At 37.9% G+C, this 144,179-nt stretch overlaps 2 protein-coding genes across 5 annotated transcripts in view; one reads left to right on the top strand and one right to left on the bottom strand.

Moving 5' to 3' along the window:
• The window catches only part of ST6GALNAC5 (ST6 N-acetylgalactosaminide alpha-2,6-sialyltransferase 5), a 69,769-nt gene extending 14,697 nt beyond the window's left edge, over positions 1 to 55,072 (top strand). For 2 of the 3 annotated variants that reach the window (XM_035332977.1, XM_035332978.1), the window contains exons 3-5: positions 40,957 to 41,366; positions 45,986 to 46,093; positions 53,546 to 55,072. In XM_035332977.1, coding sequence (XP_035188868.1) covers positions 40,957 to 41,366; positions 45,986 to 46,093; positions 53,546 to 53,777 — 750 coding nt within the window. In that variant the 3' untranslated portion in view covers positions 53,778 to 55,072. The remainder of the gene's footprint in view (positions 1 to 40,956; positions 41,367 to 45,985; positions 46,094 to 53,545) is intronic. The other variant, XM_035332979.1, reaches the window with a different exon arrangement.
• Positions 55,073 to 63,977: 8,905 nt separating this feature from the next.
• PIGK (phosphatidylinositol glycan anchor biosynthesis class K) lies at positions 63,978 to 140,242 on the bottom strand. 2 transcript variants are annotated; one of them, XM_035333316.1, is made up of 11 exons: positions 140,148 to 140,242; positions 135,266 to 135,319; positions 132,885 to 132,976; positions 129,408 to 129,543; positions 127,935 to 128,046; positions 127,318 to 127,414; positions 126,863 to 126,980; positions 125,333 to 125,443; positions 118,177 to 118,349; positions 87,330 to 87,405; positions 63,978 to 65,205 (listed from the first exon to the last, which is right to left on the bottom strand). In XM_035333316.1, the coding sequence occupies exons 4-11, from the start codon at positions 129,528 to 129,530 to the stop codon at positions 65,089 to 65,091; spliced, it is 927 nt and encodes a 308-aa protein (XP_035189207.1). In that variant the 5' UTR covers positions 129,531 to 129,543; positions 132,885 to 132,976; positions 135,266 to 135,319; positions 140,148 to 140,242; the 3' UTR covers positions 63,978 to 65,088. The 2 variants fall into 2 exon arrangements, with proteins under 2 accessions (XP_035189207.1, XP_035189206.1); XM_035333315.1 differs by lacking the exon at positions 140,148 to 140,242 and adding an exon at positions 136,854 to 136,982.
• Between the last annotated feature and the right edge of the window lie 3,937 nt (positions 140,243 to 144,179).

Genomic DNA, 144,179 nt, shown 5'->3' with positions numbered 1-144,179 from the left:
CTTGGAGCTGCAAATGGATTCAAGAGACCTGTCTGCTGTGTTGAGCTGCCCAGCAGAAAAGTACTGAAGTGTACTTTCAGTCCGGACCTTTTGCTTGGACAGCATCATGGTGAAGGATGGTTTAGCACAGAGAAAAGGTAGCAAAAGGGAATGCAATGTGTGGTCTTGAGTTGGGGATCTTACACAGAAATGAGGTGTAAAGGGCCTGACTTCCAGCTCCAGAAACTGTTAAAGCACATGCTTTAAACAGTTGTGCCACAGAAATGGAAGGTTACAGCATTACCTTGTAACTTTCCAAAGAGGTTTGCCAATCTGTTGTACGGGATTAACTTGCCCAGGCACCTCCGGCCCCTTCCTACTGTGTGGCAATGCTGTGTCGGGTGTCCTGGGCGGCCGCCAGGTTTAGCCCCTGCCAGGTCATGGTCAGGCACACAGGAAGAGTGGTGCTTGAGCACAGATTTAGATCATAGCTGAACAAAAGGCTTTTGAAGACCACACTTTCGGTTTAGGCTTTCAGGTTCTGTAGAAATTTTGTCTGTGTCTGTGACGTTGAGATCTCACTCTAAACTAGTATGCGGGCATGTAAATAAATGACCGGATTTTCAGAGCATATTGAACCACATGCATTTCACAGCAACTCTGGTGGCTTAGGGCAGGTTAATTCTTTGAGCGTGGTATTTGATTTGCACAGCAGGGCTGCACAGTATTTTGGGTGGTAATAAACCGTAATGGGGCGTGCAAATACAGGCACCGAACACCGTTAAATAGGCACCCTCAGGTCTTTGACTTAGGTCCTTGGGGAAGCAGCATATTCATCAAACTGGCACCAACTACTTATACAAAGTTCAGTAATTTCTTACACCTTAAAAATATTTGTTATATCTTTTATATTTTATTATATTGTGCATTTGATATCTATTATATGACATAATGTCAAAATATGTTTAATAATCACGTGAATTTCAGTGATGGGGAGAAGAACTGTGATAACATCTCAGATTGTTAAACCTTTTGCATATTCAAGTAATCCCATCATATTTAAAGTAAAGAAAAAATAAAATCCTTACATAACTACAGAAGAAGACCAACATACGGTGATTTAAAACAAATTTGAATGTAAATGTTTTGACTACATAAAGTACTTGACTGACAGTATTGTATTTTGGAGTCTATCACAATCCTATAAAACAGGAACAGTTTGGGAAGAGCAGGAAAGTGCTGTATACCTGGAAACATATTATTTAAAAGCAAAGGTAGAAGCACTCTTTAGGCTGCCAGCTCAGTCCTTAACCTCTGTATGAATGCTGATCCAGAGTTTCCCAGGACATGGAATTGCATAAAAATCACTCGTGGTAGGGCTATATTTGATCTCGTAAGTGAAAATGGTACATCTCCTGAAGATTTATAGACTGCCAGGACATCCACTGAAGGCTTAGTGTTTAGGTAGCCCTCAGTTTCCTGTGCCTAAAATTTGCGGAACCTAAAGAGCAAGTGCAAATTACAAATACAGATACAAAAGTTTAATTATGTTCTGCATAGCAGTAGTGACACATGAGCAACTCAGTACAGAAATACAGGATTTATGGAGTATCTTCTTTGGAAAAAACACAGGTCTTTTCTCAGGCTTAACATTATGCAGCTGAAGTCTAAATGACCTCAGTTTTCTTTGCTTTCTGTGGATTAGGAGTAAATATTTTTCTCTTCCCTTTCAGCGGGTGAAAATGAAGATAAGACAATTCTGATCTTCTCATTTAAAATGGGAAGGTTGGAGAACTGCAAGCAGTGAATTCTGTTATCATGAATAATAAAACTGGCCAGTGTAGCTTTTATTGCAGCTTTCAGAGTTAAGGTGTACAAACCAGGCCATTCCGATCAGGTACTGAAATACACACATTCCTGCCATAACTTAGGCTAGCTGCCTGCCTCACAGATGGTGAACTCTGACAAATAATCCATCAAGTGATAGTGAGAAGAGTCTCAAGAAAGGCAGCCTCAAACAACTTTTATTGTCTTTATTATAATCCATCATTTCTTGTTGTGCATCTCCTAATGCTCTCATATTGCCAGATATTCTTCTTACTTTCTAACTCTTTGTATTTCTTAGGTGAGCGAAGCATAGCGTTGGCTGATGAAGGCCATTCCCCCACGCTGCTTTGCAGAGCTAGGGAGGGGCACACGAGATCAGAAAATGCTACGAATGATAGGTTGTTATTCAAAGAGCCCAGTCTTGTTTCTGCTCAAACTCCGTGGAGTTCTCCCCTGGAAATCAGCAGAAGCAGGACGAGTACCCAAGCTGGCGGCCCAGTAGTTGTTAGCAAAGGCTGCAACTGCTGTGGGCTCAGACCTGTGTCCAGCGCCAGCTGCTGGTCACCCAATAGAGGGCCTCTCTTATGTTAAGGCACAGATTATTTCCTCATTCTGCTCTGAAGTGTTGAAATCTGTAGATCGATAAAATTTGAAGGCAGAAGGGCAAATACCATGCCAGGTCAGGTTCCCTCTGTCAGATTGATACATGTTAGGGAGGAGAGTGGGAAGCTGCAGTCTAAGGCTAATAATAGGTCCCAAATACTTCCTGAACTTTTCTAAAAATCCTTGCATACAGGTCTCATTGTTCAAGGAGAAAGAGAACTCAGAAAACTGCTGCATAAATTGAAGCCATACTGCTAATGCAGAATTGGGGTGGGAGAAATAATGATGTTATTCTAATATGTTTTAGGATTCTCTGTGTTAAAGGGTGACAGCAATAGAAAGGGACACCTGTCTTTATATGAACAGTTCTAGGTTTTAATAAAGTACAGACGTTGGCAATGCTGATAGTTGGCTATTACTCTGATGGTGTCCATGCAGTGGCCGTTTATATGGAATTCCCACTGGAGGGCTAATGTTTCAGTGGTTTTCCTCAGCTCAGAGGAAATCTGTATGGTTTTATGAGTGGTGCCAGCATTATATTAATGAGGGACATTGAATCTCTGCCTTTTCTTGAAACTAATGCTAAGCTCAAGTCCCAGCGGTGCCCTGAAAGGCCAGAACTTCCTTTCACAAACCACTGACCTTTCATCGTGATTATCTTTGTGAACTGGTGCTGTCTTTCAGTTAATAGAACTTGGTAATTGGGGAGCTAAGAGGGCTAAAATAGAAGTGACAGTTTTTGCTGCTGGTTAGATGTTAATGTGAGTCCTGAATACCTTTTAAATATGTTATTCTAAATCTGAGGAAATGGAGAAGAGTGCTTCTATGTATTAAAAAGGCTGGGAATACAAGCAAACAGAAAACATTTGTCTGATGAGATTGAAGAATGTGTCAGTCAACTTGAAACCAGATATACAGGTAGAGGAGCCCTTTGTGAATGCAAAAATACAACGCCTTGTTATAATTCTTTATGCGTTTTTCAGAGATCTGGTACTTGAACTACAAATTCTGTTTGTTACCACACTGAAGCTGACTTCTGGTTTAGTCCAGTAGTTGAGACAGAGAGGGAGAAACTCAAACAGGCGAACGTTTCTGGAGCTGTACTTTGTTTCTCCTGGACTCTGGTGAGCGTTCAAGCAGCTCTATGCTGTCTCTAACTCTCCTTAGACATCCTTTTTACTGGAAGCAGCATTTAAAGGAGGCAAGTTGTAATTTGGCTTTAATGAGTGATGTTTGGCAGTTCATTTGCTTTCTTAATAAAGAAATGAAAGTAGTGTGATACTATGTGAGAGCTTGTTAACTCAAGGCCGTGCAAGAAGTGACTGCTACAAACAGACCTTGTGGTTGTTCCTGGCAGTGAACTAATTGGCTGAGAGGGCAACGCAAGCAGGACACGGGTACAGAATGCCGTGTTTACTCGTGATACTGTTATTCCTTTAAACCTTCTTACAGAGCAGGTACTGGGGTGCCAGGTACTCACACAGGACAAGCAGACAGTCCCATGCTATTGATTGTTCCTTTAATATGATGTACTGAGCACCTGCATAACTCTTCCTGAAGTGCTTTGAGCTCTTCGGGTAAAGAATGGATCAATGGTATGACTCTCAGTTTAAAGCTGAAAAATGAAATTCATAGTGATAATTTCACTACAAACTAGGCAGCCTGTGGGTTCATAATGATCCACAGGGCTGCTGCTTAGGCTAAAGGCAGCCTGCATTGTTTGCTTGTGGGTTTTCTATTTCTTGTCCTGTGGCTGACGTGGAGGAAGCTGGTGCCTGATTGAAAGTTACAACCCAGCTAGCTGGAGTGGGGCTTATTCCACTCACATCTGCACCCACACTTGCTGGACTGGCTGCCTGTGTGCTGCAGTTGTTAAATGAAAGGCAGTAAATTGTTACTTGTTTAAGGAGACTGACTTACAGCCATGAAATGGGATAGAGAAAGAAATTAGATGTTTTCATTTTTCTGTTCAGCATTTGTTCTACGAAGTTGCATAACTGAGTGTAGGTGCTAAATCCAGGCAAAGCATTCTCATCCCTGGAAAGCTATACAGAGAGCATCTCATCCAAGTTGTCTGTATTTCGCATGTGATTGCCTTGTTCGTTTTTGTGGAACAATTTGGTGATTTTACTCTACATAGCATATCTAACTGCAAAAGCAGCAGACGTTCTTTACCTTCTTTGCCATTTAATCCAGTTGTGAAATCAGCAGTTTTGAAGATACTAGGGAAGAGACACAAGATTCAGTATTTTCTCAGTGATAAAGCTTTTGGAAGGATTCTTCCAGGTTTGGAAATGACTCAGCTGTGCTGACTCAGCATTCTGCTGTTCAGAATGGTTCATCTTGTTATTTGCAATCAGAGTGAGAGTATGGAGGGAATATGTAGTGACAGGGTATGGGATGGGGTACAGCGGAGAAAAGTAATTCACCTGCAGTGAGTTTGTGGTACCAAGTGAATCTGGCTTACAAAAAGAGAAGGTTTGTGTCTTGAAGCCCAGTACTGAAAATATAAATCACCTTTTAGCTATATTGTAGCAGAGTTTATCTCAAATTATTTGATGCCAGAGGTAAAGTGAAACACAGTGAAATGCTTGTGTTGAAGTCAGAGAAACTAGATGCTCCGTCTTCTGTCAGTAAAGGTTAAATCCTGCATTGCAATAACAGTAGTCTCAAAAATGCCAATTGTACGTTATATATCATCTCAGTATGACATTTTTTATTTTTTTTTAATCTTTTTCCTGTGTGTTATTTCCTCATCTCATTGCATCTCAGCGCGGTCTGTTGCTGTGCATTCAAATGAAATGTACCATTAAAATATATAACGCTGAAAACCTCTGCCATAAAGTCTGGTGAGACACATTTTCTCTTTTACTAGTAGACAGTGATGATGAAAGTCTCTAATCTCATTAGTTCAAAAGAACCACCACACAGCACTAGGGTGCTTTAAAAAAGCAAGAAGCAGAAGAGACATGATTAAGTTTGTAGGAATAGGAAGGAAAATATTTCTTTTGAGGTAACAATACACTTATAGGAGATCGGTATTCATGTTTTGGAAGACAATAGAAGATCTTTGCTTTTGAAATTATTTTGCTTGTGTCCTGCATGAGAAAACTTAGTATTTTACATTAGTATGTTTGTGATATAACTACAAAATAGCATGTTGATAATTTCTACTATTTGTAATTTGCCTTTCTGTCAATATTCTTTATGCTGTTTGTCTTCCCACCCTCTGTGAGTGAAGTGGTAACACCTGTTTAGTTTTTAGCCACATCATTTATGATTATTCTCAGGTGGGTGTTGCTAACTCTTAGCAAGTACAGAATCTATGGGCTCTTCATAGACGTGTTTAGTAAGTAAAATTATTGTTTTATTCAAGCCTTTAAATTTGACTGATGTGTTCATCAATATAGTTTTTGCAAAAGTCAGTTAAATCCATTTATTTGATATTCTGATATAATTGCTTGTGCTTGTGTTAATGCTGTTTTCCAGAAGATTAAGCATGTGCTATAGAATCTAAATTCCAGTTTTCAGAAGAAAAGTGCTGATGATTTCAGTGTTTGATTTAGATAGAAAATTAAGTTTGATAGGGGACAGGCAAGAAGTAAGAAATAAATGTCAGACCAACTCTTCATGTATTTGTTTATTCACCTGAGCAATTTTACTGTCTGGTTTGTAGGTCCATCCCTTGTGTCCAGATGTCACAAGTTCTCTTGTCCCTTTGTGTTACCCTTAAATATGTTTCTCAGCCTCTTTTGTTGAAAACATGGAAAAAGGCTAAAAGGTCAATCATACTTATCTTAATCCAAATTATTTTCAGTAATTGTATTTTCATCCCTCATTGATTCTAGTGAGACATAATGCATTATATGTGTCCTAAAAGCAATATAAAATACAAAGTACTATTTATAGAATTATGAGTTCAGAAAAAAGGGAAATATCCATATTCATGCAGTACTGTGTGTGTTGTATCAGCTGTGCAGTATAATTTAGCAGATACGGTACATTGAATCCCATTGAAATCCATGAGAAATGGATATGTGACTATTCACAACGCTCATTTGTTGTAATGTTGTGGTTATTTAGAGCTGCTAAGGATTTATTACCAAAAGTGGATTTTTGTGTGCACTGCAGTTGCCCTTAAAACTTACCAGGTAAATTAGCACTCAGAATGGAAAGATTGATTGTGGTGGCATTTTGGATAGTTATGTCATGTCTTTTCTTCCCCTTTCTGTCCCCCATTTTGTCCTGTCCACATTTGTGTAGCAATCATAGATGTTTGGAGGGGAGTGGTGACAATGATGGGGTTGCACATGAGTATTGCCATAGGTTTGTCCTACTCGCCTTGAGTCTTGCTGTGGAGAATTACTCGGTTCTGCTGTAGGCAGTGAAGCAATGTTCTTCAGGTCTGTGGCAGCCAGTGTGAGGATTTATTATGTCATCTAAGTGATTTATGGTAGAAGTTGTGACACAGGAACAAACAAGAGGAAGGACAATCAGTAATGCTAGGGCTATATAGCATTACTGAATTTAAATAGTTACTTGAATTTAGATGGTTTCTGACTGTACGCTTTTCTCCAGGACAGATTCCTATTTAACATGTCTGTTGGGTCATAGAGAACTATATTGTTACTTGGAGAGTTACAGTCTTAACCCTGCTCTTTCTCTTTGTCCATTTGCAAAGCCTTATCTTGTGACTGTTTGAAAAGCTGCTGGTTTGTAGGTAGCTTAGTAACTCACCTGTAGATAGCAGTGCATGTGGATCCATACTCCTTGCTGCATCTCCTGTAAGGTGATTCTCTAAAATTCAGTGCTTTTCCAAACTATCCACTCCTTCAGCAGCCGTGGTGTCCTCTGGAATGTTAATGACTAGTTCTTGCTTGGGGTTATCTTGGTTTTCAGCGTGAATATCAGGTAGTCCAATGTGGTGAACATAACATTAGGCATTCCAGAAATGTAGACAGCACTTTCATCTTGTACTTGGTTAGAATTTATTAAGTGAACATGGCTTACATGGGATTCTGAAGCCCTGGAGTCAATACCAAATCCATCAATGACTTCTATGGATCATCTTAAGGGACAGTAATAAATATTGAAATGTATTTCTGTGATAGTTGTCTATTTTCTTTTTTACTTAAATAAATAAATCATTCTTTGAGACAGACAGTCTCTTCTCTTGTCTCCAGGAAACCATGAGATATTTTTCCTTTTGCTTCATTTCCCAACAACTTCAAGATATGTAGAATCAAAAGCCACAGTCCTGCCAACACATGCCTGAGTTCAGATGTTGAGCTGTTCCAACAGTTGTTTCAGTACTTTATTTAGTATATACGTGACAGACATTGTAGATTGTACTGGATCCCACAGATTTAAAACCAAAGGATGCTGCAGTAGGAACTAAAGGACTGAGTCGCTCTAGTTTGAGCTGTAACAGACTGGTATCTATGGTAGAATGGATTCTCGCCAGACATCTCTATGGGGCTATACATAAAATACGCATTATTGCATATTATTGCACTTTGCACATTGAAAACTATTTTGGTTCCTGGATTATGAGAAAACCTGAAATACGAAGGAACTTGTGCCATGAATCTTATTGCTCTAGCACAGGGATTCTTGAATTAGAAACTTGACTTGTTCATACTGTATCTACTTGCAGTTTTTAAGTGAATTGATTGAACACATTGCCTGTCTCCCATCCTATGTATTCAGTAGTATAACCTCTGGCTTTTTGAAACTAGAAGGTGTTTGAGGTTTTGCAGTTTCCCTTCTTTTTGAAATAAAACTCTATAATTTTTTTTATTATTATTATTTTTATTTTTTTCTCCCAAAGATTTCAGTTTTAAGTCCTCAGCTGGTCTGAAATCAGTCCAGTGGTGTTTTTTTTTTTTTTTTTTTTTTTTCTCCAGTATTTATCCAGTCTTCTGAACACTTCTACAATATTGGTCAAATGATTCTTGCCTTCTGCATGTGACTGGAACTAACACAGGTCCCATTCAAGACCTAACCCTCAGCAGGTTAGGTCTTTCTCCTTGAGGGTAAGAGAAGTCCTTTTCAATGATCTTGCGTGTCCTCTACGAGATCTTGTTTTGCAAGTATGTCTCCAAGGATGTGGCGTGACCTAATACTAACTTAGCTCTTGGTATTTTAACTCTCTGTACAGAAATGTGGTACAGGGTCTGTCTTTATGTACAGATTTGAGGAACAGAATCTAATCTATGCAATTTTTAATCGGCAGGTGTAGTTTCATTATCTCTAATAGCTCATTTACCCACTGATATTTCTCTGTTGTAGACAATACGGATTGAAATGTACCTTATTATAGCTGTAGGTTGAAAGTCAGTGCAGCAGGTCAGCCCTTGGGGAGACCTCTGTGCTCATCATCATGCTGGGGTGCGCTGTGCTTGTACCTTGTGGTGGAGTCATCCTGGGGGCATCCAGTCTCCACCCACCGGGTGCTTTCCTCTTCAACAAGCGCCTCTCGCTGTATTACCCGGCCCATTGATGGGGGAGTGGGCTTTTGATCACATTTCTTTCTTAACCAGGTTTTGATGTCAGGAAGAAAGTTGATGAGTGTTGTTTTTTCTGATCTTCTCTGAATACCAATTACAATTGTGAGATGTGTTTGAAGGACCCTAAGTTGTGTTGCCTTTTACTGAGGACTTCCGTTCAAAATTATCCCATGTCATTATCCATTATATTTTCTAGTACTCTCCTTCAGACTTCTGGTAGAGATCTGCCTACTGTAAGTGTAGTTTTCTTCTTTCTTAATATAGTGTAATGCTCTATGAAACTTCACATTTTCTTGCATTTAACCCTTTCTTCTTCTTTGCTTTCTACATGTCTAATTCCTGCTTGTTTAGTTAATCGTATGTTGTTTTGTTTTACTTCTGCCTTTTAATTCTCCTAAACTTCAGATCTTTACACTAAATATGTCTTGGAAGCTTATACTGTTATTCAGGGCTTCTGATGCCTGTTTTGCTGATTACATACAATAGGGATCAATACCTCAGCTCGGTTCCACCTCAGACTTCCCTGCCTTCAAAACAGCAGTTAAGTTTGAGCTCCATAACTTCAGCTAATACACATCGTGTCTGTAGTCAAAGTACTGCAGACAGCTTCTCTGTTCAGAAGCAGCTAGGGATTTGGAAGACCATAGTTTCTACACAGCCACTGTCAAATGCTTTACAAATTTCCTTGTACTTAGAAGTGAAAAATGTCATGGCACTTTGGAAAAAATCCAGTTAGGCCTCCAGCCTGGAGCTGTGCAAAATTTCCCAGTCATGTTTAATTAGGCAGGTCTGTCTTTAAAATGTGTTCCTGCAGGTGTGTTTCTTTTGTCCTAGAAAGCCTTAATCCTACAAAAAAGGTGGTTTGAGTTTAAGTGTTGAAAGAATTTATGGTTAATTACCTCCCCAAACTACACTGTATTAAAAGTGAAGTTAAATTTGACGTTAGGCATCCAAATCCTTATATTGGTTACTAAATAAAAGCTATCCCATAGGGTCAGTTATGTGGAAGTGTAAATATTCTTCATTGTTATGTAACAGGTGTAGATATGTTCTGATGCCTGTGAACATTCATATTTCTTATGTAGGTGGTTACATGGAGAACAAAACTTGCCTTCTAACAATGTAGTGATATTGAATGTCATGAATGTTGCAGGATATAACAACTATTACTTTAGCTATTTATTGGATAAATGAATAGCCTGCATCTATGTGCTTTTTAATGTACATTCATTAATAACCTGTGGGTAGAGATCAATCTTCCTTCTGAGCATTGCTATATGCTGTTCTAAAATAAGGCTGTGGTTTGGAGACTTTGTTACTAGGAATTAATGATTTTCAGTATACAAAATTATTTTAAAAAGCAGTATATTTCCCTGTATTTTGAAGATCAAAGAAAGCATAAACATGAAAACAAATAGGATCTATTTACTTACTTCGCTCTAAGATAAAAAGGAATCCCAAGTGAAATTAAATTTGCTTTAATTAATGATTTAATATCAAATAATTTGCATGGCAAGAATATTTCTTCAGTTGTTTTTAAGTGAACAGAATGGTTCTGGAATTGTTGTGTGTAGTTGGTGTACTTTGTGTTTACCAGAGAGATAGAATAGCAATGAGAGGGTAAGCTTCCTTTACCATTTTCTATGCTGTATAAAAAGGGACCAGCCTTAAAGAAAGCATATGTTGAGACATTAGCATATCTGTCTTCTTTCTGGGAGAACCTACAAGAAAACTAAAGTATTTCTACAATTTTTAAAATTCTATTTTAGATATTTCAAATACAGATTTTCATATGTTAATGTATTTTGATATCTGGAAAATTATATTTTTTGAAATCTATGTTGCAATTGTAAATGACACTGCATTTCAGTAGAACCAAGTAAATCTGAAGCTGAGAGAAAAGCACACTTTTCAGGAAGCTTAGGTTGTTTTTGTTTTAATGTTAACATCTTTCAAAACAAGTGTTTGAAAGACTTTCTTAAAAGAGAATCTGTATTCAAATTGTGACCTTCAACAGTATTTTGCTTTTATTCTAAAGGAATCAGCTAGTAATTATTATAATGGGATATTAGTTTGAGGTAAGGATGTGACATTTAGAACTTGTATTTATCCTGCCAAATCATTCTCCTCTGCCTTTCACAGGGCTGTTACATGGCTGTAAGTTTGACCATTAAAAATATAATTGAAATATTTACCCACATCCATGAGTTTTTCAGGCCAGTACTCATCCAGCTCCAATGCTCTATTTCTCCTTCCCCCTCAGTGCCTTCACTGTACAACTTCAGCTTCTTAAAAGAAAACAAAATCAAATAAATAAATAAATAAATAAAGCAACCACAAACTTCCTTTATATTCTGTAAAGATCTGTTATGAACAAATGGTATAGTAATTCAAGTGCCAAGTTCCAAGATTAGTGCTGTGTGTTATGGTATGTCAGGGACTCAGTGAATAATCAGGACAAGTCATATTTCTCTGTAACTAATGTATTCGATATTTTCAACTGTACCATACTTTTAAAACTTTATAAATTAAAACTATATAAATATTTAATGATTGCAGCATTTAATGAGGTGTTCAAATTCCAAGGATTCTGTTTATCATGAATTATTTACTAGGATGAAGATTTTATTCTTTTTTTTTTTTTTTTTTAATCAGCATAGGAGAATTTAGCAAAGTCTAAAAAACTTCAGACTCCGTTTTAATGCGATTTAATGCCTAACCCACTTTGGCTTTATATTGCTTCACAAGCCCTTGGGGAGGAGTGGAGTTTAGTCAGATAATGCACAGCACTACATTTTAGAAGCATCCCTGCATTGACTCTCCAGAAACTTAGGGATATCTAGTATTTGGGATAGACCAGCACGTTAGTACTCACTGAGGTTATATGCTGAGAAACTACTGCATGACACTGCTGTCGAGGCCCCACCCCCCTCAACAGCTGATCTAAGTACAGAAATGTCTACATGCTTAGAAGAATCCATCTTCGGTGATATTGAAAGGTACTGGCAGGAAGACTAGAGCATAATTGCAGCTATAATTCAGTGAGTTACTTAAGCATGTGAGTTCTGTTACTTCAGTGAGAATAATTAAGCATTTAAGCACATTCTTAACTGTCTTGCTGAGTTGAGGCTGTAGTAATTAGCGTGGGACTCCAGGTAATCCTAGGCTGATTCCAGGCTGGCCTCAGCTTCCCCTGGTGCGTGTAAACATCTTCAGTGGGTACAGGGAGTGACGGCCTCTCACAAAGTGATGCAGTGCCCTTTGGGGATATGTGGCTACTTGAATCTGCACGCAGGCAGCTTGTGATTAGTTACTATTGACAGGATGTAATCTGGAAAAGTGGTGTTAGTGCTTCTGTATCCACAACTGAAGCCCTTGGCATAAAAAGGACTCCTTCCCCACTTTTCTTGTAATGTTGTACCTCAGTGATACGAAAATATATGGATTTTTGTGCATTGATAGAGTATGTTTGAAAAAGGTCAGAGTAAAGGAGGACAGTATTTGTTGGCTCTGCAGGAGCGTTCAGTTATCGTTCTGTGTAAAGCAGCATACATTCTGTGAATCCTACAAAGTGCAGGTGCAGCAGTTTGCTGTGAGTGGAATGTGTGAATTTGCATTGCCGTGGTCTGAGAACCTGAAAGAAATGAGCATTGGCCTGTTGGTGGTGGATATTGCCTTTAGTGAACTGCAATAGAGAACCTTTTCTGTCACCATGTTAAAGCAGGGGTAGGGGATCAAGCATAAACGTGCCTGGAACTGTACAAACATATAATAAATAGATCAATTCCCAGACCTCAAGTTGCTCAGGACAAAGATGAAAGAAAGAAGATGCAAGTTAAAACAAAAGGCTTTTGTCAAAAAAAGTCAGGTTACTGTTGTAGTACACTTGCATCTGATCTATAAGGAGTTTTTGTAAGTGCTAGAAGTGTTATAGGTACTGTTTATCTCATATTGCTATAATTAAAGATTGATTTAGTTAACTATATCAAACACCAGAAAAAAAGTCAATAGGAATGCTGAAGCACCACAGGATAAAGTAACTGGGTTACCTACTGATTTCTGGGCTCCTTACAGGAGTCAGTGCAGTGGAAGCTTCCTACAGTACTGCAAAATGTTTCAGAGGCTCTAAACTTCTATAATCCAAAGTGATCCTTCTGTTAGTAAAAATTAGTTCCTTAAAACAAGTCCAAGAATCCCTGCGCGTGTCACTCCTGGTTAGGCTGAGTGTGTATGGTAGAGAAACAGAACAAAATGCTTTACAATGTTTAAAGATATACTAGACAAGATTAAGATTATTAACTACTTACTTGGCTGCAGAGGAAGGTTGAAATATTTCTTCAGACCATTAATATCAAAGCAACATATCTGATGCATGCGAAACATCCGCTATGGGGATTGCCTCATATATCAGGTACCTTGTTCAATTAATGCTGGTGTGCCTGTTGCTTTCTCAGATCAACCATCTCGTGTCCTTGTATTGGTTCTGATCCATTAAGAATACAAAAGACACCATTTGTCATATTACCTCAATGTGCATAGGGGTGTCATTGCAGACACACAGTGAAAGTAGGGTCTGCTGGAGTTTGCAGTTAAGCGGTGGCATCCAAATATTAAGGTGTTTTGGCATGACACAGTTAAATTTTTTTCAAAGCATACTTTGAAGGAGAAAGCTTAATATTAATTAGAATATGTTTTGAGCAAAAGATTCTGCCTTTTTTCAGTTTACTCTTGTGACACTGTGCTCATCAGCTGTGTAACACTGTGAGGTACTTCAGTGTCTGTCAGATTTGTAATCTGATGAGCTATCCTTGGAATGAACCTGAGTTGATGAAACAATCAGTGAGCCTTTGGCACTCTCAGAACTGATTAGTGAAAACCTAGCCAGACTTTGCTAATGTGACACAGAGCACTGTGCTCTATATCCTAAGGCTGAATCAAGGAGATTTTCCACTGTGACTGACCACTACTTAATGCTAATAGCTACTGAGGGCACGGGCACCTCGTTCAGAGAGATTGTATATCCCTTTAAACGCAGTGGAATTGTGATTATGTAGATACTTCAGAACTTGTTGACAGGTAACCACCTAGCGTGTTTCTTATTGATATTCCAGGCAGCTCTGGTCATTTTTCCATAGATATCAGTAGTTCAGGGACTGCTAAATGCACAGGAATGATTGATTCAAATTTATGCCTGTTAATTTTCAGACTTTCCGTCTAGACTCCATAAAATTAACCAGTCATCCAGTGAGATATAACTGAATTTCAAGGTACTGCTTGACAAACTCTATTGACAGCTCGTGTAACACACCCCTTCAAAAGCAGCGACTACTTGCTACATAGCTGATGTAAGACACGTACTATATCCTGTTCGGAATATAATATTCCACGCCTTCTACCTGTAATAAATGCACATAAAATGGTTCAGCAAAACAAGTGTGCACCTTTCTATTTGAAAAGGATTTGTACAAACCAATTGATGTGATTGCTGGCATGTATCAGATTATGGGATTGGTCCTGAAGTCTGTGGATTTACTTGAATGTAAGTCAAGGTTTGCGACCTTCATCTGCAAGCATGGAAGAATACTACAAAATAAACTGATGTATATAGCTATGTAGTGCTATACTGAGTGATTTGAACCACAGCTTGTCTAATAATAATTCAGTGAAATTCAGGAATGTCTTTGGCACTCAACATTAGTAACAAGTAATTATCTCCAGCTAAGATGAAATGAGGGTCGAGCCTGATTCTGGCTATTAGAGCTGGAGTGTTACTTGCTTTATTGAACATGTTAATTTAAAGCTGCATTAAGAAAAGATGAAAAAAGAGATTCTCCAAAGTGAGTTTCATAGTGACTTTTATGAAGGACTGGTTACAAGTTGCTTTTAGAAGATAAAGAAAGGTTGTTGGCAGTTAACTATTTGTGTGTTGGTTGGATGGACATGAGCTGTCCTAAATTGACAGTAGTTTACTACTGGGGTTGAATTTGGTATCTTATATTTAGGGCCCTTAAATGAAAGATCTCAACTCTTATTGTGGAATAGTGATACTGGGATACCCTGCCCTGCCGGCCCTGAGGGGAGCCCCACTGTCCCTGGGCCCCAGGGAGCTGCTGGCTCTCCTGGCCCCCTGCAGCACAGGCACCATGGGAGCCTGGTGGAATTGGCAGCTAGTAATTCCAGTATAATTCAGTATTTCATCAGTTTAGAATCCTGATCTTGTGGTGATATCAGCACGTTAGCCATCATCGATAGGAGGGGATTGTGCTGCGCAGAACAATATTGCTGTTTGAGGCAGTTTGAAGATGTTCAAAAGTTTGATATTAAAATTATTTTCTTCAGTGAGGAGGGTTCTGCAAACCTCTGCTGATGGATTGTGTGACTAAGCCAATTTCTCTCCTACATGAATATATTAACTGTGATGATAATACCCTGAGAAATCCAGAGACTGGTTCTTCAGAAGTAGATGAAAATTCTCATTCATTTCAAATAGATTTAAGTGTCTGTGTGTTTTAACGATCTAGGCCAAAATACTTCAAAATCCACAACATTCAATTGGAATAATGGAAGTTACATATTTTGACTGTGACTCTGTGTTAGGTATTGGTTAGCTGTTCATCACTGCTGGAACTCTTTAAGTTAGTATTTGTTTGGAGGTTTTTTATAACTAATTGATTTTTCATAATGGTAAATCCAAATAAAAAAATATATTCTCAGTTATTTACATTCCTTTCTTCTAGCACACGCAAAAAATGTTTTAGAGTATGGATTTGCATCAGAATAATTCATTGGGCAGAGTTTGTTTTCGGGCTATTTATTTCCTCCCAAGCCCTCTCACAAAGTAGCCAAGTGGAATTAATGGATATTGTGATCTTTTGGCAAATTGCTTGGGTTAGGGCAGTGTGGTACCAGGCAGTGAGTTAGTGGGTTGTAGGCACAAGTTAGGATTGCAGGAGGCTTGGCCTAAGAGTGCAGCTGGACATAACAGTACTCAGCGCTAGGCACAACACAAAGGTTGCAATAACTTCCCACATTCCATAGAACTGTTGAAGAAATCCAAGCAGAATAACAATGTATGCTTGTCCTAGCACATTACAGGCTGTTCAGAAGCATCTCGTTTCAGGTAGGAGGAAAAAAAATGCATGGATGTTGGTGCCACAGCAAAATATCCCAAACATGGTGGTGTATGGGGTATATCTGACCATAATAAGGGAAGCTGTAGTATTTTTACTACATCTTCTGGCATTTCAGAGAAACATTTCTTTCTGAATAGCTTGTAGGATGGTTCTGTCATAGAATTCTAGAATGGTTTGGGTTGGAAGGGACCTTAAAGGGCATCTGTTTCCAAGCCCCCTTGCCGTGGGCAGGGGCACCTCCCAGTAGACCAGATTGCTTAAAGCCTCCTCCAACCGGGCCTTGAACACTTCCAGGGATTGGGACATTTCAGATTTACTATTAGATATTCTGGTCTGATTGCCTGTCCTGCAGAGGTGTTGCTTTCCTTCTCAGAGAGTTTTACCTTGTGAACAGTCGGGTTTTTATCGGCACAGTCAGGAAGCAGACAGTCTGCTGCTCTGTCTATACATTAAATTGTATTCTGAAAATGGAAATGTTTGGAACACAAATGCTCTGAATAAATATTCCAAACAGCACAGTGATACAAAGCAGCAAAAATAATAAAAATGCTGGAGTCAGACTTGCAAAGTGATAACTCTGTTGAAAGCACCTCATAACTGTGGGTCTATTTCCATCTTCTATAATTACATGATGCCAAGGAGTGTTATTCGAAGGTCTACATGTGAAATCCCTGAGGAGGGCCTCAATGAGAATAGAAGTTTCCTTTGTGTTGATAATGGGGTGCCTTTGATATGTAAACAAAAGGTAATTTTGTTAATGCTTTTTTTTTTAATCAAGAACCCTATTTTCCACATTTCTGTTAAAACATGCCCTCTTTTGTTCGGACTGGTCTACATGCAGTTATATTATGTTCACATCCCTAGGGGAAACTGTCACCTTCTGCCATTGGCATAGATGTATAGACGAGACACCTTATCCCAGAAATACTCTTTATTCTTGTTTTCCAAGACTAGCTTATCATGGAACGACCACCTTCGTACCTCTAAGTCTGCATTCACACTAAGACAAGTTACCATTTTAATTTACTTTTATAATGAAAGTGATATGACTTCTGCATGTGGGCTGTATTTCAGTGAACACAATGCTTTTGAAATATTTTTTAAGATACCCATCTTATTCCTAACATGTTTGTGTATAATCTTGCCTCTCACTAACAGCAGTCTATTACATGTATCTAAGTCCCTGATGGTGCATTGTATCCTCAAGTCATTTAGCCTTTTCTGTGTTCATAATGATACCACTGACCCCTCTGAGGCAATTCCTTGAAAGAAGATAACAGTTTTTCCCATGCCCTTGACCAGTGCACTGACGGCTGTGTTCAGCTCTCCTGGGGAAACTGTTCTGGTTCCCTCAGGAATGTGAAAAAGTAATTTTCCCAGATAACAGCCAAAAACCCAATTAAGCTTAGATTAAAGAAAAGGAGGATTTATTGGTGTTTTATGGAATAGAGAGAGAAAGAAAATAAAAGATAGGAGATATTAAATTGCCTGAAGTGGAGACACAGAATGTCCACTCTCTAGCATTACTCTTCAGTTTACACAATCGCTGGTGGATTTTTAGTTGGTTCAACCATATAACAGTAAAACATCATCTCTCCCACAGCCCAAAGCCATGTCTGTCTTTTTCTGTCAAAGCTGGAAGGACTGTGACATGCCGTCTTTGAAACATTGTGTGTGTGGCCAGAAAACCCCCTCAGTGACTAGGTCTCTGAATTTGATGTGAAGGTGTCAGTAGTTACAAAGCATGTTTATTTCCCCATTGGGAGGCTAAAATGCATGGAAATTGGACCAAGTACACAAGATTTTAATTTCCATTTTTGTAGTACATTGTATTTTAGCACAATGTTTTTTTTAATGCCTACCCTACAATGTATTCCATGTGTCATTGTGGTCTTCCAAAGGATCCATTGTCTTGTGATCACCTATTTAAATGGAACACTACAAACTTCCTGGCTTGAAATACAGGAAAACAAATTATTTACATATCTTTAATTAACCCTCTCTTTGTTTAGATTAAGATTGCCTTCAGTAACTGTCAGGTTTCTTGGCCAGTTGAACAAACAGCTTTGTGTATGCATTTCAATTACTGCACTTCTGTATTGCTAATGAGAGAAAGCAACAGTTTCTTGGAAGCAATCTTAATTTAGCGATTTTGTTCACATTTTTATACAGGTATGGTATTTCAGCTATGTAATTAATGGTGCCATATCAGCTTTAGAGGTGGATAGAGAATTAAAAATCAGCATGACAAATACATCAGGTATAATTCAAATTGTGAAGCCACGTTAATTACTTTCATACGGTAGAGTCCCAAACTGCTTACAGAGAATATGCAGAATTTACAAAGCACAGGCCACTCTGTCCTGAGAAAGCAGCTGCCAAGTGGACAGCACCTGACTCAGGAAGGTTTGGCCATGAGCAGAATGTGAATCGTGAAAAATGTGTGCTGTCTTCATTACTGGGAGCAGGCAGGACTCTGGGGCTTTTATGGTTTGGTAGGAGGGTTTCCTCGTGAACCAATCAAGCCTCACAAGGTGATGGGTTAAGCTTACTTGTGTTATTAATAGAGCCAAATTGCAACCAAAACCAATGTTTACGTGGACAGTTGTGTATTTTGAAGCAGGCAGAATGCTCTGAAAGCAAAGCTGTGCTCTGACTGCCGGCTGCAAGAGCAGTGGGATAAAGTGTAGTAGGATGGTTTGTATGTGAGCCTTAGGTCTTTTGTAGTTAGGCAGAGGAAACAATTATAAATAATTCTCACTAGATTTTTAAAAGTAGTGCTCAGCTTTTTGGCTAGATTACTTTGAAGAGGACATCAGAGCTGCTGCATCAGGAAAGCAATTGGAATTATTCCAGGGTCAAATGGTAAAACTGCATTGGGGAAGGTTAAAGGGATGCATTTGCAAGTCAAGAAGACATTGAAGGGGATCTAATTATAGGCCTAATTGCTGTAGGTAATGACAATTCAAGCTACTATATTTAACATAGCCTGGATAGTGTAACTGAGGTCATCCAATGAATGAATCAACAAATCCAGAGCAGATCTTCAAGAAATGTTTAGAAAGGAAAGTCTTAGACCCACTGAAGCCAGGATGAGTTCTTCTATCAGTGAGTCAAGTTTTTTAGCAGAGCCAGGATTTCACTCTACATGTAGAAGAACTGTGGCTTTGTTTCAGAAAACATCTTAAATTGGATTATTCATAAATTTCTAGTAATATATATGCTTAGCATTTTGCTGGATCAGTGCCCATGACATGCTGTGATTTTTAGAGCTGGAGGAGGTGAGACAGGGCACTGTGGTCCTATCACCAAATCCATCACTGGCTTGCTTGGTGACTTTGGCTAAGTCACATGTGAATGTTTATGATTATTTGCTCCGGTGTCTCTCCACATCTAAGCTACCAATCTGTCTCCATAAAAAGCTTAAACATCTATGATGAATAGTGCCATAGAAGTGCAATAACTTGATGTTTTTAAGGAGGAGACAAATAAGGACCAGTAAAAGAGTTGACTAGGTCAGTGAGTGTAGCTGTATTCTCTTCGTTCCTAGTTGTCCATATTTGTAGTTCAGAAAGGCGGAAACAATGGGGTATTAATTCATGGTCTATAAAACAAAATCACATTTTTAGTCTAGCATTTCCATCGGTCTTATTTTTATGAACTTTGCAGTTGTGTTTCACTTGGGATGTATTTGGCTGCTTGACAAAGTGACTGGAGATTTATAATTCCTTATTAGTAACTCAGGGCTCTAAAGGGAATAACGGAGTACTTATTTACTTTTCTAGGTCAGACTCATGATGCAGGAGTTTAATGAACTTCTGCTAAACAAGAATTGTAGCAGAATTAAAATCTCAGAGTGCATCTGTCCAATAAAGTTATTCATCTTATTTTCTATAGGTTAGGTATTTCCTTGTGCAGGGCTGTTTAGGTTGCACTAAGTAATCAGCGAAGAATATGAGACTCTCATATAGAGTTTGGTATTAAGTCAATGCACTGCTGTGATTGTGCTCTGAAATTACATTATGTCAGATAACTGTATTTATGTATCAGCGCTCAGGGCAGTAAGATCCCAGTTCAAATGGGCTGAAAAAGAGTTTGTGATTTGGGTTAGCAGCTAAACTGCTGCAGTTTTGATGCCTTTCAGATATTGTTTGAATCAATAAGGTGGGCGCTTTCCTGTCAAGAACACATTCAAATCTATGTTCAGGATAAACAGTGCAGTGTCTGTGCTTCCTGCAGATGTGAAGGGAGTAGAGTGTTTCATATTCTCACAGGAGATATACACTGGGATTTACTTGAAATTACAAAATTAGTGATGGAGATAAAGATGTAAGGAAGAAATACAAAAACATGTTACGTAACCACAGCAATGTTTTTTACATGGCTTATATTTCAGAAAATAGCATCTGCTCTTTACTGAAAAGCAGAGTTTGTCTTACATTCAGAAATGTCTGTGAATCAACTATAAAGCAGTAATATATTTGAAGGTCCTAAATACTTCAATAGCTACTGTTTAAGCCTTAGAGGTATTTTTGTGTTTGCACATAAAATACCTAATCTCCATACTTTATGCAGTATTTAGTAAATATATACCCACTGACATATGTTTTAAGTAATATACAATTGTCTCGGCAATAGAGAAAGAAAAAACGAGAGATAATAGGAAACAATGAGGGGGAGAGTATGTTTTAAATATACTGTCTTCAAACTCATTCATGCATCTGAGGAAACACTTTTCCTTAATGCTGACCTAAATGTTGATCCTGAAATAAGTTCCTGAGGCCATTTCTCAAAAATATGAGATCAAGGTCACCTTTACCAAAAAAAGAAAAGCGCCAAACAAAGAGGTCCTCTGCTTTGCCTCCCTCCAGCTGCTGGCCACTCCTCTTTTGATGCAGCCCAGGATTCCTTATTCACTGAATATCCCACCCTTCAAATTCATCTCTCTACAACTTAGAGATACAGATATCATACAGATATCGTGTGGGACAGTGTCAAAGGCGTTAGAGAAGTCCAAGAAGATGACATCAGTAGGCCTTCCCTTGTTAACTGATGCAGTCATTCCATCACAGAAGGGCATTTATTACATGTGGGGTGGAGAGTTCTTGCACTCCGAGTGTCCTTACAGAATTGCCAGCACTGGTCGGTGAGCTGGTCACACAACTGAGCCAGCTGCACTGCGAGCTGAATGTTGGGGAGGGCATGGTTTCAACCCCTGCTCATCTTTCTGCATGTTGTCCAACGACCAGTGGTGCAATTCATTCGTGAATGTCCTTGAAGCATCAAATAGCTTCAGGCAAGCATGCTCTACAATCTCTGTTTACCCTTTCTTCTGGTCGTTCATATTAGATATTCTTTTTCTTTGGCTGCTTTAAGTAATAGAAAGGAGTCTTGAACTTTGAATTCTTTTTCAAAGAATTCAACCTCATCAACCAAGTTGCCAACTGGCGGAGAGCACAGCATCCTAATTACTTTTTGTGGTATGAGAAAGAACGTGGCTTGACATTTGGTGCTGAGAGTTATGCAGCAGAAAAACAAAGCAGCCTTTTTATAAACAAATTTTATGTGAAAGAGAAGAAGGAGGGATTTTACATTTGCTTTTCTGGTTTTGACCACTGAGTGCTTTATTGCTGAAAGCAATAAAGTACCACTATTCCTGCTTGTAAAAAGCACTTAAGAACCAGGACTGCAAATGGTAGGATGGAAATTGCATTTAATCGTAAGCGAGCAAGGTTGTGTCAATGTGACATCTAAACAGAGAAGTGAACATGGAACTTTTGAAGCGTTAATGGTCCGTCTGATTTTGTAGTTGGACAGTGGGAGGACCAGATGTATTTTTTTTTTGTTGCTGAAAACAAAAGGCTAAAGAAATCAGAATTTCTAGAGCTTAGGAGCGGAATGCCTAATAGAAATGGCAGTGGGGGCTGTTGGCATCTTAACAGGAATATCTTTGTCAGTGCTACTTTTGGTAGCAAAGGGAGGAAATCAGAAAGCAGATCTATGCTAAGGAGACCTGTAGGTGGTGAGAGAGGAGAGTAGGTGTAATCACGGACTGGCACAGTTGTTCCTGAAGAGGCTGTGATGTAAAAGTGTACCCATAAATCTGGTAGAATTTGGCTTGACTGCGAGAGGGTGATGCAACTTGCCTAGTACAGAGCACTTCCTTACCCCATAGCCATACCCTTGGTAGGGCTGCTTTTTGGAATAACATACTTGTTTTGCTATAACAATAATGTCCCTCTTGAATAAAAATAACCTAAGAATGAGAAAGGCTGAATACAGATGAAGAGTGTTTCTTTTTCTCTTTGGGAGGGGTCAGTAGAGACAATAATGTTATAATAGCATTCCTATCCTATTCATTGATGGGGATTATTTTTTTCTACCAAGATATATGAACTACCTTGAAAACTGGGTCAACTTAAATGTTGTCACAAATGCTTATCACCAGGTGTGTATTGCTGCATACCTGTCACACTCAGCAGTTGGAACGAATTTTGAGAAGAGGCTGGGATAAAAAGTGAGGCTCAGCAGGATTATTCTGTGCAAGAATCACACTCTTGCAGTTTGTCTTCAATGAAATGAAGGAGATGGGACAGAAATGCATTTAATACATAGAAATACAAATAGGTTTGGTTTTTGCTTTTAAACTGATACTTTTATTAGTCTAATTTATTTGTGTACATTTCGCAAATGCAGTTATTATTCCCGTGGTGGATAATTCTTGCTTCTTGAGAAACTGGCTTTATTGACATACTAGATATGGAAACTCACGGGGAATTGCCTGAAACCATTGAGAGGATGGAAGTCCTTTTAAATAAAGTTAGTTTCAGTGTAATAATGGGATTGCCATTGATATGTTACATTTTTACTGCTAACCAAGGAAGATCTTTTTAGAAGATTCCCTTTCTTTTCTGCCAAAATAAAGTTACATAGAGAAAAGCCACGGTGTCCTCTCATAGCACATCTTTGCTTCAAAAACTATCCATGATCATAGTTTGCTGTAGCAAATTTAGGGCTTGTGCTAGAGAACAACAGCATCTCATCCTAGTCAAACAATGCAGGAAGGCTCGGGAACTAGCAGCCCGTCGGATCGGTGTGCTCGTGTTACGTGCAGCTAGGTAGCTTGTCAGCCTGGACAGAGCACAGTCAGGGCTTAGGCTTGTACTTTCCTCGTTGTGTTAACACAAGCTGGAAGTGCCCTCTGAAACAGATTGGAAACTTTCCTATGTAGGCTGGGAAATGTTAGGGAGCAGTACTTAAAGTTCAGGCTAGCTCGGCAGCTATAGCTTGCCCTAGGAGTAATTCTCATCTATATCCATCCAGTCCTCGTCTTTTTCACTGACAATGCCATCAGGATGCTAGAAGGCAGTGGTGGCTTTGAGATGGAAATCAGTCCTGCCAAGTCTTACTTACCAAGAAGGCAACTCATTCATTTGGGACCAATTTTTAAGGCAGCACGTAACATCTCTCTCACTTGGCATGAAGGATTTTGCTGAGTGTTTCAAGGAGATGGTTACAATCTCAAAGTAAAGAAACAACAAAAACACCTTCTCATTCTCATTGTTGCTCTGAGAACTGCATGGGAGTTCCAAGAATTGGACAGAGGCTGAAACTCAATAAATTTGCTCTCCCAGGGTGAACAAAATTTTGCCTTTAAGATGGAGTTTAAGAGTTGCTGGCTTCTTCTCAGGAGGAAGGCAAGAGGACAGAGGAAAAAAGTAGTCCAAGTGACCTTACTTTTTGACCAGGACATATGGCAGGTGAGTCCTTAGTGGCTCGTTCTTCAGAAGTAGTGGAGGGGAAGCAGCACAAGGGAGTCTTCTGCTGAAGTGTGAAGAGCAAAGCAAATACAGGCTCAAGTGCTTCTCTGTGAGAGGGAGGGAGTAGGAATAGGCTTCCTGGAACATATGTGGCTGGGAGTACTGGGAGTCAGCAGCAGGGTGGCTGAGTAGAGAGGGTTTGCTGTGATGCTGAAAGCCTGTTACCCTGCAAAATCTTTGTGTATACAGGAAGTTCTCAGGTTTTGCTGCAGAACCGATTGTGGGAAGCAGACTACGGTAGGCTTAGTGAGTTAGCACATGAAGCTCTGTTCTCCAGCCGCCGGTGGGAATCCCAAGGCTGACATGGTTAAAGATAAGAATATGATGCAACACTTCCCAGTTAGGACTACTCAAAACTCCTGGGTAGAGAGTCGAATCAGCTTAAGTAACAATATCTCAGTTGTGATAACTACAGAAGTCTAGAGTGAGCATCCATGACCATTGTTTGCACATTCCCTGAATCAGAATCATAAAATTGTCTAGGCTGGAAAAGATCTTCAAGATCATCGCATCCATCGATTTGTCAGACTGACAGGCCTTTAATTCCCTCAATCCTCCTTCCAACCCTTCTATATCATGGCTATATAGTCAAACAATCAGAAATTGTGTCCAATAAATACATTAGTTTAAATACCATAAACTATAAACACTAGTAGTATATTTGGAGTTTGTTTCCTCTGCTTTTGAAGTTTTCATGATGTACTGAACATTACACTTCTCAGTTCCTCAGCCACTCTGAGAATCACATTCTCTTTTAATCCCACTCCTCTAAGAGCTGGAGATTTAAGAAAAACATGCAATATTATGAAAAAAAAATATTATGAAATTTTAACAGTTGGCAATATGTTGATAAGAGTAAACATCATCAATCTAAGTCTACAATATGCAGTAATTCATCCTATTCTGTTGGGGATGCTTGAGTCAAGAAAAGCTTTATTTGGTCACCAGAAGGAAACTTGTTTACTAAGGTCCAGAAAAGGTTTAAATTTCCATGTTTTAGACGTAAGCAGCCTCTGCTATGTTCCCAAGAGAATAAAAAACCTGGAATGTAGACCCCGAACTTGTAAATATATTGATGTTACCAAAACATGCTTTATTAAAGTAACAGCTGTGTAGGTTTTAAACAAACGATGAATGCATTCAGAAAGCACATTTTGTTAACAATTCCTAGGCTGCAGTTTATCCATGCAAAGTCTTTGGTAACCTTATGCAGACAGCAAATACAAAAGAAAGAGAAAAAAGTCAGAAATCTATAGCATGTCCCACTGATTTCTGTAACATTCTAAAATTGACATTCTCTAACATCTTACATTTTTGATGTGTTCCCTTCATCCTTCAATGTGAATTTCAGGCATGTTTGAAATGAGCTCTTAATTTACCAGATATGCTTCATTTATATTGTATCATTACAGTGGCATATATGTGGCACAGAGATTTATCCTAGAAAATAAGGATAAACTAAAAGATAGGGTAAAACACTGAAAAAAAATAGAGAGTGGAGAGGCTTGGTTCAAAGGAAGCAGCCTGGGTTTGAGAGAGAATTCAGTGATGTCAGCTTGCCTCTGAAAGCTTGCTGAAGTGTGTTAGACAGTTGGAAACTGAGTTGTAAAGAGGAAATCTAATCTGCTTCTTAGAGACAGCAAAATTTAACTGATGCTGGATAAGGAAGGCCTCCTGTGATGTTGTATAGCTAATTTTCACAGAGAAAGTTTAAATCTTTTAGATATTGCAGGACTGCGTTTACCACTTCAGTAAAATGAGATCGCTGCTTGTGAAAATATGTTTATTAAATGTTATTTAGGGGGGTGTTGGCATCTTATGCAGCACTGAGGCTTCTTGAGCCACTTGTTACCTGACCTGCTAAGCAATTGCAAGTTTTTCTTCGTGCAATAAGCTTTAGCTGAATAAAAAACCTAGCAGTTGTTAATAAAATAATCAGATAAGAATAGGCATGGTGTTAAGATAAATGGATAACATGTGGAAAATTATTCGAGATAGAAATATTCTGCCTGCGGTTCTATTAATTCTATCAGTGCATATATAGTGCACAACTACTGTACATAAGAATTACCTGCACCCGTGTGCACTACACTGCGTGGTATCTGCCAAAGCTTTGCACTGTAAATAATTTACATTTATTGCCAAGCAGAATCAGAATTTTCCAATCTCAGAGGAAAACAAAGTCTTGTCAGCCCATCATGTTGTCGTTATTACTGAATGCCTAGTAACCATTTCCACAAGTGTAAAGTCTAGACATCCTAGCTTCTTGGCTGCAATAAGTTGATTGATTCCTGGAGCCAATTTGCTCAAGATGCAACTGTCTTTCTCGAACTTGATGTAGCATTTGCTCTGGGTAAGAAGAACAAAGAGAATGCCAGTACTTGTTTGTGCTTTGGGCTAATCTGGAAAGGGTAGAATATTTTATTTTATATTTTATATACCCCCTGCTACTACTCTTGCTAGCAGGGAGAAAGGAGGCGTTTTTCTGCAGTGATACTCGCAGTGCTTAATTAATACTCACCAGAGCTAAGCCCTGTAGAAAGCAACAGAGAAAGATTTTTTTATTTTTATTTTTTTGTTTTGTTTTGTTTTGTTCTTGAAGAGGGAGGCTGAGTAACTTCTAAGACGTGAATCGCCATGGATAGCTACAGGAAGTGAGCTGTTATTTTTGGTGAAGAGGGTATGTTAGCATTTTGTCTGTCTGTGGGCTTGTGGTGGTCATTCCATTCTTTCACTTAGCAGGAACCAAACGTAAAATATTCCTAGGTAGTGTTGGGTAGCTGGTCGTCAAATAGGGCAAAAAGGCATCACTCAGAGCAGATGAGAGAAAGCCATCTCAACCTGCAAAATGCACAGAACTGGGCTCCGTCCGATCATACTCAGCTGCATATGGCAAATATATCTGCATTTCACATTTCCCTAACAAGAGTTTGTGCACTGCACAAAGCTCACTTGTAGACATCCTAAGCAAACACTGCTGAAGCCATTGGGAGCGGGATCAGTCCAACTGGTGTCACCCTAATCTGCAGATCCTGTTGGTACAGAATTGTACAGGAAAGCTGGTTTGGCATAAAAAGATAGGCATTGAAGTTGAATATATAGCTTGTGTGTGACACATGTGCTGCCTCTGTAATGCAGATTTCCTCTTAAGAAACATTGACTTCAAAGTGTTATGCAAACTACTGCACTACAGCGGCAGCTGTGGAAATACACCGCAGCGCGCCCCAGCTATGTCACACACCTGCCGAGCGCAGGGATTGGAAAAACAATCAGCCAGCAAGTGCTAGGATTGCTCTGGTACAATATTTGCTGCCAATTTAATAATAAGGACCTGGGGTAGGGTCGGTGTGATGTCCAAGCCTTGCGGATAGAAAGCTGTGGCGTTACGTCTGTAACCTGCTGTCAGCCCAGGAGGGAAGATGAGCCTGTTCTCCTTGGATTATCTGAGGTGCCACTGCCTGGTAAACCAGAAATGCCTTCCGCTTATGCACACTAAAGTAAGTGCTAAGCAGGGCATGTCTTTATTAGCTCTGGGAAAGAGCTCTCTATTCTTGTGTTAGCAAAGGCTAGGATTTATTACAACACAGTGTGGGAAGGAATTAGTCACCCATGATGTGGAGTAGGATATTTTCTCTTTCACATGGCTTCTCCATTGCTGCTTTCTAAGCCACTGGCACGTTCCTGCATTTTAGATAATGCATTTGCATTTCCAATTCGTACATTTCTCTTTCTGGTTTTGCTGTCTGTTGGCAGATAAGAAGGGAACAGGCAGGAGAATTAAGGGGAAAGGTGTTGAGTGCAGCCAGGGCTGCAGCAGAATGGCATGTGGGGAGGTGGTGACTTCTGACACCACCACTGTGCTCTGTGACCACATCTGTGCATGTGAGCTGAACGCAGAAATGCCACGGTGCTCATAGAAGGCCCAATTTGCAAGTCAGGTGTCACGTTTTACACTAATAACTGGTTTGTATTCACAGCTAACACCATTTGTGTCTGAGATGGAAAAGTACCTGCAGTGTCCCCGTTCACTTGCTGTGCAGCCCTGGGCTTGTGATGTGGAGCGGTGCCTCGCCTTGCCTCTCAGCCTCTTAAGCACCCGCCGCGGGGCTGGGTGACAGCAGTAAAGAAGCCCCCACCTCCTCATCTGCCTTACTAGCAGATTGTCTGGTGTAAAGAGCTTTGCTGCATCAAATCTAGATTAAATCTCTGTTAAGAATCACAGGATGGTGGTGGTGCTCTTCAACAGCAGCTGCTATTAAAATGTCAGCGCTGATGTCAGTCACTGCAGAGTACCGGGTTAGTGCCGCTCCCTTCCCCTGGCATCGAGGCTGGCAAATAGACAGGCTGCTACTTAAAGTGAGCTATTGTAAGTGAGGAGCACATATTTAATCCTGTCTGCTATGGCTTATTATTATTATCCATATGTAAGATTAAAAACATATGTTGTATTACTTCAGGAGCTGCACTGACCTCTGGATTTCACGCTTCTGGATTTTACTACTTCTTATGTACCGTTATGTTTTTATTCCGTATTTTGGCAATATCAAGGCTTACATGAAAGATATAAAGTCACAGATAACATAGTAATTTTCCATTTTATGACAATATTAGGGCTTTGACTTGTGAGCACTGTGCAAAATGTCTGATACTCACATCTTAACTAATTATTCAATCAAAGATTTGGCAGGTCAGTCAATGGGAACAATGTACGATGGACTGGAATTGATCACACTTCATCTCCCATCAACTGGCAGAGCAAATGGTAGCTCAGATGACAAGTTAGGATCATTGCCAGTCGTTTCTGGGCTCCTGCCTTCCATTCCTTCCTTCCTTCTTTCTTTCTTCCCCCCCTTTTTTTTTTTTCCAAATGAGAAACCCCCAGACTGTTTGAGTGTCCTCTGATGTTGGTGACTAAAGCAATGCAGAACTTTTGTAGCCTCTGAGGGACATGAGGCTATTTCTGGCTCCATAATTAATGCTGCTGCATAGTCCTATAATCACCTAACCTTATTGAATTGTCCCCATGTGAAGATTTGATTTCAAATTTAGTAATCATTATACATCATTTATTTTCACATAGATTACAAGTTCAAGACAGGATTTCACCCCAGAGCTCTTAGAATGTTATGTTCTTCACTTTTACTCTTTTTGCATATGCTTGTGACACTTCCAGCTCTGGTGATTTACTAGCAATTAGTAGGCTTCCCCGACAGATTTATTGGAGCTTTCAAAGAGTGATGAATCAGGTGTGTGACTGTGAAGTGGCTCCCTAGGACTTTTATTCAATAGAGGGCCACTGAGTTACATCCTGCGAAGAGCTTTGATGTCTAAAGCAGGACTTAGCCCAAATAAAGCTCCTAAACCCCAACATAAAATTGCAGTTTAAACAAATCTTGGCTTGGCCGCTGCCTAACCCCAGCAGCATGCAAACCAACTGCCTGCTTCCTCATTGGAGTTGCAGGTGATCCGGGTGCCTACAGTGCATTTTTGGCCAAACTTTTTACCTGCTTCCTGTGTAAGGCTGGTCAGGATGTGGCAATGGGAATTTCTGTCCCGCAGCTGGGCCCGGTGAGGCATTGGGAAAGCCTTGCCCCACCAAACATGGCTGGACGGGGCGGTGGTGCCCGCCTGCCGCTGTTCCCTCTTCCCATCACCCGTATCCAGAGGCTGGTCACGATCAGAGCGTGACGCTTTTCCTTGAGTCCCAGTTCCTGGTGTCGTGGTGCTTTGTTCCCATCAAAAATGTGACTTGCTGTTTAGGTTTTGGGATGTGGATTGATTGCTTTGGCAACAGTGAATATTAAAAAATAATCCAGTTGTGGCAGGACCAAGTGCTTTAACAAGCTTTCCTTTGAAAATGTATTGATCTGTTCTTTTTATTTGCTTTCCCAGATGTCTATTGCTCGATACCAAATGGAAAAAAAAAAAAACTGATTTCTGATGTGAAATAGTCCCATGGTGAACAAATACACATTGAACCAAAATAAGCTATTTTAATAACTTATTTTTAAATTAAATGCAAACGTGGCATTGGAGTCTTTTAAAGCAAACAAAACCTCCAATGTGTTTAGCATGTTAAAAAGAAGATTTGTGCTGTGTTCATGATGTTGTACAATAATTAAAAAGGAAACCAGTTAAGCCTTCAGAACCTGTCCTGTTCTATAGGATGTAATTAATTTTTGTTTAATTATAGTAGTGCTGTGGTGTGATTATTATTTTTTGAGGGTAGAAATTCTGCACGGTTGCAATTTTCTGTTTTGGGAAGCAGAACACATGATAGAAAGGGAACGGTCTTAACCACGCCGCAGCTGTAATTAAATGCTGACATGTCTGTAAAGTTTGGCTGCTCTTTTCTTCAGACATGGATTTCCAGAGGCTGCCCCCGGCTGTGCAACGCTAACGGAGGCAGCCGTTCCTCATGGGAGGATGTCTCGTTTTTCCCCTGGGTGTGGCAGGGGCAGATGGGCAGGCCTGGCACAGCACAGGCAGTACCACGCTTGAGGTGAAATTCAGTGGTTTTAAGGGCATTAGGGTGACCAATGTCCTCAAGGGCGCTCTCCCTTGTGAGCAGCATGGACAACCATCTTGCAGTGCCTGCGGCTGGGCACACTGAGTCAGGATTATGCTCTCATGCCATCTCCTGGCAAAGGCTGTCACTATGTTTGCTTCTGTGCAACGTCCCTTCTGTGCCCCGTCCCGTGTCCTCACCCTTGTCCAGCCTGCCAGCCCTGTGAGACAGGCAGGGGGCTGTGGGTGGCCTTGTTGGGGTGTGGTGGGGACTGCAGAGAATGGTGCTGGTACAGGAGGTTGGCTGAGCCCGGCTGGGGATGCTGAGGCTGTGGGCTCGGGTGTCACAGCCCTGCTGCGTGCCTGCAGTTGCCAAGGTGGACGTGAGTGTTGGGCTCTGAGGGTGTGCCAGGAGCTGGAATGTCGGGAGCTCCTGCCACTGGGCACGCGTGGGCCACAGCAAAGGGGAGCCAGCTCTCCCTGCTGGCCAGGCAGTGGGGTTTGGCAGCCGCACAACTCAGCCCATTCTGCTGTGGTGTGAAGCAGCCCCAAGGGCCACCTCAGGGCCCTGCAGTACAGACAGGAGGAACCATCTGCACACCTCTTGGTTCAGAGGAGTGAAGTGGTTATGCCTGAGGAGAAGCTGGCCTTTTGAACTCTTTGCTGAAAGGTTTCCATACCAAAAGCTGTGACATGTCACTGTTTCACCCCTAATGAAGAAGAGGCCCTGCTATCTCTCCTGAACCTCTCAAGAGCCAGTTTCAAATCTCAGATTTATCAAAAATGCTGTTTAGGTGGGCAGGCACTATGTGGGGCAGTAAAGCTGGAAAGATGACCTACATGCCCAGTGCTGAAAAACTTCAGAATATGCCTATTGCTCTGAAGAAACTGCTTAACAGAGGGGCATGGACATGAAACAAGAACTCGGGGCTGCAGGCAGGCAGGTACAGTGACCTGAAAGCAGACCTTCCTCGCAGAATCCAGGGCTTCCTGCTGCCAGGTATCGCATCTCAAGGCGCTTGGTAATGGCGATTTGAAGCAATGAAAGACTGAGAGAGATTTTGAAAGACCTCTGCAGACTTGCGCTTCTTGGTCATCCTTTTCATTCCTCCACCACCACCCATCTTGTAGCATTTGGGGGTGAATGTTCAGTGTCACTAAAGAAAGTAATTCCACCCATCTTCTTTTTTTTTTAAAAAAAAAAAAAACAAAAAACTTCTCTTTGCCTCCTGTTTCCATTGTGAAACTGATCTGGTGAAATAAACTCCCTTCCACCTCCCCGCAAAAAAAAAGGGGAAGAAGCGAGCAGGAACTGTTTGATGTCACTACCAGGTAAAATGCACTTCAAATGACACGCGCATCACATTCAGGGAGCGCAATTTATGACTATTAATGTGAAATAAAAAGCAGATAAAGTGTAAAGCACCCACGAATCCCTTGGGACTCTGGGGCTCTGCACTTCACCTCTTCCCAGGGCGGCTCCCTGTCTGCTGCTGCTCGCTGAAAGATGATTCCTTTCTTCCCGATTTCTGTGGTATCTGTTCTTAAACCTGCCTCTCTCATCCTCTTGGTGGCATGCCCTTCTACACTTCAAATACTTTGGCTTAATGTGTAGGGTCACTGGATTTAAGTTATACCATTCCCCAGTTTATAGATAAGCTCCGTCTTTAAGCAAGGAATATGGCTGAAGAGTGTTAGCCAAGTACCTAGGAATTATTCTTCACTCAAATCAGCTGACAGTAAAACATAAATAAAAGCACTTACGTGCCACGGCCCCAAGAGATGGCACAGTTATAAATGTCTGTGAAATGCACAGATATGGAAATCTACTTAACTCTACTTCTAGCAAGGTCAAACCCGCTCTCTCCCTGTAATTAGCTGCCTTGCTATCAGCTCTTCCCTGGCTCGTTTTTTCAAAGATTCCCTCTTCTCATTTGCCCTGCAGCTCAGGGTGCCTTCATTGGAAAGAGCCCTTTCTTTCTCTCCAGACAGCCTTTTTCTCTGTTTCCTCTAGAGATACCAGCTTACCTCAAACTTCCACCAAACTTATTTACCCCTAACTCATTCAGAAGATAGCTTTGACGTTCCTGATATAAATTAAGAGCATCTCATCTCCTTGGGGAATCAAAGGCCACACTGGCAGAGAGGGTGCCACTTGACTGTCTAGTTACCCTTGGTGGCAGGTGCAGTTCAGTGCTGAATGTTTCCTGGGAGTATTTAACTTCATAATAACCTGCATACTGGGAAATAGAGTAGATACAAATAGCCCAATGGGATAAATATGTTTATTTTTGTCTCCTGATCAGGACTGTGGTAATAGGAAACAATCAGCTGAAGAGACGTGTTTCAAATGCTCAAGGCCCTTCAAAAAACACCCAAAGTTGACCCTTGAATTCAAAGCAATATTTTTCAAATTTAGTTGTTGTCCCAAATAAGCTTAAATTTATAAGAGATAAATAGGTGCAGACACAGATTTTTAAACGTCTGTCCACAAGATGTTTTGTTGTCATCTCATTTTAGTCCAAAACTAAAAAAAGATACAAATATTTTAGCCCCAAACCCACTCTCTTTTTCTTCTCTATGTATGCACATGGGAGAAATCACAGTGCTTTTCTACATCCCATAGCTATGGAACGAGATGGATGTTTTGACCAGTTGTACCAGTTTCAGTACCAGTACCAGTTTCTGGCATCTGTCTTTACCACCAAGAAGTAAAGAGCAGTCTGGGTTAATATAAAATAAACTGATGAGGATTATACGGAGCTAGCCACATAAAAATCAAAAGGTCTTGGAGGACACAGTCAGGTTGGACGTTTTTGACAGTTTTTGAAACAAAGACCTTGGAAAGCAATAAGGAGCCTTGCTTTTTATTGCAGTCAACTTCAACAAGGTAGAGAAATAAAAGACAAAATACATTTTAGAGAAAATTCTCTCTGGGGTCAGTGACTCTTTCTAAGAAGATATTTGATCTTAAATTTCTTCTGATCTGTCCTAGAGACTCAGCATGCTGTGTCGATGTTGTCATCTAAAAACTGGGTGCCACTGGAAGGGTTTGCCTGTGTCCTTGCAATTGCTGTCACGTTACTGCCTCCTAGGGATATGGCTCTAGTGAGAGTTCAGATGTATTTGGATGAGCCAAAGAGCGTCGCAGAAAGATGTGAGCTTTAAGCTGAAAACTTAGGCACAGTCTTTAAGGATCAATGATGCTCACCTTTAAAGCTGGGTTAGATAAAGGAGTGACCCTGTGAAAATTGAAGCTCAAAAAAATCTTGCACAGCCACGACAGGTGCAGAGGGAGCAGCCAAGGGCATGTTTCCATGAGGAATTGCCAAAACATACCAAAGCAGATGAGAGAAGCTGATGTGCAAACTTTCGGAAGCAAAAATCCAAACCATCCCATGCCTTCTCTATGGACTGCTGTAATAGTTGATGTTTTTCTGAAATGTTGGTAACAGTTTGCATAGTTAAGACACCGTGCTTGTTGCTTTATTGCATTTTAATGCAAGTACTTCAGCTGCAGAACAAAAGTAAAGCAGTTTGATGTAATATGAATGTCTATTTGCACTCCTTTTAAGATAAACATTAGGCAATAACCATTTCTTTTGAGCCTGTATATTGTTCGTATGATTCTCTCTCTCATAACAGCTCATGTTCATCAACATGATGCATTCCTGCCTGATTTTCCAGTGCTGTCTTTCATTGACGATATTCTTTTCTTTCTCTGATTGCTTTTTCTTCTTAGACCATTACTCTAGTTGATAGCTCCAGGTTATCATTGTATCCTATCTCCCTCTCCAATAAGCCTATGATTGATACTAATCTTCCTCATGGGACACATTTATAGGATGCAGGATGGAAACTACTCTCTAAATCTTAGCTTTATATGTGCTGACAATTTGCAAGGTTGCACCTTATATTCACTTCAGGTGGCTTAGGGGAAAACATCAGCACCTTGTAATCATGCTTCCAAACAAGAAAAGAAATGTGCTCGCCGTCCTACAAGTTATCTTGTTGTTCAGGCTCCTGCGCTGCTGCTGCTTGTATTTTATGTGACTAGCAAGGGCTTGGTTTCTGTAGGTGGTCAATGTCCTGTAACCAAACTCATGCCATTTCTTTCCAGTGAGAGGAGCCATATTTTAATTAATCTAATGGAAGCTTTGACTAGCAGGCAGTTCCCTGAAAAAGAGTTAATGTGCTGGAAAACACTTCACACAAGCAGAAGACTCTTCATTGACTAATGTGCTGAACGGTACTTTTTCTAAGGAAATTATCCCAGTGAAAGCTTTATGGAGTGCATTTGTTTTTTTATTTTTCTTTTTGTAATACAGCCTCATGTTTAGAAATTGAATTAGATTCGCCTAAGGACCGTTTGAAAATAGAATTATTATACTTTTACTACAAGTTCTGCAGATGCCCATCAGTATAATATCATGGCAGACACAAATATTCCATTCCTTGGAGAAATAAAACCTAGGGCACTGTGATCACTGGTGTGATGAATGCATTTGCTGAAGTTTGGCTATTTCACTGTTTCGATTTATCAAATATCTGACGGCAGAGTCCAGTTATATAATTAACTCTGAAGAATCAATGGGAAATGAAGATGCTAATGTTTCCACAACATTTGCATATTCAAGCTCTACAGCTCAAGAAACAAAGAGAAGTAATAAGAAATTCATTTGTTTTATCTTTTATCTTTTTAAACAGACATGCATTTATCTTTCTAAACAGACTTGCCAGACCTTTTTTGAATTGCAAAGTTTTGCTGCAAATGCTTGTTATTTGGATTTGCATATGGATTAACAATGTTGGGAAGTGGTACCTCCTAACCCTTTCTATTTACTTGTACGGTATCAGTCAGTGGGATACAGTTTTCAAAGCAATCAGTGCTTTCATTTCAGTGGATAATGCACTTTGTTTTCATGGCAGAGTGTCTAATGCTCTAAAAGTCTACTTCAACAAAAATTATAAATGTATTTGCTCAGGGGATATTTCTTCCTCTTTAAGAGGAAGGCCTCTCTGTACCTGCTAGCATAAGGAAGTTGAGGTTGGTTGAGGTTCAAAATCCTCTATGTGCTTTGAGTGTTTCAGTCTGGTTTTCCTTCCAGCTTTAAATACATAGAAATATTACCTAAAATATCCCAATATGCATCTGAATTATTTTCACTGTTCAGACTAGTTTGAGAGCATCATTTCATAGTGTGTCAGGTGCGTGGGGATGGGAAATACTAAAGCAAACACTTGTGTGTGTCTCTCTTTTCATTTTTAATACTTTTCACGTGCTCTGTTCCACCATCAATATATTACAGAGCAAAAAAATATCAGGGAACTTGCATTATTTTCACAAGATCCTGTCTCCCAAAGTAACTTGCAATTTGGAAAGCAGTCCTGGAGTGCACAGCTGTCGTTCACTAATGAGACAGGTTGAGCCCCACGGCTTGCTGCGTTGACTCGGAGAGCAGACATTACTTTGCAAATGTGCAGCTTCAGGGTTTCTATTCTACTTTAAGGTGATTGGAATTTCTCAAAGAAGAATAGATTAGGCCTTACAATCATTTGTCTCCTAGGAAAAATACTACGGAAGGAGGCGCACCTTGCGAAGCGACATGGTATAGCTTGGTTGTGAGTGGCAGGTGTAATGGCAAGAGAGGCCACGTACCTGGAGCCGTGCTGGGTGGCAGGGGCTCGCCAGAGCTGGAGCAGCCATTTGTGCAGTGCCAGCAGTGGGCTGCGGGTACCTGCAGCTCCTGCAGAGGCTGGGGTGCTGTCATGACAGAGGGGTTGTCCTAGGAGCCGCTGGGAGAGGAGAACCGGGAAGGAGCAGCCAGCCTCCGCTGGAGCAGCGGTCTCAAGCCAGCAGCTTGTGAGAAAACCCCAAAGCTGCTCAAGGCTCCAAGAAAGTACAAACTTGGAACTGAAGGTGCCAGGACAGGGTACGATGTTAGCAGCAATGTGTTAATTGCAGTGTCATTGCTGGTAGCTCATGACCCAGTGATCAGGAATGAGCCATAAGTAACAAATTACACTGAACCCGAGGTAAATACAGTGTTCGTTAATATCAAGTATGAAATAGCGATCAAGTTCTGGGCACAAGGCAAGGAACATAAAAAGTAATTACTGAGGTAACACGTAGTGAGTGTTGCAAGGTAACTGTTGTGCGTAGGCCAGGCACAAAGGGAACTAGGTAGGGTAGACATGCAAGTCCTACCAAAGAAATTCACTTATTTCTAAGCGAAAACTAAACTTATTTTTATTTTAAAAAAAAAGGGGGGGGGGGGGGCAAGCTAGACTGCTCTGGAAGATGGCCATCCTCTGAATCAGTAAGACAGCCTCTTTCAGGGTCCATGTGTACCTTTTCTAGCCATTAATATTGCCCTATCTGAATTAATTCAATTGCAAACAGAAACAACTCTGCTCTCGTTTAGATCAGTTTGAATTTCTACCGCTGCTTTTACTCTAGCATCAGTCCGAGAGCTGCTGTTAAGGCGGTGGTTGGTGTGTTTCGGTTGGTGTAAGGTGAAGAAGCCCTACCGTTTTTTCATTCTGGGTCGGAGAGGAGACAGGTGTGTTGGTGCTGAGGAACAAAAACCTCTGTGGAGGTGTCACAGGGCAATAGAAGCCCCCAGCTCTCAGGTACTCCAAGTGGCACAGAATGCTACCGGTGGCAGCCCTATTTCAGTTACCTGAGCAGCCTCAGTGATGTTCTGCACTTTCAGTCTCAAATGTTTAGCTAAAGGTCATTCATCCAAACGAATTTGGATATTTTTTAATCTTTCTCGGTCTCTTGCTCTCTCCAATACATTTGGAAATGATCTGCAATATTTCCAGCTGTATCTATTAGGAATGTTAGTGTTAAGGAACTGATAGGTGGTCTTATTCTGCTGAACTCCGTAATGAGCTTTTCTTCACTCCAGAAGATAATTCTTTTTTTTTGGCCAGGTCATTATTGCCAAGATAAAATATGTGATTTTTTTTATTTATAGAAAGGAAACTTTTATACTACTGATAGTGGAATGATCTGAACCCAGGGGTCTTGAAAGTAGGTCATTAAGTACTCAGTAGGAAAAAGTGTGATTTCCAGTGCTGCTTATTTTACTGGAGGGAATTGTCCTGTTTTCTAAAATCTTGGCTTCAAAATCAAAGCAAAATAATAAATAAAAATTGATCACTTGATTTCATCACAGAGAAAATAATTGTATCTAAGAGTAACATATTTTGAATCGGGAATAACATTCTTCCATTGATTTCTTTATTTTTTTTTGAGCAATAAAGTGTCTGAAAGTAACATCTTTCTATCATTGGACAACATAGATTTTGAAGTCAGTAACAGCAGAGATTGACTCAAATTGGAAAATACAGGAACAACTGTGGCATTGTTTTTTGTTGTTGGTTGCTTGTTGGTTGCTTTTAAACAGACCTGAAGTATATGGTATAGCAGCAGTACTGACTGGGCTGTAATGCACGTGAGTGACAGCTGCCAGGAGTCATTTTGGCTCATGATACTTACAGTTGTGCCAGGTTGAGCTCAGTTGTTACGGCCACCACAGGGCTGTTACGGGGTTTACCAGAACCTGGCAAGGTTCCCCTGTGCCCTTATTTCACTGGGGACAGGCTTTCTATCAGGGAAAAGCACCGGCTCATTTTGCCAGCTTCTGGGGTACTAGCACAGTCAGCTTACTTTCTTGTAATCTTTTTCCCCACTCTCCCTGTCTATGTTTGGTTGACTGGAAGTAAGAGAGAAAACTGAGGCAGTTTGTTTGGCTGCTACTTGGCTCAATCACTGAGTGCCCAGCGTGTTGACACGACTGACTTGTGCTGTAGAAGTGGCCATGTGCTCTGTGCAAGGTGCTGCTGGTGTACTTCAGGTACACATGAAAACGTAGCTGCTTATTGCTGGTGACAACGGGTGCCATTAAATGGCAGCAGCTTTTACATGCATTCTGTGTTATATTTCAGGGTAGCTAATAGAGGTGCCATAAAACTCACCTACCTCTCACTTTTCTGGGCATTTTGCAGCAAGATTAATGAAGAAAGGGTTGCATTGCCTACCTAAAATATAACTCGGATGTCATGGGTTTGCTTTTTTTGGCTTGCTTTTTTTTCCACATATCACTGTAATAATTACCTTAGCAGAGAGCTTTTCTGTGGACTTAATGTTCTTCTGGCTTAATGGCCCCTGGTTATTCTCAGGCCATCAACTTTTCCCAGCTGGTCATCAATCCCAAAGCAATGCCTTGTGCCTCCATTATTATTGCTTAAGTAGATGACATTTCTGGTGCAACCACTGCCTTCCCAACGATATTACAGCCCATAGGTTTTTCCCCTTGCTTTCAATATTGTCAGGGCCTTAGAGACAGCTGGTATGAGAATGTTGTGGCTGTTGGCTGTGAGTTCCTCTGACACTTTTAGGTGTGAGTTTTGTAGATTCGGACTGAAAGACTCGGTGAGGTGAGTGTAAATGACTTGCCCGGAGCAGGCACAAGTTATCAGCCCCCATGCATCATTGAAGCATTAGCTGGGTAATACCTGAATGCTTCAGTCCGAAGACCTTTTCCCAAAAGGAACCATTTTCAAACAAGATGTGGGACAGATGTTTTGGGAGTGTTAATGTGCATCATCTAGCAAATGTTAACATTTCCCTCCTCACCCCACAAAAAAATGTTTCAACAGTTTCACTGTGGTTAAGCTCGTTTCCTCACAAGTGACATTCTCTGGCAGACTTTTAGAAGAAACGAGTAACGTGTAGCCCAGTAGGCCAGGAACCGGCAGAGATTGTTTTAGATGAAAATGTCTCGCAATGTGGATATTCAAACCCTTGTGATTAACACTGGTGCCGACTACATTTCCTTTAACCTCATTAGCACTTCATCTTGCTTTCCCATGCATGATGGTGGAGAAGCTAGTTCACCTTAGAGCCTTTTGCTAGGTAATTTATCAAAGTGTTAGGTGAAAGCTTAAAAGGAAAATGCACGTAAATACTGCATTAGAAACCTTGGCTCACAAAAGCATAAACGTTTCTACTCATATCATTAGCTCTGGATTACAGTCCATGTATGTGAAAGGCAAAGGACGTTGTTGTTTGGGGAGATGGAGACCCAAAGCTTACTGGTTGTATAGCTAAAGAAATGGTATTATTTAGTTATTTGTTCTTTAATTAAAAAAAAAAAAAAAAAAAATTAATCACTCATTAGCTATTCTCATAGAAAACATGCTCAGACTGCAACCCCTTACTACCTTCAGAATTAACAAGGTTACTTAAATAAAGCAACTCCTTCAAATAGTGGATGCTAGAGTATTTGCAAACAGGGCATTAAGATGATCTCAGACCTAGGCTATGTCTTGTTTTGACCTGTAGAGTTTTTTAAGCTGTGCACCATAGCACACTAATTATTTATTGCCTATATATATGTGGTTGATACTAAGTATAATTATATGCCAGTGTAATAACTGCTCCTCATTTATAAACCCATCAGGTGTACACTTGGGGACATGCTAGCTTTGTCTGTAGTGGCACAAACAACGAGCTGCCATGGAGAGCCACAGGATCTGATCTGGAGAGGTGCTGAGGCCCGTGCTGTCGGGGGTGGGTTTAGGTTGGTAGAACTCAGAACCAACAAGTAGTGCTGGGTCAGGCCAGCGCCTAGTGCAGGGGATGACTGCTCCCACTACGTTGTGTGTCTGACTTGGAGCCTCTGGAATTAAACAAGCTTTTAAACCCTTTGCTCCTTTTCAGTTCTTAGGCTGGGCAGCAGATAAACTTACATACTCCTCTTGTTTATATATATATATATATATATTTATATAAATTTATTTAATTCAGTAGTATAGTTTATAATGCATTTTCATGAATGCTTGTTTTGGTCTTGCAATTCTGTTAGGTCAGACTCACTTAACAGGCACCTCCTGTTCCATTTTATTGTGTAACTTTTAAACATGACCTGACAAGCTAGGAAAAGTTCAGTGCGCTGCCTCACTGTCATGTGAAAGCTATGCAGATGTAACAACCAGCTCTGAATGTAGAACCGCAACAGAATTATGAGAGCAGTGCAGTGGTTATGGTGCTGATTTGGAAGTGGTGTGAAAGGATTAGACCAAGATACAATTCTCTTCCCTTAGCAAAATGTCCTGACCCTAGGGTTGAAAAGCTATTCACACTTGTGCTTATAAGGACTTACAAATGATTATTTCCTGAAAAAATTGGAAGAGGAGGAATCAGAAATACTCCAATTAGAGCTCATTTATAGCAAGTAGAAGTATAATGCTATGCAGTTGTGAAGAGTTTAGAAGCCATTGTCATTACTATATATGAAGGTTAAACAGCAGTGGAAAGGAGGATTTAAACAGGGGATTCAATTCCACGGAAGAACTTTAAGGGTTACACACATTTTTGCCCTCTATGAAAGGTACAGGTAATATGTTCCCAGTTATTTGGGAAGAATGCTGAGAGAGATTTATAAAAAGTCCTCAGAGATTTTCATTGTAAAATATTCCATGTATATGTAAAATACTAGTTACAGTTACCATGTAGTGAATGGGAAAGTGTTCACAGCTAATTTTGAGTGTGTATGTCTTTTGCAGCCTTTAAAAATGCATTGCAAGAGCTGTGCATTGGTAACCAGTTCTGGACACCTTCTGGGAAGTAAACAAGGTGACAAAATCGACGAGACAGAGTGCGTAATACGAATGAATGATGCACCTACTCGAGGTTATGGAAAAGATGTTGGAAACAAAACAAGCCTTCGAGTCATTGCACACTCCAGTATTCAGAGGATTTTGCGAAATCGCAACGAACTCTTAAATATGAGCCACGGTGCTGTGTTTATCTTCTGGGGTCCTAGCAGCTACATGAGGAGAGATGGTAAAGGCTTGGTATATAACAATCTGCAGCTGATGAATCAGATACTGCCTCAATTAAAAGCATATATGATTTCTCGCCACAAGATGCTTCAATTTGATGACCTTTTTAAACGAGAAACCGGGAAAGACAGGTGAGAAAAATTACATGGATATATTTGGGGGAAGTCATACAGAAGAAAAATAATGTAGTTTATATGTATCAATTTCAGATCTGCTCAGAGGGACTATCACACCCATTAAATCCTCTGCTGCATGAGTTGTAATATGGTATAACAGGCCAAATAACATCACTCGTAACATAAGGAAAAAATATGCATCAAAATAATTTTTGTGGAGTATTGCTGCATCAACTTAGAATACCAGAGTCTGGCTGTACTGTATATATAGCCAAGGAGGTAGGAGCTGTTTAAATCTCACTTTGGGGTAATATACCTAAAAGTTTCTTTTTTTTTTTGATTCTGGAAAATCAGAATGGATAGGTTATGTTTTCTTATAGAGGAAATGCCACCGCTCTATGAATTATAATAGCTGTTTATTGAATTTAAGCTTTCTTGGAACATTGCAGCTGTAAAGCTTCTTGTAATACAAATAAACATTAGTCATACATTAGGTGCTTCAGAGGAGTTCATCTTATATTTCCAACTGGGAAAAGGAAAGTTATTACAATACTTACATCTTTATGAGACTGTTTATGTCTTGTAGGCTGATCTTCAAATCAAATTTTTAATAAGTGACCCACTGCAGGACTTGAGTATTCTCACATATAATGTTTGAAAATGGGCATTTAAGCCAAAGACTTCCTAGAGAGAAACACATTTTATTGTTAATGAACTCCTATTTTTTTACATATTAAATACGCGGCTGTAAGAAATGGAACAGGGTCCCCACTTCAGTACAAGTGAAGAGGTGGGTTTATTGTGCAGTAACCCATGGTAAAATTCTCTGACTTTACAAAAACATACACACCACAGCCTGAAGCTGGGCTCAGTCCTCTGTGGACAGAGGGCTCGAGGGCACAGACTTGTCTTTGGGGTTGTACAACAGAGGCAGAGCCAGTGGCACAGGATTATCTGTATGGCCAGGATTTACAAAGGCATTACAATTCACAAAGCTGTGGTAATGCTGTAAATGGCTACCACCAGCCCTAGGGGTCAGAGCCCGCAGCCAGGGCATGCACACTGCCTCCTTGGGCCCCAGGTGACTCTCTCACTATGGGACTGCTCGCAGTCCCAAGTTTTGAGGAAGAGCTGGCTGATTCTGCCATGAGGAGCTGGGGTTCCGTTCCTTTCCTGACTCTTGCTGTGCAATTTCAGGCAGGTGGCTGCTTTCTAATTCTGTATTACCCATCTGGAGCAGGAGGCCTACAGCTAAGCATGGGATGAAAGCATTTCTTTTTCTGCACATGCACCAGGCCCTGAAACATTCTCAAGGATTCGGAGACAATAACGATGTTATAACACGTTTATAGTGGGCTCAGTCATGGGCACCCTGAACTCCCAGCATGAATCAATGGCACTTGGATCTAGCAAAACTCAGCCTCATTCATGAACAGCTCCTGTTGCATTTAAGAAATTGCATGCTCTGCTGTATAGGACCTAATGCTTTAGAGGGTACATACAGCACACTTGAAGGACTAAGAAGGTTAAAATGGAAGATGAAAATAAATGAATAGGCAGCACAGGAAAAGAAGGAAAGATGAAAAGAAACATGGGTAGGAAAGACTTCGTAAGGGAAGAACATTTATGTAGCTGTGGGGGCAGGAGCAGAACATTGTACAGCGCAGGATGATGCTGTTCCCTGGGAGGTTTCTGCTGAGCTCTCAACATCAGTGCCTGCAAAAAAAAAAAAAAAAAAAAAAAAAAAAGGAGAGAGAAATCTCATTGCAAGGGTGCAATAATCAAACCGTTCCTTTCTGTCTTGAAAATGATGAGAAAATAGGTAATTGGATGTATTGTGCTTTACAATAAAAAGCTGATTTTGAAAAGAAGGAAAACCTTCAGAAAACATTGCCAATTAAATAGTACAGTGAATGACAAAGGCTGCAGAACAATATACTTGGTATTATAAAGTAACTGTACTTGAAAATAACTTTATAATTGAATAAGGGTACATTAAGAAAATATGATTCAGAACCAATATTATAGTAATTAGATAAAGGAAGCATAAATGAAATAACTGCAGGAAGAGTATTTCCATAGAGATTATAAATGAGATTTTGGTGGAGCAGAAAGGCCTTTAATTGTAATTTAGTGTGCACTACAGAATTATCAGCACAGTGTGTTAGTTCATCATATAAAAGAATATCTGATAATTTCCCTAATAAGCACATGACAGTTCTTCATATTCTTTCATTACAGCTGATTAGGTATAAAAACAGTACTCTTTTGTTGGAATCTTGTTCAGATCGTTTATGAAAAGGCAAGACATTGTAACCCTGTTTCTTTCTATATTGCTGTCCTACAGACATGGTATTTAAAGAAGCCAAAGTAGTACTTGAGTATGCTTTTAAATCTTTATTCTATTGTTTGGCTTTTAAGCTTACTTAAATTCAGTTATTCTTCGATTCACTGAAAACACTAAATTGCAAAATAAACATGTGGAAGGAAAAAGAAAACTAACCCAGCAGACAGCATAGCTAGCTTTCCTGATGTGTGCAGAACCTAGGTTGTGGTCTAAGTGCAATGTTCCCTCATTTCTGGATGCAAGATCTTAAGCACCTAGAACAACGCCTTGTACAAGCTCCAAAATACTAGCCTGCATATGTTCTTAAATTACCTGGTGATTCATAGGCTCAGAAACTCTCAAGTGGCCAGAAAGCAATTTTTTAGGCTTTTCTCTACCCATCCCTTCCCTAATAATTTTGAGCCAGAAATTATTTACTGTTTTGTATTGTTGCCATGCCTGAAGGCCTCTGCTGAGCTTAGGACCCAGCTATGACGTTGTGATAAATTGTGCTCCTCTCCCCTTTCCTCCCACAAAAAAAAAGCTTAAGCGCAAATGCAGATAAGAATAAAGCCCCATAATTGGAACTAATGAGATGCTTAAATCAGTTATTCTCCAAATGCTATCTTAGCCTGAAAGCCTGCACATCAGGAGCAGTAAAGACATACATTCTGGGAGCTTACACATTACCAGGTAACCAGCAAAGGACAGGGCAAAGCACACAGGCTCCTCAGCATCCTCTAGGCATTTCTGTTTAAAGAATACCCTTATGTTTAGAAGTGCCTTTTTAACAGCAGCCATGGATACCACCACTTCTTTTGTTAATTTGCAATAGTCTTAATTCACTGAGGGAACAGGAGAACTCAGTACAAGGCACTCCTCAAACCTTAAAGGCTCAACAACATTTTACCTGACACAAGCCTGCGCACTTAGCTCTTGCAATGCCTCAGCTTGAGTAAGAGATGGAAGCAGACTCACCGGTCACTGTGACAGTCTCAAGTCAGGAGTCTAAGCCCATCTTTTTGGAATGTTGATGAGTTTGAATTTCTTCCTGCACGACTTTTCTAGATTAATAAGTAGCCATCAGGGAGACTTGCTCTTTCCGTCTTCAGCAGTATTTCAAAGGAGACCTCTGAATGCATTTGTTTTCTCAGGGACAAATACCCACCTCCAGAAGAGAGCTGAGGACTGTGACCCCATTTCTAACAGAGGTGCCTGACTTGGTCCTGCAGGGCTGTCCTAAATAAGCAATTGCATCTTTAAGATGTGCTCCTCACCGGCATGTCCTTGGTCCTCCTGTTCCAAGATAGCCAGGTCTCCCCAGGCACAGTGCAGGAACTTAACACAGGATTGGGGCTTTCAGTGCATGTGCCAGACAACCCATAACCATTAAACCAGCCAGCTCTCACACACGGAACAGCAGTGATGAGTAAGTGCTAGAAAGAAGCAGCATTACTGATGCCATTTTGCAGGTAAGAACCCATCGTACAGCACAATTTAAGCACAGGTTGTAAATCTCTTAGCCCATATCTTCATGTAATCTCTCACAGATCTAAGTTTGTATTAATAAATGCTGGGATTTCTCGTGCTTCTTCTAAAAGATTTCTCCTAGCCTGCAGACAAGGCCAGGAAAGGAACTGCCTCGGAGGGCTCCCTTGCAGCACTTGGCAGTCAAATTCAAAGGGCCCACCAGGAGGGAATGAGACTTGGGGGGGGGGGGGAGGCCTAGGTGAAGGTTTCCAGGGCATAGCTGCAGCCAACAGCCAACAAAGTTTCCTGCCAGCAGTCATAGTGAGTAGCTGGGAACTTCTAGAAACCAAACCATGGACCAAGGTGTGAGGAAAGGTGATGAGACCAAGCACTTGAGGCCACCACTTACTGCGGCAGACAGGCGCCGTATGCCATAGTGCATAGCATTTTAAGCAGCCCTCTTCATCCCCTGTGATGTCTTCCTATTAAGTGTACAAATTCCATTAAGTGATTACAGATGGGTGGTGTTTTCCCAGTACATTACTAGAAGAAGAATATAAGACACGAAGTTTCAGTAACTTAAGGTAAACTTACCAAAAGGTCAGCTAAATATTAACATTGCTTTGCCCAAAATTAATTACAGCAAGGGCAGTTTCTGCATAATTAGTCCACTGACAGAAGACACTAGTAAAATCATTAAAAGATGAATGAGCAAGCGAGTCTTGGTTGCCCAATTTTCATAACCTTTCACAAGAATGAAAGAAATGCCCAGAAATTGTTTCAGATATCTCAAGAAATATTTGGCAGCCTAGAAACTTAATTATGTTTTTGCTTTCAGGAAGATATCCAACACCTGGCTTAGCACGGGCTGGTTCACAATGACTATCGCATTAGAACTCTGTGACAGGATAAATGTTTATGGCATGGTGCCACCGGATTTCTGCAGGTAGGATTTATTTCGGAACCATTATTAGTCAACAAGGTTGAACATTACAGATAAACATCTGAGTCTTAATTTTTTCTCTGAAACATGTTTTCCGTCCTCTTAAAGCAATTAATTAACATGTCCCAAGATCTGATTCTGAAAGCAACAAACAGCATTTAATTATGTTATATAAAATATTAAAAAAAATGTTTGTAGTGTGGGAGAATTAATCTATCTTGTTGGTTTCTTTTAGTCTCTGAATATTTATCAGCTAAAAGTAATGCAATAATTGGCATGAAATTAATCTGAAAAAAGGAGTACTGGAAAGTATTACTTTTAACTTGCTTTTAAAGGTTCCCGCCACAATTAATAGAGAAATGGAGTAATTACAGTGACTAGTTTCTAAATTAACTTCCTGTACAACTAAAGTTAAGCTCATTGTACCTATGTCACATAAATCCCAGTCCGCCAATTAACTGGTTTCCCAAATGATCCCCGCCAAAAACAACCGACCAACCAAAATCAAAACAAACAACACCAACAGAACCACCTCAGAATTTAGTCCTGCAGACTATGTAATCGGTCCTGTCATCACCCATTTTGGTCATGCAGGGTGTGGGCTACAAGTGGTGGAAAGAGTGCACACAATCTTTTGGTGGAAGCTGTGACCCCTTCACGCTGTTGTACACAGTAACAGCTTGTGCAGATTTTCCAGCTACATCATGCCCCAGCCCTATTCAGGCCCCAGACCTGAGGTGCCAGTTAGGGTTTCCTACTTGGAGTCACAGAGGTAGGAAAACAGACAGCCCCTCCCCTCGTTTGTTAGTCACATGATGCAAAGTACTAACCTAGTACGAACTCATACAGATGTGTTTTACATCAACAGTCTTTACACTGAATTAAGTATCATCTGTCCATCTGTAACTAGGCCTAGCACTCTGGCCTTCTGAAAAATGTGGTTGTGTGCCCACCCCTAGGCCTGAGGCCGTCTGCACTGCCAGGTGATTGATCCAGCAATGCATGGAGCTGGTAGTCACAGTCCAGAACATGGCATCAGTGCAACGTTTCATCGCCTGCTCAAAAAGCCCTCTCACTGAGAGGTACCTGCCTGAATTTTGTTGCAAATATAATGATCTCACTGAAGTTTGGTTCACTGAGTAATTCAAGATGCCTTTCAGGGGCAAAGGGAGAGGACTGCTGCAGTGACAGGTTAGCTCATCTATCACAAAGAATAGGGCTGCTTTGACTTTCTTCTGAGCACTAAAAAGGATCATTCAAAAATCTGCATTTATCCTGGGCACAAAATAGTTGAAATCCCTGAAGAAATTATAGTATAAAATGTCAACACTAAATTCCACTTTGTGAGAATTTCTACAAATTATAACAAAATACAGATGATAAATGCTGTGATGTACTGCCAGATTTCATCATGAATTCTCCAAGGAAAATAACAAACTAGATCAGATATTCCAGGCAACATAAATACCTTCCATAGCGCAGCGTTTCAGTTCTCCTGTCGTTTCATTTTGCCAAGACACACTTCTTCAGTTTCTGTTCTGAAATGGTTATGTCCCTGGCATCACTGTAAGTGGTCTGTCTTACTGCAGAAGTGGCTGCATTCCAGTGGCACATGGAAGTAATTCTTAAATAAATTACCTAAAAATGCAGAAGTCAGGAGTGAGCATTGCTTTACATTGAATTGCTAACTTTTCAGGCCAGCTTCCTTACTTGTCAAAATCAGATTAGTTTAGGTGCATATGCTTGGTTTTAAAAACAAACAAAATCATGTCTTTGAGAGAGGCTAAAATTGTAACTGAGACCATATGAAATGTTTTCACGAAATTGACACACTGAAATCAAACGGATGTAGTATTAAATTATAACACAGTAAGTGCTGCAATCAATTCTATTGCCAATAAATGTAATAATGCTTATAGCCTGTATAACAAGTCATAATCTAAAGGCTCACTTGGTCATAAAAATGCTAGAAGGTCATATCTTAATCAAAATATTATAAAATGTGCTTACTTAAGTGGTTTATTCCCCTGACACTGAAGGGGAAGTTTGTAGTTCCTATGCCTAGAAGATGCTATCCATGAAGATCTGTGAAATGAACCTGTTGCTATAAATGAAGTTAAACTTAGTTTGCTCTTCAGCCACTCATTAAACAGTGCTTCCTTTCAAAGAAATAAGACGACAAACCAAAACAGCATAAAGAAAGAGTCTGTAAACAGCTGTACTTTAAGCCAGATTTCCCTGCTTTGCATTCAGACAAAACAAAAAATCTACCGTGTCAAAAAAAATTATAAAAGAGGCAAATAAAATCACCCTATCTCTCTCATGTATGTACGAAATGGTATAGTCAAAGTATGTCTTACTTGCTGTGCAGCTGAAGAACCATTAAGGTTTAACATATATTTATCAGTATTCTAGTTTCTACTCAAATTTAATATCACCAGATTTACAACTCCAGCAGATAGCCATTATTTTTTAAGTTTTAATCTCTGGAGTAAGTAATGAGTGTGGGTGATCACTATTGTTGAATTAAATTAGTATCACATCTGTAACGTGAAGGACACCTCAAAGGTATCATGAATATCATACTGTTGATTCTGCTACAAATTATTAGCTTAAGATCATTAACCAAATTGCTTTCCACCCATGCAGGAAAAATAGTCTAGTGAAGCGGTCTGCACTAGAGACTAAAAAGATTTGTCACTATTAATTGCAACAACGTGTTTCAGATTCATTTCTATTTACTTTCACTGGACATTGATTTTATAGTTGAACTGGAATTGGTGACCTGATTATTATAATTTCCTAGTACCATGCAGCAAAGCTCTATGTAATCTTGAATCCCTTTACTTGGCTACAGATTTACACTGCTCCAAGGGTTAATGGCTTTGATACTGCTCTCATGCTGTTACATACATCTGTCTCACACATTCTAGAATAAGATGAAAGCCCGTGTTTGCATGTGCATTACAAACGTTTTGGAGAGCGTGCACCTCTCGCTCTTCCGTCACCAAACCAGTCATCTTGCTGTATTTCTTCCAGTGCCCAGGAACCCCACTCCTGGCCTTTACTGGAGTAAAAACTAGTACCTCAGGTAGGAAACGTTTCCTTCCCTGAGCAGCCTTCAGCAATCTGCTGTATGCACATGGAAGGACTCACCCCTGACTGGGACATTGAGGTTTCCTCTTGCCACTCTCTATCAGCAACCAGATTGTGGAGCTCAGATAGCACCACAATTCCTGAAGGAGCTGCAGTGCTCCTGCTTTTCTTTGTGGCTGCTCAGCAGCATCTGTGGGAAAGACACAGACAAATCTTAATGCAGGTTGTAATAATGCCAACCCCTCTCTGTTGGATTAGCTGCAGCAGTGAGAGGTTGGGTCCTTGCAGGTATCTCTGGGTTTTCACACACAAGGAAAATTCAAGGTGTTGAAGAACCCTCTCGTACCTCCCTGCCTTCATGGTCCTTCTGGAACTCACAGAAACTTAAAGCTTAATTCTGAGCCTTATTTTAACTGGTAGGAGTATTTTTTCTTCCAGTTATGGAACCAGATCATTTTCCTATGAAGAATCCTCATTTGACTGCCAGGCCATTTCGCATCTGCGATAATTTGCCTGAAAATTGGCATTTGAAATCCTTTAATTTATTCCTTTGGGTACAGCTTTTAAATCTAGTGTTTTCTTACCTCCCTCTCTCCATTTTCAACTGCTTTTAATCAAGTGCAAAGAAGCAGTTGCTGCTAGTTAGATTTGCTGGGGCTTATGGAGGGCTTGATGCTCATAGGAGTGTATAAACAGCATGGGAGGTAGCCATGCCTTTTAGTCGTTATACACATTTCACCTCATTACCTTAATAACAAAATACATAAATGGTTTGGAAAACTTGGCTAGAATACATGTTAAGGAAATGGGATCCTGGAAATAAAAGGGAAAAAGTTTTCCAGAAACCTTCATAGTACTGGCACAGCATGCTGCCCATCACTCAACACGTTAATTACATTTTACTCACCCTTGAAAATACGAATTGCTTGACACTGCAAGTTAAGTTCATATAGCTTTAGTAGGTCAATCACTCTGTTTGTAAAGGGAGAGGCTGACCAGAACATGGAATGGGATGGCCGTGTTTTTCTGTTTTGTTTCTTCTGAGGCAAACACTGTTTGCTGTATTTTCAGCTTTTGCTGTGGGTGGATACCATCTGTGGGAAAATGTGCACTGAAGTGGCAAACTGTAGATGACTGACATTGGGTACAAGCGCTTACACTGTTGCTGTGCTGGCAGGCTATTAGGAAGGAAGTAGAGTATATTTTACAAAGGATCTTCCCTAGATTCCTCCCAGCTGTGATATTAATATGCATGTGAAGTCTGACAAAATACTGATTAATGTCCAGTATCAGTCAGTGATAAAACAGCATCTGTTTTAATGTTAATAAATGAGGTGGCAAGCAATTTCCGTATAGAAATTACTCATGCATTTCATTCGCTGGTGACACAAGCTAATTGCAGTGTTAGAAGATAACACAGTACAGTTAATTTCAGCTATGGTGTAGTTACCCAAGCCAGCATCCAAATCCAGAACCTTAGTAGCATGAAAACTGGGGGAATCCAGAACTCCCACAAAGGGGAAAAAAACTTTAGACAAAAAGTGCTAAGTACCTAACTGCCTTTCAGTGTTCATAAAGCTAAACACATCTGGACTTTGAGCCTCAAAAACCTCAGTCTGCTGCAGAGTAACCCTGGAGCTGCCTAAAGCCATCAGCGTTTTGGGCTCTGTATTAGAATTCACCTCCAGTTCAGCCCATGAGCCTGCACACAACTCCTGACAGCACCCAGTGGGCAGTGGCTGAACCGAGCAGGGGCCTGGACCACGCAGCAGGTGCTTCTCAGCACACACTGCACAAAGTACAGCAACCCAGTACAGCCCAAAGCTAAGGGATACTTGGGTGGATACTTGAGTATCCACTTGGGATACACTGGTTTTAGCTTTGGAGTTTTAATTTAACATGGAATCCCTGGCTGCAAAAGGGAGATCCTTTGCTAAGGAAATCCATTGGTAGAATATTGATAAGAAAGCACTTACTGAAAGGTACAGGATTCAAAATGTTGCTTCAAAGAGGCAATAGGAAAAGTGTAACCCTATGTAAATACTACATCATCAGAGTCAGGGAGAAGAGACAAGACCACTGTCAGGCCTCCTCTCTTTCCTCCTTCTGACAGACCCACTCCCTGTACCTGCAGAAGGGAAACCACGAGCAGCATGCTTCTAGATCCTCTGAGGCAAATCTGATTGCAAAGTTCTCACAACAAGCCATTGTTAATTTCAGAGTAGGGATGAACACAAAGTTATTTCCTGATTTTTTGCTCTTCTAGTTCATGTTCTGCAAACCCAGCTCAGACCTGGAAAAAAAAAAAGGGGGGGGGGGGAATGCTAACCAAATCTGTGAAGAGGTATCAGGGCCAGCAGCCTTAACAGGCTCTCTGTGCAGTACTGGGGCCTTAGCAGTTAACTTACTTCCACTGTGACTGCATTTATTCAAAGTCAGTTGGAAATAAGATTTCAACTTTACTAATACTAATTTTAAAGCTGTAAATTTCCACCAAGCAATATAGGTTTACCCTTGAGAACACAAGAGTAAAATCCAGCTACAGTGTGGAAAAGAACAGTCTAAATGAGAGGCAGATGCCAGTTTGTTCACTAGTTCTTAAGAAAGCACAAATCACATCCAAATGTATCTTGTTAGATTTACAGTAAGCAAACAAATGATTAATTTAATAAATTATAATAAAAGCTCCAATATATTAAAAACTATAAGAAATGTAATTGAAGATTGAGATCTAATAGTGAAAGCTAAAAAGAATGTATTAAATTATGAAAGTGTATTTTTTACATTAAAGATATACATTCTGTAGGTGAGGTATTAAAAGATTTTTCACTCTCTTATGTATTCCAGTGAGAATATATACAGCAAATTTAGAATCCATCTTATTCTAAAAATGTAATTTTATTGTTATTCTGTTGTTGTAAGATTGATCACCCTGTTGTGTTACTAGGAAGCTAGATTGATTGAATTAAAACATTAATCTACGGTACAAATGGAAAACAGCAGTAATATCATACATTACCACTCCATATACAATATGGATAATGGTAAAATAAGAAGAATTAGAGAACTGCGTAGGTGACAGAATTACACAGTAAAAATAATGACCAAGACAGAATGCTGACAGATTGTGGATGCATTCAATTGAAATTGAGCTTAAATATTAGCTCTCAAAATGAAAATAATCAACTCAGTATTAGAGCTGACAGCCCTGAATCTGCATGACAGCTCTGAATTTTTGCTCTGTACAGTGGTTCTTACTCAGCTCAGGTTTTAATATAGAGCAGTTCCAAGGCTTTACTAAATGGCAGTGTTTTGATCAACTTTTTCTTATTTTTTTCTGCCACTACAAAACAGTTTCTTGGTAGTAACTGTGGAGATAGGTACCACTGGGTTATTCCGTCAGGGACAGTTCTCTCTCTGAGTTAATGACAGAGACAGTTGGATGAGGTCCTGCCAGCCTGTGCTCAAAGCAAAACAAAACAAAACAAAACAAAACAAACAAACAAACAAAAAAACACATAGATATAGTTTAATATAGAGAATAAGACAAAAAGAATGAACCATTGTGGCTTATTACATTATAAACATAATACATATGTGTCTTTTACAAAATGCAACACCAAAACATTGATGTTAAAACTGTTGAAATGATTTTTATCCTACCTAATGGGTCTTCAGCATATCCTACGTGTCACCACACGAGTACAGCATCTCCTGCTGGTTAACACTGATGGCCTCACAAGGGCAGAAGGGTACTGTGGGTGAATTACTTTAGTTTTTAGCTTAGATAAGTGAAAGGTGCCATTATAAAATCCAAAATAACTCACCAGTGGGTTAGATGTTTGATTGTAAAGCCAGCAGCAGTGGGCTGTATCAGTGACCTGGCATGCAGATGTGCTCATTGAAGTTGTGCGCTCACATCCTGATGCACCATGCTGAGAGTGTTCAGCTGAACTGCAGTGACACAGATAACCACCTCCCCTCTATCTTTCCCTTCCCTTTCTTCCCCCATTTCAGTAAATACCTCTGCAAAGCTTTTTACAAATCACTATCGAGGTATAAATCTCTTAAGCAGTTTGCTTCAAATTTCAGAGTAGTAACACAGCCCTGCAGCACTCTCCCTTGTTTCTGAACTACTGCTGTCTTTTGTTTAACTGGAAGAGATTAAAAGAAGGAGCAAAGGAAAAGCCTTTGCCACATTCTGATATATTAAATATTCAAGAAAAATGCAGATACCTAGAAATATGGTTTAGCTGGGAGTAAAAGGGGATTTGAGCCCATCAGCTGATTAAAGATAATATCTTTTCAATCAGTAAAGAAGAATATCTGGGGCTTCAATCTATTTTCTTTCTCCCACAGGGATCCTAATCATCTTTCAGTACCTTATCATTATTATGAACCTTTGGGACCTGACGAATGCACAATGTACATTTCACATGAGCGGGGACGAAAGGGCAGTCATCATCGTTTCATCACAGAGAAACGAGTGTTTGAGAACTGGGCACGGACATTCAATATTCACTTTTTCCAACCAGACTGGAAACCAGAACCACTTACTGTAAATCACCCCGAGATTAAACCAGTGGTCTGAGGGATGAGCACACAAGACGGCAATCACAATCACCTCCTGTATCAGCCATCAGGGTGTTGGACCTTCTGGGACAGCAAGGCAACCTAGAGGAGAAGGGTAACAGGATTTGCAGCTGATAACTGCAACGACAGTCAGGAAGTTATGAAGGAGTATATCGAGTGCTTTCCATTGAACTGTGTATTAATCCAGTATATAGCCTTTTTTGGCCATCTGACTTCCTGTGTGTGTGTATGTGATTTGTGAAAAGCAATTTGAGTATCATTAATGGGATGGTTAATTCATTATGATTTTTTAAAGTACAACACCACTGAATTTTCATAGTGAAAACTTACAGTATTTATTTAATGGAAGTTTTTATGCAACCTAGGCCAGTATTTTTCTAATTCACAGTTCTGTGGTTGTTGATCTTTCATAATCTTTCAAATCCAGAATTAATATTGCTGATGGTTTGAAAGGCCTAGCTTTTTATTTATAGGGTTTGTTTGAAAAATATGATTCTATATAGCATGTAATTAATATTTGATCTGGAAATGTTGCATTTCTTTTAAAAATTTTGGGCTCTGTTCCAGCCTAAAGCCTTTAACAGCAAGAATGGCCCCATGTGCAGATCTAGCTAACTTTACATTCTGGCATCTCATGTTAATATGAAAATGGTAGGGAAAATTTTGTTTAATATTATCGTGAATTTTCTGCTGTACTATCAAACTGCTGTTTTTTAATGAGAGGTGGGGAAAAAAGGGCAAAGTTCATCAAAAAAATGACTGTTTATTGACTGTTCATAGTAGTGTGTTCTCCATGAAGAAGACCAACTAAGGCTGGAGGGGTTGCGTTTTGTTTTGCCTGTTGTCATCTTGTAAGAGGCAGAAGGAGCAACCTTCCTGAGGTAACAAGCTACAACAAAACCAGGCAACAACAGTTTGCAACAATGGCTTGCAACAACACAACCAAACTTCTGAAATCACGAAGCTGCACCACCAGGTACTACAGCATCAGCCATACCAGCCAAAAAGATGGTAATGTTACACCTGTATGGTCTATGCCTTCCACTGTTCCAAGACCATCACTGATCTCAGAGATCATGGATCACACTGAGGTGGGATGTGGAAGGATTTCAACGAGTATGAAATTGTTCCCCTGCAAACAGCCAAGTTACACTTGGCATTTTCTTTGTGAAGTACTAAAGCCTGGCAAACGCAAGGGGGTGGGCAGTGCTAGCTCTGTATATGGAACCTCACACTGTGTCTTACTGGGTTATACTCGGCTTATGAATAAAGAACATTTCAGTTACACTATTATTTTTCTTTTGCCTCACAAATATTAAATCTGTAATTACTCGTATTGATTACTTTGAAGAAGTTACTGCATGAAACAATATAATTTAGGTGACAAAAGGTGCCTCTCATTAGAAAAATAAAGTTAAAACAAAGATGTTACCTTGAAGCATCTAAGCCCAACAAGCTCAACCTCAGAGGCATTATGTGGAACTGGGACCAAACCCAATCATGACCCATTATGACTTCCTCTTTCCAAAACTTCATAGCAATAGCTGCAGCTGCCCAGCAGATGGCTTGGTTCTCTAGTGACAATATGCAGTAAAATGCCTTGTTTACCCCTGTAATACCGTGTGGACCTGAAGAGCAGGTCTCAGAGAGCCATTCTCCTTGTTGCTGTGCTCCCCACTATCAGAGTAAGAAACTATAACCTATTTTGGCCTTTAAATTCCTCTTGTGGTGTAAAGTTCATCAAAAGAAACATTATTCAGCACACAAAGTGAATGCAAAGCTCTACTACTGACAATTACTTGTAACCCATCTCTTGCCAGCTGATGTTTAACTTTTATTTCATTATTTCATTGATTGTGTTTTATTCCTTCCACTTCATTTCACAAAAATTCTACAGAATTGTCTTTTGAACTAATGTTAATTTGCACATCCTTTTCAGCATGTGTACTGGGGCATGTAGCCAACATGCATTACTCAAATTGAGGAACTCTGTCAAATTGATTTACAGATTATTTCTAATATGACTGCAAGAGATGGTACAGATCACAGTAGGTGCTCTGATGCTACCATCCTTTCCTTATTTTATTATGTAATAATAAAAGGATCTTGTCATTATAAAGTAGAGCTGTCATTTTTACATTAGTTGAGAAGGGCTGCAGGATATGTATGCTAGATGTTTTAAGCTAGTCATGTTATTTTTAAATACAGATCATTTTAAAATAGATTACTGTGATCTACTTACAGTATTCAGCAGGACCATGTACACTTTCAAGAATATGTTGTGCTCCACATGCATGTTTCCTGTCTGAAAGACTGGTCAGTACAAAATAGATCAGATGAAATATTAAGACTGATGAAACATGGGATAAACTGACATTAGATCTCCTAACTTCCAACAGAGTGAAACTAATATTCCTGCTTTGGTTTTGTTAATAATTATGTGTTGTTTATACTGTTGAACATTTCCAGTCTTTTAAAAAAGAAAACAAACCCCAAACTCACTTTATTCTTATCAAATTGCTATGCTGATTCAGCACATTCCCCAACATAATTACAAAAAAGTATGAAGAGGTCTCTTCTAAGAGTAAGTCACACCTGCATATATAAGACTTCCTGAAAAAGGAATTTGATGAAGCCAAGACAGCAAGTTTTAAATAGGATTGTTCGCTGATTTATAGAGAATATAAATCCAGTCCAGAAAGTACAAGTTATGAGTGCAAAAAAAAAATAGTTCTAAAATGCTGCAATTTTAATTTAAAAATTACTGACGTATTTTTCTATAAATACAAAATTTTCAACTGTATCATATTGTGCTACATTTCAGCCTGAAGTAAGGTTTTATGGCCTAGCTGTAAAACAAACAGATTTACAACATAAAATCTTGTCAGGCCAAAGATAAGTAGTACAACCAGGATTCTCTAGTTCATGTTGTCATCTTACACTCCTCACTAAAATTTGATCAATTCATGAGCTTCATTGTGCATCATTTTATATATAAAATTTTTGCAAAACAGTGTTTACAGAGATCAGCAGTTTTAAGATCTGTTACTTCAGCTCTGAACTTGTAGCACACCTTATATCCTTTTGTGTTAGGCTTCAACATAGTAGCTATTTTTCATCTTGAAGAACCTAACTCTTAAGCCATGCCATGTGCAAATGAGAGTGAGAACTGAGAATGCTAAAATCTCTGCAACTAGAATGGAAAAATATCACCATTGGTTTCTGTTATTTTGGCACAACACAGTTGCAATGCCCAGCTAACAGCATTACTATACAAAGTAAGATACAATGCCCCTGAGAAAACCTTCCATACAGAGTTATAAAGCACCTCAGAACAACAAGTTAATACTGTCTATTCCTGGAGAGAAAAACCAGGGAAAGGAGTTTCTTAACTTAATAAGAAGTAACTACTTACTACGTTAAATAACTTAGTAAGAACATATGAACTACAGCTTTAGCACCCTGTTTTTAGAAGAGATTCAGGTCTGCTAATAAACTACCCCTGGCTCTAGCCAGTTATGTCAGGAACCATGACTTCAAAGAACAGACAATGGTAATTTCCTGTATTATACATACACACACACAAACAGGAGTATACATTGATAAAATTCTGCAGGACAGATTTACCTGGGTCTTGTTCTCCAGTACTTCTCAAGTAAACTTCTTAGGAAATCAAGTGATTTTTAACCTAGATAGCACTCAGGAGGCAAGGACACAACAGAAAAATAGATGGAAGAACATTCCAAATACAAGACTTTTATGGAGCAGATTACTACCCAGCCAGTAAGGTTGAGGGGATGAGGTGAGGGGAATCTAACAAATGGGCAATGGAGCATGGTTTGTGCTGTCTAACTATATTCACCTGAAACAGGAAGATCAAATTCAGGCTGAAGCTGACAGAGTGGAAAGTTGTTGCTTAACAGCAAACACTGTGCTGCAGAAGTTTCTTTTCAATTTTCTATAGATTTATTGCATGCACCACAAAAACTGAAAAATTCTGAAAATCACCTCTGAATAATGAAAATTGTTTATTTGATGCAAGGAGATGCAATTTCTATCTATATTAAAAACATACCTTAGGGATATAAAAAATAATGGGTATGGAAACAGTTAAAGTGTTTGTAACACAGAAAAACGTAGTGCAAAAAACAAAGTACAGAAACCTTACAGGTTCTATGAGGTTTCCACTTCTGGTACATTACTTAATGCTGATCAGTTCTGAGCTTCCAGCTACCTACTGCCAGCATATCTTACATATCACAAGATTTTATAAGGAGAAAGGAAAAAGACTTTTTTTTGGAAGAACACAGTCTCCTGGAGAAAAAAAAAAAAAAAAAAAGTAGGGATGGACTTTCAGTATCACAGTGGAAATAAAGATGGTCACAGCTTTTTATCACGGCTGAATGTTGAACAGGCTCCATGGCAAACACGGTTTCACAAAGAACTGCAGTGTGCAGTTAGAGGCCACAAACCAGCATCTCCTTCCCTTCTGTGGCACCCTCCAGAGCTGCCTACATGAGAGCACAGCTCTAACAGGACACACACTTGCAGAGCCAACAGAAAAGTGAAAATTTTTCTTATGTTGCCTTTGAACAGTAGAGCAAGCTAAAGAAACTACTCAACAGATGATCAACATGCAATATCCTTACTCATTGTAATTTGGTTGGAAGTTGTCTTCAGAAATCATGAACACAAAGACAAGAAACTACAGACAAGTAACCCTAAGCACATTCCAGATGAATAGATGGAAAGCTGTAACAAAGAACAGAATTAGCAGTCATAAAGACTTACCTTATCTTGGCTAAAAATCAGTGAAAAGAAAAGGCATGCCTCACCAAACTATTCACACCTCTTCAGTGTTTTCTGAAGCAAGTGGACAAGATCCAGGTGATGAGTCCACTTGGAGCTCCACAGCTGGTTTTGCGAAGTCACTCTTCAAAGACTTCCAAAAAAGCTATGGTAGCACAGCATAACAGAGAAGATCATTACCTAAGGAACCCATCAGAACACAGGAAACAGAGGTTAAGAGAACACATATTCAGCTGTTCCATCACCATAAGGCTACAAGCAGAATTCCAGAGGAAGATGTCACAATATATGACATATATGGGACATATATGACATAGATGGGTCTCCCTCCCACCCCGGCCAGCCACCCCAAAACCCCATATAATTGCTCTGCATGACATCACATGGTATGGGCCATCCCTTTGGCCAGTTTGGGTCAGCGCTTCTGGTTCTGTCCCCTCACAGTTCCTGGTGCACCCCCAGCCCCCTCACTGGCAGGGCGGTGTGAGAAGCTGAGAAGTCCTTGGCTTAGTGTAAGCACTGCTCTGCAACAATTAAAACATCAGGGTGTTATCAATGTTACTCTTATGGTAAATCCAAAACACAGCACCATACCAGTTGCTAGGAGGAAAATTAACTCTATCCTGGCTGAAACCAGGACACAAGGGCTAGACTCTATCTAAATAAATAGATAAATAATAATTAAATCCTGTATACAATGAACATTCATTTGTACACTGAAGCACAGTTACAGTCTTGCCACATTCACAATATGCCCATGCAGACCAAAGGCATGTGCCAAGCAGCCACAAGATCTAACGGTAACTGCATTTTCATTTTACTGAAAGCAACGTCAAAGCACTTAGCTCAGATGGAGTGCAAAAGTGGACCCTTTTTTAACAGCCAAGGAAAGCAATCTTAATCATTTCTGATTTCTCAGAGCAGATTTATCTCCTTTAGGAGATGCCCAGTGATATTTAAATCGGCCAGCTTCTTTATACCACCAAGACAGACAACCATTAAGATAACATCAATAGCTTTTAGGACACCAGATACTTCCTTAAGTATAGTGAGGATAAAGGGAATAATGCATATTTAGCAGGGTATAAGGTTTTAGAACTTTGCTGACTTCACTTTGGCCATCAGATCAAGCTAGAGCCTATTAGTTACAATCTAAACACACATGATCCAAGTCTATTAATAGCAGAATGAATGAAATTCGTAAGGAAAACATTTGATGTGACTTCAAGGCAAGAGCGTAGGTTACGTTTATATTTTAACAAATAGAGTAAAGCAGGTAACATTTATAACCTCCCCTCTTTCCATCCTTGCTGTAATCAAGCTGCACACAATGCCAAAACTGGAAGACATTACTGGTATTCAATGTTCCTTTCTGTTGGACAGAACTGGACATTTCTCACTACATCATTTATTTTTTAATACAGCTATATACATCTCTAGACAAGCAGTATATGAAACACTAAAAGGCTATCCCTGATTGCTCCATTGCAAATCGTATTGCAGAGAAGCAGCAGCTGTATAGTAATATGCAATAAAAGCAAGTGCAGAACAGCTTCTAAACAAACAAAATAACAAAGATAGGAATTAGTGTGAAGGGGGTTATGTGTAAGAGTTCTATAAAATACTAACATGCACTGCAACAATACAGATGATCCTGTTTATCATTCCTCTTGCATTAGAAAGACGAAGGGAGGGGTAGGTAAGGGGAACCTAATATCATCACAATTTAAGCCATAATATTTTGATTTACAAACCTAAGCTGGACAGGAAAACCAACACAAAAAATAGTAAGGAACTAACAAAAAACAAACAGCAGTATGCAATACTTAGTGGTACTCTTCATTTGTAAATAAATAAAGCATTCGACAAAGGAAGTAAGTAACATTACATTAGAACCAAATGTAAAGAAAGCATGGAGCCTAAACTTAAAATGTCTGTTACATGCAAAACCAGTGGACCAAGTCATGCATTTAATATATGACAGCATGCATTTTCATGCATGGAAGGAAATACATGTACTATTTCAAATTAATCAGCTTTGACATAGGAACTTGTATGACATGCCATGAATCTCCCAAATAAAACAGCCTGGTTGCCTGGTCTCCACAGAGCTGTGTCACCAAAGCTATGAGTTAGCGAGCAGTGTGAAAAAAAAAAAAATCATTCCAAAAGAAAAAGCATCTTTGCTAGAGCTTTGCCTACATTGCTGTTATTCTATAAAAGCAGCCCATTTCTGGTATAGCTTATTGTGTTCAAGGTACTCAGTGTAATCAGTGCTACCAAGTAACTTCTGCTGATACAATCCACATCTCTAGTAGGCCTGTTAACAAAAAAGGCATGGCTGTATTGACAAGGCTTCAGTGTGCTGTATGTATACACATACCAAGCAACAACAACAGTCTAAAAGTTGATGAGGAAGAAGACACAGTACAATTGAACATTAAGAGAAGTATGTCCTCAGAAACTTGGAACTGAAACCTTAAACACTATCAATTCAATCATTAAATAAGACAGAAATCCTCATTAAGGAGAAAAAGTAACTAATTTTAAATAACTTGCATGTGAAATAAGTGCTAGGAAATGCTGATTTCAGAGCACATTACACAGCATATACAAGTTTTCACACAAAACACCCACACTTTGAAGATGCATTTCCCCATATATAGCACGTTATTTTTAAAAGTTAATGGAAAGAGGTAAAGCAGAGATAACAGTGGAGTATACACAGCAGAAGTTACCTCCCACAAGAAACATCTCCCCCTTTTTATTTAAAAAACAAAGACACCTTCTTTTTTATCACTCAAAAAATGCAAAAAATCTATTATGCTCATTATTGTAAAGAACTAGTTACGGTTGACAAGACACTTCCATTATATTTACTATTTTCTGTAGTTCATAACTTTATGGATTAATTAGTCTCCTGGGTGATATATTTTATGCTTGTCCTCAGTCCAAAGGTGAATTAGTCCAGAAAGCATAATAAAAGTCAAAGAGGTCTCACAGAGCTCTCTGACAGACAGAGCTGGAAGATCTATACACAAGGACACTTGAGTTTGCTGATGATCCCAGGCTTTGTCCCCATATTGTCCCATATACAACACTTCCCTGTCCGCATCACTATGCAAAACCTCTCTATGCATGATAGCTGAATCTGGTCTTTGCTCTTTCTCAAATCACTGGCTTAGTACTATGTACAACTCAACCCTGCTTTAACATTTACCAATCGCGATTTGAAGGGGCATTGGACCACGAGATCTGTTCACTTCCAGTACATGTTTCCAGGTTGTGGTACCAGAGAACAGAAATCCCTGATTGCTGAAAGAAGATATGGACTCAATTTGCAGACACTCAGCAACAGAATTAGAAACAGATTACATTTGCTTTCTTGAAGTCAATAATGGAGACCAGCCTCTAGGGATGGGGGGGTGGGAAAAAGGGACAAAAACCAGGCCAGTCTCTAGAGAAGAGACATACTCTTGTAAAGACACTTTTTATGAGCCTGTGATCTTTGCCTGTACTAGAAAGACAGCATTTCATGGCAATATTCAGATAAAAAATATGTTTGGTTGGCACAGACAAATCAAGCGCTGATCATCTCATCACTGCTTAGGCTTCCTTCTCCACTGATTTCTGTGGGAATATCACTTTTCAGTCTGTTACAGAAGTATGGCTTACAGTTGTGCATTTATGTAAATGTTTGGGCATGGTCGAACAAAACTGTTCTCAAATGTATACAGCATTTTAAAGACCATTTAGAAATCAAATGACGTGCAGAGGCATGAGAGTGTGTATAGGCGTATAAACTTACTGTTAACTTACCATTTCTCCAGTTGAATAATGGTAATGCATTTTAACACGATTCTGAAAGAGAGCTGAAAAACTGAAGTGAAACCACTATTTTACATTTTTATCAGCCTCTAGTGTTCTAAACAATGCCTACAAAACCCATTGCAAGACACATCAATGCAGTTACATAGTACAAGATGCAGACATGCATGTACAAAATCCTGCAAGCATGGGCATGCTTGGTTCACAGACCTTTCTATGTAGACCCACACAATGCTGAAATTAATTCTGCTCTATAACTTCCTATGCAAGGAAAAATAAAGGAACTGCCATCTGGCTTGTTTTCTGGATTCCATTAAAAAGATCATCTGTGCACAACGCAGAAAGCATCTACACTGCACAAGCATATTTTCTGGCCTGAAAAGCACACATGGTGTATAAGAATGTTCTGGTTTGTTCCCAGAGCCCAGATCCCAAACTGTGTTTGAAGGGCTGTCAGGGAAAAAGATTACTAACTTAAAGCAAATAAATAATTGCACAAAACACATTTACAGACAATTCCGAGACACTTCTAAGGTTGCTTTCAGGCTATAACTGCTCAAGGAATAAAAGTTAGCATAGTATAGAAAATACTGTCATACATGTAGCACAGACAACTTTATGGTTTCTCAGAGAACTATCTCAACTCCTTACTTTGTGCTTATAAAAATGCTAGAAATGCCCAAAGCATAGTTTGGTGCATTTCAGTCTAATTGTTGTTCTTGCTTCAATTTAAACACTTTCATAGGCATATTTACTGAGTGCTTCTATTCATAAATAGCATTTTAATAACCAACCTAATTGCCTCCTTTTCCCCAGGCAGATAAGCTTTTCAAAATACAGTAACTGTGGTATCTTCTGCTACTTGCAAAATTTAGCTGAGTTCTGTTGATCTTTCTACCTATTGCATCCTGGATAAGGTGGCTGGAGAGAGGGAAAGAGAAATTGAGTATGGTCAGAGGAATCTGAGTAAGTGTAATTGCAGCTGAAGTAAGGCAGAAAGCTCAATCAGTTTCACTTTAGCCATTTTAAAGTATGTGATTAAAAATACTCATTGAAATACAAAAAAGTATCAAAGGCTGGATTAAAAAATTAAATGTAACCTCTAAGAACAAATTCTGTAGGATTCATTTCTATAAAGCATCTATACATTTCCATGCAATGTCTCTACATTCCTATTTGTCTGTCTGGAACAGATCTTAGTTGATTATTGCATTAGAAATAGCCGAGAAAGATAAAACTTTACACATTTTAGGAAGTCACCCTTGTATCAGGTTTTGCATCACCCTTGTATGAGGTTTTGCATATGAATTTACGGCCTGTGAAAAATGCTATCCAAAACAAACACACATCATACACACACAGCTCTCTGACAAGGCCACTAACCCTAACCCAACGTTACATGATGCCACAGTCAATCTGAAAGAGAACAAAAAGGAAAAAATAATAAAAACGCATAAGCACTGAGATTTGTATGTTCTGAGCAACAGGAAAATGCTCAATAACATATGCTTAGACAACACTATTGCCTCTGATATAATGTGCAATTACAGGTAACTCCTAGTGACGTTTGACCATGTACGCATCAGCTTTATTATGATTAGGATAGAGAACAGACTCCAAAAGCACACTGCAAGAGCATCACCTAGTTGACAGCCTCATTGTGTCCATACATGCAGAAATTTGTTCTCTTCACTAGTATCAGTATATTATACAGACAAAATGCGTTTAGCATGCATTCATCGTTACATGTCCAAGAAGACCAAATCAATATGCCAAAACACAATTTACAAAACCTAAACAATAAACCTCATTTCCAAGTGCTCAGACATTACAGAGTACAACAGTACAACTGGTAACATTTTTCATCCTGATGCTAGAGTCAGTTTTGCTCTGTGCAAAAATCCAGTGCACTGAAAACCCTGAAAGAGGCCAACTCTGGATCATATGGAGTGAAAAAGACATCTATGAAGGGTTCCTAATGGACATGGTGTAGTTGTAGTTTCACCCTTTTCAGCATTTTATGAAGTAGATTCAGTAAGGTTATCATGTATTTTTGTTTCACTTTCACCAGTTCATAGAATCCTAAATCCAAAATTGCCTAAAGGTGAGAGGACTGCTCTTAGGGTTGTATTTAACAGAGCAGGAAAAAAAAAATCAATATCTTTCTAGAGTATTTCTTGTATTTTTTGTTTTTCTGAATAAAGGTTTCAATACATCATGCTAAAGTCTGCAAAGTGGCTTAAGCTTTTATTGATAAAATGACATCCTAAATAATGTTCTGCAAACTGTCTAGTTTTTCAGTGATAGGATGACTCTTTTAAGATTTACTTATAAGTATGGGGAAATGAATTTGCCCATTCACATTTCATAGTCAACCTTAGAAATTCTGTTAAGATATTTAAGTCCCCTTCTTTTTAAATTTAACTGGAAAGATAAGCTCAAAAAAGCATTAAAATATGCTTAAAGCAAACTTTACAAAAAAAATGTCTAATTTTATAACCACCTGTGAGACTCTCTTCAGAAAAAGGAGCAGAAGACATGACTTCAAAAAAACATTTGAAGTGAGATTGCAACACTGTTTTTTACTACAACCATAATACACATACTGGGAACTCAAATGACACCAGGGAACCCAAAGAAGCAGTCAAGGCAATCATCTTGCTTGCTCAGATTCAGAAGATGTGTTTCATGTGCTTGATTCCATATGTTTTGAAGAAAACCATGATAATCAATGCCCACAGTCCTAGAATAAATCCTCCAGGAGGATGCCAGTCCTTTTGTTTTGGCTTCTGAAAAAAAGAACAAACAAAAAGAGAAAAAGATTTCATACTTAGTCTCAATTTTAAACAGGCACAGTGCTTTATCAAGTGCAAAAAAAGTAAAACTCCTGGCAGCAGAGAAAAACACCATTAAGCTGTATTTCTTCATAAAGAAGAAGCATCTTTCTTCTTGATGTGGTGTAAATGCTGATGGGAAGAGAGGAGATGCTCAAGCAGGGAGGTTAAATACCACAAAAGGCCATTACAACTGTGCCCATGATGCTGCTTTGATGGTGCACATCGGCATTGTGGGACATGTTTAAACTCACTTCTTTGGACAGAATTTCTCATATCTGGTTTCATGTTAATGTAAGAGAAGAATTTTACAAGTATAAAAAACAGTTCATGCAAGTGAAAACATGAGAGAGAAGGTATTGTTTTTCCACTACCCAGAATGTTTTCTACAGCTCCTTTTGTATTCAGATTTTTTTAAATAAACATATCTAAACATATAAAAAGCTATGATTCATTATTAAAGATATATCGTAACACAAAATAGGATTTTTTTAATGTCAATCACATTTCCCAGAGGCCTCACTGAGTATAACTGCTTTTCCTTAATGTAGAAATGTATTCTGCAATTCAAATACCTGCCCCTTCAACAATTTTTTCATCTTCAGTAAGAAGAAATTCACTGCAATCTGTTAAGGCTTTTTCTATCACACACTTAACAGTAAGGAGAGATAAAACTCATCTGTCCCCTTCTTCCTCTTCTCATATTGACAAAACTTTCAGATACTCCATATTCTGTGAGAAATGGATTCTGGGAGATAGATCTTGGGGCGTGCAACTGCTCTTATCTCTAAGGCTAAGCAGCAAAGTGAATCTGTATGAATACAAAATTTTAGTTAAGAATATCATGACAAAAGTATCAGAATTACATTATTTAGAGGTATAATTCAGTCCCTCATGCCTATGTCAACTCTTACTTCAGCAGTTATGCTTTACAGGTCTGCTTTGCAGACAAGTGATTTACTTTTACATTAATATATACTGTACTTTCTGAGTTTTTTATTCCTGCCTTGCTGAATGATTTGCACTATTCTGTCCTCATACAGAATGAGGCACAAGGGGCACACCGAGTATTTTAGCTTTGTTGCATTTAAGTCAATTTTAAAATTCTCTTTCAGCCATGTGAATAACTTACAAAAGATGGTACTGTTTCAATTTCTGCATGCATCTGCTTAAGATAGCCTGCCTTACTGTTCTGCATTAAACATACCAAGTGGCTGGTGAACTTTAAGGCAATAAGGAACTGTTTGCAGCATCTGTTCTTTCAAAACAGCTTTTCTATCAACAAGAAAACAATGTTTGTGTATTTTCAGCTCCCATTCTCTAGGCTACATAGTTACAGCTTTAAGATTTTGTTTAAGTATGATTGCACTTAAAAGTGGGACAAGAGCTATGCCCCCGAGACACCCAAAGAAGCTGATACCCAGAAATATTAATTATTTTGTTTCCTCTGATACAGGAATCGCAGAACAAGCATTATCATTTATATTAGTAACAACTAAACCAAAGATATATACCAAAGATAGTATATATATGTATGCAAACCACTCAATTTCCTAAGAAGCAACCATCAGCTGCAAGGGACGCGATACTGGTAATTTGCCACCTCACTGATTTCACAGCCACCCATCTCCATATAAAGATCTCAGGAAATTGACTCTGAATGTTCAAAAAAGCTGCCAGCACACCTCACTTCTGAAAGTAACAGCACATGACACTTCTCCACACAGAGGAACTTTCTTGTTTAAATCCTCCTAATTAACCCATAACTTCGTATGCATATTGCAGTGCCCGTTTCATCAATCTCTTTGTACTATCAATCTTTCCTTTCTTGGATCTCAGACAAATTCCTTACCACAAAGTGGCATCTGACCCTTCTAGACAAATGACTTCAATTTGCAGTCAGTGACACTAAAAGCCTCTCTCTCCTATTTTGTATAGAACACGTAATTTAATTTCTTTAAAGAATTTATATGAATAAATATTTATAAGGTGATCTATGAGTATGGTTTTCCATTTTGTCATGCCATGTATTTAAAGCTCCTCCATGAAATTCCACAAGGAAACAAAGGCCAGTGCAGTAATGTCTCTACACTGAGATATCAAGGACATAAAATTACCAGCTTAAAGCCATACAATGCAGTGTTAAATTCTGAAAGATGTATTACTGTTAAAAACATGAAGGTTCCACAAAAAATATCTGAGGCTATACAAGAGCTACATACTTGGCCATCTTAAAAATAAATTAACTTAACAAAAAAGATTCACCGACCTAGAAACTGGAATCTACATGTAAATATTAAACCACAATAAAAGGACAGAGAGATGCAACTCTACTGTACATTTGGAAGTCAATAGTGAGGTTAATTGAGCACAAAATTATATAGAAATACGCAAGTATTTTCCACTGGGGGCATGCAGACATCAAAACTTTCTGAATGCCTAAAGTGAGATTACACAGATTCATGTCGAAACCTTTAAAGTATACCTGTAAGTGCTGAAAGAAGCAGGTTTCTTTAAATTAACTTCATCGTAGATTCCCAAGAAAGCTCATCATTGACATAAAAACATAATTAGCTTTAGACTTGACAAATTCATCCATTTAAAATCATAACAAATTTTACACAGAAAAGTTCAGTAACACATCTCTGTCCAGCTGGGCACATCAGCTAAGCACCAGGGTTCCTTTAGGAAAAGCTGCCTGTCGTGACTGTGAATTGCACCCCTCTGGATTTAGGATGGAGCCCCTGCTTCTGGAAGAGAACTGTACTTGTAACATATGCTGCCAGAGCTTTCGGCCAGCACAGCTCTAACAGCTCACCCCGCAATTCTTCCCTCTTGGCACAACTGTGTCAATGCCAAAAGCAATGCCCACGCGCCTGTGTGGACTCAGACGGGTGGAATCACACCCAGCAGGCACAGCAACGCCTGTGGTGTTTCACCTGGAAGTCAGAGGCCAAGCCAGGACGGCCTCCTGTAGAGCACAGGCAAGCCTCTGCAGGAGCTGCAGAAACTTCTTCACCTACAGCATTTTGCTCAGGAGGGCAGGGAAGCATCATTGAGATCTCTCCTAGTGGGAAAACCTATTAAAATCAGAATTATTAGCGAATTGAAAGGTTTCCTAGTTTTACCTGTACATACTGGAAACAGGTTTAGAAAAGATGGTTTCTTTCTGTGCTTATACCAGTTCTGCAGCCATAAGCAATCCCTAGATAAGCTGGCCCTTTGTATCGCTTTTAGGATTGATCAGAAAGCATTAATGAATAAAGTTTCTCCCAGAATCCTATAAATAAATAAATAAATAAAATCAGTACTTATGACATGAACAGGGCCTAATTCAGGGTCTTATTCCAGTAAATTTCTGTGAAAGACAATTTTTGAAATTCATGCATTTTCTCACTTGTGATAAAATGCTAAATATGGACAAAAAAAAATGTTAAGTGGTGCAGTATTTAAATTTGCAATTAATTATATAGCTTTATTGTGCCTACATTGATGTGAGAATGTGTATGATTGAAAGACTACAGGCTAGTTGCAATACTTACAAATTATGCACAACTCTCTTATTTGGAACCGATCTGGAGGAGCAGAGGCAGTAGCTTTTTGACTCATTCTGAATTTCACTGTAGCAGAACACACACACGAACTTTGCTAAGTACTGCTTATATAATTGACATATTTAGGTTTTGTGATTTATGGTAAAATACAACCCCATTATAAACGCCCTCTTTCTCCCTGCAATAATAGCTGTAACACACAGGTGAAATACACATACAGAATGGCACAATGCGTCATGAACAAATGCATTTAGCAGCTTAAGGGCTAGTCATAATTGAGTTGCTGGAGATCCCAAATTAAAAAGATAGGTAGCTAAGCAACAGTAAGCTTCCTCCTGTGAACAGTTTTCTGCTGTACTCTCTCTAGTTCTGGTAGACTCATTATTCTGTAGAATTTAAGAAACAGTTAACAGAAAGTTGCTCCAAGTACTGTAATTAAGGAGAGGATAAAGCAGAGTATTTTCAAACTGGATGGGTCTACAGAGACCATAATGGAAAGTATCCAAGAGTTTCAGTGAAGGTGTTTCATAAAACATACAGTACTTGTTATTGCAATTAAAATGAGTTTTATGCAAGAAATAAAATGTATTAAAGCTGAAGTAGTAATTAGATGAAGAATGGTCTAATTTTAAAATGTCACATCAGAACAGAAACAAGATTTAAAACATCACGTATTAACATTTCACATGGAAAACACTATGATAAATACCATTATAATCCAACCCTACAGTCCTCTTCCAGCAGAACTCCCCTTTGTGTCAGTGTCCTAAATAAGGATAAAAATGTTGGTACAGAAAGCTTTGAGTTAAACTCAGAATCCAGAAAAAGCAATGCACACAACATAAACGTAGCAGCGTTACAGACAGGAATGTAGAAATTCCCAGGCAGGAAAGAGGTCAATTCTTCAGTCTACACCAACATCTTATTCCACACAGGGCTTCAGGAAAGGATGCAAAACCTTAAAAATCAATATGTACAAAAGCTTTCCTACAGGGGATGTTCTACCCAACCTGAGACAGGTGATGTGCGTTTGTATCACAGAAGTGCAAAATATTCATATTTAATCACACAAAAATCAAAAGTTACAAGTTCTGTATTCCAATGAGTCCATTAAAGTGGCAGCTATCATATTTCTGATTAATCCCTGCTTAATTCTCTCTGGAATTTCACAGTGCTCTAGGCCCATTTTGGTCTATTTATTGCAAATAAAAATATCACTTAGGATCCTGGGGCTTTCTGGCAGACAGCAGCAGCTACTAGGGGAAGTCCGGTGCTTGTCTCTCTGTGGATTTCTCCACCTCTACAAGTCTTAGGGGTCAGCAAGCACTTGCAGAGAAGTGAAGCACAACTGCTGCTTGTCAGTGCAGTGCCCTGCGTCATTATTAGGTATTGGGGTGAATCATACATATTTTGGGGTGTAGATTTCCAAGATTTTTTTCTTGATCATTCTCCATTTGAACGAACATTTCTATTTATTTCATTGCAATACTAAAGCTTTTATTTTTTGTTTCTCAACAAACCTATGTTTATGTTAGGGTCTATGTTGAAAACCAGTATTGCTACCTGAAAAAAGATCCACATTTCAAAAAGGAGGTCTTTGAAATCCAAGACTAACTTCAGATCCAAGATCACTTACTTCTTATCTCAGAAAATATATATATATATTATCTCAAACCAAAGGTCAAGGAAACTATGGAAAAGTCAAATTTGACTAGGCAGGACCGCATGTCAGCAACATTTTGTATATTTCTTAGAGGCATTCCATAAGAATTTGGCTTTACTTACAATTTAAAATTGGGTAGTCATTTCAATTCTTATGAGAAAACACACAATAAAGTTTTATTTCAGAACAAATTTATGTGCGTCACAAGTAAATCACGGCATAAAATACATCCTCAGAGCTTTTATTAGGAGTATGCACTTCTAATTTGTCAGTTACAGTTTTGATTTGTGGTCCTCACAGTGGGTTGGGGGAAATCAAATAATTCCAGCCATCTAGTAATAGTTTAATCCTCTTTTGTGCCCACAGCAAGATTAAAGTCATAACAAAACTCCAACCTAGAGTGGTGCCTGTTAATCTGCAAAACAATTTAAAGCACACTTGTCTAATCTCCCAGTTTGTATTTATTAACCACAGCGCCATGATTACTGATATCTCCAATATTAATAAAATAGTGAAAAAAGTTCACTCATCAACAACAAAAACTCATGGAAGATATGGGGAAAAACAGCAGTTAAACTAAATTAACATGTCATTGCCAACAACTGCATTTTAAATATTTACTTTGAAAACGGTACAATCACCATGAAACAAATACTGCTATGATAGCTTTAGTTTTTCCATTTCCTTCTAAAATACATAATCTGTAAGGGCTTTTTAGAAATGAACTTCTACTTCAATTACGGCTGCTCACTTATTATTTTCTACTTTCAGTGTTATCTTTCAGCATTACATAGCACTTTAAAGTGCTTTCAGTGTTTTAACAATTATTCATTAATCTTCCAACCTGTGACACAACACATAATATACTTATTCTAATCACAGGGAGCATTCCCAGCACCTGAGACCCTGTGCAGTTTAATTCCCAGACAAGCCAGCATTCATATGAATGATGCCTGATTGGCGAACAGGTATCGTGCTATGGGGCCTCCAAACCAAGATGCGTAATTTGATAAAACCAAAGCTAACAAACCCAGCTCTGTACTGGCAGCTCTAACAGTGCATATCTGTCTGGTACAGGTTGGCACAGCACAGGTCTTAACTCTGCTGAGGTAAGAGGGCTCAGCTCTTACCTGCTCAGTACCAGCAAATTATATTATGACACTCAAAATAATGCATATGCTTAAGGACAGAGATGAAAAAAGTCACAAGATAAAGCGATCTATTTCATATATAATATATATATAAATATATACTTATATATATATAAATCACATCTTTTTAGGATCTATTAGACATTGTTTTTCTATTCATATTCATTCATACTAAGCAAAATTGTGTTTCTGTTCATATTCATACTTTTATATGAAGCCATGATTATGATCTTCATAAAAGATCAAATCAAAGTCCACATCAAATACATGAATTACATTTGCAAACAGAGCTTCATGCCAACTGAAGCACGCAAAAATAGATGAGCAGCATAATTAAACGGACTTGATATTCAAAAGTTGGCCACTGTTACTCTGAGAAGCATCCTTCTGTTCAAAAATGTTTTTACTTAATTTGAACAAGGATTATTAGCAAAAGCATGACTGAAGGCATTCAGCACACAATGCCATGACACAATCCAAAGGATAAGGTTCCTGAGGTCCTTATATCAGAGGGGGTCAGAAAATGACAGAAATATGCACTAGCTATATGCACACCTCAGTGGAGGGAACCTCCAAAAGTGACCCTCCTGCTGCTACCCAGACTTTTGGTGAGGCAGACAGAAAAAACAGGTGCAAAAGTTCAAAGGATTTGAAAAAGGTCTGTAGAGGCTCTAGTTGGTTAAATTTATTTTGTATTATCTAGAAAGGTGTGAAGTGGGCCACCCTACTCTCACAACAATATTTTGGAGCAGTATACACTGCTCATTTTCCCCCGGGAAAAGACTATCCCAAGGTCTTTTACAGGGCAAGGGTTATTGGTACAAATACAAGGCCTCAAAACCATCGGGAGCAGAACCACAAGCAACCACTCAGCTCTGCGGAGAGGAGGCTGCATGTGCCAGAGCATGCTGCGGCCTGCTCCACGTTGGGATGACTGCCCCACGTACCAGCCTCCTGCTGGGAAGTCTAACATAGCTCTCACAGGGTCACTGCACCACACAGTGAGACCATTCAAGTACTTTTAAATCAACATACTCTGAAGCAGTTGTTTTTTTTTCCTTAATCTCATAAAATTAATTGTATGCCTCAAAACTTCCATTATGAAGTACAATTTTGTCACTCAAATTCCAATTAAGTTGTATCTGTTTATACGGAGAAGCCATGACATTCATAAATTATTTTGCTCTTCCCTTCATAGTAGTAGTGATGGTTCTAACCGCACATTTTTTCCTGGATATCCCGTGAGTATCTATTCATTTATTTCCAGGTGGCAGGCTGTATTAACAACAGATGTTAGACAACATTAGATCTTTTACTCAATATGCCATATTGAGTACAAAATCTAATCAAACATCTTAACAGCTACATTTAAAGAATCCAAATAAATACTCCCTATTCATGTACTTTTTACTGCTCATTTTTAAATGTCTCCAGGATCTCTACAACTATAATTTAAAAAGTTCTCCTTTGCCCTAAGCTGTGTGCAACATTATACCTGTGTGCAGTAGCACTCCAGGTTTTTCTAACTTTGACTTGCACAACTCAAAACTGCATTACATTTAAGAGACAGACATGAGAAAAAATGAATGGAGGGAGAAGGAGGGCTGAGGCAAAAGGTGTATGTACGTATATATGAGCAAGATCAAATATAGCTGTGTTTTTACTGCAAAACATTTTCATTTTCGGTGAGAAATCAGGGTATTACAGCTGGTGCTGGATCTGTTTGCTCCCCACCACCACACTGCTTTTAAAAGCAATTGTATGCAGTGGTTTTGCACTTGCATGCCAGACAAGTATTCTCACCTACGTTTATGTTGTATATACTGTCTCCATGAGCAGAAAAAATGCAAAAGGAAAAAAGAACTATTCTGAAACATCAACCCAATAGTTTTAGATATTCTAGCTGCTATACAACCTTGAAAACAAATCATAAAACATGGAAGCAATACGGGAAACTTACTTAGTAGTTGCACATAATTAGACTAACACCAGAAAGCCATTCCTGTTATGCTTGATATGTCAAAGAACAAAGAGTCCCAGAGAGCAGATTCATTCCTGCAAAGAGTTTTTGTAGGCAGCTGCCATTAAGAAAGAATGACAGATTTATGGTATCATAAATATTCCGTTTTCCCCCATAACATTTGCATGACACCAGTTCATCAGTCAGATGCCACCAGGGGCTCAACAAAGTCCTGGAAGAATGAACGAGTATAGCTGACTATATATACTCCCCCAGCTTGACACGCGTAGTATATACACTATCACCTTTCTGAAAGGGTAAGTCCTTTACAAGGATAAAAACCACGGACCATCTTATCTAATGGCAAACCTGTTTCACTTTAGCTGCCTACCACCTAAAGTGACCACTGGTTACTGCCCTATGGATGTCATGTGGTACTGTAAATGTCCCATGTAAGTACTAATCATCTGATTGTCAGCCACATTCTTGTAGGTGGGCTTTCAGCATTTCTTCCATACAATCCTCCTGGAAATATGCAATCACCTGAGTCACAAAAGTCAACGTGTGGGGTAAGGATGTGGGGAGGAGAAAGCTGGCACTGGCAGGGTGCCACACGCAGATCACGAAAGCTGGTCACTGAGGAAGTAGCTGCCTGCAAGAAGCTGAATCAGACGCATACAAAGAATTTCCACAAGAACAATGAAACAGAATGCTATCTTGTCTGTTTAACAATATGAACACAACTCTTCCCGTACTGAAGTCTTCACTCATTTACCCCTTCCACCCATTCTTAAAATGGAAATGATTTCATCAAATTTCAACTCTCTGAATTATTTAGGAAAACAATTCCAGACAGAGCACTAGAGAACATTCTGCCAATATCTCTATCTCTTGCCATTCATCAGTACTGTCTAAAGCTTCAGTGTTTCATTGCCATGCTCCTCACAGCATGCTACTGAGGGGTAAACAAACAATAACTAACTTAACACAAAAAATCACCAAGAACACCTAAGTTTACATGCTTAAGCGGGATAAATGTGTGACTATATTTGGAGCTAACAGTGTCATCACCTGAGGAAAAATGTTCTGAGAAGTATCTAGTATCTCAGACAGCACTACAAAACATGTCAGGCTAAAATTGATAAGATTTATATTCTGTCCTTATCAATGTGAACTTACTGGTAACAGCTACTTTTTATTCTGCATGTGCTCAGAAGAAAAACTATAGCAGATATAAGAAAAAAATGGATCACTGTTACTATTAATTTTACTATTCATTGAAATACCATTTACATAAACGCTGTCTATCAGAGAAACTTTCATGTGTAAACAAGACAAAAGCAATGATTAATAAAAACTATACAAGGTTATGTGAGAAACTAAAAGTGTTACAGAACACTGAACTGACAGCAGAAAGCTGAAATTAAATCTTCCATCTTAGACAACCTACTATAATGTACTTCAGTAACCTGTTTCACATAGAAAGGTCCTGATCCTGCATGTATTTCGTGACAGGAACACAGGTTACGTCAAATAATTTAGTCTTGCACTAGCATTACACATGCTTCCACAAACACACACTAACATTATTTCTATGCTCAGTGCAACCAGCATTAAGTAATAAAATAAGCAATACATACCAACAAATACTTTGCACTTTGCCTAAGGATCTAAAAACATCCCCTTCCTCCTCTACACACACAGATAGGCGTGCACTTGACTCCATTATTCTGGCATTATTATTCAGGCGACACAAACACAGAACACCAGAAACCCATAAAATGCAGAAAAAAAATGCCAGCAGCCAGAAGCGATGCTGTCCTGCTGCCTCATCACACAAACTGCAGGACCACATTGTGCTTTTAGTTGGTCAATTGACATTCACAATTTTGGCGGAAAGGAAGAAGAGCTAAGGAAGATTCAGACCGCTCCTAATGTCCATGGTAAGAGAAACTGAATGTGGGTTCTGACAGAAGCCACTCAGCAGCAATAGGAAAAGCTCTCAAGAAGATACCTCATCCCTGTAATACAACAGATGCCATTTTTTTCACCAGTTTCTACTGCAGACAAGGCCAGAAAAATTCAAAACAAGTTGATCATAGTTGGGAATGCCAATGGTAGCTCTTTCATAGCCCAAAGAGGCTTTTGCAGAAAAAAATAGTTCCAAGGTAGGAATGATACCTTTTCTCTGAATATAAAAATGGAAGTCTTACCTAATCAGCAATCATTTAGGAATATCGCTTACTTTCACATTTGCGAGTAAGACTCATTCCAAATCCAAAGCTTGTTCCACCAAAAATATCTCCTCTGAAACAGTCACCAAAACGAAAGCAACTCTGGAATAATATTTCTTCTGTTAAATACAGTGTTTACTAAAAGAAAAAGTTATTTAATTTACCATTTGAAGGTTTTGATAAACAGTTTTCCTTCAATTATGGAAGCCCTAAAGCTTGTTTAGATCAAACATAATTTTTAAACTACAACTCTAGCATTTTATAGGTGTTATAATATAGAAAAAAATGATGTTTTTTTTTTTTAATTCAAAAAAGATTAACAAAATGATGCAGCAGTAGTTCTGCATTCCATGACATTTTCAGCTTCTTTAAAAGAATGGGTATTTATATTAAAAGACAGTGAATAAAGTTATTAAAGTAATATTTTTTCATGTAGACCTTTACTGCTACTGTTTCTCTGATAGTCATGAAGATAGCCTCTACAACCTCCAATTCTTTTATATTTCATGACTAAGGTTTTTTTTTTTTTTGTGGTTTAGCTATCTTCATCTAATATAAGTATTTAGTACTTGGATGTAATTAAGAAAAGGGGAACCATTCTTAGACTATTTCAATCCATTAGGCAAATTTTCTCAGTATGATATGAAAAATATCAGCTACTTAATTATCACACCTACTTCTCCCAGGCCTCTAAGTGCACCTAAGCTATGCTTTATGATGGCCTAAGGAAAGACAAAAAAGAGAGAGAGAAAGCACAAAACATCAATTATGCCTCTACTCAATTGTACAACTATTTTAAAATGTGTGAACAGTTAAGACAAAATTGAAAAATTACCATAATGGGCTTTTGACACTTCCCTGCTTAAGCAAAAATTAATTCTAACTCCCTGTTTTTATGCAAAGCCTTTATAATTTCTCTAATCTCGAGTTCCCATGAGAGGGAACACAATACTTTCAAGTAGGAGAGTGTGAGGCTTGGCATCTTCTCTTTTTAGTTATGCAGTTTATTTGATGGAAGTCTAAACCGCTAAGCCTCCCTTTGTGTTTAATATAAGCCATCCTCAGTGGCAATACAAGTTAATTTAAGTGAAATGAAGTTTTAGGAAGAATGAATTCTCTTGCACAGAAAGCTTCACTAAAACAAAGCTTTTTTAAATGCAGCATCTGTTTCCTGAATCGCTCTAGAACCTGTAATAAAAATAAACTAAATGCAGCAAAATTTCTAAAAGCTACTACTTCTTGTGAATATCATAAATGTAAAACCCAGTCTAATGGAATAACTTATTTATCATTTTCTATATGTTTTTCAGTTTCTTCTTGTAACAAGTATGAACAAGCTTTAACAGTGTAATGAATTAGCATGTTCTAAGCATAAGATATTAAGCACCTTCCGTTTTGTTAGCAGTGATTAATATTAACGTACTTAGTGTTTATGTTACAAAAGTAAATTAGAGATATCACTGGTGTACACTTCCAGCTACAATAAGGTATATGGATCACATATTAATTTTACAGAGTTATTTCATACATTTATTTGCCCCCCACCACAGCTTACATATTTGTACATCAGATACTATGCTGCAGCAGCACGTAGTGTGTTATGATGCCTACAAACCTATTAAGGTCGCAGAAAGCTTGTGCATATATTCAGTCTATTCCCATGTGAGTCAGAAGTATATTATTTGCATACCATTATGCTCTGAAAACCTATTCAGTTATCCCCACTGGAGACAACTCACCACAGTGACCTAAATAGTATTCACTTTTCCAATATTTGAAAGAACAGCAAATAAATGGGGCTCAGTGCAGACAAATCCAAAAAGACTCAGAACATCTAAGAATCCAGGCTTCTGAATGACAAATGCAAATGAACGCAGACCAGTGTATCACAAAAATTCTCATGGAAGCAAAGAATGATGAAAAAAGTAAATTATATGCTTAATAGAGGACTAGAATACTGAGACTGAAAATGACTGGAGAGATAATTTTTGCAAAAAAGCTCTAACATTACCCAAGCTTATTACAACCACAAAGGAGAGCAAAGAGTCTCAAATCACAGAACTCACTTAAAAATAACCTCCCTCCACTTTCAGCAGCAGCAGCAGTTCTAACATCAGCTGCCTAAGATAGCTATTGATATTTTATCTATAGCACTGTGCAACAAATTCGCATGACGTTAGTAATTGAGACCCCCTGGGACACATACATATTGCTTCTTCCATAACACCTGCAATATCGTGCATACTTTCCCTAATCACGTACCTGTACTAACATGCAGTAATTGTCCTCTTAATTTATACTCCCTCTATAATTACAGTATTTTGATTAAATGTGTAACAACCTCTACTCGCTTTTTCTAGTCATTCTTCCTGATCTCAGTGTAGCCACAACAAAGGGAGAATATAAACAAACTATGTGTGGACTTTGTGCAGAAAGTCAGAAGAGATTAACATAATGGTCCTTTATGGCCTTGGTCTACAAATCAGAATCTCTCACTGTTAACTTATTTTGCTTTTCGCCAACATGCTATGTGAAGTTTACTTTAAACTGTAAGCATTTTTGAACCTGTCTCGTTGTGTAAAGCTCTAAGCCTATCTACAGCACATTACAAACAATAACCACTGTCTTAAAATCACAGCTGTGACCAGGCTGTAAGATGCAACAAAGGGCTATCACGGCATGATCAACTGAAAGCCAAGATAAAGGTATACAAGGTGTGCCAATATTATATATTGGAAGGTTGTGCATATAGGATTTTGAAGCACATAGCTGATTCAGCTGGAAAAAAAGATATGCAGTGACTTGAAGTTCTGATGAATAAACTACAATGATGCATAGCACTCTCTAAAGCCTGACATGTTACAGACACTTCCTGAAACTCTTCCTTCATTTTAAAACTTAGACAATGTCTATTAAAAAGAAATTATTTCAGGAATTGTCTTAAAGAAGCCGCAACTCCAACATGATATCTGTAACAATTATAGCTACTTTAGTGCATGGGTATCTTTTCATATATTTTTAATAGTACTTCTGACAGCTCTGTATGCTGGTGGGTATGCAAGTGATGTCTCCTCAGCCCAATACATTAAACGGATGACAAGATATTCACATATAATGCCTCGTGTTACCAGTATTCTCAAGGGCAAACCATGCACCCCCATGATATGCACAAAAGGTTTCGACTTGCTTCCATTTCTACTTTCCACAGTAACAATTTGGTATCACTCCCTTTCACTTGTTCATGAGAAATTCAAACAAACATTTTCATTTGATAAAACATGCTTTTACCATTTTGGCTTATACTGCCTATTGTAGCTGGCTTCAGAAATTCTGTATTCACATATCAAGCCAAGCTGAACTGTCCTTTTTATTTTTTTTAATGCTCCCCCTTTTAAATTGTCTTTTTTTAATCAGTAGTTTAGAGCTCACTGTTGTGCTTACATTGTTGTGGCAGTGCAAGGGACAGCACAGGACTCAGTAAGATGAATGGGGGAGAGAGCGAAATGTGGCCACATAAGGGGCATCCCTAGCTAAATTACTCCAACCTGCCCGTTAATTCAACCTCCCAGCCCATGCCAAAGAAGCATGAAGATACAACACCAATCCTTAAATGTACAGCTTTCCAAAGATCAGGGACATGGAAAAATTATATGACCTCAGAAAGCTAAACAGTTCAGCAGTTTGCTGCTATACTTCTTTGTCCAAACTGCAGGATCTGTGCAGCCTAAACCAGCCCATTTGAAAGCACTGCATCAACTGAATCCATTTCAGCTCCTGCATCTCCCTGAAGAGATGAATAGCAAGAGAGTGGAACTGCAAAGCCAAAGCTCTCCAACAGCTGTGTGCAGTGTCTGCGGGAGAGCACAGTCCAGGTGTACAGTCACCTTGCTGAGTGCCACCGCTGTGAAGTGATAACCATATCCTGAAGACGTGGCAGCAGAGAGCAAGCCCTACCAATACACAGACAAGCTAATATATCTGCACCTCAAACAGCACCCTACTAACTGCTCAGCTAACTGTTCTTAACAGAGCCATGTAATAGGATAAAAGAGCACCTCAGGGCAGCTGCGACAGGCCATGGCTAAGTTACCTTTCTCTGGCTTACAGAAAATGTTCATTGCTATATTTTTACTAGGAAACAGTTAAAAGCAAGAACCTCACAACTGACTGTTCAGGTGCCTCATGCAAGCTACTCTTCAATGCATTTAGCCATTCAATCCATTGTATTCAGCTATAATTGGAAGAATTTAATACTACATTCAATTCCCCTGTAATGCTCGGTCAGCAACAAAAAAACTAATGCTTCCTTTCTGTCTCTGACAAGCAGTGTTATGTGCAGACAAAAGAAGAATTCCCCATGCATGAATATTTTGGTAGTCAATCCTTATGGAAATGAAGTTCCTCATAATTACTGCTAAATTTTTAAGATTTGGAAAACAGCATTTGAAAGAAAAATAATTCCAATAAACTTATCATTATTGTGTCTTGAAGACTATGAGGAGAGGTTCCAACTAATAGTTCAACGTAATAAATAGATAAAGAAGCAGAACCTTGCTATGGCTGAGAAACAGTAAAATAATGATCCTGGATAGGCAGAGAGTGATCACCCACAACACTCCTTTAATGGCAAGAGGGAAGAAAAGAGACCTCTCTACTAGGTCTCTGCTTCCAGAGGGCTTCCCCTCATGTTCAGATGACATGTATGTTGAGAAAACGTAACAAAACAAAGGCAGCTGCACCTCATCTGTAAAAACAGATCATCACTAATTTATGCTAACTCCACATCATTGTATTCTGCAATCAGGAAGAACAGATGAGAACAGTAGTACATAAAAAATGATAGTTCAAATCTTTTACAAAAATACCTCATGCTACACTTAGAAATATGCTCTATTTCAGGAATATTATGATTTTGCTTATGAGAGCTCATTAGGCTAGTGTACTACTTAATTTCTGATAGGACAAAAAAAAATAGTGCCAACCCTGTTGTTAGTGTGGACCACCTACTGGCTTACATGTGAGGGTAATGAGTATCTTCACTGATGCTGCAGTAATTCACTAGATGAAGAACAACCAGAAAATGTTGGTGGTTTAATGTTTTGCCATTAAAAGATTTGTAACAGCTACAACCAAGTCAAGAACGCATTTGGTAGTGTCTTGGAGTAAATCAGAGAAACAGGACTATTCCATTCTTAATTATTAATAGATAAGAGTATTATTAAAATAATTATGCACTCATTCTCTAGATTTAATAGTGCAAATCACATACATTGCATGACTCATATGCTCACAGCACAACTCAGCTACTCATTTTTTTAACCAACCTTAACATTAGAAGAAATATTGGGGAGTAAACATCAAAGCACCTAACCACCCCAAGCTGTGCACAGTGTTAGCAGGAATATCTTTGCTGTCTTGTGACATATTTGTTTTGGTGGTTGGCAAAAACATGCAATAATAGCTTTTGACAGGAAGTTTGTTTTGCCCCTCCTAAGCAGAGTTTTCTTCTATACAGTAGTTAGTATTAAAGGAAGCCAAACAAAAAGTAAATAATTTCTAAGAGAGAGAGAAATGTAATCCACATACCGTGTTTCATTTGGGGAAAAAAAGCAAGTTCTTGTTTACTGGATAACATCCAGTTCTGATTCCACTTGAGACTACTTCTATTAGAGTTATAAAATGCAGGCAAACCACCTTTAGTTTACAGAATTCACAAATATGTTTAATGCAGAAGTGAAAAATAATTACCCCAAAAAGTCTTAGTAAAGCACATTACTTTCCAACTTCAATACATGCCAAGTGTCCTAGATGAAGAATGGCTAGCTCAGCAAAAGGTATACTGCACACCTGGGTTTCGCCCTGCACATGGACCAGGCAGAACACCTGAGCCCTGAAGGAACTTTAGGTCATCTGGTGAGGAAGAAGAAATCCATAGATTTTTGTGACATGCATGAGAAACAGCTTTTTTTTACCTCTAGCCTGGAACAGACAGACACAAACATTGTCAGAACAGGCTTCTGTTCTCAGTATACTCTGAAGCAGCCATGAGAAGTGGCAGTGGTAAGAGGGCAGCACTGTCAGAAGTATGTTGCTGAACACTGCAAAAGTAAAACCTGAGCCAGGCAGGTGTCCTAGTGCAAGACATGAAAGAAGGCTTTTGCCTAGCTAATGAAATGGATTCAAGGTTTCTCTATGTTGGTCAGACACATTAATATATGTTGTTAAAATAAAATTGGATTTTAAAGTCAGAGCGCTTTCTAATCTTTTATATGGAAAACTAGATTTTCATCTATCCTGAAAAAAAATCAGGTCTTACAAAATAAAGCTTTTCTGAGGAGACCTGCGACTGTCCTAGCTGGATACTATGACCACAGTTTTATAAAAGTAAGCTATCCTTTGAAGTTATTTTTAAACACATCTACAGGAATAGATCTTCAGAGAACATATAAATAGCTACATCTGTAACTTTACACGTACAGCCTGACACATCTAAGTGTCACAAGTTGCTTTTGAACCTTCTGGCATACAAAGAAACAGTAAAAAGCAAGTATCACTTATCAAAGTACTTTAAACTTTTAAATAAATTATTCATAAAATTAAATTATGGTCTACATTAAAAATAAAAACCTGTGCTACTGAGCACTTTGCATGCTTGACTGCAGTTTTGAACATCCCCAATAATTTTTATAAAACACAAGTAAGGAACCACAATTCCACCATGAGGAAAGACCCAGCCTGAGTGCAAGATTCCCCCTTTGAAACATGCATAAGGACAGCTACAAGACAGGGACAAGGCACCAGTGTGATCCCTGAATGTTAAAGTTATGCTCTACAGACTATCAGCATGTGTTGTGTTCATTTCCATATTCAGCATTTCAAAATCACAGTAAGCCACATAAAAAAAAACAAAACAAAAAAAAAAAAAAAACACTTAAAATATCTTCACAAACATTAAAGCTCAAGAGCTAAAATTGTTGTGTTACAGACAACCAAAAATACTTCCAAAAAATCTAAACAACATTTTGTATTCTCTTAATACTGTTTCAACAATTTCTGCCAAATGCTGATAAAGGAAACTTCTCCCAATTAAACCAGTGTGAAACAGCAGTAACATTGATGAATGCAATGAAGTGACACACCTCCACTATGTGAGAATAAGGTTCCAAGAATGAATAAATACTAAATATCAAGCCAAAAGGACTTTTTGGCAAACTGTTTACAGAAGCAGAGAAAACTGTGGAAACTAAGACATTCTTGAAAGACTCGAACTGCAACTCTAGTTATCTTTGATGACCATCAGCCTTTCTCTCTACAACTCTGAAGATTCCTCTCCCATCTTATTTCTTCAATTTCTTATTCCATTTCCCTTACTGTGGACCCCAGTGAATACCCTCAGGCTGGACTGGACAGGGTAGGTCCCTAATGTCCCTTGAATCTAAACTGAGCAAAGCTAATGTTGTAGTTCCAAACGGTGCTCATATGCTTTGCTCAGCCGGAATCCGCAATAGAAAAGCACATTTACACACCAGGGTTAGCGTGCTCTCCCTGTAATCTCCTGAGATTACAGAAGGCATTTTTCATTGAACCTTCTACAGAGAAATGCTACAGTAGCGCATTGGTTTAAAATGGTACAAAACAAAGAAACCTGCAAAAGGAAACTCAATTTAATTTAATTAGAAAAACTTCTAACATTTCCCCATGCATTCCCCTACATGAGAAAACACACAGGAACCCTTTAAGTAGATGTGCAACTGTAAACCATGTCAAAGACTAAATAAATTATGCAATCCCTGCCAAGGGTCAGAAGTTAGCTTTCTTGAAATACTGTCCTGTTTTAACAGCATGTTAATTTATCTGCTTAATATTTTACAATGAGCTATAATAAATAAGTATACAAGTTGATTCTGGTCTGAATTTGCCATTTCATCTTGTTTTCAATTATAACAACATCAGGAGATCTGGCATTTATCCACTGAAATATGTCTTTCATCAATAAAACATGCTTCCATCAGTAAGACACCTGTAACAATTTAAGTCTCTTCAATATCCTAAATCCCAGTTAGGCAAAATATATTACCACAGAGTGACATTCAGAGCATGAGCGCTATCACTAAAGTTAGGTACTTTTATTAAAATGCCGTGCTGAATCAGATGCCCAGCAATGAACATCCTTAATGATATATGAAAACAATCTTCTCAAATGCAGTTTTGCCTGTTCTTTCACTAGACCTGTTTGAGCTACAGACAAATGCAGAATTAAAGTACTTTCTCCTTTTTCTGGCCTTACTATTCATAAAATCATTCTAAGTAGTAGCACTGCATGCACTCATGTACCCAAAGAACCTCATTTAAATGTCCTACATAGGTATTCATCTGACAGCTTAACTTTTCCCATTTTAGAAATTTAATAACTAGATTCCTTACTTATTTTTTTTTGTTTTGTTTTTTTCTTTTTACTTCACTTAAACACATTTCTCCTTTTTGTTTTTCAAAATGTAGAAAGCTATTTTACTTATAATGTCTGATTTTGTTATGTAGTTTAAATGTAACTATTTGTTTTCATTCTGCTGTTTAATTTCATTCTTCACATTTGTCTTTTTAATTTACCATGCTCTAATGCATTGCATTTAACATATTTATGAGAATTGAAACTTTGAATTTCAGGTGGTTTTTATTCTTCTGTTGTTTTGTTTTTTTTTATACTGCTACAATAATATTACATACAAATGCCCAAGGAAAATGTGCACAGTTTTAGTAATGTTTGGGAATATAAAGCTACAGTAAGATTTGGACAAAATTAGTGGCCACGTTGGCTACTACACAGAACTAAAATGTACCTTGTCACTATATTGATTTAGGCTACCTGTCTATCTTTAATGCTTTAATGTATATTTATGCCACAACAGAAATTCTATCTTATGCATCAGAATAATTTGCAAACTTTACTTTGTCTTTATTCCTACCCAGAGGTAAAATATAGAGAGGTTTACATGAAAACAAAGGCCCATAATTAAGACAGTGATTAACTGTTCGGACAAAGGTTACCTCCACATACAGCATTCACTGGTTTTAGTCATGTTCTTTTTTCTTCTCTTATACTTTCAAAGTAAAAAACATATATATATTTGTTCATATACACTTAACATGGTCCTTGCACTCTGTCCCAATTGTTAAAGGTCCCTCAAAAGCAATACACTGTAAACTTAGAAATGCTTATTCAGCAGGACTCTCACTGGTGGACAGTATGCTTAGCTACCTACAGCACCTAAAGCCTCAAAAAGAGCATCAATGTCAAACAAAACCAGGACATGATGCCAGACTTCCTGACATGATAGCTAAACAATGGTCATTTTATTCTGTTTCTCTACATCAGAGACATTTGCAGCTATGCCAGGCCTGACTTGTTGCTTTGTGTGGACAACAGCCTATACTGGTTATACTGTTATAGCAAAAAGATAAGAGTACATAAAAAACACATTTTTGCCTTTCCACAGTACAATATTCTATTGCAGTATAATACACAGTCGCTAAATGAACTTTTCCTGGTTATTACCCACCTAATGTTGTAAAAATATTACTATGACATTTCATCTGGTTGACCATCTTAAAGGTTAATTCTGTTTCCTATTTGAGATTTTTCTCTAGGTGCGACATTCTGTGCAGTTTCTATTTACTGATTCCAAACAACCCCCAAACTGTTTCATTGCTCACTCTCACTGTTAAGAGCATATTGACTGGCTGCCTGCTCTGCTGTTTAATTCATTTATGCTGAGAGTCAGGCATGAAGACAGAATTTTAAATGTGACATTTGCAGGCTGTTGGGTCATTTGAAGCTCTAACAACACCAGGGAGTTCCTGACATACAAACTGGTCCTGATTTCCAATCTTCCATGTTCCGAACACATCAGATATTCTTCCCAGAGGTGCAGATTTCAGCCAAAAGTTTTAAAATCCCCTGTGCTTACATCTTGCAGGAAAGACCTGTACACTTTAAAGTTTTAAAATGAAGCTCATGTTTCCTTTAAGGTAAAATGAGCACTGCCTGCAGCATGCAACTTAACTGCTTATAAACACTGATTGACAAAGGTATTTGGAAAGATCTACAATAATTAATAGTAATAGGATTTTGAAAGCAGCTTTGGTGAGCTTTCATTTCTTCCTGTTGATCCTTATGTGCTCAAAGCCAGCTCAGTCTGAAACCACAGCTTTATTTAACATTGTCTATCTGCCTTATTACTGCCCTGATCAACATCAGCTTCCAGTTTTCAGGTTGGAAGTTTTCGTTGTCTCAAGACAGGTAAAGGACTATACCACTTTGTCTCCTATGGTGAAGGGTCATGTTCCCCAGCTTTCAGGTCAATTGTTCAGAGTATACCTGTTTACTTGAAAAGTCAAGGTACCATGTGGAAAATAGTAATATGACCTATTTGGTCCTGACTTAGGCAAATTATGGCTATCCATCCCCGAAGCAGGACTGACATCAACAAACTTCAAAAATGAAATTTTCAGAGAAAATTTCCAAATGACTGCAACAGAGTAAGTCTTTTTGCTTTCTTTAAAACACCACCAAGAAAAGAGATGCTAAGTCTCAATACTCAGGTTTAACAGTACATCACAAGTTTTGTCAATTTTACTTGGTCACCAGACTTTTCCTTCCACAAAGAATACAGAGCCCGCTGCAGCTAATAGCCAAAAATCAGGCTTCACAAGAAAGACCTGTAAGTATAGTCTCAGCATAGATCAGCAGGATGGACAGAGACTCTGAACTCTGAGAAAAGAGCCAGAAGTGATTATAGAACCTTGTTCATAGAAAAGATCTCTTCCCCTTCCTTGTCATAGGCTGACTATAATTAGACATATTGTTATAAAAACTGCAGCCTGGTATTCAATCCCAGCTCAGATGCCCACATCATCCCTCATCTGAGCATCTGAATCAATGGAAAAGTATTGATTTTAAATAGAAGCACAGTAGGTAGGCACAATCTAGGCAAAATCTCAATCTGTTTACCATTGCGCAAAAACAAAAAGCAAACAGAAAAGTCTGTGGAAAGCCGAAAGTACAATGATACTGCTGTAGCTGGAAACAGAAATGCTGCTAAGACATCATTCAGAACCATATTAGGAGGGGAGATTGTTTTCCCACCCAACTCTTCATGACAATTCCGCAACAATGATTTCTATAGTTAGGCGGGGGTTTTTTAGGAGTGGGAATATGATTTGGATAAGGATGCAAATTAGATTAAATCGATGGATTTTTTTCTAGTTTAACATCAGTAATACACAACAATTTTAACAGCAACCTCTGAAGCTACAACTGTGTCATACAGCAAGTTACTGTTTCATTGCCATGTTCTGAACAAGCCTTTTATAAAGTAATAGCTGTCATCTGAACAAGAATATGTTGTTTTTGTATACCTCCAGCATGAGCACATTGATTCTGCATGACCTAGAAAAGCAGTTTAAATATTACAGATGTTGTTTGTTCTCAGATAAAATCCTCAAAATAGAAAGGCATACCTGGTGTATTATCTGAGCTACAGGAAGTTGATCAGCATATTTTAGCGGTTCTGTTGCCAATTCATCCTTTGGAAGCCTGGGAAGAAATGAAGTTAACACTTATTAAAGTTAGCACAATGTTTACTAAGTTAAATTACTGCAGTTTAAAAGTTGCATGTATATCACTTTTAAAAGTTTGGTATTCAGGAGACAGTTTTACTTAAAATGAAGCAAAAGTTTGTTTTAAGAGTTTAGCTGAACATACTTCTTACAAAGTTGAGTGAAATACTCAGCTTACTATAAACAAATGCTAGTACCATTGTGGATTTTCTTCCAGCCAAAGCACATAAACCACCAATTCAACCCTGACAACATAACTCAAATACGACCATCTCAAAAGGCAAGAGGGATTATTTACTCTGCTCCCCTTTTGCCGCAAGTGCACATCAGTGTTCAGCTGATAAGTTAAACACAAATGTCTGTGCATTTGCGAGCACAATAACATGTACAACTCGTTTCACAGCAAGCCAAAGAACATCAACTGCAGGAGCAGAATACTTTACAAACAAAATGCATCATACATCCCTTTAAACCTCAAACAAACACTAGCTACAATTGAGAACACCGAATCCATAAGCTCTCACTTAAAAGAATATTTAAATGTCAGTAAATTATTATGAAAATATTTTAAATGTTTCAACCATGTTGCTTTCTTTTACTGAAACCACACAGCACGTGCTACATTTTCAAAGTATCATTCAAATTTTCTATCAGTCCTTTTAAAGAGTTCTAAATATAGGAATTTCCGTATTATGAAAAGAAATGAAGGAAAAGAGATCCCTATGAAAACAAGACCTTTCTACAAAGTTAAATCATAATTAATTTCAGAAAAAAACTGTAGCCATGACATTATTTTCCAGGTTCAAGTTACTAACTTCTATTTATTCGGGTCAAAAACAATACATGTGCTTGCAGCATTACTTTGCCTGCACACTGGCTGCCAGGTACTACAGACTGTCTCTCTACTTAATTCAACAGGTAAAAGAAAGAACTGTAAACATGTATCTCTTCCATTTTCCATTTCTGAATTTCTGCTGTGGTTTGCAATATTTCAAAGTTAAAATAAGAGCCTGAATGAAGAAAAATTAAGTAGCAAGTTCTAAACTATTGAAGTTGGTTGACTAAAACAGCTGATTTATTTACAGGGTTTTTCAGAAAGGACTATTAATGGCAATGATAAATTTACACTCACAACATGCTACTTTCCAAACTTCAATAATAATGATTTGTGCTCCAAAGTGGTCACAATTGAAGAAACTAAGTATTTCACTGTGTTCTGTTGAAATACCTGGAAAAATTGTCACCAATTTTGGAAAGATTTTCCAATTCTTTATTGCATTCTGCAAGAGAATTTGCATCCATGGGTTGGGTTTTTGGGGGGGTGTTGGTTTGCTTTTTGCGTTTGATTGTTTGTTTTTTCCATGAAGTAGTCAGATCTTTTTTGAACTGTTTTAAAACAGTCTCAAGTTCTCCATTACTGTTTCAGGTGACTGGTGGCTGCACTGATTCTTTTTAAAAAGCACCCTATATTTTTTCCCCTTCCAGAAAATACATAACAACTGCAGATGTAATCTGGAAGGTACATGTCATGAAATATACTGCTTTTTTTTCAGTCCAGTAGAAGCATGGGAGCTTTAAGTGGACTGAGCAATTCATCTGTGGTGTGCAGAAGGTACCTTTCCACTCATTTCTTTCCCATTTTCTATCGTTTGTGGAGTCCTGACTGGCAAACATACAGTATACTGTCTATTTAGCTATCTACATTCAGTGTGAATTTGAGATGACTTCTGTTCTACCGGGAGCCTGTTAGCTGACACAGTACTCTGATATATGGATACCAGCTACATAAACCCATTTCTTAGCCATAGTTTGACACGGTAAACCACTGTACACAGAACATAATATTCATTAATATCTTGAACACTTATTTCTGCAGTCTTTACAAGAACAATGCAAATCTGGAGGAAAAAAAAAATGTATCTCAAATCCCAGAATGAAAGATTTGAAGCTGCAAGTAACAGCTAAAATTACTATAACTGAATGTTAGCAGGAAATAAAAAAGCTTGTCTGTTCTATCAAGGACTTTGTACATTTGGCAATGTTTTCTGTCTAGACAGTGTCAGCACCCTTTGCATAGTCAAACAACCTCCTTGTCAACTGCAGACAAAGACCTTTCTTAACGTGTCAGAGAATTAAAAGGAGAAAAATTACCAAGATAATTTTGAGTCTTAGGAAGCTTTACTAAAAAAAGGGGTAGGAAAGAATAGTATAAATATGTATTTTAAAGCAGATTTAGATTTACTTTGAAATTAGGCTGACAGGAATCTTTCAAGATCAAGAAAGGTTTTTTTTTTGTTTGTTTTCTAAATTGCTTTGTGAAAAAAAAGTATCAAGTCAATTGAACTACACTACATTTTATATTATATACAAATTATAAGATTTAGATAGACATTATATATACATACACGTGTATACATACATATACACACTATAATTACACACACACACAGGTATTTTACAAGAGGAGCTCAGAACTGTTCTCTCAAAGTTTTTGCTTAAATGCCATGAGCTTCTTCTATACCAAGTGATGTACTAGCTGTCAAGACAACAAAAGAGTTTTTATTCTTCTCTGCTGCAGATGAGCCTCCTCCACTGGATGAGCATGTATCTCAATCTTCAATATTAAACTGCATAAATTAAAGTATGGAAGCTCAAAAGTGTTGACAAAAAAGCTATATGAAACATTGGCAAAGTATGTCCTTTATCTAGACCAAGTCATTAATTTGAGCTAGCAGGTATGATAAAGCAGTATATCAATAAACTTTGGGTATTTGAGGTTACTGAATAAAGAGCAAGAATAACTCACAGTAAATGGTCTTCGCAAATCTGACAATAGTAGCGTAGTGTTCATTATAATGATGTTGCAGTACTATCATCTAAAGCTACAGCAAGGCGTTTTGTCAAGTGGAAGAACAGACCACCTCCTCCTAGTACCATATGCTCAGATCAGTCTAACAAAAATTAGCTGTGAAAAAAATACACAGATCAGAGACAACCAAAAACATCAAGTTCTCACTGACCATAAGTGATTTTTTTGGCCTAAATTCATAAGCATATATACAGTTTCACAAAGGTTGTCCTGAACATTTTGTTCCCAGCTCTCTTCTTTTTGATCAACTATAAGAATATTTCAACACATTTTTCTAGGAGTAATCTCATTCACTTCTACTTGTGCTTTTGACCAAGTCGAAATAATGAGCAAATTATATTCACTGTTTATAGCTCTTTACACACTTGAAAATTAAGAGTATCTAATAGTAGGAATGTTCCTTTCAGCTATTAAAAAAAAAAAAAAAATCCCTTGAAGTTTCTTTGTTGCATTTTAAGCAAGTAAAAATAAAAGTTCTATGAGAAATATATACCTTTTGCTTGATTTATCTAATTTTCCATAAAGTGATGGTACCTGTGACAGACAAAAATTGAACTTTATGAAGAATTTCCTTCCAGGCCTAAGTTTTAAAGTACTCTCATACAGCCCACTTGGAAAATGTTTCCAAGTGCTGTAAAACATCCACAGCATGGAATGAAATGTTCAGTCTAGGTAAGTACTAACAGTGTAACTATGTCAGTCAGCAATACCACTTCCATTATCAGATTTAACAGACATAAGCAAATACTATAAACTCCTTTGAAGAAAATTATATACATACAAAGGCTCTAAATATCCCTTTTTGATTTCCCAGAGCAAGCACCAGCTTACTGGTCTAAATATTTATATAGCTGGTATACGGCAACCTCCTCTAAATTGTTTCTCTTTTTGCTTCTTTCATTTAATCAACAAAACCTGTAGTACAGCCATTTCCTCTAACAGAGTTGAAAACTGGATGATGCAACAAAAAATTGCTATCCTAGAAGCAGCACAGAGGATAAAACACTAAATATGAAAGGCCTCCATGAAACACCATCCATCCTAAAAGTTCCAAGAACAGGAGTAAGCTCAAGACTCGTCTGTCCTAAGGAGAGGCCAGATGCAGCTACTGGAGCCTACAATTCCCTGGAAGCAGGCACACTGACTATATTTTACATAATCTTTTAAATAAGATAGAACAGAGACAGCTCACTGCCAGTAAGATCAAACAACGTGACATAGCTGACATCTACATCTCTGAATTCTCACCCAAAGTGGAAGCTGCACCCAGAGCTGTTTTCTCTGGACATCAGAGTGTTATGGCCTGAGCCATGCGCAAAACAGTGTCTGGGAAGGTGCCAGCTGAGGGGAGCAAAGCTCACATCAGGGACTATGTTAACAATTAAACATCACAATGGCAAGACAGTCCCTATGTCTGCCTAATTTACAAGTACAGAGCAGCCTCATATTCCATCATTAGAGAATTATGTTAGTTAGCCTGGCCAGCTTTCCAAGTGGATCAAATTTCAAAAACAAAACAAAACAAAATAACCCCCCAATTCAGGCAGTCAGTACAGAGTATGAAAGAATTATGTGAAAACGTACTGCTAAACTGCTACTGCATTTTACATGAACCCTGTGATTACTAGCCCACTAACACTGGGCCTCCTAGGCTGGACAAATTCCCTGTAAAAGGCAATCCTCATCTAAAAAGCATAAGGGATAGGAAGGTCCTGACTAGCAGGGAGAAAAAGGTCACCACAGAAGAGGATGTTGTACTTCCTCCTCTCTTTTGTAGGGCAGAGGAAGAAGAACAGGTCAAGAGAAAGATCATGTCCATTAGCATCATCCTGACCTTGCTTCTCCCTTTCAGCAGGACACAATTAAGTTGGTTACTGTCCTCCTTCCAGAGACCATTTCCAGGTGCCTGGGACTGCATTCACTTTTGCTCAAAAACAGTTATGCCAGGAAAAAAAAATAATACAAAAATAAAAATAATCTCTGTTGATGGACTTTGTGCTCAAATCACATATGAGGCAATTTGAGGCTGTAATTTCACAAAATTAGTCAGCCTGTTCAGTTCATTTATATTTGACACTTAAACCTTTGTAAAATTAAAGCCTAATTTGTTGTAATACAAATTTCTTTGTATGCTTAATGTCTTTCAAAACAATTCCATTAGAAAAACAAAAGCAATTTTTTATGAATTAATTTTCCAGTAAGAAATGGTCCTTTCTGTCTCAATTGAGCATGACAGCAGAGTGCTGCCAACAGTGGCAAAGCAAGCTAGCACAGTGGCATATCAGCATATAGTGCATCACGCCTGACAGCTGATAATGCAAAGCATAAGGAGATCTTGATTTTTCAGGGAGAAGACTAGAAAGAAACATCGAATCAGAAGAGAAGTGGGAAGCAGTAAGAGACAGCAGAAGAGGAAGATCCTGAAAAATTCAATTTGAAAGTTATTTTTATACTGCCACTGTGACTGCTTTTAGATGGAGGAAAGTAAGCATGAAACAGAAACAGTGGAAAGTGAATCTAAATCCAGTAAAACATGTCAAGATATTTAGCGAAAAATCTTATTTGTTATTTATATTTACATGCTCTCTTTTGTGGGAAAATTCTTAAGTCAACGTGTGCTGAAGAAATATAAATCCCTATTATCAAGAAGTGGCATGTTTTGCCACAAATGCTAATCCAACCTGTGGTCTGCTACATGGAATAGCTGCAGTAGCTTTAGGGCTTAGATATATTTTATCTCATGCAAGTATTGCAAAATCCAAGGAAAAAAAAAAGAGCAGCATGTGATCGCTAACTGGTTTGCTCATGGCAGAAATGGGTTGTGAGGACACAAAGGGAGAGAAGAGACTTGATAACCTGCACAAACTATACCACACAGCCATATAACCTGGCTTCCTGGGCAATGTAAACATTCACTAATTGCATGAGGCACTAGGGATAGGCTAACATTTCTTTCTTCCTATACAGTCTCTAGATTTGCTGGTTTGAACAGATCGCATTCTTTCATGCATGTGACCCATGTATAGGCAGTACTGCACCTCTTTGAAAGTGTTGATTCAAGAAGGTAAGTCCTTATATAACCACCCCTCTCACAAACGACACAAAATCAGTGTTTAGTCATGGTAAGGAGAACAGGATAACAGAGACAAAAATATATTAAGGAAGAAGTGGGTGTGAGGGTACCTTCTTTATTTGATGTAGATGTACAAGACAAGCTGCTCCTGAACTGCAGCCTGGCTTGTTCAATAGAAAACTTCTGAATACTATGAATGAAGATACTGGAACAAATTGTCCCACTTCTAAATCTGGCTCAAAAGCAGAAATACAGCAACTGATTGGACAGTCAGTATGTGACCAAAGGATGCAAATAACACAGCAGCAGCCCACATTACACATCCCAGGTTGAAAGGTTGAAATAATTAAGTCCATGAATAGCACCAATAGCTTTATTGACTGTAAATACATGAACGTGCTTGCATCTGGCAATGAAACGAAAACAAAATACCAGAACTTTATGCACCACATCAGAAAAAGTTATTAGGTTTCCTATTAAAAAGAGACTGAAATGGGCTATGTCGAGTTTGAGTGAATAGTTTTTAAAATTGGCCATTGAAAAATTTATCTACCGTATCCATACTACAGAAGATTAAGAATTAGACCTTGGATCAATGCCAGGTACTTGATCTATCTGGTAAGTCCTAACTTCACATGTACTTAAGAATAGGGTAAGTTTAACCAACAGGAGCACTAGACTACATGGAAACATGGAAAATGCCAGAAGAGAACTTTGTTAGTTCTGCTTTTCCTCAAAAAATGTACAAATAGATTATTTTCTTCTCTGTTTAATGCAACACAAGATTACACTGGCATATCCACCATACCAATAGTCACAGACGATAAAAGTAAACACTCAAAAGTAAAAACAATCCCAAGGAATTTTCTCACATCTCCTTTGTGGTATCAATTTCTTCCATTACATAGAAATTATAGATTGGCTTGAGTTGGAAGGGACCCTGAAGATGATCTAGCTCCAACCCCCCTGCCACATGAAGGGATGTCACCCACTAGATCAGGCTGCCCAGGGCCTCATCCAACCTGGCCTTGAACACCTCCAGGGATGGGGCATCCACAACCTCTGGGCAACCTGTTCCAGTGCCTCACCACCCCTCTGAGTGAAGAGCTTTCTCCTGACCTCTAATTTAAATCTACCCGCTTTTAACTTAAAACCATTCCCCCTTGTCCTGTCATTGTCTGCCTGAGCAAAATGGCATCCATCTTTTTTATAAGCTCCCCCCCTAAGTACTGAAAAGCTGCAATCAGGTCACCCCTGAGCCTTCTCGAGGCTGAACAGCCCCATCTCCCTCAGCCTTTCTTCATAGGAGAGGTGCTCCAGCCCTCTGATCATCTTCATAGCCCTCCTCTGGACCTGTTCTAACAGATACATATCCTTCTAGTGGTGGGTGCCCCAAACCTGGATGCAGGACTCCACGCGAGGCCTCACAAGGGCAGAGTAGAGGGGCACAATCACCTCCATCCACCTGCTGCCCACTCCTCTTCTGATGCAGCCCAGGATGTAGTTGGCCTTCTGGGCTGCAAGAGCACACTGCTGGCTCATCTCAAGCTTTTCACCCACCAGAATCCCCAAGTCCTTCTCCTCAGGTCCCCTGGATGGCTCCCCTTCCTTCTGTTGTATCAACTGCACCACTCAGCTTAGTGTCATCTGCAAACTTCCTGCGGGTGCACTAGATCCCATTGTCTATGTTGTTGATAACGATATTAAACAGCACTGGTCCCAGGACAGACCCCTGATGTACACACTGCTCTTAGACTATTTAACAGAACATTCTTTGCTGTATGCTCTGTAACAGAACATACTTTGTTCACTTTCCTCAGGTGTGTGCGGATGTCCCCCTCTAAGAACCTGATATGCCTAATAATGCAAACAATTTCACTCACTTCCAGTGTCCTGAGCTTTAGTTAGCTGGACAGCTGGCAGCTTACCTAGCGTGACTTTGCATGACTGTCTAGAATGCTAATGTGCATATTTTGCCGTTCATTATTGTGAAGTCTGAAAGTCATGTCTTTCAGTGGGTACGCGGTTTAGTGCATATTCAAAGATGAAAAGAGGAAGGAGATATGTCTACAGTGAAAACACACTGTACTTCACAATTATAGACAAGTACACCAAGATCCTTCGGTAGCTGAATGCAGTAACCTTCGCTTCACGATGCTTGCGGAACCTAATCCAGCAGGTGGCCTACTGTGAAAGACAGCTTAAAAAGAACAATGAACAATACAACATGAAGAAGACAAATAAATGAAGTCATCTCTTATGCAAAGAAAAATTCAATCAATGTGAGACAATCTGGGGAAAAAAGCTAATGACTTGCATTAAAAAGAAAGATACTTTTACTTCAGTAAAGTTTCTTAACTTGGCCTTTACGAAGATAAACTCCTGTAGAATAAAGAAGCAAAGAATCTTATTGCTTGGGAATGCAAAATACTTTCAGTAAACTGTTAATTTCTTTTCAAACAAGTGTCACCAATTTTGATCCAAGCTAGTTGTACAAACTTAATTCTGGAGTCTCTGAACACAGTGATTTCTGTTGGATGCAATCATAAACAGGTCTGTTAGCATTTCCAGAGTCGCCAGACACACTTGAGCTTTAATCTGTTGCTTCACAAACTGTACAAAACTAGACTGTAACAAATGGTTCCTCTGCATTTCTGTGATCCACACATAATTTCTTACCTGAAGAATCTCAGGTGATTAACTTTTGTCAAGCTACATATACTTAACCATCCCAAGATCCTAAAAATAGGTGATGGAAATCAGTGATGTGTTTTTAGCCAAAAATGCAGGTTGACCAATATTGTCTCTGCCCTTTTCTAGCCAATGACTTTTGTCAAAATATGTCTAGTCACTGAAGAGACTCTCTGTTCTTATATTTAAGCTCCTGCTCCTATTTTTATACTTAGGCAAGACACAGGAAGGGAATTAAAAAGAGTATTAGCTTAACTAAGCAGAACTGACTTTGCTGCTACTGGAAAACACATGACCTGTAGGGCTTCGTTTTGTTATCTGAAATATTCCACACTTTAGGTAAATTAGAAAATCTCTCTTGAATTAATTTAAACTTCAACATGACGATGCTGCCTAAGCACAAAATGCTAATAAAAAATTGGAGATAAAAAGACCAGCTAAGTCTCTATCACTGAAAATCACAATTTGAGTCCACAGCTAAAAGTAGGTACTCCTTGCTTAACATTAATTCGTTCCCACAGCAGGCAAGGTCTGGGGGAAGAAAAGAGAACGAATGTCTCCATGAAATTTCCCAAACTCAGAGCATGTTATACAGGCAAGTCCAGTATCACAGGGCCTTTTATTGATGGTCCAAACCAGTCAGAAAAGAACATCTCCCACCTCGCTGAGCAAACGTTCAATTTAGTTTGACATTTATTTTTGCTATGATGTCTAGTAACTGAGGCTGTAACAACACCTGCCAGTGCAGAAAAATCAGCAGGAAGATGTTTTTAAAACAAAGAATTAATATGGAAATGTGCCAGGATAGCAATTCCATTACTTAGTGGTCACAATCAGCCTTTACAGTAAAATTAATATTTTGTTCAATACTACTGTTCCTTTCTGCATATGTTCAAATTAAACAGAATGTATGTATTTATTTATATTGTTACACTTTTCAACAAGCACTTTCTAAAAACCCTGTAATATACACATTTTTAAGTCCCAATATTTCTACACCTACAGTACATATTTCTGTTTTTTCAGTTCATGAGTCATGTAATGTACCATCCAGCTATAATTTCTCATGAGACTGTTTAGTTCACTACAAGAATCTGTCAAAGTAGCAGTGGCAGCATCTGTTCTCTGCTTGACACCATCATTAGACCTTCTTCTAAAACACCTCCCTGCATTTCAAGTTTCCTACTTCACTTTTTTGCACTTTTACTCAAATTTATCAACATAGATAGCCACCTGAAATTATAGAAGTATTGTTTCCAAGGGATTTTTGGAGATTACCCAGATCATCCCCCCAACATCAGAACAGGTCAGCAACAGCTTAGTCTAGCTTTGTCTTCAAAACCTCTACGACCTCTCCATGTAACATGCTCTAAGGCTACTCTAACCTATTTGAAAACAAAACTCTTGAAGTACATGAGCTCATGGACCTCCCCAGCCTGCAACACGTAGCCAATGCCCCTTGATACCCAAAAACCCGCATTTCAAACTGTTACCGCCTGCTATTACAATTCCTCTCTTTACAAGGCTAAGTAAGCCCAGATCTCTCAATCACCTCGCACAGGTTGGTTACTCTAGTTCCTCACCATCTTGGCAACCCTCTATTGGACCCCCCTCTTCTGCCTCAGCATCTTACTTGAAGGGGAAAGCCAAAAGCCAGACACACTCTTTCAAGTGGGACTCCATCAGCAATGATCAAGGAGAAATAATAATAATAATGCTCAATCTGCTAACAATCTCCTTGTGTAGCTCTGCAGGCAGCTTGCAGTACCGATGATGACAGCATACCGCTGGTTTCTACTCAACTTGTTGACTTCACAAATTTTTCAGCACTTTTTCAGAATGACTTCGGTGCCCAGCTCTCAGGAATAGGAACAGCAGCAAGTCACATCACTACTCCTGCATCAAAGCACATGGCACTCTACTTGCCAAGAGACATACAAACCTGGGAATTCTCCTGCCTATCAAGGCAAGCCACTAGGTCTGAAGTTTACAGGACAGAGAGAGGAATACTATCTTCTTCCAAGCAATTCACTGCTGTAGTAGTTCCAGCATCTGCCAGCCATACCTGCAGCAGTACCTTACCAGATACACCTGGATTTGCAAGTTATCCCTGGTTGCAAAGCCAAACAGTAGGCTGGACAACCTAGATTTCTAATATTCCAAGTTGGTTTCCAATCCAAATACCTGACACAAAATCCAGTATCTCAGACACCTGAGAAGTCCAGATTTCTGATTACCTCACTCTTCTCCTGCTGGGACAACACAGATGCAGTAGCTCTGAGCATGCCAGAAGCTATAAGCTCCCTTTCTCTCTGTGGTCTCCAGGGGACAAGGTTAAAGCAGGAACAGAAGCAGCTCTGAGTGAGCTACAACCATGTCCCTGTTCAGTTACCTCATATTTTCTGTAGTGTTTTTTTTTGGTTACAACTGTATTAAATGTTTTTAGCTCTTTACTAAGTTTTTTAAAGATAAATTTTAATTTATTTCCATACCCATGTTGATATGAATTCTAGTGTATAAAAACCTTGCAATGTCATAATGAGGCTGCACCAACACAAAATGTAGTGGAAGAGCCACCTCTTTTGGCCAGCTGGCCATGCTGCGTTCAATGCAACTCAAAATGCAGTTTGCCCTCTTGGCTGCCAGGGCACACTGCTGGCTCCCGTCAAGTCTGTTGTCAACCAGCACCTCCAGAACCCCCAGACCCCCTTCAGCTGAGATGCTTTCCAGCCACTCATCTTCCAGTCTGTGCCTGTGTCTGGCAAGGTTTATTAACATAATCTCAGTGGTAGGTTCTTCCATTATCTAAAAGTCATTTCCTGCTAATATTTACAATCTACAGATCATTGTATCAGTAAATCTGAATGTTAAGTGTATGTTATCAGCAGATACTATCAGAAACAGACTGCATAAAGCAGAAAAATATCACAATGCCAACCTCTCAGATTTTAAAATTTCAGACTCTCAGTATGCCTTAAATAAAAGAACAAAGTCTCCAGTGCTGTTAAGATCCTTCACATTCCTGTGCAAGTGTGTGCATATGCATAAACATCTGCATAAAAGGGCAAATATGAAACTGAGGAAAGAATTAAGTTTCTTGGTTCATCTAGTACAGCTAATGAGGCCAGATTTCTCTTTCACAATCTGCATATGGAATAACTAACAGTTACAGAAACAATGGAACAACTCCAACTCCAATATGTTCAAGAAAAAAATCCAAAGTAAGGAAAGCACAAACACAGGCAAGAGCCAAGAGACTTCTTCCTACAAAGTTTTGCATGCTATATATTATCAAATACATAGAGACAGAGTTCACATTTTGTCATGCACCTTTTAGCTTCATCATAAAAACATTTTGTGGAAAACAAACTTGATTATCTAAACCAGCAGTTTTCTCTTTCATGTTTCCATGAATGTTCAGTTTGTCACCAAAATTGTTAGACTACTTTGAACGCAAGCACCAGAGAGGCAAGTGGGTATATTTCTACTGTATGTTCATCACTCAGCTACAGCGGATCGTCATTCATGGTCAGGATTCCCACGTTATTGCAATTTAAGTAAGTAACCAACACAGTAAGTGCCATTTTTTTCAGCATGAATATTGAAGTGCAATGAATATAATATAACATAAAGTCCTTCTACTTCATTCATAATATAAATACAAATCCTACTCTAATTTTTGAGTTAATGATAACCAAAATTGTATGATAGCATTACAGTATGTTGGTCCCCTACCCAAAGAAGGTAAGGTTTAAAAAAAAAAAAAAAAAAAGTCTTTTTGCATTTTAAGTACAACAACTCTGCAGCATTTTTTGTCTAATCTATAGAGATCATGTATTCTAAGAAAATCTTATTGTAAAACTCAGAGTGCATGTTGACTATTTGTGGCTAATATATGTATGCTGTCTGGCTGTTGGTCAATTGAGACTTCATGGACATAGGCTATATATGCAATGTTTTTATGTCAAGTACTGCTGCCTTTACTTTTTATACTTTGTCTCCCTATTTCCTAAAACAAACAAACAACCCACCTGCTTCTACTGCATTTACCAAGGCTAGGGTGAATGCAGCAAACACACCCAATCTAACTGATGAAAATGTAAGTCACTTTGAAATGAAAAATTTCCATTTCAGTAAATATATGGCACTGTAAAGTACTCAACTTTCACTAGAAAGCTGCTTAATGGCTGCAGTCATTGACTTATCATGTAGCCCTAGACTGCAACGTGATAATACAGGATTTACTGATGGACTGTATTCTTTGAGAGAGAAAGGCCTGAAAGACAGATATAGTGGGGAAAAAAGCAGTACAGAAGAACACCTGCTATCTCAAGCTGACTGTTAAGCAGCTGACAACATTTTCACTGCAGCACTCGCCCTTTAGCACAGGCAGGGGTTGCCTCAGTACCATGGCAGAGCCACGATGCCATCACCTTCTCAGAGAGCTGGCAGCCTGGGGTCTGCCGGGAAGCCATACAAACTCCAGTAAAATACGATTTATGACGAGAAAATGACAGTGCTGATGGCTGTCCATAAGTGGAAGGCCCCAGGAATTTCTTCTTATCTCAAGAAAGTGTTGTATATTTTTTTTTCTTTTTAAATTTAAATACTTTTGCAGCTCTAATAAGCTGTTAACCAACTACCAGCCAGCTTATCTTTAGAAAAAACACCATTCTACAAGAAATCTTTTTAACAGGAAGGAGGAAGAAAAGAAAAACTAGTAAGACTGAATTTCTGAGAGATTCTATAGTTTGAATTCAATACAGTGAATTGATAATGTTGTATTGTTGTATTTTAATTGTAATGTTGTAATGTAATGTTGTAATGTATTTTAATTGTAATGTTGTAATGTTGTATTTTAATTACCTCCAGGAGTGCAATGGAAGCATGTTTCCAGGTTTGGATGTCTGTGGTTTTCTGTTGGTTGTCTTGTTTGTTTTTTAAAAACATAATAGAACCACTGATCTAATAAACATAGTACATTAACCATTACAGACCAGCTGTATACATTATATCTCAAAAATTATTTTCTACTGGAATTTTATTCACTCCTCTTCTATCTGGACAATAAATTGACAGTAGTGACTTTAACTTACTGTCTGAAATCCGTTTTTCTTGTAAGTAGTTTTAATTGAACATACACAATACTGCTTCAAAGGTAAGCAAATCCAAAGTGAAACTGGCAGAGGATAAACTGTAATGAGAGAGATCCTGGGAGAGACAGGTAAGGAAAGCCTGAAAACGCCTCACTAAGCCCCTCGGAAGGATATCAGCAGCCCCTTCTGATAGCACAGTGCAACACAGCGCAAGCTCTGCTATTTCTTCCATGGGCCACCACATCAGCTGGGAACACAACATCCTGACACCAGCCTAAGCTGCCAGAGAGGCAGATATGCAAGTCTAAGCAAAGAACAGAACACACTTTTCCTTGTATCTGGGAAGGGATTTCTAAAACACAGTTAAGTGTTGAATTTTAATAACTGGTGTATGTAATTACAAAGATAAAAATATACTCTGTGCTCTAATTTAGTGAAGACACCCTTTCCCCACACTTACCAATCTGGCAAGTATTTTGCAAGGTGATTTATTTGCTTGCACCACCTAGTGGGGTTTAGTTTCATCTACTGAATTTGGGTTCAGTCATATTCCTACCTCATGACATCAGCGACAGACTGCTTTCTCACGACAGGCTTAGGATTTCAAGCCTGCATGACCCACTAACAGTACCATACTTCTAGGTTCCCACACATCTATAAAAGCATAGTAAAAAAAAAAAAAAAAAAAACTAGAAAACTGTTCCTATTTTACTTGTGTTAAAGAAGGTCAGCAGGGACTTAACAGATGTGTCATCAAAAACTACTTCCCAACATGTTCAAGTCTCTGACTTGAAGTACAAACAAACAGTACCTCATCAGTGCATACCACAAAAAACCTCAACAGTCCTAATAGACTGTTATGTCATAATAGGCCTCACACTGAGATTTGAAAGATTTCTACAGTGCTTTTGGATCAAACCTCTGGCAGAGGCAGGCATGCTGTGCCAAGAGCTCTGTCTTCAGGAAAGAGGCTGATCGGGGAGCAACAACCACTTGTAGCAAAACCTGACTGCAGAAAGCCCTAAGCTGCCTTGGTTTTCAGTTATCTATTCCCCTTTATAATGCGCTGCCCCTGCAAAAAACTTTCCTACTCGAAGCCCAGCCACACTAGACTTCATTGGTTTAAGCTCATACTTTAATGTAGACATATACTTGTAACTCGTAGTATCAGAGGAGGAAAAATTACTACACCTTCTTTACAGTAAGGAACTCATTACATATGTTTCATTTGGATTCACAGGAGGACTTTGGGGAATAACGCAAAACTTTTTGCTCTTCTCTAAACTTCTACATGCAAGAAGAAAACATTTTCATTTCACAAAATAACTACCATCTCTGATTCTTCAGAAACAATGCTGCTTTATTCCAGAAGAACAAAAGAAAGACACCAGTCACAACTGTGCTGACACGTATGCAAAGCCCCAGGCTACATACGGTACTGCCTAGGACAGCTGTGTACCAGCTCCTCGTGTACAATGGAAGCGCATTCTAAAACGTGTGGCAACCCAGCAGATGCTAATGCAATCCTCCAAATGGAAAATAAGAAGCGAGTGACTGCATTTAAAAGAAAGAATAAAGTATTTTTTGATTCCCTTGCTGTACTAAAACTTTTAGATTGTTTCAATACCCATATAAAGCAGTCTTTCAGGATGGAATGCTGAGATGCATTTTCCACATTCATAACTTTCTTATTTAATTAAGGTTCCAACACGGACCACTCAATGAGGACCAAGATCAAATTTAAGACTTAATAGCTGCATAGGAAGTAGAAATGACACTTGCAATCTCATCACATATACATTTGATGTTCACCCACATAACATCTAATTCTGTTTAACTGTGAAGCAATATACAGGCAAAACATTAATACCCGATAGCAAATCACTGCAGGATGCTGTATTGCATTCAAAAAGGAAAAAAAATCAAAGCACAGCATTTAAGTTACAGAACATGGGTTCAGGCACAAAGGTACAGGAAACTGACTGTATCAATTACTTTACAAAAACCTGTTTTGCTCAGGACATTTGCCCCTCCACAACTTACCAACACTGTACTGTCTTGAAATTTCACTGTCCAAGCATTTTAAAGCTGCCTTCTGCCCTCCTGTACTGAAGGGAATGCTGCACAGTCAGTTGACCTAGCATAAAATCCCACAAAGAACTCACGGTATTCCTACTGCGGAACCACTTTTATTAGAAAGACTTTTGGCCTAAACACTGCTTATATCATGAAAAGCATTTTTAAAGACTAGTCTTACCCTGTATTGTAGAACAATCTTAACATCTACTGACAAGAAAATAAGCAAAAAATCTCATACATCTTTCACACAATTTTCAAGAAATTCACAAAAATGTCTCCTTGAAAGAGTCTAATGGATTCCAACACTTAAATTTCTTTATTAATAACAGTTTTAATATTTTTCTTTTAAAGACAGTCAGCACCTGATCAGGAATTTCAAAGTGATAAAAGCTGAGCATTAATCATGTTTGCCTTAAAATTTCATTATTTTTTTTTAATGCTTTATCAAACAGCCCTCACATTTTCTGTTACATTTCTCTGCTTTTTAACTTAGCTTCTGTCTAAAGCACTGCTGGTTGCTATGGTAACTTTGCTTTTTTTTCCTGCACTGTTCATGCAGGTTTTCATCAAACCCAATGACTTTTTTTAATCTTATCTGCTCTATAACAATAGTTCCTTGACTAAAGTGCTGTACACTGTACTAGATGAGAATCCTGCTATTTCACACTAGTAACTGGAAGAAAAAAAAATATGTTACACTAAATTTTGAAAACTACCAATTGAAGTGGCATTTTTGGTTCAGAGGTTTTTTGTTTGTTTGTGTTTTGTTTTGTTTTTTAGTGTCTGACTAGATTTACTTTTTTAATCTGAACATTATTCAGGTAAAACATACTAATTCAGGTACTAGTACATGTAAGATAAAGCAATTTTAAAAACCAGTAACATTTAAGGAACAACAGACCTTGTGTGGTGACTTACTATAACCAGTAGGATTTTTTTTTATTTTAGAAGAAAATTAATCGTTATTTCATGTGGCTTAGGCAGGACACAAATAAACACTGAGAACTGAGTGATTCTCTGCAATTGCTCAATGTGCTTAAGCACTACACTACCACTGCTGATGGACATCAGCTCAAATAACCCTGTCATATAAAAAATGCTTCTGGTCACTTTTGTAAAATATTTCTTCAAATTAGAACATAGTATGTTATCAAGTTGGTCTAGAACTGACAAGAAGCAAACTGCGTATGCCAGCAAGCAGATGAAGTACATGCTAAGGCTTGAGCCATCTCCAAACACTTTTCACTTGGATTCTTTTATAAATCTATTTTTCCATGCCTATTTAAGTTTAGGACTAAGTTCTTCTATATGGGTTTGTTCATGAGGTCTTGCTTTTCCTTGAATTAATGTAAATGAGATGCTCTTTTGATATTTTCTGTAGGACAGCATCACATTTTTCTGCTCTACATAGGAAACACTCCCCATGAGTATTTATCCCCTTACTCATGAAAAGTAACCCAAATACAACGATTCAGTCAAATGGAGCTAATTACACAAGATTCATCCAACATGCAAGACTGAGCATTAGAATTATAATTCCACACCAAGGTATTAGCAACAAACAGATTAACTACCTCACTCATTAAATCAGTTTCAAAAGTAGCATTCTAGACTAAAGTTTTACTCAAATATAGTTATCTGCATCTGTCCCCTAACATTACTCCAAAATATATGCAGCCAGGGCCAGGTGGAGCCAGTTTCAGTAACAGGAGGCTACTGAAACAATCTCTGTTAAACTATAGCTCTTAACCCTTTTGCCACCCTCTCTCTGTGGAGCTGTGCTTGGTTTGACCAAGACTGCTTCTCCATCCCGTCCCATCACCTCCCAGCTCCCACAGCCCAGCTCTTCCACAGTGTCTGCCAGCTTGCCACTGCCATCCTTTGCTGCCTTGGTCTCTTGACCATCTTTTCAAAACCCACTAATACTTCCTGTGGAACACATCCAGTTGCACAGCTACAGCATCAAACCAGTTTCCACATTAGATACTTTGAGAAGCAGAGCACTGCAGACCTGCTCAATACGTAATGCAGGTCTCCAATAAGTCTCCTTCATTACCACACTTCTGCAACTGCCATAACTCTGGACCATAGGCTTAGTAAGCACACTTGAGAAAATAAATCAAAAGAACCATGTTAGCAAGGAAATTTTTATTCTCTGTAGAACATTGATGTCACTGTGGACTTCAGAAACAGCAACAGTGTTGAAAACCAAAAAAAAAATTTACGTTTAATACTGTCATCCTTTTAAGCACTATCAAATAATATTAGCAAAAAATATAAAAGATTTACAAACTAAGACTTACTACTTCAAAGAATTCAATCCTGAGAATGATTTTGCTTTAATCTGTGTGGAGATGGGTTGCATTCAATATACATTTGCCCAAACAATGACAATTCATCTTTTTTGATATGAGTATTTTCCTTCATTTCAGCTTTTATAACCAAAAACACGTTATGTTTTTTGACTTGGACAGATTACTAACATGTAAATTACTGGTATTTCTAATTATATTGGCTTCCTGATTCTCTACTCTATTATCTTTTTTTCTAATTCAGTTTGAAAAGAATCATACCTAGAAATTATATTTTTACTTTACAAGGACAGTTATTGGTGAGAATAAATAACATTCTACAATTCATTTCACTTAAGTTATTTTGTTTCTTCTCACATTTCTGGGGAAGTTAGCTTTATTAAATAATTAGTCTTTTGTCCAATTCCGATTACATTTAGCAAAATAATCCCATCACTAGATGAGCACAGTAGGCACAAAATGCATTAACACATTAATTAATCCCTGTTTCAATTTCCATTATACTATCTTTAGTGAGACTTCAGTTTGCCTCAATATGCAGGTTTCATATTCATTTGGCACATTAAAAAAAGGTGGGATTTCCTCAGGAGGTGGGATTTCCTTTTTAGTGATATCTGTATCAGCCTTAGTTTCTATAGCTTTCTCTTATGTTCAACCAGATACAGGCAACAGTCACAGAGAGATTAGGTTTGTTCGTAGCTGCATTTTAAAATAAAATCATTTACATGTAAAATGAGCTCCCCCTCACCCTTTTATTTCTAGTCTCTATATATCTTGTAAAAGACAGCTATTTCAATTAGACTTCATTTTACATCTAAAGAAAAAGGGAAGAAACAGTTAGAAACCAGAAAGAAACAATTATTTAGAATATCTAAAAACTCAACCAAATACCTCTTGGGTGATATATAGCACAAGTAAATTTCATGTCAGACTACTAATCACTATGATTCTAACACATCCTTAGCATCTATTATTACCGACCATAAAACCCATGTATGTGTACACAAAATTCAACACAGTGATAATGATAATCTCTTAATAATTACACTGTAATTTTAAGTGCTTTATATTTAGTATTAGACGAATTTAAAATCAGTCATAATTTGGCACATAATTACCAAATGACTCATGTATACTCCCTCATGGTGTTAAAGAAATCATTTTGTTTGCATAAAACACTGATAGTCCAATATAATACAAATTTTGTGACCAGTAATGGAAGCTGTCTGTTTGCAGAACATACATCACCAGTACAGTTTTTTCCACATACCATCACCAAACTATAAAGGCCTCCCCATGGCCTTTCAACAGTCCATGTTGTTAAAAGCTTCCCCAAGAATTGCAACAGGGGAAGCTGTTCTCAAGGTCTTTTCTAGATGTTTGCTCATTAGTAACTGAACAGACAACTACACATCACTTAAGATACAACTATCCCTATAATATATTTAGGGTAACCCCTGAGCTAAGCAATCTTTCAATGTGTGGCACGGAAAGCCTTCCTGCCACAGCTAGAGCACTTCTTTCTTCTGCACTTCCTAAACTACTTTATAAAGTCACAGACTAATACGTAGGCTAATGTTTTTTCAATAGTGTCATTAACTGCATACATCATGCAGAAATATTCTGTTTTAAGGAAAATTTTCCACCTAATCATGTTTTTTGTGCATATATACAGCTTTCAGTTTTAAAACATTATAGTACAGTGTGGATTTATCATTTTTTTTTAAAAAAAAAAAAAAACAGATACACCATATATTTTTATGGAGACATTTATAAAACCTCCTAAGCACCTAATAAGATAGAACTCAGCTCAGAATATTTTGTAATAAATTATCTATCAGTAAAAACTGTATCAGAGGGAAACCACACACAAAGGAAAAAGGAAGTACGGCACTCTATTTGACAGCTAAGGAAGAAACAGAGGTTATGTCCTCTATGGCTGAGATTCAGAGCAGTTTCACTTAGTGGCTGTTCTGCTCCAATTCCCCAGATAAAATTTAGACCTACAGCAAGCAGTCTTCATTCCTATTTTATTCTAGTGGGTAGTCATGGTTCAGACTCTTAAATAACCAGTAGAAAAAAAAAAAAAGCTAGCCAGTGGGGAACTATGAAGTTTAAATATCATGTTACAATTAAATTCAGATAAACGTTATAGTAACTACAGGGTTCATTATTCTGCTCTCACAAACTGAGTTATAAATTGCTAAATATGTACACACGTAACTTTTGTCCTACTATTTCAAGCAAAAATATTACTGAAATTTTAGAGCAGATGAAATATGCCTATGGCAACATGTCTCATTTGCAGGTAACACAAGGCCAGAAATCATGCAGGAATACAAGTAACCCTTCCTGATTTTTATCTCATCACTTAATACAATTATAATACTAAATGCAGTACCCCACCTGTAAAATTTAAACATCTACTGTGGAACTACAGGAAAAACATACCCTTATCTGCTTCTTTCACACTTTAAAATAATCTGTCCTATTGCATTGAAAAATCTATCCACTCCTATCCTTCAGAGCACTGTGCTGTGCAAGAGGAAATTTATATGTACAATCTGCAAACCAGATTTGCCCCTAGTCTAGGAAAGCTTCTGCCAGCAGCACCACAGCCCTGAACTGCAGTTCCAAGAAGTCAGCCATGGGGAAAACACATTGGCATGAAGCAGCCCCAAACCTCCTGTCCTCTAAAAGCTCGTCCAGGCCCTGCACAAACTGAAAATAAAGTACTGCTGGCCAGCAGGATGCCTTCAGCCACTCTGGCTAGCCAAGCTAGCAAATCCTAGCCACAGATTAACTCTGCCCTCTCCATGATACAATGCCCTCAGCTGGGAGCAGAAAGACCATCTGTTCAGTCCTTACGGGTAATCTCCCTCCCTGAGAGGGCAGCAGCTCCGCTGTGCCAGTGCAGTATAAATTATACAGACTAACAAACTACCTGAGACCAGCTGGCCCACAGAAAATGTACATTTTAGTCACTTTTTCTGATAGCCAGATTGGCTTTTCTAGCAGAAAAAAAAAAAAACAAGCCCAGCTTTGTCTTAAAAACCCTCATTGTCCGATGCCAGCAAAAATTTTCACTAGTGGTTAACCTGATGGGGCTATGCAGGTTACTAATGTTAAATGTCAATTTAAACACTTCGCAGAATAAGGATAAGCAGTAGCCTGCTTGCACACAGTACCCTTCTGAAGCTGTACGAATCCCAACATTTGTCATTCACCATCTGTCACTGACAAACCAATAATCTAGTTAATAAATATTTTAAGAAAAAACATTGAGATGAGAAACTTCAAAATGAAAACATACATTTAGTTGATTTAAATATTATAATCTGCTGAAGATTATTCTCAGTGTTTAGCAAAGTTTTTCATTATACTTTGCTTTGAATCAAAGGATACCCTTTGAAACTATACAAACACAGCCAGCATTGTGCCATCTTTTCCATTGTATCTGGGCCCTGCAGAATTGATTTTTTGTTATTTTTACATAGCAATATGGAGAAATTACATGGAAAACTACTGTAACATTGAAAATCTGCCAACAAGAGTCAGGAGGAAGGTGCAACATTGTTAATTGTTTTGATTTCTAATCAAGCATGCTCTCAATATTAGAACAAATTTGTATGTCAGCGAGACTTCAACATTTTTTTTTTTTTTCCCCAGGAGGAACAGACACTTAAACCAGCTATCATATAATTCAAGGAGCTTATGCTAAAGCAGCTGTGTATATCAATGCTCAGCATTTTCTCCTCCCTCCCCTTCAACGAAGGAAATCCTAGCCTCCACGATGGTCTTGTCTTCTGAGAACTCCTGGAATGAGGTACACAGCATGAATACACAGGGGGCAGGAAGGGAATGCTCTGTCTCTCTGTTTGCTTCTAAATCCTCATTCCTGCCAGTCACCAAAATGCTACTCAGGTGACACTGTGCCTTCACAAATTCTGTACCATATGTACAGAGTGAAAATGTTTGGGGAATTCCCCAAACAATACTGGTGGGGTTCCATTTATATTTTTTGCAAGCCATAATTTGTCTTATTCCTACATCCACAAGAAACATAAATACAGTTTGAGATACAAAAACCTAGTAATTTCAGTTTGCAACAAAAATACATTTATTCTGTTTATGATATGGGAATGTACTGCCTTCAGTGGCACTACTCTGATACTACAAGTCAAAGCATGAACGTCTGTACACATATGTATATACAGTAGGATCTTCCAGCTGATTTTGTCAAAGAGAAATCCTGCCTGTCTTTATGTTCCAAATTGGATCTGACCTCTAGGCAGATGGATAAAGGGTTTTCATGCTTCTCAGTTCCCTTTCAATATTATGTAAAGCTGTGGCCAATTTAGTCTTGCCTTTTAAACAGTAACTGACACAACAGAGGTGATCTGTCGCCATTCTATGACAGTTGAACATCCATATAGTTGCCACTATATTCCCTTGCAGCCACAGCAACCTCTGAATAGCAACTGGAACTCACTGAAGTGAGTTTGCTAGAACTCAAAAAAAATAAACAAATGAATACTACAGCATATCCAATCTCTAGATAGCAATTCTTCCAACTCCCTTTGTATCCCACTTTCCTCTTCCTTTTTTTCTTTTTTTAAAAAAAAAAAAAAAAAAAAGCAGGGTATGCCAAACCCCTTATTATGTTTCATTTCTTTTTGTTTGTTTCTCCTGGCATTTACCAATAGCAACCTTTTGTGCAATCACAGTCTCCTGCCTGCAAAAAAGCTGAATAAATCCTATTCTGCAGTAAGTTCTTTGTTTATAGAATTTTTTTTTCCCTGTAAAATCAATCTTGCCACAGAGTTAATATTCTGCTGTCCAACAGATTTCATACAATAATCTTAATAGAAGCTTGGGCATTTTGGTAGACATATTCAGCATCTGTTATTCCTCCTCCCACACCTTCTATAGATTTCTGATATTCTTGACCAAGCACATAAAACAATACCATTTTGTAAAGTAATATTAAACAGTGTTCAGCAAACCATCTGTAAACGCACTTCTTTATGTGATCAGAATTTTCTTTTGTAATCACCTCCAGTTTTCTTTGTCCTTTGATGTGATTGTGGCTTCCTTGCCAGAAGTTTCCAGCAGTTTATTCATACAGCTAACTGGACTGAAAAGAGATGCTTAGCAATAATGCAATACTTTTTTGAATTTCAGCTCTTCTTCTCCTCTCAGAACTTACATTTATACTTTTCCTTTCCTTTTTATTTTTTTGTTTTTTACTGAAGAACTAAGACCCTTACTATACTCACTGTGAAGTGTAACTTGAGTGTTACAGAGTTATCAGAAATAAGCAGTCTAGAGAAACTTCTTCCTATCTTTCAGATCGTCTCACAGCTTACTAAAATCAGTAACAGGACTTCAAGGACCTAGGTAATAAATTTAATAGCCCTATGACAAGAACTTTATTCCACCCAACACCTGACTCAGGAAAAGCAACTCCTATTGGGAGGGCTCAGAGATGCCAATAAAGATCATTTTATGGTCTTTTAACCATCAGTTACATAAATGTGTTGTGAAGGCAAAATGCCCCTTCCTCCTCAACAGTTTTCGACAAGACACGAATTTTCAGTGGCAGAAATCTCTGACCATCTGGAAGGTAATCCCTCAGGCACTCAAAAAACAAGCGTAAGCTTTTTCACAATATCAAAACAGTGAAATAGTGAAAGACTAAAAGCACTTGCATGTGCTTTAATCTCGAATTAAAAAAAAAAAAAAAAAAAAAAAAAAAACCTTGGTTGAGCCCTGGAGACTTAATTGTTACGTGCCCAGATGCATTTCTGGGGCCTAAGGAACTTTAACATATGCTTGGCCACTAAATTCCAGAGACATAACAGTCTAAGACATAGCAAAATAACTGTTTGAACCCACCTTCTCACTTTTGTTGCCCCATTTTTCTACTCCCTCAAAATTTTCTTCTTAATCACACAAAAAGTACATAATAAACTTCTCACCTAAGAAAGATCAACAGCATCTCTGGTAGTTTTGATATGAATTATAAAATAATAATAATATAATTTTATTGAAATGATCATGCTATCTCAAAGACCTGGAAAAAAAAAAATACACGGACATACTTCCTGGTCAAACATATGTCAAACACTACAATTGTCTGCATGGTCTTCTTGAATGGCATAATATAGAACACAACTACAGAAGTACCTCCTTGAATAGATACTAATTTGAATTTAGTGCCTGGACGGCAAAGCAAGAGGATCAAATCATGATCTCCACGTAAAGAGCACTAGACTGTCTAAAGAGCACTTCAGGGGAGTAGAATTAGAGAGAAGCCCACTCAACTGCAAAAATAATAGCAGGTAAAGATCACACAAGGGAGAAAAGGTGAAGAAGGAATAATGAGACAAAATAAGAATGCTACATAAGAAAGGTGTAATGAGGAATGGGTAAGCAGTGGAATAAGAACCTTGACTGAATATCCTATGATTCCTAGATATTCTCAGCTATCTAGGTGTTAAAATCTGCTAGGTTTACTGAAGACCTCCTAAAGCTGACATGCTACAAATTTAGACATTACTTGTCTGTTCACTGAAACTATTATGTGCCTAAGTTAATTTGCACTAGTAAGTCACAAAGACATGTATGAAATTCATAAAAATATTGTCACTGACTTACATGTACTTTTCAGAAGACTAAAATGACCTTTGTGTAATCTTCCCAGTAAAAGCACCTCTGCAGACCAACAGATTTGTTTTGATCTTAATGCCTATTTAAACCGCATGCAGGTTCTGCATACTATATATAGGTTCAGTAGATAAGCATTCTACTGAAAACAACACAAAATGACAGCAAAACAACCTGGCACTAACAATTAAAGCTTTGTCACAGAAGAAGTGCTGGATGTCATATAAACCCCACTAAAAGTTGGAGGAAAAAACATCCAAGATCAAAGAAAGCCTGACTGAAGATACAATTTCACAAAAAAAAAAAAAAAAAAAAAAAAAAAAAAGCACACAAACTCTGGCAAAAGTACAGTTCAAGAATCCTTTCAAATAGGTAAATATAAAACATCTTGCTAAATAGGGAGTTTAATTATCAAGAATAATATTTCAGTGTATCTGAGGTCTTCCCAACACAATTTATACCTACCAGTTCTTTTTGATAGTTATCCTTACTTACTTTTTAGTGTTGTTACACTAGTAAAATTGTATCCAACTATACCATTCCTTCTACTACAACCATTGTATTAATATTAGTTGCATTAAATTGAAAAGATCTTTTACACTAACAAATGCAGTACTGTGTGTACATGCACATGTATATGTATACACACATTACTCTATGGCTAGGCAAGCAGAGAAAAAACAAATGTATTTACAAAATACTTTAAGAAATATAGCAATAATATTTAACTGCAATTATTACTTCACCAATCTTTTTGAATTATGTGTAGGCTACTAAAATACACAGTGATCAAAAAATCCAGTTATGAATTTATTTTGTTAGAATGGTAAGGCTTTAGAGGAAAATATACTACATGCATAACCTTCTGAAGATCTTTCCAGAAAAATAACTCTACCTGGAATTAACAGATTTGTAACCCCCTGGTTACTACAGATTAGCTGGGGCCTGCTATATTGTGACTACTCTATTCTCTATTTATTTATTCATTACATTGAAATTGAAATGTTTTGCATCTCCACAAAGTTGTCTGACAAGAAAAGTGCAAAATAAAAACCTTACATAACCTCCTGAAAATTCAGTCTAAGTAAAAGCCAGTAATAAGAATAATAATGACAATTGAACTCCTCCTTCCCCTCCCCATCCAATGTCACCCTCAAACTGATCAGGTGGCTAGGAAAGAAAACCCCAAACCAAGCACAAGCCACTACCCTGCCTCAGCACTCGCTCCAACCCCTTGGCATATGCCCTCAGGCCACAGACACCTCACAGCATGGCAGGAGCAGGCCCCGCACTCGGCCTCTGGAGCTGGGCCCAGGCCATCCCCAGCAGGGCCGCAGGGAGCCTCCGCCAGCTCCTGCAAGGTCCAGAGCCTGCTGTCACCCCAACACAAACGTGGTGGTGCTCACCTTCACCCGAAGAATAGGTAGAAAATGCGAAGAAAAGCTGACGTAATTTTATGAGAGCCCTAACAGAATGTCAGAATGCAAATGAGAACTGGGAACATCTCTGAGAACAATGACTTTCAGAATTAGTTGTGGAAATCCCTTACAATGCTTTAAAAACTATAAAGCTGAGGTATCTGGTCAAAAAATAATGGTGAACAAACCAGACTCTTATTTTAGGAAATGCTCGCTGGGCTAAGCAACATCTACTAACCAACATGAACTACCTATTAGCTCACAAACAGGATCCCTACGGATTCAGGAACACACAACAGCAGCTCCACCTATTAAGCACATAAAATTGAAAATAACTGACAGAAAAGAAGAACAGGAAACAGACAGAAAACAAGAGTCACTATCAAAAAAACAGATTGAGACAACATTAGTTATTAACATACTGCAAATGAACCAATTAGTCACAATTATTCTCTATTACACAAGCGTCCTTCCTAACTCAAGTGGCCAATTTATTTATTTTCAGGAAAACAGTCACTGATAGGAGTGCCACAATTCATCTCAACAGAATTATTAAATATGAAGCCCAATTCTCAAAAGCAATAAAACTAGGAAGGTTTTATATGATGCTGTCTTTAATTCACTTCATACCATCCTCAAGAGAAATACTCATCTCCAATTTTTACCAGTGCTTCCTGCTGACACACTTTTCGCTACGATAGGAGTTGGAAAGGAGAAAGCATTCTAACTGGCTGTGCAGTCACAATCGCAGTTCAACAGAGACGCTCCTGGTTTACCAAATCCCCAAGCTCTGTACAGATCTTTCTCCAAAGATGCCGGATTTCTTTTACTCCTCGTGCTCACTTTTTGTTATTTCAGTGATTTAGACTCACAAAAAGGATCAGGTGAACCCCCAGAACACCTAGACATTCAGGTATTTTGCTAAAAATGGCAGCTACAAGCCCGGTCAGGACTGAGGCAACTACAGAAGAAACCCTTTGAAGTGAACATAGCTTAGATCAAAACTGTTATGAAGAAAGAAAACAGCAGAGGATTCTTTTTATCCCCCCCCCCCCCCTTCCTTTTACTCACAAATAGTCACCTACCACTGCATAGACAGAAAAAAAATGCTCTTCTTTTGGTTAATTAGTCATTGTTTCTTCGTGTTAGTTCAATCCAAGCCAAAGGAAACTTCAAAGACCTCACTGTCAAATACCTCGGCTTGTGCTCAACATAAAGCTGCCAATTCTGACTTGGTTGCACAGGTACAGGGCGCACTAAGCTTGGGAGTAGAGCTGCATTATGAAGTAATTCCTAAGGAAGCATGTAAAAATGAACAAAGTTCTACTGAAGAGATTTGGCAAAGTCACAGCAGTGGGTGGGATGAAAACATGTACAGTCTGCCAACAGTGCAATCCTAATACACATTTGTATCTCACAACAGCATCTTCTTTACCCGTTATCTGTGTAATCAGTTTTTGTTTGTTTAAATAACATCCTTAGCTACACACATGACCCTTGCAACTTTAAAGCAAATAAACCAGACCTAAGGCTGTCTACCTAGGACTGGATCAGAGCTGGAGTCTGTATTTTGTTTCCTCCTTTTGCTCTGTAACACAAACATTTTGTAGCACTCTACTGCCACCAGTATGTAACAGCAAAAGGGAAAAAGTATGAAGCTAACACTGAAACAAAGAGGAAATGATTCATACAGGAATGCAAGCAAGAGAATACATAAAATGTTAAAAATAAAATCTCTACAAAGTATCTTTTAGAATAAAACTTAAATGCAAAATAGAACAAGGAAAAAAAAATCAATATTACACGTAGATTTTGTTAGAATAAGATCTGCACACTCAGATTTACAGTAACCAGTGTAATGCATCAATATTTGTATAAGGGGGTATAGACTTCTGATTTCTGTATCAGACGCTTAAGGGCAAATACATACATTTATGTTAAGGTAAACCTATAAGGGGTAGAAATTCAATTCTACATGTCCTTTTTCCTCTTTGCCCAGGCTTTTAAAAATGCTATTAAGCTTGAACAAGATTATTCATAACTGGTTTGAAAAGATTATTAAGTTCTGGTCTTTATGGATCTACGTGATCAAGTTGAAAATTCATTAAAAAAAAAACTTCCTAATGTTTGGCATCAATATAAACTAAAATGAAAACAATATCCTCACTATACACCTTCTAGAAAATAATAATAAAAAAAAAATCCTTCATCCTAGAATTCCAAAAGCAGCATAGGAAAAAATAGCAAGTAATGTATTTAACTAGCACAAGACAGCATCCTGTTCTACAATTCATAAGCAGTTCATTCAGTTAAGCAGGTAGGCTTAGAAACTAAGCTTATGAAGAGTTTACTTATTATTCAAGTATACTAAAAGAAAAATAATATTTAATTAGAGTGCTAACCAGAAGATCTTGTAATCAATTTTACTGGGTTTTTATTTTTAAAAAAATAAATAAAGCTTAGTAATGATCTCTTCCCAGTGATACCAAAAGAATAAACCAGTCCATGTTATTCCCATCTTTCCCTGCCTATTTCACACAGAAGTGTAATCTGGGGTGTAGACAGACACCACATGCCTGAAATTCATAGAATGACTGAACTAACACTGATGATATAAGAATATGCATTCACATTCTTTCATTCAAGGGTCAAACTGCCATTAATTTTGGACAACTTGGGTAGCACGTATGTAAAAATCATGTAATTTATGAAGTTCTCCGAGTTCTTAACCTTAGAAAGGGATGTGTAAGATGTTTATAACACTCTTTAAATAAAAAGAGAATACCCATTTCTTGCAGAGCAGATCCTCCAAAATGGTAATTTTTAAAAACATTATTTAAATTTGTAAGCACTCCAAGCTAGAATTCTTTGTTGTAATGAGACAGATCTCTTGTCATACCAAGAGGTACATTCCCTGGGATTCTCTTTAATTTATTAAGCACTCCTCATCACTATCTATATGGTACAATTTTCCAGCACTTTTCTACAAAGCCCATACTTTCTTCTTGATTAAAATACACTCCCTATATCATCTCCCAAAGTGGTTACAAGAAACTGAGAACTTAGGGGGTTGATTTTTTTTTTAAACTATCTGAATATAGTGCAATGAATAACTGTTCTAAATTGAGCACACAATTAGCTTAATCACTATATGTTTGGTAATAAAATGCCCAATGCAGATAAAAATAAAATATGAAAATAAATTGTGAAATACACTGAGTGTAGGATACTTTGAATTAGAAAGGCCAGAGTTACTATTATCTTTAAAATTAATGAAGTTGATATCCACTAACTACTTCGATTTGAGTGTTAGTAAACAACAGGGTAGATAATAATTCACATAAATTTATGGGTTGAAAAATATTACATCCCTGGCTATAGCAGGCTAGTTTAATTTTTTTTCCCCTCCTAGAGGAAGGTATCATGAAACATAAAAGACTTACTAGAAATGGAAGTTCAATACCAGATAAACTCTGCAGTACAAGCACATCTTCCTTTACATGTTTCCAATAGGTGGCAACAGAATACCAAGAATACAAAGGAGTTTATAATTCTTTCTTCATCCACAAAGTAATGGAATCCCTGTTATTTCTATCAACGAATTTTTCATCAGCAACTTCATTCATATAAATAGTTGCATCTCTGCAACTGAAATTCTCAGACAGCTAAAGCCAAAAGGCAGAGAATTTGCAGAACAGAAACAAAGCATTTATTAAGAAAACCTAGCTGCAATGAAAATAACCAATAGTTTAAAGTCAGAGCTTATCTGAATGAGTAAACTTCCACAAGCAGGAATTTACAGTAATAAAATGCTTCTGCACATGAAACTATCAAAGAAGAAATAAAATTTTAGACTATTTTGTTATTGTTGTTTTTGACCAAGACACCTTGGTCTCTAGCAGTATTTACTTACAGGATAGAATAAGGGGGTGGGAATTTTTAAACAGAAAGTAAGTTTTCATCTGATAAATCCCAACTTTATCAGTACTACCAGCCCATACCAACTGCCTGATTCTTTGAACAGCTGTAGGAAATTGTCAGGAAGTCAGGGCTCTTCTTTCCTTGACAGTTACAAGACCTTTGTTTCTGCTGCACAGAGCTATATGCATTTATTTGTTTGCTATTACAAATTTTATGAGAAGTGGCTGAGGGAGCTGGCGTTGTTTACCTTGGAGAAGAAGAGTTCAGGGGAGACCCTATTCTACTTTATAATTACCTTAAAGGAGGTTGTAGCTCTTTTCCCAAGCACCAAAAGATAAGACGAGGGGAAATGGCCTCAAGTTGCACCAGGGGAGGTTTAGGATGGATATCAGGAGAAATTTCTTTATTAAAATGGTTGTGTGGCATTGGAATAGGCTGCCCAGGGAGGTGGTTGAGTCACTATCCCTGGAGGTCTTCAATAAACGCATAGATTTAGAACTTAGTAGCATGGTTTAGTGGTGGACTTTAGTACTAGGTTAAAGGTTGGACTAGATAATCTTATCTTATCCAACCTGAATGATTCTATCATTCTAAACCAAGTCTAAATAGTGAATACTTACTCATTTTCAAAGACAGCCAAGTCACGGTCCAAAGAAAGTGTCTCTGTTGTAATTTCCACCTTTCTTACACTGCCAAAGAAGTCTGTTATGAGAACATTTTGAGGATCTCGCTGAAAGAGATCGGTTCGGTGCCCAGGTGTGGAAACACACAAACTTTTTGGACAGACCTGAAACTGAAAACAAAGATGAATAATCATACCATGTCCCTCATTGATTAAAACTCTCTTCAGGTACTTATCAAAATGATATTATTATAGAAGAAATAAATGCCACACAGAACTTGCAGTAATTTCAGTACAAGCTCCAAGACTGAAAAAGAATGATCAAAAGCATTAAAAAGCATAAACATCTTGATAATGGGTTTCAGAAAACCTTAATCTTCACAATTACCCACATCAGATTAGAAATGTTTCTGTGAAAGCTAACCATCAGTTACCTCTGATGGATTAAATGCACAAATGCACTTCTGAATATAGAAGCAGCAACACTGCTATAACCTTCCAAAAAGCGTAAGTTGATATAAATTCTTCACACTTACCAAAGGGAGGCAGGCAAGATTAACAAGCCTTGACAAGCAGCTCATTGCAAATGCTTCAAAACTGAAGCAAAAATTTAAATTTTGACTGGGGAAAAAATCTTATTCTTATTTCTGGATTACAACCTATGAATTAATGTAGAACGAGGATATTAAAATACGAAAAGTGTCTTATGAATACTACATTCACATAGACACACTTGTAACACCTACAAATTAGCTATATACTTTACTATTTGTTTTATATACATCAGTCCATTATCTTCAGCACACATTCCAACAGTTGGAAGACAAAACCAGCACTAACAAATTAAACTGGTTTCAATTCTGTATAAAGATAGATTTGCAGAAAAATATGTAGACATAATAGTGATGGATTTGTTGTAGCATTTAAAATATCTCACAAGCAGCATGCCTATTAAATAGCAAAACTCTTACATATCCAGCAGATATTCAAGGCAAAACCAATGGATTTTGGACACAATGCTTTTTTGCACAAGTCCCACCACACTGACCCGAAAGTCTCTAACATTTGCTACCTGGACAGACCGCTTATTTCAAGGGATCTCCTAATGCATGTGGTTTAACTTAATAAATAATAATTAGTTTGTAATTTTCTTAGTAACACTACATTGCTTCAAGTGCCATGAAACGTAACCACCGGCCTCACTCTCTGGAGAAAGCTGAGTTCATGTCTCAGTCCCCAGAAGGCACTGCACAACCAAATACACGGCCCTGCTACACACAGGCACAAGACAAACAAGCCCACTAGATGCAGGTGCTAGGTGTACAGTGCCCTGGATGGTTTCTCCACCAAATGTGACTGTCCATTCAACTGCCTCACAGACAGCCTGCAGACCACCTGCTAATACTGTAGCCTAAGCACATCCTCATGTGTTCCAGCAACAAAGAACATTTAACCGAGCAGATTCACCTACACGACTACAGAGGATGCTCATCTTCCTAAAGATTAAGATTATGTTTTCCGAATGATTTTCACAAACTGGTCCATGAGTCACAGGATGTAGAGCTCACACACCTAATTATTACATCATGAGTCAGCTCTTAGGTGGTTGCACTCTTAGGGCAGAATCACAGGTCCTAATTGGCTCAATGCAGATGCAGCCTCAATTAGCTCAGATGCTGACCAACCAGATCTCTAAGTTTCAGTCCCATACCTTCTAGCGCAAGTTCTGTGCTCAGCCTGACACAAAATACACGGTTTGTGTGGCCCTTCTTAGGACAACAGAACCCTACCCTTAAAAAAGTTTCTCAGTGATGAAACAATATACCCAGTTCTTCATCACTGAGGACAGATTCTGTCTCTCCATTCCTCCCTTCTGCTCCCATTACAACATGTGTTTCATACCTAAGTCTAAGCCTGTAAGTCCAGGGAGGCTTCAGCTCACTTTCTAGCTCACCTTCACCCTACCCTGACGGATACAAGCACACAGACCCCCTGAGCTGTTTGTTAATGATTCACATCTCTCTTATTGGCAGAGTATCACACAGCTGCTAACCAAGAGAGGAGCAGATCCAATCTTGGTTATCCTCCATGTGAAGTGAAGCTGAATCAGACTTGTCAGCATCATGCTGCCCATACAGAAGACATTTGTCAGTACTCATTAACCCTGTTTCACAGTTTCACCAAAAGACATTTTCTTCAACTTAGCTCCACCTAAGGGCACAAAAAAAAAAAAGCCTTCAATAGTAAGCTGTATAACCTTAATATTTATTTTGATAAATATATCAGATCCATTGATCTATGTTGCAGCTATATTTTTAAAAGCGTACTGGCTAGAAAGGCTACAAAACACTAAGAACTAATACTTTTATGTTCCTGTACCATTAACACCAGCATAAGTCTAGATGATGAGAATGAAGAACTCAAAAAATTATGAATGATCTTTCAGTGCAGCTGCCTTCTATCAGTTCCAAACAGACTCTCCAACTGCAAGTCAAAGGTTTATTGATCTTAGGCAACTGTTGCAAATAGCTTCAAAGACATCAAAAAAACTGCTTCCCAATTCTGCTTTATGTTAGCTAGTAAAGGCGCAGAAGCCCAGTGCTCTTTTTATCTGATAGCTTTCTGAACTTTTTGCCTTGCTGGTCATGGCAAATACTTGCATTTCATTCTTGAAACAACAACTTCAAATATTTCCTTCTTGCCCTCAACAAATGCATTTTAAGAGTGAGATCTGCACAAATCATTAAGGCAAACATAAACAGAAGGGATTTAATCACCATTCTTTATAGCCTTTAGTTCACCTCCACTGGACTCAGTTGAGAGAGTATCACATATATGACATTGCATAAAAGTACTGTCTTCATGGGAAGAATAAACCTCATCATGTGCCTGCCTCAGCCTACCTCCTTCCAGCACACCAGTGGCATTATGAGCAGAACTTCTGTGTTTTATTAAAAGGTGTTTTACTTAAAAATAATAATAATAATAATAATGATTCCAGTATAGAAATATTTTCATGGGAAGAAAGTAATAACAAAGATGAATTTAATCTAGACCTGCCAATACTAACAACAAAAAAGGAATAGAAAATCAGACAAATTTAAATGAAAAATGGCATGCAAAGGTTTACCTCTAAAGCTGTCCAACCACTACAGCAAACTTTCAGTGGAATAATTCTGTGCTTTCACATGGACTGAACACTTTTCTGGATAAAGTGTCTTAGCAAAACAGGCATTTGTAAGTAGAACAATAGCCTGTGATAAGGACATGCAGGATATCACATCAGACAATTTAATGATTCCTTTTAGCTTTACCTCACAGACATACTAAACAGATTGTTTGAAGCTTAGGAATTTTCAACAACATAACATCTGTTTCTTTTGGAACAGGCCACCCTCTTGCATTGTTATCATATCCCAATTCTTGAGGGAAGATAGCACCAGTCTCACCAACTGCTCCTGAACCTGAAACTGTTCACATTTCCTCCACTGATGGGGTTTTAAAACAAACAAAACAAAAATTTTAAATTAAAACAAACAAAAAAAAAATGCACTGTAAGTCTATAATCTGAAAGTAAAACATTTAATCTATTTTAAAAACTGGCAAATTTCAGACCAAAACCAGCATGTTTATCATTGAGCCTCATAATCTACCTTGATTCATTTCAAATGCAAACATCTTTTGGACAGCAAGATTTAGAGACAGATGGCAATTCTTTCACCTAAACTATATCAATTTTGTTAATAAAAATCACTCAAATCAGTGCTATCATTTTAACAAAGAAAAGCTGTAACATTCCATACTATTTTCTATGTTGGAAAAAAGCTTAAAAGTTCATTACATAAAATAGCTGGTGTATCTCAAATTCTCTATGCGTAACTCCTTAAAAACCTATGAGAGAACACGAATCCTGAAGCATACCAGCACCCAGCAATGTGCTTCTGTACTTTGCAGCAGTCAAAACAAAACAAAACAAACAAACAAAAAACAAACAAGCAAAAACATTTATTCTCCTGGGTGTTCAAGACCACATATGAACATCCAGAACACAACTACTGTCCCCATGCAAATACAATATTCGCTAACTGGGAAAGAACTGAAAACAGATCCTGAGAACCTACTTATCGAACACACGTAAGTTTTATATCAACCTCTCTTTGTTAAGTGAAATTATTTAGTAAACATGTTGATATATTTAACATTAAATAATGGACAAAACCAATGCTTCTAGCACTGCTTAATATTGAGCATCACTGAAAAAAGGTAAAAAATATCTCCCCAATTAAAAGAGAAAAAAAAAAAAATCACAAAGATAGCTACAGAAAAATAGCAACATTTTTTTTATTATTATTATTATTTTTTTTTTTTACAATGAAAAAAGTAGTTATACCAGGTCACGTATCATTGCAAAAAGTTCACTCAATAACCAGAGCAAAAGCCACACAGATTCATTAGCACGGCACATTCAGCAAAGCTTAGTGGCTTTGACTCAGTAACTCTGCCATGAATGATATGATTTTGATGCAATTTTCCTCTCAATGCTGCTTTGTGCTGGGATTATGTAATTATCAAGTCAGGTGTAATTTGAAGGTCTCTTTTCTAAGCTCTTAAGAGACACGTACACATTCAAAAACAACTGCATGAGCACTGAAAGTGAGAAATAGATAGCACACTCAACTATTTGTAACCTGTCCCACAACAACTTACTACCACAGGAAGATTTTGCAATAAATTTGGAACAAAAGCGTATAACGGCACTAGGAAGAAGAGGACTTCAGTATTAACAATCCAACTACCCAGTAGCTATGCAAGAAAAGAAAAACTGAAAAGCAGTTACAGTGCTTTCAAAACTGAAGTCTTCTGACAGAAGAAAAAAGAAAATGCAAACACTGGCTATATGAAACACATTTCTTAACGTATTGATTTTTCTAAATTGTTTAAAGAAGATTCTATTTAAATTAAGCTATACAGTTTCCACAAATGGAAACTTTGTTATCTTGACTTTTCCTAACAGTTTTTGTAGCTATTTCATGACAAACGATGTCTCATTTAGAAATGTATTTGAATCTTATTTTAAAAGTTCAAATGTGTGACATTTCAATTTAGTCTTTACTTTTTTGGAATTGCAATCAAACTGAAAATCAGTCATTTGCACAGCTTTATCCCTTAGCAACACAGATGGAGCAGGTGGGAAGTAGGTGGTGGAAAGATGTCTCATTCTTTGCAGGAATGCAGTATCCAACACTTAGGTGGATGTGAAGAAAAGTTGTGGGTTTTTTTGTTTGTTTGTTTTTTTGTTTTTTTTTTTTAAGAGTGGCTGGAGAAAACTACATAGGTGATGCAATGGGAGCAGTGTAAAAAAGCAGATCACTTTTGAAAGAGTAGACTTCAGACAGGACAAAACAGGATAGCAAACTAAAGATGAGCTAATAATTTAAAAGTTCTATGAGTGAGCTAGTTAGTGAGACACTTAACAAGTTATCTTGAGTTTAAAAGTATTAATTTTAAAAATCAGATTTGCATAAGCAGCAACTCTTTGTTCTTAATCCAGCACAACACTAACAGTGTATTCCAGTGCCAAAGTATTCCCCATATATCCCCTATAACAAGGTTGCTGAAATACATGCATATTATGACTGAGCACATTATCAGCTTGTATCATGGAGTATTTGGTCCATTCTCTTCCCTTCCCAGAAGGAACTGATTGATGATGTATGATGACATACATGTTGTAATTTATCAGTCAGGGATAAGTTCCCACAGCTCTTCATAATTACTTGGCATAAAAAGCAAAACAAAAATACAAGGTGGAATGATATCTTCTCCAAAGAGCACAAAAGGTAAGATGGTTGACCAGCTAATAAAGTTTACTATGATGTCGACAATACCTAAACTAATATCTGGATGACTGGACCAGCTGTACCACTTCCCAGATGGGTTCATACATAATAGAAACAACTGTTCAATTCTGCTTTTTTTTTTTTAAATAATAATAATGATAAACCTTTTTTGGTTTACAAAGTAAAATTCTAAAATGCTGTTTGAATTAGTTGGGTAGAAGGAGATGGACTATGAATGAAAAAAAATTGCATATTCTTCTTTGACAAGATTTATTTTAAAACTTTCTGTATCTCATGATCAGACAGGTATTAAATTACAAGAACAGAATTTCATTCCCATGGCAATAAAAGAATCTCAAATCTTAGCTACTGAATTGCTTCTGTATCAACATAAGATCTGCCAAGTGTGGGCTGTTCAGAGTGAATTCTAGTACAGAGCTCACAGCCAGACTAACACCAACCTCTGTAGACAGAGGGTAGCAACTGCTCCATTTACAAAAATGAATCAAAGACAATGTGCTCTGTCAGTGGTGCTCTTAAATCATTGACATAGCATGTCAAGATTTACAGCTACAAGATACTACAGCATAATATAGTATTACAATAAAATTAGTACTGGAACATGCATAAAGGATTAATAAAGTAAAGAAAAGATGGTTCCTTTTTGTGTCATCTCATCAGTGCACCTATCCAAATGCTATAAAGGAATTTTCATAAATTTTGTCAGAGGTTATCTTGCTGTTTTTTTTTTTTCCCCTGTCTCATAAGTGAAAGCTCCATCTAATAGTTACCTAACATATTATAAACTCCAAACACAGCTGGATTTGCACATATATTGTTTTGGAATCTAAGTGCAAAAATCAGTCTCTAGGTGTTTGAGTGCCCAGCTAGAATTTTAACTGTTCCTCAACTTAGTATAGATGGTTACCTTCCCACATCTGCAAAGTGTCTGTTAACAGAGGTTATCCATTAAGCTGATTTTACGTGTCTTAGAAGTATATTTTTTCACATGCAAATATTTCATTTTATTAAAATTAATATTTAATTATTTTTTATCCATTTTCAGTGGATTTTTTAAAATCTAGCTAGTTTTGGTTAATTTTTTCTATAGCTAACAAACCACTTCCATGCTGAGGACAAACCTGTAAATGTCACACAACTGTTACATTTCATAATGGCACAAGGACCCTCCCCACAATGCCTGAGAGAAACTGAAGGTGAACAGAAAGCATCTGGAGAACATCATGGACAAAATAAACTAGTTTTGAGAACGGAATTCATTACTGTATTCATAAATGTTGAGATTCTACTTACTAGGTCGTTCATATTTGTCTGACTGGCTGGATGAATTTCTTCCAAGAACTCTAGCACATAGAATGTGTATCTGTCCATAAGATGAACACCAATCCCAAGATCAGGTTGATGCTTAAAAACAACATGCAACAGTTACTGGGCGTTTGTAGAAGAGAAATTGATATTTGAACAAGGGAACAGAGCGTACCAGCATGTTACAGAAGTTAAGCATTATATATATATATATATATATATTGTTCTTAGGAAAATTAAGCAAAGCAAACAACTAGCCATGAAGAAATATATTGGTGATGAGCTACGTAATACAGTTTATCTTCATTTTTCTGGACTATCACCAGTCAAAAATCTGGAAACTCCCTTATTCTTAGCATTCCAGTAGAGATTTACATACTGTTCCAAGCTTCTTATGTCTTGGAAAACAGAGCTGAGAGACAGCTTATCTTACAGTACTTTGTGGATTCAGGTAATTCTGACCTGCTAGTTTTGGTCTGGCTTAGACCTCTCTTCCCATCTTCCTTTTGTAATGTAGTTGGGATATAATTACAATGAAAGATAGCGGTGCTTTTTTCATATACTGAGTGTAAGAAACACTAGACTGAATATTCCCCACACGTATCTCTCCTCAGTCTTCCCATTAAGATTTTTGCCTGTCCTAGGCAATGCATAAATTGGCCAGGAAGCAGAGAACTCCACTGACACCTTTAACTATCAGCAGTGAACTGATGATGATTTGTGAGTTCTCAACATTTCTGTAAACTTTTCCAAGCCCTTGAGAACTTTTTTGAATTGAACTGGAACTGAGCAGGATAGTCTCAGTACAAAATACACAAATAGAGCAATAAGAGCCAGTGTAGATAGTGTTAATTTAGTGTAGACTAAATCAACACATAGACAAAGGAAGAGATGAGTCATCTTCTTCCTTATGATACATTTTTCATAGTAAATTAAGCTTTTCTGTTGTTTTACATTTATAAGATTTACTAAGAAATATTTCTGGTATTATTTATTTTTATGGTAAGAAAAGCTGAAAAATAAGACACATTCGAATCATACAATTACAGAAGATCCTGAGTTGGAAAGGACATACAAGGATCATTGAATCCAACTTCTGGCTCCACACAAGACCACCCAAAAAATGAGATCAAAACCAGGTCTGAGTGCTGACCAAGCGCTTCTTGAATTCTGGCAGGCTCAGTGCTATGACCACTTCTCTAGGGAGCCCATTCCAGAGCCTGACCAGCCTCTGAATGAAGAACCTTTTCCTAACATTCAGTCTGAACTTCCCCTGTTGCAGCTTCATGCCATTTCCTCTGGTCCGGCAGCCTCGTTCTTTGTGCAAACCCACAAAATAAATAGGAAAAACACTTAAGATTTTTGTCAAAATTGTACATTGTAACTAAACACATTATACATCAGCAATTGGAAGAGAAATCTTTAGTTAAAAAAAAAAAAATCAATAGGACCTTTGCTTTTAATTCACTCAGATATTCTGAAAATTGTCTTCAGGATCACAAAAAAAAACATACTTACTGATAAAGAATCTTCTCCTACTTGGCTGCTAGCCAAGGCCATTATATTAGGTGAATAAAATCGTTCATACATGGATGCTCCTTGACAAGTATCAATAATAAATAACAATTCATTGTACCTGAAAGAAATAAAACAGCCTTCTTACCCATATTCCTTTAGATTGAAATATAAAAGCTTTGCTTTTTGGTTACCAGGATAGCTCCTAGGAACCTAAGGAATAGAAGACTTCACACTGATTTATTGTAGGATGTGAGTTCAGATAAAGCAATTCATACGAGCATCTCTGACTGTAGGATGCTAAAAACAAAATTTAGAACTCTTCTTTCTGAATGCAAACTTTCAGGCAATTCTATGGATGACAGATCACTGATGTCACTGGTAAGCAAGACCTACCAGTAAGACTTCAGGCATCTTCATGAAATATAGTATGTAACCACTGAATAAGAAGTTATTACCTTCTTTTCTGCCACATTTGTTCAAAAGCATCAGCAAGTTCTACATTTGTGATTTCTTCTGAATCTTGAAATTTTAGGAAACCATTTCCACCATGGCCTGATAGAAAAAACACAAGTTAGGCAAGTATGTAGTTTAAAGGAAGATAATCAGTCTGTTTACTCTGATGTTTTTCCTTAAAATAAATAAATAAAAAATAAAAAGCACAAAACATAATTCTCTTTCTCCAATGGAACTCCAGCAGAAGAAAATACTAGGACAGTGAGAAGATTTTAGACTGGAAAACTATGTTCTGTACTGTCTCATTATATATTTAAGAATCTTATATATTTTTATATATACTTATTATACACTTTTTAATATATATTTTTATATATAGGTTTATATATTTGTATGTATACTATCTCTACATCTTACAGGTTTTTATATATACTATATTTTGTACGGTCTTAGGTTATTACAGGTTTTAAGTACTGTCTTACAGGTTTTCTTAACTAGTATAACGTGATAAAAAAAAGTATTTGTTAATTCTTTTGTTTCAAATCTTGATGGGATTTCAAGATTTCATATAGATCCATTCAACAAAGTCAATGAACAATATACACAAACCTTAAATTACCTGTCATATATATTAGAATATTGCTTCTGTCATCAGAAAGAAGACGTTTAGATCGAGGTGTGCTCGGTGGAATTCTTCCTGTTAATACACGCAAGAAATTTTCCACAGTAACCTAGAAATAGAAGCAAGAAGTTATTTTCTAAAGAAAAATATTTGATCAATAGTTCTCGGCTGGGTTACATTAAATAAATAATGGAACAATAGAACATGTAGGGTGTCTAATAAGATGCAATACTGAAATACTGCAGCAACAGACATTTTCTGTTCAAGGTTTTACTGCAGTAAGGTTCAGAATTATCCAGTACCTTTTATTACATCTCACTTATATCAGCCTGTTGCTTTATTGTATCAAATAAGGCTACTACTATTGGAATTTCTAAGTACATTTTTCATTGATCTGAAAACCTGTCACTGTATACCTTTATTCTGGGAAAGCTGTTCACGTACTCACAAAGTGCAAGATTAGTGGGTGTTACCATGGAAAAATAAAAAACAAGATCAATTTCAGTTACATCAGTCTTTGAGCATCATCACGATGGTGGTTGTAAAACCTCCTATAAAACAGCATTTGCTCTTCATGCAGACGTATACAACTCAAATACTAGCAACAAAATCGTACCTTGGAAAGAACATAATACACATTTCACTTGCATGCTGTAAGTTTCACAATGGTGTTAAGTGCTTGCAAGATGAAACATCAACCAGCCATCTACCATTTCCGAAGGAGAAAATTCTGTAACATCCATATATTACTTGTATACACACAAGGAGTTCCATATATTCTTAATTAGAATAGCTCAGATGGAAATGACCTACAAAGATCACCTATTCCAACCGTCTAACCATTTCAGGGCTAACCAGAAGTTAAAGAGTATTAACGATGGCATTATCCATATGACTCTCGAACACTGGCTGATGGCTTAGGGCATCAACCACCTTGCCTGGAAGCCTGTTCCAGTGTTTGACTACCCCCACAGTACAGAAATTTTTCCTAGTGATTTTTCCTAGTGTTCAGTCTGAACCTCCCCTGGTGCAGCTTTGTCATCAGTTACTGGGAGCAGAGACCGGCACCTCCCTCTTCGCTTCCCCTCCTCAGCAAGCTGCAGAGAGCAATGAGGTCGCCTTGCCTCTCAGCCTTCTTTTCTCTAGACTAGGCAACCAAAGTGTTCCCAACTTCTCCTGATAGGACATGCCTTCCAGCCCTTTTACCTGCTTTGTTGCTCTCCTCTGGACACATTCAAGTATCATGATATCTTTTTTATACTGTGGAGATTTGTTCTTTAACCAATACTAATCATGTTTCTCGTATAATGAATTTCAAATACAAAACCCAATGGGGGAGGAGAGGTGTTGACAGTACAAGTCCAGCCTTTGACTAATCATGTGAATAAAGACTTCCTTCAGACTTTTCAGAAGCTTTATAAAGCTTTAAAACAACAAAAAACACGACCCGGTAATTTAAAGCACAGTTACCTCATAGCTCCTGTAATCTACTTCCACATCATCTCCATATACATTTAGCTCCATGTTTTTATGACTAAACACAGTAGCTGGCTTGGGATTTCTGGGATTACATGCCATATCATCTGCCAGCATCAGGACAATGTGACTGTAGAAAACACAAGAAAAACATTTCTTATGTTCTTGTTTCACATGAGTCAAAATTACAACAAAACTATGCCACAACTAAAACAGTACCTTGCAACATTAAGAAGATTTCTGACATTATAAGTAAGACTTTGCTTAGTATCACTGTACTTCCTTACATACATCCTCACTAGTATAATGATACCACACATGGTAACGCAGCTAGCTGATATTTACAGGATTCAGTCAGGCCAAACTTGAATATGCAGGTAGTTAATGCTAGCAACTTTACAGTACAGACTTGCCTGGAGCTAGGTGGGCAAAACTCTAGAAAAATCTCCAGATCTTTATAAGAAATCCCAGCTTGTTTGTGCCTTTTTGGGCAAATTAAAAACATTATGAAAATTGAGTTGTTATTTAAATTTGAGGAGCTCCTAAAACATTGCTCATACTACATCTACATCATGCTACATCTGATGTACTACTGCATGATTATGTGTTAACCAGGAATTTTCCTAAAGAACACATGGGCTGACGCCTGAGAGATGCAGCACTACAGAGAATGTGTCAGAGATTTCTGGAACAAGGGGATGTAATTCTTTTCCTTGGAAAACACTCTTTGATATAGTTTAAGTAATCTTTGTAAGTAAACTTTTAAGCAATCCACAAAGAATGCTGCTAATTCAGACTCTCAAATACAGTTATAAATTAAACTGTGTGCTGCCATTTAAATACTATTCTTGTGCCTGTCATCATTCATTTGTGTCACCTATATGCCTGCATGAGTACTTCATGAGTAATGTTATTCTTTATTAAGTGCTGATAAGCTCCACACTGAACACACCAAAAAAAAGACAGATAATTGCTATCCAAAATAATTCAAGCAAAGACCCTAAAAAATAATGAAAGTAAATGATTTCACTGGGAATAAAATGCTGGAATAATTATGATGCTGTAATGACAGAAGTCAGAGGAAGACAACCACAGAAGAGAAATAACACTTTTCCCCATGCTTGCACACAAGTACAAAACTATTTTTATTAAAAAAATAAAAATCATGCATTAAACAGGAATTAGTTGGAAGCAAGTGTCAAATATATACCCTACAGGTCTACCAAAACATTTAGGTCTAGACCCATTTTTTGCATTACACACAGACGAGACGAAAACTAAGCCACCACTAGACCCATGATTTAGCACTCTATTTGCAAAGGAATGTGTGTATTAAAAAAAATAATAATCACACATCACTTCAAAAAACCTCTGCATGGTTGTAGTGAAGACAGGTGAGCACAAACATACAGAGTTTGAACACCATATGGCATTCTTAAAAGCACATTGTCCACACATTCAGCTTAAAAACCTCAGTGCTAACTTACAGCTTAGCTGTTAAACTAATGTAACCATGTATTATATTACTGTTATTCCCATGTTGTAAAACTTAAGCTGTGTAATGATTCCAGCAATCAAAAAAAATTTCTCAATTCATTTTGGCTTCGTTATATTCTAGGAAAACTCGTACTTACAAATTGGAGCATTGTGCCCACATGTCAACAAATCAGAGCAACTTGCAGTCAGAAAACCACAAACCATTTTCCAAATGCATTCTGTTAGATGACAAATAATTTAAACCACCAGAGTGACACAGCTCCATTCAAAACAAGGCTATGGACAAATCCTTTCAAAGTAGCCCACCCAAGAATCATGATAAATGTTTATTTTTAGGATATAATTAAGACAAAAAAAAAAAAAAAAAAAGGTATTTTGAATGAAATTTTGCTGCAAAGAAAGCAAACCAGGTAGAGGAATGGAATACGAGAAACCCACTCAAATCCATGTTGAAAATGATGGAAATAGGTAACCCACTCTCTCCTATCTCTTTAGGTCTTCTCTAATGTCTTATTCTTGACCTTAGTCTAAAGGATAGCTAGCTTTCTGAGATTCATTTCTGGATCTTTGGGTATAGATAACAAACAGACCAGGCCCCTGAAAATCAGAAATCTCCTGCTATGCTGTAGTTTTTGTAGTATTACTAAAAGCACTACCTATTTTCACCTTAATAGTGAATGGATGTAGATTTAAAACAAACAAACAAACAAACAAACCTTTTAGGTAAAGACAGAACTAGCAAAAGAATTTCTAAGATAGCACCTATGGTGTCTGTGCCTTTTTCTCTCCTGCATAGCAGGAGAGAAGATAGATATTTCTGCATGAGATGTGCAAAAAAATGCCATACAATGCTTAGGCAGAATGTTTCCTTGGATTTATAGCCCCAAAACTCCTCCACAAATCAGGTTTCAACATCCCATCTTTCAGAAACAGAAAAGTCACTCTCTTTTTTTTAAAAAATAAAGACAGGAAAAGGGATGATGTTGCCATTGCATTCCCAGTTGAGTGTAAGCTCAGTAGGGACTCCAGATGCTACCGTTTTAATCCTGGTCAAATAAATGGCATACAAACATAATCCTCATTAAAATATGCATTTTGCAATGATGAAGCAGGCCATACATCTTACGCAGATATGCTGGAGAAACTACCAGTGCTCTAAATTAACATTAAAAAACAGGATCACAAGTATTTCCATAGGAGCCCATGGATACACAAAACCTATTACTCAATGGATTTTGGTGCTTATAAATTCTTTTCATTGATTTGGTACATGTAAATTGCATTCCAAAATGGCTGGATAGAACTGTGTCAATACCCCCTAAAACTTTCAGTAGGTACACAATTAAAAAGGCACTTTAGAACAGTTCATTCATCTTCTTAACCATGTTAAAGAAGGAATATTCTTTTAATCTCTGTGCTACAGATACAGAAGCAGTTTGCATGGACAAAGCCTCTGGTTTCTTAATATGCAAAATGGATTTTTCAAGGCTGCTGTCAATATGTAGGAGCTGCTTTGTTCACGGCCTTAAGCACAGAGATTCTCAGTGTAGTAAGAGATATGGAAGCCTTGCTATTTTTAGCAGTTAAGGTTGCTAACATCTTCACACAGAAATGAAATTAAAGTATAGCAAAAGCAAGGTTTCAGAGTAGTATTGTCATCACTGAATGCATTTACCAATTTTCACATTATGCTTTCACCAATTTAGTAAGTGGTATAGTTTAGTGGCCAGATAGCTTTTTTTTCCCCCCTCTTTTAAATCTAATTGACACATTCCAACTGGAAGTTTTCTTTCATAACTTGTTGCTTTTTCCTTTTGAACACTATTTCTGCACTTTTCAACACACTGCTGTGATCACATCTTTACTTTTATCCTGTTGAACTGGAAAGAAAAATGTATTTTTATACTGCTTCAGACAACGAAGGAACTTTAATAGCACATTAATAAGGAACTGCATTCACCAAGGTACCCTCACCTATCAGGAATGCCCAGTCTCTTCACACTTCTGTATACTGAAAGAGTGTTTGCCACATGACGGTAATTAAACCAGAATCGAGAGGTGCACACCTTTTTAAAGGAAAAAAAAATGCGTTAAGTAGCATAAAATATACAAATTGGCCTGGAATATATATCAGAAGACACTGATTACAGGTATTCCAACAAAGTTTCAAATCAGAAAGAACATAGCAACACCAAGAAAGTCCTGATATAAGCTCTATAAACCCTTGTTGTACCAGAGCAATAAATGCTGAAAATAAGTGTTAAAAAAAAAATAAATGTTCTTAACATACTGGCTCATGAGAAAATTGTCATAAAACCAACTGAGCATAGAAAGTGGCACTTTAGGGAATAATCAAGCAACAGTAATTGGATAAGCTAAATTTTTAATTTACTTTCTCCATAGCCAATGAAAGAAAAAATCGAAGGAAGAATTTTCATCTCAATAGCAAACCCATTCTGGGAGCATTCTTGCATAAAGCATAAACAAATTCATGCAGAAGCCACACATGAGAAAACACACTGAGGGTGCTTTCTGTTTAAGGAGTCAAATACAATAAAGCAAGAGCTAAGTAAGCTCTAACCAAAATCTGAATACAGATTCTCAAAAAAATCTCAAAGGAGTTCAGATTCTACTCTTCTAACAGGGCAAAGAGTTGGTGCGAGCCATTCCTGCACTGAAACTATTGCGTAGGTCAGATACCATTTCATCTGTCCTCCAAGACTTGAAAACAGTGAGATTCCAAAATCTTCAGAGGCAACCTGCTGTAGTTCTTAATAGCCTCATCACTGTCCTTGTGTTTACATTAAGTTCAATACTTTCAATTTGTTCTGCACCAAGGACAGCAACTGCTCTGCAGGCAAATTTCCTTCAGTTTTATCAGTCTTTCAGACAGATGAAGGAAAAAGCATTGACATGATTTTAAAGCCGCAAAAATAGAGAAGAAGAAACAAGCATAACATTGAAGACAGTTTTAATTCTTCATCTCTGATTTAAATACAAACATCTTTTAAGCCAAGTCACATAGAACAAACTAATAACATCTTTTTCTCTAGTCTTTTATACAAAGAAATGAATAGTAGCTTAAAAATCAAAATTAGCAGTTTATAAATCAAAATAGGTTAGCCACTTATAAATCAAAATTCAGCCTGAAAGGATCCCCAAGTCCCTCCAGCTTGGAATTCCCAAAGGTCTGTGAGCACATTTGCCTTTTAGCAAGATTTACAGGCTTGAAAGCTAACCCTGGAAAATATAGCTGTGACTTTCAAGAAATTATCATTACCTCCCTTACAACAAAGCTTAAAATGTGCCTACATTTTAAATTTAGCTATTCACAACATATTAATTCAAACTACTGACAAGGTGGGTTTGTAGTACAATTTGAGGCCTAAAGTTTTTGATAGCACTTAAACCATCCCTACTTTATTGCTTTAAAAAATTAGTAACAATTGTTAAAAAGCTGAATCATGAACTACTGAAAAAAATATATATATATAAGCAGCAGGGAATCTGCTGAAGACAGAAATTACAGTTCCTTGGACAGAATTTTCCATGTTCTTTGTGTTTTTAAGTGTACTAACAACAGCACCTATTTGTTAAAGGTATTAAAGTAGTACTTGATGTTTTAATGGTTTCCAGTTTGTACACTGTAAACTATATTAATTATTTGTTCTAATTTGATTTATTACTATTCACTTTCGTTTTATATTGCTACATTTTAGTATCTGGAAAACAAACATCTGCTACTGAGTAATCATGATAGTGTTCTGTGACAAATTAGTCATTAAGACCCAAATTGTGATTAAGAACCAATTGTGTAGCATGATTCAAAGCTAATAAAAGATTTGTGGCAATGAAAAAAAATAAGATAAGAACAGTTGATCTAAACATTATGTTGCCTGAATTTATTTTATTCTAAGCCTGTTATCACAAGTTAACAAATTGAGTTAGAATACATAAATCAGAAATAAATGATACCTTCCTGGTCAAAGAGATATTCTTTTCTGATATAATAATTACACTTCTGTTCAATATGCACCGTGATAATTTAACTGTTTTAATGCTGTTAAAATTTTGCTTTATAAAACCTACCACGTATCTATACATTGAGTGCTTGATATGAAATTAAAATGAAAAGATAATTTTAATAATAATAATAATAAATTTGTTTTAATATTAACAATAATTTTGTTATTATTATTTAAGTTAATAAACTTCAGTGGGCTTACTTCAAATTTATTCATTTCCAATCCCTTCTATTTCTTTCAAATAAACAGAATTCTTGAGCAATTGTTGCAATTATGGCATATGATGAATAATCGTAAACTTTATTTGAATAAAACCTGGACCGCACTTACCAAAACTGCCCAATTATTAGTATGTCCGCTTCTAAAGAACTGTTCCGCTTGATCCTTATAAAGAAAATATTAGATGTTTTTCAGTAGAAAGAAAGCAATAACTGATCATATTTTTGTTTCCACAAAACAGACCATGTTCAATGCATGTTTGCATTTACCACATCTAGCGCTAAATATACCTCACAAAACATTCAAGAATACCAATTTTTCTTATTCCATGTTGCATATTTTAACTAAGTTAGCTCTAACAAATCTTTCCCTGAAACTTGCTAAATGAGAAAGATCCATTAGTCGCTTTCAAGTTAGTTAAAAAGCCCACGCATCTCTATTCCAGAGCGCACTCCAAAGTGCAATGATTTATTGACCTGCAATTTCCTAATGAGAGAAGGGGCTTGGATGAATTTCTATTTTCATCATTCCTCCTGTCTTTTCAGCATCAGAGAAGCTAATCTAGAATTTTAACCCATTTTAAATCCACATTTCATAATAAGGAGCTAGAACAATGCCAACCGTTTCTATGTGAAGCCCAACATGCTTTGCAGAGGAGAGGACCCTTGCTTTAAACAGACTGCATATATCAGGACATCGAAAGGCGCTAAGACTTCCTAGTGGTCACAGAAAGAGTCTGGCACAGGACAGACTCCTGATGCTTAATTTGACTGCTTTACTTCTCTGAGGAGTGCCAGCCTGAGGCCTTACACAAAACGCACAGTCATAGAAAAGTGTGTTAAAACATATGCAAGAGTACTATACTTCAAGTAGTTAAAAATCTGCAGTTTCCAAATACTAAAGGTGTTTCGATTGGTTACTTCTTGCCCCACAGGTAATTATATTCAAGTACAACCATTATTTTTTTTAATAAAGCAGAATCCAAGTCCCAACATCCCAGATGCAGCATGTGTGTTAATATATATATGTATAAAAATATATATGTATAATTACTGAAATATGGAACTAATTAATCCACACTTGGAAGAAGAATAAAAAAAAAAAAAAAAGCATTAGCTCCTTCGGTTTATGAAATGGAAAATGGAAACACCTGCCAGAGCCGGGCACAGCAATCATGGCCAGGTGAGGCTGTGGCGCCCAGCCACCTGTGGAAGCCCACAACTCCCCACTCCCTTTTCAACTCCATTTTCCCTCATACACCTCAGTCAGCAAGCGGCTAAAGAGGCCAAACAGATGACCGACTACCGAGAGCTATGTTGTGCTGCCAAAGCAAGATGTTTCAGAAGCAGATATATTAAAAGGGAGGGTTTTCTTTAACTTCACACACTCTAAACAAGTTTCACGCGCCTGACGAGCAGACAGCGCTTCTGGATGTGCTGCATTAGTTTATAAAACCTAATTCCGCGGTAGGGCGCCCAGCCCTTCCCCTCTGCCCGCAACCCTCCCAACCCTTTCCTGAGCGCCACCAGCGGCCTGGGGCGGCTCTAGCGGGGCGGGCTCTGCCTGCGGCGGGGCGGAGATAGGGGGAAGCAGCAGCAGTAGCATGGCAGCGGCGGGGAGGCTGCAGCGCCGCCCGCTCGCCCTCCCTCTCTTTCTTTGTCTCTCCTCACCAGCCGCTCTCACCCTGCAGACCCCATACCTGGACAACGCTGGCGAGCGCCGCGCCGCAGCAGCCCAGGAGCAGGGCTGCGGCGGGCAGCGCGGCCGCCATCTTACCCCGCCCGGCTCCGGGAAGCGGCCGCTGCGCATGCACGGGGCGGGGAGAGGCGCTCGGGGTTGCCTCAGGCCGGTTCTCTGCCAGGCTGGGGCTCCCCACGAGTTGCTCTGTGCTGGTGTCGTAGCTTTTAGAAACTGAATAAAGCACGAGTTGTCCCCTTCCTCTGAGCTGTGCTGAGCGTTTAGCCTTTCTATGTCTTTTATTTAAATAGAGCTGGGACGGTAGTGGTAGCATGTCTCGCCAGTGCCGTGAGTGGTGCCTTAGCCAGACCTTGGCCATCCCATAGACAGGTTGAACTGGTGGTAGAAAACACGATGGCCTCATGTCCCACGTTAAGCTGGGGAGGCTCCTAGGGGTGCTGCACCAGCAGTGTCTTTCAGCCTCGTACCAGAAATGCCCTCAAATCTCTGGCCTTTGTGGGAGACGCTGCGAGGGCAGAGGGGGGTGTTGGCAAGGCGGCCTTAGGCCCAGGTGGCTGCAGGGCAGCAAGCGAAAGGGATGAGCAATGTAGGGAGGGAGACCAGAAAGTAGGTCTTTTGTCAGGATACACCCTTCACCACATACAGTTCATCCCTCAGAGCCAATGAATCATCAGGCTTTTATTTCAATCAATTGAACCACTTGGTATGATTCCTTCATTTCCACTAACACCCTGTCAACACCTCTGTTCAATTGCCTGATGCCTTCCATTAGCTAAGGTACCTGTCCTGAACCAGGAAGCTCTTTCCTATTCCGTGTATTTGTCATCAGTAATGACTTTCTCAGTAAAGAGAAAGTCATACTTTTTCCATATATTGATGTTATAATGTCAGTAACATCACATTTTCTCTTTGAAATTGCTGGCTTCCTTGTTATAAACATAATCACCTGTGATTAATTCACATTTTCTTTTTGTGCATAAAGCTAAGGAACTTTTTCCCTTTCAAAGAGAGTTGCCACCAGTTCCTGTTTTGCATGAACGCGTCTCCTGCGAACATGTCTCTTTTATGAGCCTACTGAGAAGTGTCATGGGTGTTTGTGCCTTTGTCCCTGCTTGTATGCCATATCATGAATCTTCTTGCTCCAGAAAATTAAAAGAATATACAATGGAGCCAAACATGAGATTTCTCCTTTCCCTTTCAAATGTTTCTGCTTAGGTCTGCGATCATTCTCAGATGTGTTCAAGATGTGTCAGTAATCCCAAAGGACAGGCAGCTATCTTTCGGAGCATGTACTCCTCCAGTTTTATAATTGATGAGCTGATTTCATGTTCTTTGACTCAGATAGTTCCTCATTACCCTTTGGCTGCCATGTGGAGTTGGTCAGATACTAAGTGACAAATACATAAAATCTCCACTCTTTAACTGAATTTGTTCCTTTTAAGCCAAATTCTTTGCTCTGTGACTTTATTACAAGTATTCATCCTTTGGCATTGCATTTTGGTCAACAGTTTTTCCCACAGAATTAATGTCATCCTCTGTATCTTGATGAATGCATCTTTAAACCAGGCATAAGTCCTTCAAATGTTTATACTGAATGAAAAGTTGGGTCAAATGTTACCAAAAGATAACTTCAGCTTACCAAGAACCTTTCTTGGCATGAGAAGTAATTAAGATATTTTTTGTGAATAAAACTTTAAAATGTCATATTCACTTTAAAGTTCCAGAAGCTTCTAAAATTTGTATCACAGGTAACCCTATCGTGGCATTGTTTGGAATACTTGAATTTTCAGTTTTAATAACATTCTTTAAATTTCACTACATGTGATTTTCCACTTAAGAAAAAAAAAAAAAAAAAAAAAAAAAAAAGGAAAACCCCCCAATTTTTGTCACATATTATTGGAATTATGTAAACATAGATTTTCACCTAGGGACTCTACAAACAGAAATCTCCTTGTGCTGAGCAATTAAGAACTGTAGTAAATTATCCTTATTTCAAAGATCACTTGCAGGGGATGAGACATTTAAAATACTAGGTTTCACTGATAGAATAGTTTAAGCACACTTTCTACTCAATATTGTTGCTATTTGTCATGGCTGTACGTAGTTGGTTCTGCAACATACAGTAAGGTTTAACTGACTTGATATAAAAGCGTAGTTGCAAATTCATCACTCTTGTGTCACATGCTGTCTGCTACAGCATGTAAGCAGTATTTAGATCAACTGCAGTCACACTGCAGGCGTTACTCTTTTATCCTAAGTGTTCAGGTCATATGGCTGTCTTTCCCTCCCAGGGTGGAGACAGTGCTGAGTTAGAGCAAACTCAGTTTCACGAGCACACTGGAGTATTCCAAAAGAATGGCCATTATTCCCCCTGATTTATATACCACACTATACAGTATATAGTTCATTTTTTCAGATCTCTGTTTTGCCTGCTCGATTCCCTTAGCCTGCTTGAGTGTATTTTGTAATGGATTTATTCTTCTACTTCTAGTTTTTATTTCTTTACAGTCTCGGTCTTTCATGGGCTTTAGTATTCATCAGCTGCTCATGAGTGTCCCAGTGCTGCAGGCTTTATTCCTGGAGGTGGTATCACTTCTTTCTTTCTTTCTTTCCTTTTTTTTTTTTTTTTTTTTTTCCCAGTAAGATAGTTCAAAAAGCTTTGCCTTTTTCTGCATTTTTTCATCTCTATTCCCTATAGGCAGCTCTCAGTACAGGCTTGGTATTTGCTTCCACGCCTGTACAGGATTTTTTTTTTTTTTTTTATGTCTAGAAATTGAGCTCTAAGCTGTCTGCTTCGTTCTGTTTTGTTTTCATGCTAATCACAGTATTTTTCATGCTTGGAGTCTCTTTAGCTTGACCTTTACCACCATGTTTCTTGTACCTCTTGCTGAGTAATTAGAAAGGACACCAAGTGTGTATCCAAAAATGATTTGTAATTAAAACAACTGTTTAAAAAGCTGCTGTAACTGCAGCTGGAATTCACATTGGAGCAATTGTTGGTTCCCCTCCAGATTCTTCCCTTCTTCAGCAGGTTGCTCAGGCCCTAATCCTCTAATCTAAACCCTTTAGAAATTGCCCTCTTAGAGCCATCTGTCAGTTGCTCCTGTCCAGCATGGTGCCAACAAACTGCGGAAGGGTAGCAATCATAAATGTAACCCCATAAGCTCCTAAGACAAAAATTTGTGTCTCCTAGGGTTTATCTGACACTTTTTGACCACAAAGGGTGTTTTTTTCTGTATGAAAAATAATTATTAAATAGCTTAATTTTGATTAGTATTACCCTTGATTATATTACCTGTATGTATCATAGTGGATTCCTTCTTGTGTATTCTTGATCCTGATCCGTTTTTTCTTTTCCCATTTTTATCAGATTTGCACATGCTGCCTGGTGTTTTTCCACTGTAGAAATAAGATAAAGAAAAATGTATTTGGCTATACTTATTAAGATTCCATAAGAAAAATGAAAAAGAACTCTTGCAATGAAATATGTCAACAAGACAGATACTTAAGGAATCATCAGTGATAGCTCAACTGTATTATCACACACACAAAAAATGCAGATTTATTACTTTCTTCATTTTGACTGTCAATACAATACATTAAAAAAATCGAAAAAGTCCCTGAGTATCTCCAATTTTATATATATATATATATATATATATATATATATATATATATATATATATTTTAAACCAACAAACAATTCTACTACAGTTTGGTATCTGAGCTGACAAAATTTCTGTCTTCAAATATGGAACCTGGATGACACAATAGTTTACAAATTAATTATTGATTTTATTCATTTGTTGTTTGTTTGTTTTCCATTTATAGAAGTAGGAGAATGGCTTTACTACAGAACGTAGTAGTTAAAAAGATATACAATAGCAAAGTGATACTAATGAAAAATATGCAACATTATTATTGTCAAATTAATAAATACAGAACTTCCAAAGAAAAATAACATGAAAGAGATCTTCCATCTAATCTTATCAAGCTGAAACAGTTTTATTGGACTGTATTTTTCAATAGATTCTTTTTGAACACTGGATAAACACATTATGAACATTATGAACACTTCTGTTCATCCATAGAATCCAGTTGCTCACCTCTACTTGGGAAGCAAACTAGATAATATTTTTCACTGTTATTTACAAACTGAAATTATGAAAATCACTTTTTACGGTGCCTTTTGAGGTCAGATGAGAACACAGGCAAAAATGAAACCTACAATGAAATTCAGTTGACATTTGTACTTTATGAATTAACCATCTACCTTGTCATTAGTTGTGTTCTGTAATTAATGATGCAAATCTCATCAAGCATGTAGTTTCTATAATGTTGAATTGTGTAATAATCCATTAATCCACATCTTTGGAAGACATCAGGTTAGAAATCATTCCAACAAGTTATCCTGTCAGTAATATAAGTAAAATATGAGGAAACAAAATATAAAAACACTGATGACTTGTTTACATAGTTTGTAAGGTATAATGGCAGTCATCAAATATGAATTCACATTACATTTGGTCTAGCTGAACAATGTTTTTTTCAATAGAAAAAAATGCTTAAAACTTCTATCATTCTCATTCATTAAGATAAATGAAATGCAGCAGTAAAAGTCCACCTTCATCTTTTTAAAATTATCCTCTTTGTTGCATTTTTCCACTGATTTCAAAAGGGTTCATTCTCAAATAGGAAATTAATGGGCTTCTTATTTAGGAACAAGATAAGAATCTTAATTAAATTTCCCTAAGTAAAGCTGAGTTTAAAAACAGAGTAGTTCTACTCTTAATTTCAAGCAATGGATATAACACATCATATCTAAGAATCTTTTAAAAGTCATAATTTTTATTGCATTGCAGGTTCTGACATCTCTATGATAAATCTGTCACATGTCCCCCAAAAAAACAAGTGTTTGACTGTCTCAGGAAAGACCTCCAAATAGTGAATGAGCTGAAGTGGTCTCAGCTTTGCTGGTTAAATGAAGTCAAGTAAAGGGCTGTATTGCTGATGAACTGATTTTAGCTCCCAAACCATTACTTAAAGCTGTCTTATGTATTCTTAAACTATGGTACAGTCTGCAGTCTAGATATATCCTTTTGTCTTCCAAGTAATTTTCTTTATTTGTAAGCAAGCTTTTATTTTACTCTATTGAGAACTAATCATCAGCTAAATGAGAAAACAAACACAAAGTTTTGAACATTACAGGCTACGTGCATGTCAACAGTACATGAAAAAGTATTAGATTTAATATTATGAAAAATGTATAAAAAATAAGATACACAATGAGCAGAGTCAACTTTAAAAGAGCTTACACAGACACCAAGTACAATAACGTTGATTAATGTTAAATATTTGAACAGTGACTACACTGAATCCAGACAATTGCCAGCAAAGGTTATGTAGATCATTGTGTGATGAGTACTGAAATGTTATTAGAACTGATTAGTGGAAGATTGCATTTGAGAAGCAAAATGTAAGGCAAATCCAAAAACAGGCCATGTTGAAATTCAAATAAATATTCTTAACAGAAGGAATGATCTAGTATATAGATATATACAAAAACCAAAATTATTTTTGTTTATTGTTTTGTTTATTTTGATTATTTTTGTTTTCCCAGGCATTATGGGCTGGAATGGATCAAAACAATCAAACAATTTTTAAACAAAAGATTGCTTATACCTTTTAGAGTAGGTGCTAAGCTGTGAATAAAAGCAGACATGAAACAACAACCCTTAATAATTTCCTTGACTATTAAAACTTTGTAAAACAGAGAATTTGGTTCCCTCTTCATCTACTTTTAGCAGGATGCTCTAAAAGTTGCTGTAGATAAGGAGGAAAGTATTCATGCTGAGCTAAGCATGGAATATCTTTCAACACGCTATAAATTCTAGCTCCATCGTACATAATGCTCTTTGGAATTAAAAGAACCTATTTCTTTGAGCATATTTACTGGAAGCTGTTCCTAAGTAAAAATGCCAGAATGAATTTGTAAATTGAAATCATAATGCTTGGGAGCCAAATTTTGCTATGATTTATAAAAATGCAGTGTTGTTGAAATTGCACTCTGCACAGAAGGTCAGGTAAATACGCCTTTTCACTATTACAGTGCTGGCACTTAGTGCAAAGTGGAGTTTTACTTAAAAAATTAAATGGGCTCTTAATAAGCAGAAAGTCTAGATGAAACCAAATAACATATTCAGCAAGAAAGTAAACTGGTGGCTAGGCACTCCCCCCAAAACTTTGTTTCTTAAAAGCCAAATTCTATGGCCTAAGTTGATCAGGATATTGTTCAAGCTGAAGAGAACTGCCCAGATGAGATTGTGTTTTGTTATGAAATTTATGAAAGATTTTGTATATTGTTCTGCGATCCTCTCATGAATAATAATAAATAAAAAGAAGAGAAATCAAAGGCTTTCTCTTCACATCCGTTTATCTTTGTGAGGAGGATTGTATCATAATGAAGATGATGGTCTTTTCCAACCTTAATGATTCTATGACTCTATATTGATTATTTTCTAGTAAATAATTATTTTTCTACCCTCAAATCTGAAAGAGCCCATCAAAAAAAAGTAGTAGTGATAACAGGAATTACCAATATATTAATACATGTCCGTTGATTCTGTATATCTGTCCTGTTCTATGACCCGAACAAATTGTTTTAACTGCTAAATACAAATTACATGAAAATTTAAAAGCTATGTTTATTGCAGATAATTACCTTTTACATTTTGAAGACAGGCATTTGCATTTACATGTTCATTCAAGGTGATTGATTTTTATATGGAGAAAAGACACCAATCAGTCAATCAGTTTCAACTAGTCAGTGCCTAAATGGATATATTTACAAAAGTATTTTTTCAGTGAAAATTGTCTTCCTGAACTTTAACTCTCTGAGAGCAATCAAGGATTTCCTTAAAAAAAAAAATCTCTTATTGTAAAATAAAGTAAATGCTGAACAAAAATGTATTTTTCTCTTGCACTTTGGAAAAAAAAATATTAAAAACAATGTTAAAGGAAAATCTTTGTGTGTGTATGTATATGAAATAATTTAAAGCATAGAGCCTGATGTGTGTCCGAGTTTCGTACAACATTGTGTGATAATTTTAGCAGGCTTGCCTCACCAAAGGAGGAAGTTCAGCTCAGTGGAGTGGCCAGGCTCTCCACAGTGCCATGGCCCAAAACCTCGGATAACACAGTCTAAGTCAACAGTGGCCATGGATTAACTGAATATATGCCTGACTTGGATGATAAACTGAAAGGTGATTTAAGTCTGCTTGTGTCACATTCTCTCTATATTTTTAAACATATTATTAGTGGCCTGGCC

The sequence above is a fragment of the Oxyura jamaicensis genome, chromosome 8, assembly GCF_011077185.1.
Source record: "Oxyura jamaicensis isolate SHBP4307 breed ruddy duck chromosome 8, BPBGC_Ojam_1.0, whole genome shotgun sequence".
Classification (NCBI taxonomy): Eukaryota; Metazoa; Chordata; class Aves; order Anseriformes; family Anatidae; genus Oxyura; species Oxyura jamaicensis.
Note: the sequence above shows the minus strand (reverse complement) of the source record. Positions and strands in the feature narration are given on the sequence as shown.

Excerpts from the sequence above, each read along its gene's own strand:
- PIGK (XM_035333315.1), bottom strand. The coding sequence starts at position 136,925 with ATGGCGGCCGCGCTGCCCGCCGCAGCCCTGCTCCTGGGCTGCTGCGGC. Across the intron at positions 129,544-132,884 it reads AGACTGGGCATTCCTGATAG|TCACATTGTCCTGATGCTGG; the intron begins GTGAGGGTACCT and ends TGTTTTCTACAG. Across the intron at positions 127,415-127,934 it reads TATTCTAATATATATGACAG|GCCATGGTGGAAATGGTTTC; the intron begins GTAATTTAAGGT and ends TTTTTCTATCAG.